The sequence below is a fragment of the Mytilus californianus genome, unplaced genomic scaffold (assembly GCF_021869535.1).
Source record: "Mytilus californianus isolate M0D057914Y unplaced genomic scaffold, xbMytCali1.0.p SCAF_4, whole genome shotgun sequence".
NCBI lineage: Eukaryota > Metazoa > Mollusca > Bivalvia > Mytilida > Mytilidae > Mytilus > Mytilus californianus.
The window spans coordinates 53,611,469-53,744,820 of record NW_026262690.1 but is presented as its reverse complement, the minus strand read 5'-3'; the positions used below and the strand labels follow the sequence as shown (position 1 = coordinate 53,744,820).

The 133,352-nt window shown below is 32.6% G+C and overlaps 1 protein-coding gene and 2 long non-coding RNA genes across 8 annotated transcripts; 1 reads left to right on the top strand and 2 right to left on the bottom strand.

Annotated features, from left to right (window-relative positions):
- Positions 1–50,792: 50,792 nt before the first annotated feature.
- On the bottom strand, positions 50,793–71,291 carry LOC127738267 (uncharacterized). Its single transcript, XR_007999973.1, has 2 exons — positions 70,111–71,291; positions 50,793–51,098 (listed from the first exon to the last, which is right to left on the bottom strand). It is a non-coding gene; the product is annotated as an uncharacterized LOC127738267 (long non-coding RNA).
- On the top strand, positions 54,052–114,631 carry LOC127738261 (LIM and senescent cell antigen-like-containing domain protein 1). 6 transcript variants are annotated; one of them, XM_052249447.1, is made up of 14 exons: positions 54,052–54,180; positions 76,685–76,795; positions 77,246–77,350; positions 84,691–84,736; positions 90,143–90,209; positions 93,496–93,616; positions 96,841–96,912; positions 103,272–103,349; positions 104,475–104,570; positions 105,189–105,243; positions 109,959–110,051; positions 111,097–111,145; positions 111,611–111,686; positions 112,321–114,631. In XM_052249447.1, exons 1-14 carry the CDS (start codon positions 54,170–54,172, stop codon positions 112,442–112,444), a joined length of 1,104 nt encoding a protein of 367 aa, XP_052105407.1. In that variant the 5' UTR covers positions 54,052–54,169; the 3' UTR covers positions 112,445–114,631. The 6 variants fall into 6 exon arrangements, with proteins under 6 accessions (XP_052105407.1, XP_052105408.1, XP_052105404.1 ...); XM_052249444.1 differs by lacking the exon at positions 54,052–54,180 and adding an exon at positions 59,693–59,946; XM_052249443.1 differs by lacking the exon at positions 54,052–54,180 and adding an exon at positions 71,915–72,818.
- On the bottom strand, positions 105,810–108,594 carry LOC127738269 (uncharacterized). Its single transcript, XR_007999976.1, has 3 exons — positions 108,359–108,594; positions 107,540–108,064; positions 105,810–106,199 (listed from the first exon to the last, which is right to left on the bottom strand). It is a non-coding gene; the product is annotated as an uncharacterized LOC127738269 (long non-coding RNA).
- Positions 114,632–133,352: the final 18,721 nt, after the last annotated feature.

Genomic DNA, 133,352 nt, shown 5'->3' with positions numbered 1-133,352 from the left:
TACAAAAAAACTCACCAGCGACGCTCGAATCAAAAAAGTTAAAAAGGCCAAATAAAGTATGAAGTTGAAGAGCACTGAGGACCCACAATTTCGAAAGGTTTTGCCAAATACAGCTAAGGTAATCTATTCCTGAGGTAGAAACTCCTTAGTATTTTGAAAATTTTAAAGTCTTGTAAACTGTTAATTTATAATTATGATCATATCAATGATAATTCACGTCAACACAGAAATGCTGACTACTGGGCTGTAAATACCCTCGGGGAGAAAACCTCCACCATATACGTTAGGAAAAACAAACCCTAGCAAGACATTATTGATAGAAAAAAGTTGCATGTCTCAATGTATAAACTAAGTATAAATGAAATCATTTCACCGATATAGATTTAATTATTTGTAAATTATTGATATTTATATTTATCATATATAAGTATGTAAGACAATTATATCAAATTATGCAAAATTGTTTGGTGTTTCGATTTAAGTAGTCATTATTAAAGTGTGTGAAAGCATAGTGTATTTATATCTTGAAATTTGGCTAGCTGCCAGTTACTTTGAATACATTTAAGTACATTGTTTATCTTGTCTTTTGTTATTTGTTTTAGTTCTAAGCATCGATAATTTATGATGAGTCAAGTCCTTTCCAACTGATTTTTATAAGTTTGTTCTCGTTACATTTTTACACCACTTCCCAGGTTATGACTCATAGACAGTTAAAACCCCGTCCCATTTTGTATGTTTAAATAAAATGAAAAGTGGGGTAAACATCAATTGGACAGCAACCAAATGACAAAAATAACCATAAGAACGTCATTTGACTGTTACACATTGTTTATAGTTGGTTACTGTCTGTCATAATGTTTTTTGTTGATTGTTTTGATTTTCCTCTTTTTGAATTGTTTTAAAATTTGCCATCAAGATGCCTTTATAGCTTATTATACGGTATGGGGTTTTCTCTTTGCTGAAGACCATCCGGTGACCTGTAACTGTTCTCTTCTTTGTCAATTGGTAACATAATGGTTAGTTGGCAATTTTATACAAGGAGCAAAATATTTTAACTGTGTGTACTTTAAAAAGATATACGCTTAAGTTATGTTTTTTTTTCAAACTGTGTGATTTTGTCATTCACACACCACTACAAAACAGAATTCTTTTCAACATGCATCTTACTGTAGATTTAAGAAATAATTCATGGGGGCTTGCATTATTGTGATTTTAACACAGGTTGGCCTTTATGCTAAATATTTTTTCACGAGCGACAGCGAGGGGTAAAATATCAGCATAAAGGGCCAACACGTGGTAAAATCAATATAAATTAAAGCCCCACCAATCATTTTAATTTAATAGGACAAAGACAGCAATTCTTTTGGATCGAAACGCTCTATGTGAAAAGATTTGTTTGCAGTTCCCGAAATTGAACATATTGTTGATATTGACGTAAACGACGACGAAAATTGAATGAATGAATTCTTAAACGATATACAATGACATACTAAGACAGATTTGGATGACTTTAATTGGCTATTTTACTTTCATTTAAGAAGAAATGGACATTATACACATTCCTACCATCGTTTGTTTATGTTTTATGTTCTGACGACTTTCAGTTTCCCATTCGTGCTTTTCCCCGTAAAATCCTTACATTTTTACGTCATCGTTCAATGACGTCATTCACACCATCTGACGCGAGGTAAATCATTCATAAAAAGGATACGACGTGGGGGTAGGATTGGAACAGCCCAAAAAAATCATGACGTTGCCTATCAGCTGACATATAAATATATTTGAATTTTACCACGGGTGTGTACTAAAAGCGTTTGAAGAACGTCATATTAGAAATATAATTTTAATACCATGGGATAATGCAGAATCCTACAGTATTATGCTGAATTCCAAGGGATAACACGTTTTTAAATTCAAATTGCAAAAAAAAAAAAAAAAAAAATGTAGTCTACTGCTTTAAATTTTTTTTTTGAAAAACGGGATGATTTCAACTTCCCAATTATCAATTTCCCATTTCTCAGCAGTAACAAACCCTCTGTCCCGTCGTATGGTGTTTACATATCTCAATTGATACGTTATGCTCGTGCATGTTCGCACATTACAGACTTCATATACAGGAGTGTGCCCCTTACGCAGAAACTGCTCCAACAGAGTTATTAGGAGGAAAGATTAAAAATGACACTCCGTAAATTTTATGGACACCATCACGAATTGGTTGATCTATACGATGTATCTGTGTCTAAACCAACTAACGACATTTTTACCACGTCTTAGATTGTGGTTTACCATCTACGTCATCTGGTCTGCTTAGTACCGAACGTGACCTATTCCCGAATATGACTGTTTTGCCGAGTGTAAATTCGCATTGCTATACGAAGTGTCTCGGTACTTATATATCCAACATCCATGTATTTAGTTATGATGTTTCTTTTGTAAGTCCAGTTGGATATTTTGTTATGCAGTATGTTCGCTGTTGGAGACGACATGGTTCGGTATTTATAAATCCCGCTTCCGGGCATTTTGTTGTTACTTTGTTATACGTGTGGGTCCGGTAGGTCATTTTGTGCTGAGTTGTTGTCTGTTTATTTCGTTTGTGATTTTAATTCTGTATTTTCGGTACATTTCAAATATGTCTTATTTGTTAGTATAGTCGAGTTACTCGTGGTTTGTCTACAGGATTTTTGTTTTATGTTGTTTGTTTTCATGTGTGTTTACTGATTGGTCTTATATGATTTTGCCTTATATTACAGTTATTTCATTTTTATTTACTATATGTATGTAAAACTTAAGATAAAAATCAGATACTTCATTTACATGATTTTAAGTTTAAAGCAAATATATGCACGGGATTTTTTTGTTTACACACAGTTTTGATTTGGAAAAAATAAGCCAACATAGTTAGAAAAGACAAATAATAACACCATTACAAGCACAATTTCATTTTAAGTGTGAATGACGTGTGAATATTCTTGTCATGGTTAGAAAATACATAAAATAACACCATTACAAACTCAATCCCAATTTGATATAATGTGTCTATAAATAAAACAAATCTATTTTATTTTTAGAAATTTACCTGTGATAATATAAACGTCACAAAAAATACGTCACTTTTTGTGACGTTAATCCATTTATGTGACGCGCAATTTATATTTAGTTTGTAGTGTCCTGGTGTGCTGTCGTAAATTCATGGGAGGTGTCCGTTGTTATTCTGCGGTTTACATGTTGTAATGTACTATTATATTATTTAATTATGTATTTCTCTGTGATGAGTGTTCATGCGTTTGTTTGTACTGTATTCCTGTCACGTATTGTTGTCATTTTAACGGTATTTTTAACATTGCCATATTAGCGGGAGGTTTAGTTAGCCATAAAACCAGGTTCAACCCACCATTTATTCTCAAAATGTCCTGTACCAAGTCAGGAATATGGCAGTTGTTATCTACAGTCCGTTTCTATGTATGTTGGCGTTTGCTTTTGTTGTAGTTCAGTGTTTCCTTTGTTCTGTTGTTTCCTGTTATAGATGAATTGTTTTCCTCGGTTTGAGTTTGTTCCCCGGATTTGTTTTTGCTTAATCGAATTATGACTATTGAATAGCGGTTAACTACTGTTGCCTTTATTTATGTCATTCCACACATTTTTATTAAAATTGCACTGTTTCTTAAGAAATGGTGGCACAGGATTTGCTATTAAGTGTTTTGCAAATTTAAATCGTTCAGTGTTGAAACATTATTGAAGGGATTTTTTTTTCTTTTCTAGATAATAGTTTTTTAGACTCTCTTACAATCTACTGATGTTGCCTCTGCAGAAATAAGACGGAGGGACAAAGAAATAAAAAGAGGCGGACGGTAACAAGAGGGCATTCGAAAGTCGAAAGGAGAAGATAACGCCAAGACATAAAGAAAAGACGACGAAATGACAAACAAGCTCACAAAACTAAATACTGTGGATCACGAACCCAACTAGAAACTTTATCTTTAAACACATTTACCATCCTGACTATTCCGTTGTTTCTATCAAAGTCAGGATTGCAGAGAACAATTATCATTCAACAATGAACCCCATACTGGGTTCACCATATCGCTTACAAAAAGAATAGTTTTGAATAAAAAAATTGTGAACAGCTATTCCTTAAGAATGTAATAACAAAATACGTGATGTAGGTATTTTGTTTAGGCCCAGGTTAAGTGATATTAACAAAGTTTAATTATTTAACATCTCTCTTTGACGAAATAGTAATAATGGTCATCGTAAAAAATCACCACCATCAGTTCACATCGTGTCTAGCAATGGTTTGTTATCCTCTGATGTTCAAAATCTTTGGGAATTCACTATATTTCCACTAAACTTTTTCAGAAACCATTATCAAACTCAATTCATTATTTCTAGACGCCAATAACAGTTCCGTTATTGATAAAAATTCTGCTTAGTACAGACTGGTTTCAATATTTATGGACAGTGCTATTACGTAACAACTACTTCCGAAGATGATGGACCTAAACTAGACACTTTATCTTAATGAACAAGACTATTATTCGGTCATACAATCAGAATAATGCGTTGTATTATGAGCACACGGGTTTCTTATCCATTCATGTAGCCCAAGTAGTTGGATTCTTTATCCTTTCTTCGCTACAAATATGTTGTTGTTTCTCAAGCCTCAAACTAAATTATTTTCATATGCAAAAATCAATATTTGGAATGTCTTACTAAAGACCATGGAATTCGCAGGAAATCTGGGAATCCCACATATACTCCTACTTCATTGAAGAAAGAGAATTTTTTTAGGAAGTCACAAATCCGTCCTTAAAGTTTTTGAAAAGTTGACTACAAATCATTAAACACAGCTTTTTTGTTTTCCAAAATGGGAATCGTAGATACAAAAACATTGTTTTAGGTTATGACAAATATTACTCGAAGAACACACTGATTCCAACAGTAAACACATTTTAAAGATGATATCATAAAAAGCCTGTACTTTTTGATCGACAACATATTTGTTGGGTTCGGTAGATCGATATTTCAACTGACAGTCGGCATACCAATGGGTACTTATTGTGCACCGATACATTGTACTGTCCGACTTTTTTATGTTGTGTACTCATATGATGCCGAATTATTACAGAACCTTCTCAAAGACAAAAAGAAAACAATATCTTGCAAACTTCATTTACCTCACTTTCAGATATATTGGTGGTGTCCTGCCACTCCAAATCCCACATTTCAGAAAGTGCGTGCATCTCTTACACCCAAGTTAATTTGAGACGTTTAACTCGATATTGACAAAGATGGACGACTTCTTACTAATGTTTAAAACAAAAAATTATGTTTTCAACTTTCCAATTGTCAAATTTCTATTTTCAGCAGTAAAATACCTTCTGTTCCATTGTATGATGCATACATATCTCAATATACCAATACAATAGTGTAGGTTAACACTTTACGGACCTCACTTATACTCTCTCGATACTAAATTGTTCAAAAGTCTTGTTAGGAAAAACGACTGAAATCGACATTGCGTTTTACGGTCACCATTGCGAATTTGTTGACCGGTATAATAAGTAGGCATGTCAATTAACTAGCGACATTATTTTGATGTCTTAAAATCTTTATATACCAGAATAATCGTCTGATTTGTATATGTACCGTCCTTTTCCCGATTGTAAATGATTGTTGATACGCATGGCGGGTGGTGCATGCATAGAAGTTAACGATTTCCATGGCGACGCACACGGTTTGCAGTTCATGCGATTCCGTCACTGTTTTGTACCTTCATTTGTATATTCCTAATGGACTTATGGGAATTAAAAATCGGTAAACTATTGTTGCCTTTATTTTGAATGCATTCTGCTACTTGGTTGGTTTATTTTTCAAAGAATTTATTGGTTGTATTTAACCATGCTGTATCGCGAGGTGGTGGGACTTTGACTAATTTTAGTTTGATGTAGATGGGTACCACTGTTTTGCATTATAATTTCAATCGGATGTGTTTAATAAAAGTCTAGATATAATCCATATTTCTGGGGAAAAGTTGTTTACCTACAACTTTTAAGAGTAAATCTACATTATTATATACTGAACTCTATCTCGGGAAATTTATTGATCTTTTCGTTTTTGAATTTTATCGTTTGTTCACATTAAACTTTTTGAATACAAATTTACAAGAATAAAAATTTACAATTTATGCAATTAGAACACACTATGTGCAGTAAGATTGGAGAAGTAAATAAATCGTTAATGTAGTCAAACAAAATGTGACATTTATAACTCACAATTCTAGTAGCTAAAGCAATCAGTCATGTTGGTAAACTTCAGAAATTTAGACTGTTTGTATAATGACGTTAATTGAAGTTGTGAAATGTTGTTACTTAAACGTCTCAAGTATCTTTAAAACAAATATTCAAGCTATTCAAGGCTTTCTCAGTCCCACTTTCATCTCAAAAAGCAACAAATTTGATATCGTATTAATAGAAGTAATTTGTCATGAAGCAACATTGATTAAATCGTGGGAGAATGATTGATATATGTCATTTTTGCGATGATGAATTTGAATTGCCTTAATCAAGACGCAATACAAGAAATATCCTGTACTCATTGTAGACATAATGTTGCTCTATTACATAATCAATGTCATTTATTTGCCAGATTAATATGCTTCATTAAACAGACCGTTGTTTAAAATGAGGGAGGAAATAAAATATCATACGTCGTAGAAAACAAACAAAATAATGTCCTTAAAGAAGTACACAGAAAAGACTAATAAGTATACAAAACACTTCAAGAGAGGCGAAAGATACCAAAGGGACATTCAAACTCATAAGTCAAAAATAAACTGACAATGCAATGCCTAAAAAAGAATAAGACAAACAGACAAACAACAGTTTACAAAACAAAACAAAGAAAACTTAAGACTGACCAACACGAACCCCACCAAACAAAACTACTTGTTGAGCAACACTTGCTGAAATCCGGCGTTGAATTCCTCTGCTCTGAATGGTTAAACCATTCCTGTTCTACTAGTTGCACCCGTCGCGTTGCTAAGACTAGTAAAAATTTAGGTGACAAGTCGTAATCGGTTGTGTTATAATCGAGGAAAGACGGAAAATTTGGTAAAGTTATCAAACTAGCTTCTTATAGTTTTAAAACTTGTGTCAAAACATCGAATCGGATGAATTGAATCAGTGAATTGAATAATATAGCTCAGCAAGAACACGAATAGACATCCCTCAGTAATTAATGTCGAATGGGACAACACCTTTAAACTTAAATGTCATAATTGCAAAACAATATTCTATATGAAAAGTTGTGTCCATGCAATATAATTTTTATTGTTCCGCTTTTTGACAGTCCCCTAGAAGCCAGGTTAGCTATAAAAGATATTGTTCATCAATTATGTGCGAAAAGGAAGTCTCTGTCAATTTGTCGGTTAAATTTTTGCAACCGCAATTTCAAATTAAATATTTACATTGAAAAGTATTATTATCTGGAATAAACAATAACTTTTGAAAAAACACCTGCAGGACCTAAGAAAATATTTTTTTATATATTAAGACAAGAAACCATGAACCCTTTTAAAAACATATAAAGCAACTTCGATAAGAATGATAATGATGTTCCTTATAAAACAACAAGGGATGCAATTTTGTCGAAAGTTCTTAAAAGTACTGGTAAGCTAAACTGAACTTTACTCGAGTCCCTATATGAAACCGTAAATAGATATCAATGAAGCTTTGATCATGAATAATATTATGTACATACTAATGATATTGCAAACCTCCCCCAGTTGATCAGTCATTTTCATCTTCAAAGTACCAGGTGTAATAAAATTAGATAACTGCTTAATTATTTATAAATGTTAAATATTATTCAACATCAATCAGTTACTCTACATGCTCTATACAATAAACAATTTTGAAATTTTGCTGAAGTCAGGCAAGCTTTTCTGTAAAAGTTCAATTTTGGCAAGAAGCAATTATTTTTGTTTTCTTCTTTTTGTTATTGTACGCAAGTTAACGCAAGATAAAAAGCTAATGTGTATTCATATCTTTCCTAAATTGCTTATTTTCCATGTTGGCTTTCTTTTAAGGAGTTTATACTTCTCATCTGTCTTATTTTGTGTGTCTCATTGATGTGTTTTATATGTCTTAATAGTGTATGCGTTGTTATTGTTATCAATGTCGGCAAAAAGCTCTACAGAGCTTATTTTTGTAATGTTCATTCAATCCCGACTTAAAATAAAATGTTCTGTTCTATTATATAACGAGTTTGATCTTCAGCTTCGTACATTATTTGGCATTTTTAACTTTTTGATTTGGGTCTCACTTATGAATGTTTTGTAGATGAAAGGCGCGTCTGGCGTTCAAACTTTTAATCCATTTATCTATAATGAGTTTATTTACTAATTGCATTTTGCGAAAGATATCGTTCAGATTAAATACAGTCTAAAATTAATGACAATGTTTTTACAACAAATAAAAGTGAATAACTACAGATGTTAGATACAAAGCTTACGTTTCTATAAGAAAACTGTTTTGATGAACACTGGCTTATATATGAATGTAAGAAAGCGTGATTCCAAAGGTAATCACGAAACTGATTTATTCGCCGAAGATCTTGATAATCTTGCCCAAAGTCAAGAACATGTTGACTTTGATCGATGATAAGTGGCTGCGAAATGTCATGATATACAGGACGACATTATGTTAAAAAGACATGAATATACCATACTTTGTATTATATATCCTACCCGAACACGGTACTTTGATTTGAGCCAACCACTTTGCATTTACTGAAATAAATGATGCGTTTGAAACATGAGGATATAACCAACGACCTCCTGCACTAGAGCTGAGCAAGCTACTACGAGAAAACTGAAGTGTTTATGTAGTTTTCTCTATGTTTGTGCATGTAATCAAATCACAAATTGACCTAACTTGCTAATTTTGAGATTACTCTGTGGTAAAGGTGTTTGTTTGTCGTTTGGAGTTATTTTTCAGTGTATGTTTTAGTAAAATTAATTAATAATTTCTTAATAGGTTATACCAAAATAACCTTGCGAGAATTTATTGATGTCTTTTGAAAGTATGTAATCATCAGGATTGTTTAAAAAGACGTAAATATACGAATTAACCATTCTTGAAGCATTTCCTACAGTGGAGATCACTTCTAACCTCTCATCAAATCTGTCAGAATCTGTCAGGAGAACTGTTCTAGGACAGTATGTAGAACTGTCATTCCGACACCTTTTAGACAGTTCTAGCTAGAACAGTTCTAACCTAGAGCTGATTTTGTCAGTTCTACCTAGAACTGATCCTGACAGTTCTACCTAGAACTGATCCTGACAGTTCTACCTAGAACTGATCCTGACAGTTCTACCCTAGAACAGTTTCAGACAGTTCAACCTAGAACTGACCAAATCTTTGGTCAGTTCTACGACTAGAACAGTTCTACGATTAAAACTGATTTGGTCAGTTCTACGGCTAGAATTGATTTAGTCAGTTCTATCCATAGAACAGTTTTAAGAACTCTTTGCATTAAATATAAATAAGTCAAAAGAATATAATATATATTAAAAAATTGTAGTGACGTCATTTAGAACTGTTCTTCAATTTGACAAGTTTGGTCAGTTTAACGGCTAGAACAGTTTTAGACAGTTCTGCTGACAGTTCTACGATTAGAACTCATTTAGTCAGTTCTGCTGACAGTTCTACGGTTAGAACTGATTTGGTCAGTTCTGCTAACAGTTTTACGATTAGTACTGATTTGGATAGTTCTACCTAGAACAGTTTTAGACAGTTCTACCCTAGAACTGATTTGGTCAGTTCTACCTACAACTGATTCTGACAGTTCTACCTAGAACAGTTCTAAGGTAGAACTGTTCTAGGTAGAACTGTTCTAGGACAGTTTAGAACAGTTCTATGACCGATTATTCTGACAGTTCTAATGAGAGGTTAGAAGTGATCTCCACTGTAGGTTTAGAAAAACTGTTATGCATAAAATGAATACTGGTTCCTACTAAACTAACACTGAGATATATGATGAGTAAAGTCAGAAAGATATACGAATTTGCCATATATGGTGTTTTAACAATTCTCAAATGAAGAAGTTTAGCGTGTTTATTTACATGCTACAAAGGGCTTAAAACTTGACTTTAACATTAAGGATATTATGAAATTGTGCAATTACAATACGAATGATTCCTGCACTAACATTTATGCAGATACTGAAAATGTAAGATTTTGTTGATTTGCATTTTGCATCAACTTGTACTTGATTATTTGACTTTGAATGTATTTTGTATTCAAACAGTTCTAACGATGTAATTATTTTCTTTGATTTAAGTTGTTAAATGGAAAGATTTCCAACACTTTAACAATAAGTCCATGCGCGTATATTACTCGATTTTTTTTTATTCCACAGTTGTTCGATTTTACTCACTGATTACACTGTATGCTCAAGGTTACATTTATGTTATCAATTCCAGCTTGATTAATACAGTAGTAGATAAACAAAGGATATGGGGTATCCACCCATGACACAACATCAGTAAATGCACAATAAAAAACACACAAACGCAAAGGAACAGCGCTTCTATTGCTGTTCTCCATCTGAAAGTCACAATGAAGCCTTCAACACGGAGCAAAAAACCCTCACCTCACTAGGCGGTCCCTAACGCGGCTTGAGCGGAATACTTTGCAAAAATAATTTGGATAGACTTTGTAAAAAATAAAAAAACAACACGTTATAAATTTCATGAGTCAGAAGCGCTTTTCTTGATTTACCTTTGTCAGGAACGCTCAAAGACGAATATTTGAAAGCCAAGAATGTAAAATGTAAGATGTAGCACCACCAAATCGGGCCCGGTCAAAAATGAACATACTGGAAAGTAGTAAATGATTAAAACAAAATAGTTCCTACACATAGGTGTAAATATAAAACTACTAGTATGTAGAATATATTTTAGTAATGAAAGTATCAGATGAAAGGTGAAGGACATGAGATTATAAATTGGACACAGATACTTGGTAGTGTTATAGTTTCCTGTAATAATATGGGAGCGTTGTATCTTTTAATCACAAATTTTCACAGTTTGATAAAACTCGGAGTATTGTTTTCATTTTCAACATCTGATTTCATTAAAGTATCAGGCTGTTGATTTTTTCTTTGAATTGTTCCACATTTGTCACACTGTGACCTTTTGTATCTTACTATAAAAACCCGTACGGTGACCTGTTATTGTTTACATCCATTGATCTTTTAATGGATAGTCTTATTGTCAATTGTTTATAATATATCCTTTATTATTTAATCATTAAAACACCTCTGCTAGTTTTTTTTAATTGAAGATAAACTAAAAATTTGAATATTATCAATATAAGGCATCTTCGCTAGCCAAGGGTTACGATCCACTTCCCTCCTCTCAACCCTTGGCAGATTAAGCCAACATTTGTGATAACAATGTTGCGCCATCAATCGGTAGATTAAAGTCACGCCCATTCCGAATACATTATTCTTGACCAATAGTAGCACTTGAACTCTTCAATTTGGAGGTAAAAACACGGTAGCGTCTAGATTCTACACACTTGGTAAAGCAGGAAACGAAAATATACGTTGACATTCATGCATTTGTGCAAGAAACATACACAGGAACTTCTATTAGTTGATTAAAACATTCAAATTGTCACTATATATAGTCGTATGTTTAGGGATGTAAAGACTTGTTGCACAATAAGCACGTGGCAATTGTTTACATACACTTTCTACATTTACACGTGATCATGTTATAGGCGCTTTTTGATTGGATGCAGCAAGTTTCGACTGCAACCAATGAAAATCATTACCTTGTGTCTCCGAAATTCTATCTCAATCCGCCAAGGGTGGAGAGGAGGGAAGTGGATCGTAACCCTTGGCTAGCGAAGATGAATATAAGGGTGCAAGCTGTTGAACAATACTTCAATGGTGTAATGAGTTAAAACTCACCCTCCCCCATTTGATAACATCCATGTATAGTATTTCTATTTTATAATGCAGTAACTTTTGAGATGATAAGCAACATTGTTTGGTACTTCTTTTGATTTATCAAAATAACTGTAAGTAAAGGAAGCCATGAAGTTGAATATGTAATGGCCAAAGCAAACTTAAATCAGAAATCAACAGTTAAAGGCAGACAGATGTAAATACATTACCAGATAAAGAAACTGTTTCAACTCCCTCAGGCAAAGTTGACCTTAGATGAATTTGGCTATTTGTTTTAGGTATTTTTGTCATATAGCTCTTCAACTGTTTCGGTACTTATACAACCCTCGGATTTCAAATGTTTGGCATTGAGCGTTCCTGATGAAGGTAAATCCAGAAAAGCGCTTCGGACGCATAAAGTTATAAAACGTGTTGTTTTCAATTTTTTACATCACTGGGTCGATACCTCTGCTGGTAGACTATCAGTCCCCGAGGGTATCATCAGCTCAGTAGTCAGAACTTCGGTACTGACATGATTTATAACAAACTTTTCTAAAATTGTCCGTTTATAAATTTTGAAATTATAAAGAAACTAAGGTTTCAACTCCCTCAGGCAAAGTTGACCTTAGATGAATTTGGCTATTTGTTTTAGGCATTTTTGTCATAAAGCTCTTCAACTGTTTCGGTCCTTATACAACCCTCGGATTTCAAATGTTTGGCATTGAGCGTTCCTGATGAAGGTAAATCCAGGAAAGCGCTTCGGACGCATAAAATTATTAAACGTGTTGTTTTCAATTTTTTACTATTTTAATCAAGAAAAAATGGGAAGAAAAAAATAAACACTTTTTGACAGATTGATTGATTGTTCTCAAAAAGGAATTTTGCTCATTGATGAAGGCCGTACGGTGACATATAATTGTTAATTTCTGTGTCATTTGGTCCTTTGTGGAGAGTTGTCTCATTGGCAGTTATACCACATCCTCTTTATTTTTATATTTACATTATCAGCGACGTCGCAATGTCGGAGGAGAAGTTATCAGCGATGTCACAATGTGTTAGATGTTATCAAGATTACTTTCGGCACAATGTCGAGCAATATATTTTGTAGTGGTGAAATCTGCCTTCACTTATGAGTAGGCAACATTTTGAATTCCAGAATTAATTGGTTAGTAATTTCTTCAATAATACATAAAATGTTTACATTTTCTACTTTCAAGCCTTCTTTTAGTCAAATCATACGTTCACAAACTATAAATACGCATAGTATTCTCGTACTCATGAAACTGTGAAGGCGCCAAAGACTAGGTCAACGAATTGCGGAATTTTCGAATTATGAGATCTTTACTCCGTTATAAATACTTCATTTGAAAATTTTTATACATTAACATAAAATTCGCGTTTTACATACATACAGACAAGTTAAAACCATTACAATTCAAATATATCCCAAATCCTAATACCATTGTACAAGTCACAGCAAGCAAACTTCTACCATGAACCGAAACGTATTTATACTAAGTCAAGTTGTTTTGGGTTTCGACTAATAACAGTTAGTTGAAACTTTCCGACAGATATCATACAAACTAGGTATAGGTTATCGTGTTTTCAACAGATTGATATCGTAAAATATTAGCCGCGAGCCACAATGTGAACCTTTATTGCAAGTGAGCGAAGCCGTTTTTGATCAGTCGCTGCGAAATACCAATTATTTGAGTTATTAAGGTACATATTAATGTGAATTTAGTGTGGTTTGTTGGTTTTCAGTGATATACATGTATTCAATTGTTTTCTAAAAAAATGAGTCTACCTTTTCCAAAACCTTGACTGTCATCTTTTCATCTTTTCAGACTTATGTTGAAAGAAAACCAATAGAAATCTTGCTCGCTACATAAAATCGCTATAGACTTTTATTTTCTGCAAGCCTACCGTGTATCTGGTGACTACCCTGATCAAATGAAATAACATTTTCATTACACAGCATACCAATATAGTTAATTAAAGAGTACTGAAAATTTGATGAGTTATCAATTGTGCTAAGAACATGGGTTAATGAACCCTATCGTTAATTTGTTTATATACAATGATCCTTGTATTTGTTTGTTACTAATTGTTATTAAATTACTATGTTTTGTGGTGATACACATATTTAAGTGTCATACAATTCATTTTAAAAAAATAAGGCGGTTAACCTTAAAAACCCCAAACATTATAGACTTTATTAGTTTTTCGTCATTATACTAGTGCTTTGTGAGGTAGGAAGTTATATTATCCAGTAATTGTAACAAATGCATGGTTTCTACATCAAGCTGTGCAATTTGTTTTATATTAAAAATGTACAAAGGCAAAAATACTTTGATCGTTCTTAGAAGAGTTAATAACTGTTCATCTATGAATATAAATGCGTGAAAATAGGTTAGGGGAGTGTTGAACCCTCACATTGTTGAAGGCCGTTCAATGAGACTACAGCTGCTTCACATCCTGGTCATTGCGACACTGGTGGATAATAGCTCATTTGCAATCATACCACATATCCATATTGTTATATTCATACCATCATTAAAAAGAAGTTCAAAACATGATTTGGTTACATAGTAGTTAATATGAAAAATGCGTTATCGTGATTTATTAGCCAACGAAGTAAATTATTGCCAAAATGCCCAGTTTAGACTAAAACCAAAATAGTGCCTATTACAGCCAACTGGGCATTAGTACAGGGCCATTATGGATAAAACCAGTTATTATTAATCGACTGAATATTCATAATGGATGGCAGTTTTTGTGGACTACTCTTATCGAATCTATAATCATCGGTCAAAAAAAAAATAAGAAGATGTGGTATGATTGCTAACTCTCCAAAAGAGACCAAATGACACAGAAATTAACAACTATAGTTCACCGTACGGCCTTCAACAATGAACAAAGCTCATACTGCATAGCTATAAAAGGCCCCGAAATGACAAATGTAAAATAATTCAAACGAGAAAACTAACGGCCTAATTTATGTATAATTCAATGAACGAAAAATAAATATGTTACACAGCAACAAACGACAACCACTGATTTACAGGCTCCTGACTTGGGACAGGCACATACAGAATGTGACGGGGTTAAACTATTTAGAAGGCACCAACCTTCCCCCTAATCTTGGACAGTACAACATAAAAAAGACCCATAAAAATCAGTTGAAAAAGGCTTAACTCATTAGATGGATACAAATAGAAATACATCTAACAAAAATACATAGTGGACGTGGCAGGGTACATCCATACAACAAAAAGGCACTATGCACAGATCTGAGAGTACCCGCAGTTACTGACAGCTAGTTCAAAACCAATAGCAACTAATAAAAAATCAGTAGACATCCATCATCCAATGGATTTAGTGTAAATACGTCATTAACAGTCAGAGAAAAACATGACCTTGTGCAATGCCAAGATACAGGTATCGATAGATTGTAGAGCTATGAATATGCATATGTATATAAAAATAACATTTAGTTTGATTTTAATTTACTGATAACAAAATCAATATTAATACCAATAAAAACAATATTCAAAGATATAATTACAGTGGTGAGATGGTAACCTATTAGAATAAGTGTATTTAATGGATCGATAAGTTTACCCTATAAACCCGTCCCCTTTTCCCCGAATGTGACCTACCGATTTAGACTCATTACCGGGTTTGTACTAACATTAGCAACACGATGGGTGCTACATGCGAAGCAGGATCAGCTTACCCTTCCGGAGCACCTGAGTTCGACCCCAGTTTTTGGTTGGGTTCGTGTTGCTCAATCTTTAGTTTTCTATGTTGTGTTTTGTGTACTATTGTTTGTCTGTTTCTTTTTTAGCCATTGCGTTGTCAGTTTATTTTCGACTTATGAGTTTGAATGTCACTTTGTTATCATCCCGGATCGTTTCTTAATTTCCGGGCTCGGTAAACAACATCTCCGTAGGATGTGCTATCCCGTTTGAAATAAGTTTTCTATAGGTAAAACCAAACTTCAAAACCAAATCTTTATATCTATGGAAGAATTTAGTAAAGGTTTTATTTCTCATTAAACTCGTTCGTGTCCAGTATTACAATCTACGAACGTGTTTGTATGTAAAAATTAAGTCTGAATTGTAGTTCTATTGGTATGAAAAGTGTTTATAAGTTTATCAATATATGTTACAAAAAGTCATAATATCTGGTTTCAGACTTAATGGCCCCATATAAAGTTATTAGATCGTTATGAAGCACCAAAATACTAACAAAAGACAAAAGATATAAAGTATCGATCTAAGAGTACTCGCACGTTCTAAAGGCTAGTTAATAGTCATTTTTCAACTAATGAATAATTATTTTGATTCCCAGACATCAAATATCAAAAGGTGCACATTAATTTATATGGATATTTGTGATGAATGTGCTGCAAACAATTATAGCATATAGCTTGATATTCTCTAATTTTTTTTCCTTCCGAAACCTGATCACTATAGCTATCAATATCATTATTTCATGTGAAATATTTTGTACTCTAAAAAATCATTTTCCGACGTAGTTTCGAATTGTCCGCCATTGATCTAATGTGGGTGTTGTCGCTGCTCTGTTCGCTGATTGGACAACAAAGTCATTTTTGATGTTATGTTTAAACATACGTTTGTTTTTAATATTTTGTTATGTACAAGCCGGTTATAGTTATAGAGATGGATATCTAAGATAACAAAATATCTTATAACAATAGTACAATTAAAGTAATCTTATCTTTACGATGAAAACATGGAAATATTTCCTATCGATGAACAAATAAGTCATGAAACGCTAGAATAAGAGCCAGACAATGGTAAAACTTTACATGAGTATAATAATTTTGCAGCAGATGACCATAAGACTAGGCAAAATAGCTCCTTCTTAGCTGTTAAAATCAATCTAGAAAGAAATACTGTTGTAGGAAATGCACGAAACCTAAACTCAGTCAAAGGATTTAGAAAATGTTTCGTTACCTGTTTACACGTAGAAACAAAAGTACTACAATTTAGTGAAAGAGTTCTCAGGATGTACGCACAGCCACCCGCTTCATGACAATTAAGAAAGATAACTAAAAAAAAATCGATCTTGACAGCAGAATGCAGATTGTTTTTAAAACTATGTTAAGTTAGAAAATTTGTGCAATAATATAATAGAAATGTTTATATAGGTAAACGTAACCATGAATGGGCAAAAACGAAATATTTCTTTATGGCACAAATGAAAATAAGGTCAAGCGCACATGAAATGCTGCTTTGTATCAATGTAAAAAGATGCTAATAATGCAAGTGATTGTTCGAGGTGTTGTGTACATGTGTTACTAGTTATCAATTTGATAAAGGTTTGAAAACGAGAACACAATTAAGTTCTCACCAAACGTTAACATTGTTATCTTTGAACAGTTGTGTATGTCGCATCGTTTGCAAGGTTAAATGAAGAGTGTCTGATTGTTTACAGAAATCTCCAACAAACGTACCAACTAATTATGTAGTCGATGTAAAACAAACAAAGCATCTGGTTGATGTCAATTGCTGCGAGCTCTTGTGTTAATCAAATATGGTGGGAATTGAAAAGCTATATGTGTCCCCCTGCCTAGAAATAAAACAGTATACTTATAGCAGAGATTGCCTTACTTTTTTTAGAAACAAACTTTCAATCTGTCTTTAAAAAAGAATACGAAGGTATCAAGGAGGCAAGCAAAACCAAAGGTGGATTAAATCTGACACTGCCATGGCAATAACGAAGCAAAGACAAACAACAGCTCACATAACACTACAAGTTAAAGCATAAATACTTGTGAACAAGGCATCTAAATCCAATGTTTGTATCCATATATCAAATGTGTTTATACTATTGCTTGAAGTCAGGGACTATTCTAATGCATCATTTTAGGATCCACACCTGATGCATTATAGTCATTAATTATGTTAAGCACGGTTATGACTGCTGATAAAATAAATGTTTGAAATGTTCAGAGTCAACAATAAACGCTGTTTGAATAAACTCATCATAGATACCAGACTGTTGTACACCGGGTGAGCGTTTCGTCTACAAAAGACTCAACAGTGATTATGAATCTCGAACCAAATAAAAATCAAATAAAGAACGAAGTCGAAGAGCACATAGCTATAATGAAGATATAAAATTGCATGTAATGTCATCACCAACCCTCCCTTAAATGAAAAATCGTTGTGATTCTTACTAAATTGTTATAAACCCCAGCTGATATATGTTTTATTACACCTACTCCATATAACTTTCTCGGTGACAAACATTGCGCAACCACAACCTTGGCCTTGGTTTGCTTTCGACATTCGTGGGTGACTGACGTGGATAAGTAGCCTCCTTGAATAGCAACTTCAATAACCATTTCACAACAAGACTTCAAGGAAGTCATATATTCAGTTCTAATAAAGCTTTAATATGATTAAATCTTCGGTTTTTTTTCTGATCTATTCAGTAATTATTTTTTGTTTTCGTTTCAGTTGGATATTACTATATTAAGTAGACAATAGCTGTCGACATGATCCAGAAAGTCTAATAAAAGTCCGCACCAACATTTTGAGGCTAGATGATTAAATATACTCAAGTCTAGAAATTTTTGTACGCCAGACGCGCGTTTCGTCTACAAAAATTTCATCAGTGACGCTCGAATAAAAAATAATTATAAAGGCCATACGAAGTTGAAGAGCATTGAAGACCCCAAAATCCGAAATTTGTTGTCAATTACAGCTAAGGTATTCTATTCCTGGGGTAGAAAATCTTTAGTATTTCGAAAAAAACAATTGGTTAACAATCAGTTTATAATTCTGAACATATCAATGACAGTTCATGTCAACACAGAAGTGCTGACTACTCAGAGTTGATGATACCATCGGGAAGGAAACCACAGTTGCCAATGTCCTTTTTCTAGTTCGATTTCTTCATAGTCTTTCAAAACTAACTCGAATTAAAATGTAAGTGGTGACACAAATAATGAGATTCGATAAATCAATAAATGATTAAACAGATTAGATTTGAACCAGTTGATTGATAATATGCATTAAATAAACCCTCTTCACGAATACGATGCCACAAGGACGAAAATGATTGTGATGATAATCATTCTTCATTTTACGATGATGATTGTTACAAGATCATAGTAGAAAGTGAAAAAGAGAAGAGGAAAATGAAACCCAAAGTACTAAAGTTAGATTTTAGTAGAACCTCAGGATTTGCTAGCCTGTGCAGAAAATTTACGTCCGGTGAATAGTATTCTTCTTAAATAAACTGTTGACAAAGTATATTATTGACATATTAAGAAATGGTGCATAACCGTCAATAGATTTTCAAATTTCATGAAAGAAGAAAAACTACAAAAACAGAATAACTGTGAATACATCGTAACTGTTCAAACAAGATATGTTATGTACTGAGACAAAAACATATGGAAATAAAATGAATATACAATTCAATCTATAGTTGTGAAGACTGCTTTTATGAACAACGTTATAAATAAACTAAATTCAAGAAGGAGAATTATGGGTTTAGTAATACATGTAGGTAAAATGACTTTGAAGTACCTTGCCCTGATAGTCCATGCTAATATAATTCAAGTTAAATGAGGAGCACTCTTATTTATGAAATACGCTATAATTGGTAAAAAGAACGTGTTATGTGCAAGTGTTTCTTGTGATTTTGAAGAGATATATTAAAAACTGTTGATGAGAGCTGATTTGCAGTAAAACACTGGTGATGATATTGCAAGTGTAGCAAAATATCAAACTAAATAAGACGAACGTGTGGCTTTTGAAGTTGTTTATGAAGCGGTCGTCAGCTACGGTATAGATCTGAGGTAGCGGCACTAACTCTGGTAGATTGTAGATTATGACATAGGAGCATCTTGTTCAGTTTCTTACATTTCTAAAATTCATAGTCACAATACTTTAAAGGCCGCCTATGAAATTGCAAATACTGTTTTTTTTTTTTAATGATGCAATCATATCTTTTCTCTCAATTTTACCGTACATGGAGCATAGTTAGCATTGATTTATAAGGATGATTGTATAATCTAACTTCGATACTTCATGTTGCGCAGAATGCAGACGAGTTATTAGTAATAACCTGAGAAAACTGCATATATATCAAAACATGCAATTATACACCATCGACCACAGCAAGTATGACAATCATTTGAGTGAATACAACATATCGGGTAGGTGTTAACAATATGCTGAGATCTATTTAAGGGACCTACAAAAAAAATTGATATTTCATTTTCGAAATTTAAATAAAAGATGTAATGGTGATGACAATCTACACAATTCATTGCAAAATACAAGAGTTTACAATAATTGAAATATTCCGATTTTTTGGTACAGATTAAATAAGGTAGGAGCAACAATTTAATTTGCATGGGGTACGGAAGAAATAAGAGTCCAAATGTGGTAAAAAATTGGGAGAAATTTTTAAAAAATTGGAGGAAAAAAACAAAATAGGTATGAAGTAGTAAAGTCACTGTTTTGAATCAGTTTTATTAAATTACGTAATAACACTATGTAGTTTAATGTATACACATGAAAACTATTAACATGAAATAAATGTATAAATCATACAGTAATCGAAACAATCAATGCAAATGTCACTAGCCCTTTAGGACGTTCTTTGATCTAATAACAACAATCTTTTAGGCTTATTCACTTCTGACTTTTGATTGGGTCTTCCTTTTTTCTGCAGTTGCATTTCAGCTTCAAACAAACAAAAATCTATTAAGATAACTAAAATTAGCTCCAGATCTTGGAACCTCACCAAATAAGTTCGTGCAAATACCTCGAAAAGTTCTTCACAAAAGGGCGTCTTGGTATCTATGATGAGTTTATTTGCTAAAAAAGTGCTAGTCATTTGCTTTCATTTCGTTTAAATTGTAAAAGACACAGCATCATTCCACGTGAAATAAATCATAGGTCATACAGCTGAAATTTGTATAATGAAAATGTCGATTTCAATGTCATATAATTATCACACAATAGTTCTCATTCATAAGATAGTATTTAATTGTTATATTTTTTTTCTAGATATCTTTATCAAATATTTTTTATTTACAATATAGATAAAGGCAACAGTAGTTCGAAATTCATAAATCGATTGAGAAAAAAACAAATCCGGGTTACAAACTAAATGTCAATTACCTTTTCAAAATTAATAAAAAAAAATGCGATCTTTTATACGTATTCGAACAATGTGTGAAAATAATGTTGATTTATTAGATGGTCAGAGCTTAAAATTCTATATTCTTGGTTTGTTTTCTTAAACCTTCAACCCTCTGCTCCAAGTATAGCTTTTACATATCTGAAGTGATACGTTAACACGCTCGTGCATGTTCACTGTGACACGATTCGAACTTCAGGGACGTGTCTTCTTATCCATAAACTGTTTTAACAGCGTTATGAGGAAGAACGTCTGAATTCGACACTTTATAAATTCTTACGATAACCAGCAAGAATAGGTTGAACGACACGATTTGTCTGTGTCTCAGCTCACTAACGACATAGTTTGCGGTCATGGATTTTTGGATACCGGAATAGTAATCTAATCAGTAATTTTACCGAGTGTGTCCTGTTCCCGATTGTAACATGATGTATGAGTGTGGGTTCGCATCACGGGAGATGTATACATAGCAGGAAACGCACCCGTCTTGCTAACATAAATTACTTTTTTTCTTACAAAAGTTTAACTCTGCGTATTAAGGGAAGGTAACTCGGAAATAGTACAATTCAAAAAGGAATTTATAGGACATTTTTCTATCTTATTTTATAGCAGAAAAAAATATCCGGTGATCCCATTTTTTCTTTTTATATTCTGAAAGCATTTTATAAGAGCTATCTTTCCATATTTTTTTCAAAATTCTATCATTTAGTTTTTCTTTTATTCACGTTATGAGGGTTTTTTCTCTGTATAATCCATACAAATTTTGTCATTTTTTCACCATCTGTAGCTTGGAAACATTCCCGGTGAACTAGAACTTTTATTATATGTTTTACTGTGAGTTGACTATAGGTGTTGCTCTCCACCTTTTGCAACTTATTCAAAATTCTGACCAAATTGCAATTTGTTTAATAAAACCAAACTGTTCAACTAGTCATAAATTTTAACAATTGCTGTATAAAAACACAATCATGTGTTAAAAGTGCAAGGTGATAAAATAAAGCATACTTACAATCCTATAAGACTTTAATTCCACTTCAATGATATTATGAAAAAATGAAAAATCAGTCTAACAATTTGTATACAAATTTTATTGTAATTGTTATGCTAATGGTGAAGGTAGTAATTTTCTAATAGCTATAAAGATGTCCAAACTAAGTTTTCATACAATTTTTCTTTCGAAAAGTCTTCTATATTCATAAGAATCAGACATCGTTAGAATTAAAACCACTTATATTCAGTAAAATATAGGTGAAATTATAAAAGTTTAAAATAAATCCTTACATCTTTTGTTTATACGCCCATACCATCTTAAGTGATTCGAACATCGATAAACTATTTTTCCCTTAATCAATACACATAGGTTTTTTCATGCCATTTTGAGATTATCTAGATATGAAAACATATGACGGATATTAAATGAGAGTCGGTAGAGTTAAAAACTAGTATCAGCTGAAATATTTCTGTTTTTATTTTCTGTAGTAACTAGTTAACTGATTATTGTGCAACTCCAAGTTGCCTGTATCATGTTGATTATTAGATGGGTGTTTCAACGCGCAGTATTTTCCTGATAAATTTTCTGTAGCATGGTATTTCAAAGTGACAATGTCACAAACACGTTAATTTTATCCAACTCATCTTTCAATTTATTTGTTGTCTATTCAGCCGGATTCGAACTGTCCCATGAATTAACTCTTTGTCTAGATCGAGGTGCACGACAATCTGTAATTAATGTAAAGGTCAAAGTCCGAGAATGGTTTACCATATAGTGAGGCTCAATGTTATAACACGTGAATAGCTAAAATCCATAGAAATGTAAATCTCAATGTAAAACAAAGTCATCAAAGATACTAGGCTGACAATTTTCTACGCCAGACGTGCGTTTCGTCTACAAAAAACTCATCAATGAAAGATATTGCCTATGAAAATAACGTGGTTGAGTAGGATTTTTGTATCGTAAAAAGAATTGTGTGTTATACCTTGCAGTAACAATGCAAAACTATCAATGACGTCATAATTAATTAACAGCCAATCAAAAGCATATTAAGCCAAAACTATAAATAACCACGTTAGCTGCAAGTACATAATTAAAGTAATCAATTTAATGACAAAAATATGCATTATATCTATAAGCCTTTATATTTTGAAAAATGAATCGTTTATGAATATGGCATATTTTCTAAAATATTGAAATGACACAATAATAAGTCATATTGGGTAATAGGTATCGAATAACGAAAATCATGTGATATCAACTGAATCCACCACAAGAAGTGTCAAAACTTGAAAATATCTTCCAAATGGACACAATTCTATCTCAGATCTTGAGAAAACTACTGCGATGAAGGGATGTTGTCCAAAGAAGTGTGGAAATGAAACAGATAAAAGTGTTAATTTCCCTTTCAGTGAAAAATATACGTACCATCTACGTTAAGAATAGACTTTTTTTGGGTCTTTTCGGTTGGTAAATCTTCCATTTGAATCATTATTAAAAACAGTTATGAGAATTTTGAATTTCATAGATAACAATCGATGAATGTTGTCAATTGGACACCTAGAAAGACTCTTTATAGCATTCTAAATCTCGTTTACAGTAACTAAACCCTAAGGCTTAAAAACATTTTGATCATTTACAAAACCACTTTACGTTAATCGAACCAGGACTTTTCTTCTGGACATAATTATTGATATTTACGGGAAGTGTCTACCAATCTTACAAATTACATCGACAAACCATGCATTTACAACTAACACATACATTGGCTGCCCTTTTTTTTATATTAAATATGGGTGTTTTTAATTTTTTTTTATATACATTAAGCGTTGAAAGTCTGTTGTTGTCAGTGTAAAATCACGATCGGAAGTTAAATTATTGTAGCTCACTGTAACGACATAAAAACAAACTTTCTTTTAAACAACATTTCGTGAGACGAATTTATTACTATGAAAGAAAAAAAAACATTTATAAATAGAAAAATATAGTGAGAGTAGAAAAAATACCCATAAATAGCGTAAATAGATCACTTGCAACTGTAAGTAATTAAACAAGTGTTAACAATTATAAGCCTGGTACCTTTGATAACTATTAATAGTTTGGCAGATTCAGATTCAACAGTTTATTATAGTACGACACCAATTTAAAACAGGATATATATATATATATATATATATATATATATATACACAGCAATCATATATAAACTAGTAAAATCTATGTATGTGCTATTCTTAAAAAAAATATGAGAGTCTTTTTGAATACACATTTAGATTATTCTATAAACATATAAAACATTATATAGAGCAGTTAATGGTATAAAATACTGTTGAAATGTTATTGCAGGTGTTGGAAACAATGATACAAACATTGTTATTATTAAATAAATGTATTTTGTTCTCTTTTTAAATTCATCATGAAAATACAATATATCAATGAACATGACATGCATTAAATCCTCATATAATGGACATTTTAATAGTACATGTTTTTTATCTTTTAAAATATTACAATTAAAACATACCCTGTCACATAAATTGTTCCTTTCATAGCGACCAGTCTCAATTTTTAATGGTGCTACATTACACCTAAACTTTGAAAAAGCACTAAGATCACGTAGTGGCATATTTTGTAGCAAATATTGATCAGTGCTATAAATATACCTAGGAGGCATCTGTGGTCTAAGTAGTCGAACTACTGTATCACTTACCTGTCAACACTGAGATTGTGAGTCCGAATCCCGCACGTAGCAGGTGCGCTCGACTCCAATCTTAATTGATTAGGGTTGTCGGTGGTTCTCTCCGGGCACTCCGGTTTTCTCAACCAATAAAAACTGACCGCCACGAAATAGAAAACAAGCGTGGAATGTGGCGTTAAACACTAATCAATCAATATAGATATATCTAAAAAGTTTATATGTTCTCGATTTATTACCATTATTGTATGATAAAATTCTTCTGTGCTAATCTTTTTTTTAAATTTGTCAAACATTTTCTCTCCTAACTGAGAACTATATTCACATATGGATTACAACACAAATTAATTTTGTAGAGCGAGAATAGCTAAAAACAGAAAACACTAATTTAATGCAATACAAAAATCATCAGAGATAGCCTGGAGTCGCCCTGTCTCGTCATCATGTTATGACTCAGCTTTAAGATATATACAAAAAAGGAATAAACATAATGGTACGATATGACAGCTCACAAATGAAACCTTATATGAAATTTGCATGTGAAAGGACATTATAAAATAAGGATAAAACAAAGTATTTTTTATTTTTTTGGCCAGGCGGGAACACCATTTTAACATAAGAATACAGTTTAGTGTACTACAGGTTTCAAACTGTGTCTTTAGCGTCTGCCTTTCCGAGTTATAAAAAGAAAAATAACAAAAATACCGAACTCCAGGGGATATTCAAAATGGAAAGTCCTTTAAAAAATGGCAAAATCAAAAGCTCAAACACATCAAACAAATGGAAACAACTGTTATATTCCTGACTTGATATAACCCAGCAATTCCACAACAAACTGTTATAGATTAATTATGATTTAAATAGCCTCCGCGGCCCATGATGACAAAATACGAATGTTATTGACCGAAAAAGGGCAAACTCAAATGGTAGTTGACAAATTTTAGATGATTAATACTTTTCATTTAAAATTATTCCATAACGCATAATCTAAGATTAGCTTTGATTGAAGGATTGCAGTATTAATATTGGTACGTCTAGATAACTACTATACTGTAAAACTTTCAATAAATGTTTAATAATAGTATTGAGGTACATACTTCCGGATGGATGGTAACGGTACCCTCGGTGACTGACCGTTCAGAAGCAGCTTCACATCACCAATCGTAATGTATGTTCATTTAGAGTTATCCGTCTGTTTTTCTATAAAAACTCATCAAAGATACCAGGTTTATCAGTTGTTTAGACTTCCATTCCAGATCAATGTTCACCGCATTCCCAATAACCTAGCACATTAACAAAGTACATGTGAAATGTATTCTATCCTTTTGTTACTTATTAATCATTTCCCATCTCCATATATATGAGATTTGGTAATTGCATCAATTTCAGTGTAACGATCTGTGCTGTAAATTTGTATTAGAACTTGAAATAAAGGATACAACAGATAAAGTTAAATCTGCCTCATATCTTGACTTACATATAGAAATTGACAATGAGGGTCGGTTGAGATGATTTCTGCTACTAATTGTGCATTTTCCATTTCTATGGTAGCAACATTCCAGCAACGCCTGCATATGGAGTATTTTTCTCCTAGCTGAAACGATATTCCAGGGGTTGCATTGCCTATCATGATTTCCTTGATGGAGGAATGCTGCTTACAAAAAGGTGTTAAACTAAAAGTTTCAAGTTGTGAAGTTGAAATCATTCCTTCGACAATTTACGGATGCCACCATCAATTGGTTGACCGTTATGGAATATCTGTTTTACAGATGACGAAGAATATCTTCCAATTGTCGAAACCATAATCTATGGTCGCGTCCTCTTTCCTCGAATGTGAATTACCGAATAAGACTTTTTACTAGTATTGTACTTATATGAGCAACACGACGTTTGTTACATGTGGTGCAGGATCTGCTTACCTTTCTGGAGCAGCTGAAATTACCCATCGATTATTGACGGGGTTCGTGTTAATCAGTATTTTGTTTTTATGTTGTGTTTTGTGTACTCTAATAATTGTTCGTCGTTAGGTCGTTTTCGTTTGTTGCCATGCCGTTGTCAGTTCGTTTTCGACTTTTGAGTTTGAATGTCCCTTTGGTGTCTCTTGCCTCTCTTCTACGAAAATGCCAAACTTTTTGGCGCGCCTTCTATTTCTTTGTGTTTCTAAAACTTTTAACTGCAATGGATATAACCTATTGAAGAGAATCGCCATAATTATATATGCATGCTTATTCTTTGATAGCTTCACTATTATATTTATCTTACGTAATTTTGCTTACATCCTAGTGACATTTTAACTTCTTTGTGAAGGTTTTTTTTCAGATTCATGTCATTTCTTTTTCGTGTGCAAAAAGTCGTTTATACTGTATTTGTGCATACATTTATGTTTGATTTTAACTTTTTTTTTAACAAATCGTGATGTAAAAATACAGAATAACACACTGTAAAATGGAAATTGCAATATTTTGTGTTTCAATTTGACATGTTAATGCTTGTTTCGTTCTTTGTTTTATGACAATATAGATTTTTGTATTTTATCAATAAAATCTTTTACCTTGACTTTGTGACAAGATCATAGGTACTTTTATTCAGGTCAAATATATATATCTTGTTCATTGTCGTCTTTGCGCATTACAACTTCTACTTTGGATAGTACACGTATAAACGCTTTCTTTAAAATGCAAATAGACGTTAATGGGCTATATATCTCATATGAAGACAAGTCACTAAGGACGAGAGGAGGTCTAGTGCAGATTATTGCTTAAATAAGAAAGGTAATAATACCACTATGACCCAGTCCGCATTATGAACAAAATCAGTATTGTGTTTTCACCTCAGTTTTGTGTCAAATAATTATTTTACTTTAACATTTATTATTTTGAAAAAGATAAGAATATAAACAAATGAATATTTTTAATATTATATCCTTAATTGGTTATAAATATTATGAAATTTTATGAACAAGGAATATTGTAAATATAATCCCATCAATTTTAATAGTGTTAACCGGTACCAACAAATCTGAACACTTTCAATCAATTACAGTAATACGGATTATGTGTTAGAGAATTTATAAGAAGTGGATTCGTAATCGATAATAAACGAGCGACGTTATAGTATGATACGTTAGTCGCAAGTTGATTATCGTTTCCGAATCCACTATTTCTTATAAATTCTCTATCTTAACCCATTGCTGGTCAAACAACTGTCTGTTTTACGTTTTGACAAAAAAATCAACGAAATTTCATACAGATAATTTTATATTTTGTCTTTTTTATTCTTTAATAGTTGGATATGATTATATCCACACGGTTCACATCTATATGTAGGCATTCGACAAGTTAACAAAAGATAAATATAACTTAAAATTTTAAACATGTTACAAGTTGATTCTGCAATTGGTCATAGAATAAATTCATTTAAAGCTATTAAACATCTCGTATAAACAAGATTAAGGATGTTATTCGCTATATTATACTAGCAAAATTTATTATTTGAACGTGAGGATCAATTATGCTTTAGTTTTGGATGTATAAGTATGTTATTTTTACAATTTGTAATCAAGCTGCTTATAGCCGTCATTGTTTTCCTTGTCTTATATATTAGTATACCAGATTATTCGCCGTGTTTGCAACTTTACCAAAGTTTCCTGTTCCCTATTACGAAATTTTAAACAAAATGTTGATTCGCATGTCCGGTGATACATATATAACCTGGAAGATTTGGACAAATGTGAATTAGAAATAAAGCAAATTCAGACAATATATTTTAGTGCTAAAGTGACAATTTGTTAATCCGTTTATCTCACTTTTTACCTTTCTTTGTGTTTAATAAATTCTATTGTTAAATATATATTTGTCGTAATGGAAATCACTTTGACGATGACAAGTTAATCCGTTGGACACTAATCCTTTTCTATAGATACTGTTTTTTATATATGCTTTTGTATGATATTTTTGAAGTCAGATGAGGTCTTAGGTCTGGTACTGTCCGGACCTTGCTAATAAAGTTTAAAGTATTGGTATTCCTTCTTTGGGTTATTATAGCCGGAAAACCCCCGGTTATATATTGGTTGAGGTTACCCGCGGCACGATCCTGAGCTAGTTCCCCCAAACTAGCAAATGAATACCTTCAGAAGCAACAGAATGGAAGGACCTTGGAATTACCAGCCTTGCAGAAATGGACATCCGTTTCCGATAAGTAAATCAGATACCTGTTTGGAATTTCTGTGCAAATAATGCGGTAAGACATTGAATGTTTTCACATACTATCGGTATAATGCAGTAAACGCTTATTTTTACAAATGCAGACATCATGAACATTTTGCCCGCATGTGTAATTTTTACGTGAAGTCATTTGTCAGCTACCCAAAACCAAAGAAGAAATCGAAAATAAAAAAATTCAAAGAGACAGCGACAGAATGAGGAAGTTTATAGAGAAGAAACAAATGTCTCAATTTCTGTTTCAAGGACTCGAGGACAAGGAACTCTCTACGTTTACATGCTCCATACAGGACAAATCCGCGAAACAGAACCTAAACAAGTTAAAAGCTTCTCATCGAAACTCACTGAAAGAAATTGCTGTCCTCAAATGTGAAAATTCCAAATTGGATACCGTAATGAAAGATAATGTGATGTTAAGGAACAATTTGGACAAATTAAATTTGGAACGTTTGCAACATGGTCGAATAATCCAAAAGATCGAACATGAGTTAGCCGAGCATACCAGTAGAACTGAAAATTTTGAAAAGGAAATAGTGCGTTTGATAGAGGAAAACCGTAATTTAACTAACACTAGATACCGTTTAACCATGGATTTGAAAAATGCTGAGATGCAAGACTGTCATTTTATCAAAACACTTAAAGACGAAATTCAGAAATTCAAGGTACTAAATTATAATTCAGAAATTCAAGGTACTAAATTATAATATACGTGAACATCAAAATTTGCTTCATGAACTTTCAATAGCCGAGAATCAAATTGAAAGTTTGCGTACAAACTATTCCAACAATTCGCATCAACGCCAAGGACAAGGAGGATACCCGCGAAAATAACCGAAGTAAAATTGTCTCAATTCAGCAAAATCGGAGACCGAGTGTAGGTGGAGTAGTGGCGAATATAACCTGGAAGATTTGGACAAATGTGAATTAGAAATAAAGGAAAATCAGACAATATATTTTAAGTGCTAAAGTGACAATTTGTTAATCCGTTTATCTCACCTTTTACCTTTCTTTGTGTTTAATTAATTCTATTGTTAAATATATATTTGTCGTAATGGAAATCACTTTGACGATGACAAGTTAATCCGTTGGACACTAATCCTTTTCTATAGATACTGTTTTTTATATATGCTTTTTGTATGATATTTTTGAAGTCAGTTTAGGTTTTAGGTCTGGCACTGTCCGGACCTTGCTAATAAAGTTTAAAGTATTGGTATTCCGTCTTTGAATTACTATAGCCGGAAAACCCCCGGTTATACATACATAGCAGGAGACTCTTATCCTGTCGACGCACCCGGTCTCGCTCCATTTTGGAGATCGTGCGATTCACTCAGGTATATTTTTTTTTTATTCTTTGTGAATCGTTAGAATAAAGCGGACGACACCAAAATTACCCAAATCAATAATAAAATTTTCGAAAACATATTGTTGACACCACAAATGTTCATACATTTCATTCAATTAAATGCACTTATAGCAATTAAGGTGGCAGTTTAAAAAGTATGAAACTCAAATTCCAGCTGAACTGGTTCTGTTGTAAAACAGACCTGTAAAGTAACGAAGCAAAAGTTATACCAGTCACTGTGCTGGAATTGTTTTTTTTTTTATTTTGTCTTTTTTGCAACGAATAACAGTAGAGCAGGAATAATTATTCGTTTAGTTTTAATCTATTTACAATGATGATCTGGCATGAGCAATCAAATTAATGAGCTGGTTACAAAGAACAATTTTGTGGGCGTAAAATGGTAATTATATTCAGTTGCATAGGGATCCCAACGATACATTTGGGAAATATAAAGTAGTATAATATAACTACTAGAATTTGAACTTATTTCCATTATCCATCATTATTGCTATATTATTAATCTATATCACGACAAAATTGGGGTTATGAAGCAATATAAGTGGAATGTAACAATACGGATTGAATTAGCAGAGTTGAATTAATTTGATGCACGCGTTTAATAAAAAAACGAAATGGAATGAAATGTGAGCAACTACTACATGTAGCTCAGAATTTATGTCTGATGTTCGTAACGGCAAACAATGCAAACGACCCTTTATTTGATACATTGCTGCTTATAAAATCCCTCAGCGAAATATAAGTGACTAATGGTCAGTGATATTTCAAAAGGTGTCCGCTGAGATTTAGAATAGAATCGTTTCCATAAACGAGTTTTTTTCAATTGAGAAAGAATGATATATCAAACTATGGAACATGTAAATGAGTCGGACTAGAAAGGTCTAAATATGGCCTTAAAATAGACTTTTTAATGTTATATCTAAAACCAAATATTGAGGCTCTAAAATTTGCGAATTTCTATAAAACTATACCTTTTTACTGTTTTCTGTTTGTTTTAGTAAATTTTGTTCATGCAATTACAAACCCGATGATAAGTCTAGTAATTTGGTAGGTCACCTTCACTAAAGCATAAACTATCAAAATTAGGCACAATTATTATTTTCTTCATACATGTCATGACATCATTACTGATCTTGTTGGTATGAAATTTTTAAGATATTTTTAAATATATATTATTTGTCAAAAGCTGCGGAAAAAATAACGGATTTCCACCCCCAAAAAATCCTTCAATTTATATTAACTGAACCTTGTAGTTCTGATGATGTGCAACATAATTTAATAAAATAAAATATAAAGTTTCTGTTTTGTATCGGACCATCCTAATATGACGACCTTTATATCGTCAACCAGTATAATCACAGTATATCACCGTATTTGACAGTCCATATTTGTCCTATTAGAATCGAAATAATTCATGGCAGTCGTAGCTATAGCTTGGGATAAAATAATCGAATATAAATGAAAACAAATCAACGGCTGCTATGAATCATTTCTCAATTGATTTGCCAATTTAATGTGCTTCGAAAAAATGACGACCATCTTTAAAAGGTGGTCACGTAAATAAGCAAAAAATAAATTTAAATAACTATTACTGGATTTTAGCCCCAAAATACTCTTCCTGGTTTTGTGATGATGGTGAATTGGTACCTAAGCGTCTAGTAGCAAGTATAACGAGTAAGAATACTATCATTATATATAAACATTGGTCTTTTCACTAAAGCTTTTGAACTTGAAAAGTGACATTGAGAGGTGTTAAATAGTTTCTGCTATACAGTTAGAGAAAACGTTTTGTTGTAATTATCTCGTTAAAGGGATAGTAATTAAAAAAGGGTTCTAAGTTATTAAGTGTTTTTGAACAGAAATGCAATTGCATTTCATATTCCGGTGAAAGTAAATTTAAATTGTGCTTATAAGGTTGTATGAAACGTAAAACAAAACTTTGTATTTTGATATTACCAGGTTTTATGGACTTCCCCCTTTTTGAATTCATCTTGGAGTTCGGTAATTTTTTTGATACTGTTTTTCTTAACGTAACAAAAGTTCTTTTCGATTAATTATCCATTAAATCACCCTACATCAGTAAAGTGCAACAGCGAGGGTGCAATTAGGATAATTCTATCGTTGTCTCCAAGCCTAAATTGGTATAATTAGGAAGTAATTGCATTGAGATGCAGTTATAGAAAACGTTCTGTTTTAATTATTTGGTGAAAGGGATAGCGATTAAAAAAGGGTTATAAGTTAATAACTGTTTTTGAACAGAATATGCAATTGTATTTCAAATTCCGATAAAAGGGAGGCGAAAGATACCAACGGGATATTCAAACTAAACAAACTGACAATGCCATAGCAAAAAATGAAAAACGACTAAAAGACAAATAACGGTGTACAAAACACAACAAAACTAAAGACTAAAACTAAATACGTTGTTTAATTGATTTAATTGTCGTGCAATTCTGAAATGAAATAAAAGGTGTAGGTCCCGTTTTTCTTTTTAAGCTACTAAAAATTCTAAATTTTATAAAGGTAATACAAAAAAGCACAAGTACGTAACTTCAAAGAAACCCTTTAAATATTTTCAGAAAATAGAGTTAAGTAAGTAAGTAAAACTTTATTTAGATTCGGCATACTGACAAAAAATTAAACATAAGCTCTAATGAGCTTTTTACCGAATATAAAAACATATACAATAACAAATAAAACAAGACATGCAGCATGCAAATAAATAGTAATTAAAACAGCACCACATTAACTCTAGCATATATATGTATCTTGCTAAATCTAAAAACATATAAATGAAGCACTAAGACATGTAAAATAAAAAAGGAATAATTCTTAAAATTTGCAGCTAAAAATTTCAGTAATTAGTTTAAAGTAAAACTATAATTCTTGTAATTAATAAAAGTAAAAAAAATCAAATGCAATACAAGCTGTTAATGCAGCATAAAAATGCAAAAATAATGTATCAAAAACTACCTGCAGGCTGAGGAAAAACAGTCCGATCCACTCCAGGACTAAACAAGACCTCTGAAATGTGTGATGCTGTTTTCTGAAGTCCTGAAGTGGTCCGGTAAACTAATCCATAAAGAAGCAGCAGCAAAGCTAAAAGATTTCTTTCCATATGAGGCAGTTCTTATCTGTGGTATTTCCAAACTGTTACTGTATCTAAAAGAATATTTAGTGTGTTTAATGTGAAGCAAATTTTGTAAACATAAAGGAGCCAAATTATTCAAAATTTTGTAAGTCTCAAGTGCCATTGTCTTGATATAGTGTTGGAACCTTTGCGTTCTCAGGAAGAGTTTCAGCGGATGATAAATAGTCGTCATAGACGAATTTTAATTCTCTCTTTTGTAATTTTTTCTAGTTTTTAAGAAGTTTTCTCTGTACAAAAATGCCAAGCCAAAGGGCAAAAATTAAAATTACTCAAAATGGAAAATTGTAAGTTTATTCAATCTGGTCAGATAGGATCCAATTCTTTTTAGAACATTCAGCTGTTGTGATGCCTTTCTACACAAGTTACTTATATGCGCATCAAATTTTAGTTGATAATCAATACCAATTCCAAGTAACTTGACGGTTTCTTCACATGATAAAATATAGACGGTACTGTGTTTAACAAAATAAAAAAAATATCATTTATGAAGACATTGAACAAAAGAGGTCCCAATATAGAACCTTAGGGTACCCCCTTTTGGGTGGCAGCCCAGCTACTCAGAACACTGATGACTTTAATTTGCTGTTTTCTGTCAGAAAGATATGATTTTAACAAAGCTACAGAATGTAGGGAAACACCATATGCTAATAATTTATCTAATAAAACATCATGAGGTAAACAGTCGCAAGCTTTTGATAAATCCATAAGCACTGCAGCTGTATAACATGTTTTGTCTAGGGCTTTACGCCAGTCTTCCAGTAATCTGAGCAGTGTAGCCTGACATCCATGTCCTCTACGGAAAGCCAACGATAAGGATTAAAAATGGAATCAAAGAAGTCATATAACTGTATTTCAAAAATCTGTTCATACAACTTTGAAAATAGGTAACACTGACTGGTCTGTTGTTTGATTTCAGTAATGGGTCGTTCTTTTTATGTAAGGGTGTAACTTGGGCTTCTTCAAGTCGATCTGGAAATATTCCCGTGTTTACAGTCAAATTTTTAAAAACTGGTCAGCTGAAGAGCAACAACAAATCTACTTGTTTTTACTATTTTTGCTGGTGTTCCATCTGCTCCTGTAGCTTTTTTCGCATTTACTTTATTTATGATTTTTTTCCACTTTTTCTGATGTCACCTTTTGAAATTCAAATTTTGTATCTGTTTTCAATTATACTATGATGGTTTGATGGATCATATATCACATACTTTCCTATTTTCTCAGCAACAGTAGCAAAAATTTTAAAGACATCCGATACTTATTTTGAATTATTTATTATTTTATTTTCTTCATATAAAATAGTTTTGTTTTGCCCCCGGAATTTGCATCTTCTTTTTAAAGAAAGTTTTGACAGTATCATACTATATATGTTATCAACACTTTTTGATCAGGCAGAACAGCGTTCTAAAAAATATATTTTCATAGATTTCCTTTTCAACTTATTTACCAAATATCTTTGCTGTCTTAATTTTTCCCATGTATGATTATTTCGTTTTTTTGGTGTACTGAGAAAAAAGCATGTGCTTTCGATATATGGCTTTCCTTAACTCTCCATTCATACACAGAAGAGGACTTTTTCTTGGATACATTGACTGTAAAGGTGCATGTTTGTCTAGAGTGCTAATAAAATTGTTTTCATATATCTGGTATATCTCATTTCTGCAGTTGTTACTTCATCTACAATTTCAATTTAATTTTAGCTATATTGTTATCAAATTTATCAATATCAAAATATCAAAATTTTTGTAGCTTCTGTATACAATTTTTTCGTTCTGCTGTGCAGGAAACTGACCCTTTACAGTGGTAGATATGGAATTATGGCAGTCACTTATACCAGTTGGAAAATTTAAAGTTTTAAAACAGGATGATTTTTTGTTCGTCAAAATGACGTCAACTAAAGATGGTCTACAATCTTTTTTCAAATCATGTTGGATCTTTTACTAATTGATCCAAATCAAAAATATCACAGATATTAATTGAAGGTTGACATTTGTCAGAAATTAACATGTCAAAATTTAAATCACCAAGCACAATAAAATTATCATATTTTACAATAATCCTATCTTGGTTTTTTGAAAAAAATTCTGAAAAAGAATTTCCAGGCACTGATAGTGGTTTATACACTCCCATTATCATTTATAGTTATACATTTATAGCTGGATCGTTTTCTTGTAGCATAACAAACATATAATTAACTTTAAAACATATCTGTCCTTAAAGTAAGATTCTGTTGTTTGGGGAATCAATCAAAATATAGCTAAGCTGAGTAAAAAGACCCACATATAAATTGCATAATTATATTTATTTCAGTAAAAATCTGGATCGACCATTTTCGGTCATTTTGGATAGAAAATCAAACCAAATCAAATCAGATAGATTTGTTCATAGTGGGCACGGTTACCAACAATAAAACATAAGCTTACTTTGAGCTTTTGAACTGATATAAGACATGCATGCAATTATATATATATATTAAAAGATGAAACATGTGAATATAAATCTTCCTAAGCACATACATGACATATAAATCATGCAAAGATCATACATGACATATTAAAACAAAGAACATACATGACAATATTCTTAAAACATTTAAAGCGTGCAAGGCACGTAAATTATACAAAGCACCCAACCTTATAAAACACACAAAGCACTTTCACGTGTAGTAACCTCATCATATCGAGGAGCGTTTAGTACAGTGATGTTGTCATAGTTTGGTTAAGTTAGACATGACGGTGTTAAGTGTTTTTGATGACAAACAATGCCAAAATATAAACATTCGAATATTTTGTTAAAGAAACTTCTGACCATAAATTCAAGCTGGTAAGTATCTTTGTTAATAGCTAATATGATAGTGCAACAAAGATTTTATCATATAGTTAATAATTTGACACAGAATAATGCTTGCGTATGTCAAAATTTAAAAGTTATGATTCGTTCCTAATGCATAAAGAAAGGTGGTTTGCTTACTGTCTGTTACATCACATATTTCATTATAATATAAAACTGCCGTCAATTTTTTCCGAAAAATAGTTACTATATATTGCACACAATTTAAGATTACAGAAAATTCAGTGTCATGGTTTGGTTCATTGGTGTCATGGTTTATTTCATGTACGACATAGTTCAGTTATGGGATTCTTGTCGTGTATCAAGGAATACATGAAATAGTAACGATCAGAATAAACAGACATTATACTACTATTTAAATACTTTTTTTATAAAATTGTTTTATTTGGAAATTCCAAAAGGACATATGAACGCACATACAATGTAGTATTATATAATAAGTACATGCGGTTTGATTGCCTATGAGATAACTAGTCACCCGAGACCAAAATGACGTAGATGTTAGCATACGTGAGGGTATCAAAATTGCACCTATTTTGACAGTTTCATCACCTACGTTTTTGTACGATCAAGACAAAAGTTTCCATTTTATGTTTATTTTGTAGATACATCCTTATTTACTATATAGTCCCACCAATTAAATTTTGAATCCATATTGAAACATAGAAAAATTGGTTTGAACCGACCTCCAAACGACCCATGATTCGGTTATGTTTTTGTAATTATCATATCGAAAGCTAGTTTAAAAGAGCAGTGACTATTTAAATTATATTGCAGGAAAAAGTAAAGTAACAAAAATACCGAACTCCGAGGAAAATTCCAAACGGAAAGTCCCTAAGCAAATGGCAAAATCAAATGCTTAAACTATCAAACGAATGGATAGCAACTGTCATATTCCTGACTTAGTACAGACATTTTCGTATGTAGAAAATGGTGGATTAAACCTGGTTTTATAGCCATCTAAACCTCTCACTTGTATGACAGTCGTATACAATTCCTTTATATTGACAACAATGTATGAACAAAACATATAAACATAATAGGTAAAAATGACAAAAATAGGGTTACAGCAGTCAGCATTGTGTTATAATCTTAATCACTATAAAAACAAACAAATATGTCAACAAAGAAAAACTAAAAGGCAAATAGACAACGCACATCAGCAAAACCGAAAGACAAGGAATGTATAAGTACCGAGCCACGTCAAATGGATAATGCCAAAAATAGACTAAACAGATAAATTTATAATTTACAAAGACAAATAAAAGAAAACTATAAGACGTCATTAAGATGACAAACAACGACAGTACCTAGAATCTATACTTCAAGACCATCGTTTTTTGTTTGTGAAGTTGATAAGGAATGTTTATCAACAAGGTCTTGGTATCTTCCGATGAACTTTTTTTAGAAAAACGACCAGACGTTATTTGACATACCCCTTGTTCGTCAAATTTCTGCTAAGACACTGGTGACGTTTTACAAAGTCTGAGTCACAGCTACAAGTTCTTGAATACCGAATGAGTTGGGAAATGTATATCCCATATGCAGGTGAAGTTGGTATATTGCTACTAAGGTGGGGAAATTGATAATTTCAAATTAAAATCGTCTCGTTTGTCATAGATTCTGGTACTGAGATGACAGCTGGTGTCAAGTTCAATGCATAGGTCTAAATATGAGGCAGAGGAAGCCGTGTCTGTTGTTACTTTAATTTCTAGTTCTGGGGGATATATTAATGGAACCAAAATCTCATCCTTGTCAAATGGTTTTTGATTCAGCCATGCTGGATCTATGCGATCACTCTGTTTTTGAAGGGGTGAGAAATGTTTTTGAACATTAGAGAAGTATTCTTATTAAACCAAACCATTTGGTTTTTTCAATAATTGACACACTTTTTGTTCGGCATATGGTTACTCAAAGTAAACTTTTTAGATTAGTTTAATTATTTAATTACAGATTGTATCACCCGTTTTGCAAATGCTGTATCATCCCTTGCATCTAATCCTCTAGCCGTCTTATCATGTATGTTGGTGAAGTCTTGTGAACTTAATAAGGCTGGTGTTTTGGGTTTTTTTTTTAGATTAACATTCACCAGTCGCTTTACCCCTATTGTGAACGGTTTTTTAACAAACTGAAACATATAACAATAATACAAAAAACATTTTAAGATTTACAATTTATATATATAAATATACAGCACAAACAACATTTTCCAAAAGACCAAATGAGTGAAAAAGTATATTTTAACAAAACGCATTTGACTAGCAGGTCGAAAAACTGATGCTCTTAAACCCTGCTGACTGCCATTGGCGATTGCCAAATAAACGGATCACAAGATGTAACAAAACAGATCTTATTATCAAATTATTACCAAACAGAAAACAATAAACTTGCGGAAAAGATGGTATACCGCAAACATGAGGTGCAAAAATTTGTACACCATATCCGGATTTCGACAATTAATGTCTCTTCAGTGATGTTAGGAATCGAAACGGTATTTGGAAGGCCATATAATTTACCTCAATTTAGGATAGACTCTTGAATTTTGAAAGAGTCAAAATAGGATGAACGGATCATATAAACCCGAAGGCAAATATAATACAAGCCCAAACGAAAAAATATAAACAAGTCTAAATTGAAAACAACGTTCAAACCTATGATTGCGTTGGATAAAAACCGCAATTTTTATACGTGTGCATGTAAACCAAATTTCTTGGTAGAGGGGTCTAAATACAGCACAAACAACATTTTCCAAAAGACCAAATGAGTGAAAAAGTATATTTTAACAAAACGCATTTGACTAGCAGGTCGAAAAACTGATGCTCTTAAACCCTGCTGACTGCCATTGGCGATTGCCAAAAAAACGGATCACAAGATGTAACAAAACAGATCTTATTATTAAGTTATTACCAAACAGAAAACAATAAACTTGCGGAAAAGATGGTATACAGCAAACATGAGGTGCAAAAATGTGTACACCATATCCGGATTTCGACAATTAATGTCTCTTCAGTGATGTTAGGAATCGAAACGGTATTTGGAAGGCCATATAATTTACCTCAATTTAGGATAGACTCTTGAATTTTGAAAGAGTCAAAATAGGATGAACGGATCATATAAACCCGAAGGCAAATATAATACAAGCCCAAACGAAAAAATATAAACAAGTCTAAATTGAAAACAACGTTCAAATCTATGTTTGCGTTGGATAAAAACCGCAATTTTTATACGTGTGCATGCAAACCAAATTTCTTGGTAGAGGGGTCTAAATACAGCACAAACAACATTTTCCAAAAGACCAAATGAGTGAAAAAGTATATTTTAACAAAACGCATTTGACTAGCAGGTCGAACAACTGATGCTCTTAAACCCTGCTGACTGCCATTGGCGATTGCCAAATAAACGGATCACAAGATGTAACAAAACAGATCTTATTATCAAATTATTACCAAACAGAAAACAATAAACTTGCGGAAAAGATGGTATACCGCAAACATGAGGTGCAAAAATTTGTACACCATATCCGGATTTCGACAATTAATGTCTCTTCAGTGATGTTAGGAATCGAAACGGTATTTGGAAGGCCATATAATTTACCTCAATTTAGGATAGACTCTTGAATTTTGAAAGAGTCAAAATAGGATGAACGGATCATATAAACCCGAAGGCAAATATAATACAAGCCCAAACGAAAAAATATAAACAAGTCTAAATTGAAAACAACGTTCAAAGCTATGATTGCGTTGGATAAAAACCGCAATTTTTATACGTGTGCATGCAAACCAAATTTCTTGGTAGAGGGGTCTAAATACAGCACAAACAACATTTTCCAAAAGACCAAATGAGTGAAAAAGTATATTTTAACAAAACGCATTTGACTAGCAGGTCGAACAACTGATGCTCTTAAACCCTGCTGACTGCCATTGGCGATTGCCAAATAAACGGATCACAAGATGTAACAAAACAGATCTTATTATTAAGTTATTACCAAACAGAAAACAATAAACTTGCGGAAAAGATGGTATACAGCAAATATGAGGTGCAAAAATTTGTACACCATATCCGGATTTCGACAATTAATGTCTCTTCAGTGATGTTAGGAATCGAAACGGTATTTGGAAGGCCATATAATTTACCTCAATTTAGGCTAGACTCTTGAATTTTGAAAGAGTCAAAATAGGATGAACGGATCATATAAACCCGAAGGCAAATATAATACAAGCCCAAACGAAAAAATATAAACAAGTCTAAATTGAAAACAACGTTCAAACCTATGTTTGCGTTGGATAAAAACCGCAATTTTTATACGTGTGCATGCAAACCAAATTTCTTGGTAGAGGGGTCTAAATACAGCACAAACAACATTTTCCAAAAGACCAAATGAGTGAAAAAGTATATTTTAACAAAACGCATTTGACTAGCAGGTCGAACAACTGATGCTCTTAAACCCTGCTGACTGCCATTGGCGATTGCCAAATAAACGGATCACAAGATGTAACAAAACAGATCTTATTATTAAATTATTACCAAACAGAAAACAATAAACTTGCGGAAAAGATGGTATACCGCAAAACATGAGGTGCAAACATTTTCACACCATATCCGGATTTCGACAATTAATGTCTCTTCAGTGATGTTAGGAATCGAAACGGTATTTGGAAGGCCATATAATTTACCTCAATTTAGGATAGACTCTTGAATTTTGAAAGAGTCAAAATAGGATGAACGGATCATATAAACCCGAAGGCAAATATAATACAAGCCCAAACGAAAAAATATAAACAAGTCTAAATTGAAAACAACGTTCAAACCTATGATTGCGTTGGATAAAAACCGCAATTTTTATACGTGTGCATGCAAACCAAATTTCTTGGTAGAGGGGTCTAAATACAGCACAAACAACATTTTCCAAAAGACCAAATGAGTGAAAAAGTATATTTTAACAAAACGCATTTGACTAGCAGGTCGAAAAACTGATGCTCTTAAACCCTGCTGACTGCCATTGGCGATTGCCAAATAAACGGATCACAAGATGTAACAAAACAGATCTTATTATTAAGTTATTACCAAACAGAAAACAATAAACTTGCGGAAAAGATGGTATACAGCAAACATGAGGTGCAAAAATTTGTACACCATATCCGGATTTCGACAATTAATGTCTCTTCAGTGATGTTAGGAATCGAAACGGTATTTGGAAGGCCATATAATTTACCTCAATTTAGGATAGACTCTTGAATTTTGAAAGAGTCAAAATAGGATGAACGGATCATATAAACCCGAAGGCAAATATAATACAAGCCCAAACGAAAAAATATAAACAAGTCTAAATTGAAAACAACGTTCAAACCTATGTTTGCGTTGGATAAAAACCGCAATTTTTATACGTGTGCATGCAAACCAAATTTCTTGGTAGAGGGGTCTAAATACAGCACAAACAACATTTTCCAAAAGACCAAATGAGTGAAAAAGTATATTTTAACAAAACGCATTTGACTAGCAGGTCGAACAACTGATGCTCTTAAACCCTGCTGACTGCCATTGGCGATTGCCAAATAAACGGATCACAAGATGTAACAAAACAGATCTTATTATTAAGTTATTACCAAACAGAAAACAATAAACTTGCGGGAAAGATGGTATACCGCAAACATGAGGTGCAAAAATTTGTACACCATATCCGGATTTCGACAATTAATGTCTCTTCAGTGATGTTAGGAATCGAAACGGTATTTGGAAGGCCATATAATTTACCTCAATTTAGGCTAGACTCTTGAATTTTGAAAGAGTCAAAATAGGATGAACGGATCATATAAACCCGAAGGCAAATATAATACAAGCCCAAACGAAAAAATATAAACAAGTCTAAATTGAAAACAACGTTCAAACCTATGATTGCGTTGGATAAAAACCGCAATTTTTATACGTGTGCATGCAAACCAAATTTCTTTGTAGAGGGGTCTAAATACAGCACAAACAACATTTTCCAAAAGACCAAATGAGTGAAAAAGTATATTTTAACAAAACGCATTTGACTAGCAGGTCGAACAACTGATGCTCTTAAACCCTGCTGACTGCCATTGGCGATTGCCAAATAAACGGATCACAAGATGTAACAAAACAGATCTTATTATTAAGTTATTACCAAACAGAAAACAATAAACTTGCGGAAAAGTTGGTATACCGCAAACATGAGGTGCAAAAATTTGTACACCATATCCGGATTTCGACAATTAATGTCTCTTCAGTGATGTTAGGAATCGAAACGGTATTTGGAAGGCCATATAATTTACCTCAATTTAGGATAGACTCTTGAATTTTGAAAGAGTCAAAATAGGATGAACGGATCATATAAACCCGAAGGCAAATATAATACAAGCCCAAACGAAAAAATATAAACAAGTCTAAATTGAAAACAACGTTCAAACCTATGATTGCGTTGGATAAAAATCGCAATTTTTATACGTGTGCATGCAAACCAAATTTCTTGGTAGAGGGGTTTAAATACAGCACAAACGACATTTTCCAAAAGACCAAATGAGTGAAAAAGTATATTTTAACAAAACGCATTTGACTAGCAGGTCGAACAACTGATGCTCTTAAACCCTGCTGACTGCCATTGGCGATTGCCAAATAAACGGATCACAAGATGTAACAAAACAGATCTTATTATTAAGTTATTACCAAACAGAAAACAAAAAACTTGCGGAAAAGATGGTATGCCGCAAACATGAGGTGCAAAAATTTGTACACCATATCCGGATTTCGACAATTAATGTCTCTTCAGAGATGTTAGGAATCGAAACGGTATTTGGAAGGCCATATAATTTACCTCAATTTAGGATAGACTCTTGAATTTTGAAAGAGTCAAAATAGGATGAACGGATCATATAAACCCGAAGGCAAATATAATACAAGCCCAAACGAAAAAATGTAAACAAGTCTAAATTGAAACAACGTTCAAACCTATGATTGCGTTGGATAAAAATCGCAATTTTTATACGTGTGCATGCAAACCAAAGTTCTTGGTAGAGGGGTCTTTATACAGCACAAACAACATTTTCCAAAAGACCAAATGAGTGAAAAAGTATATTTTAACAAAACGCATTTGACTAGCAGGTCGAACAACTGATGCTCTTAAACCCTGCTGACTGCCATTGGCGATTGCCAAATAAACGGATCACAAGATGTAACAAAACAGATCTTATAATTAAATTATTACCAAACAGAAAACAAAAAACTTGCGGAAAAGATGGTATGCCGCAAACATGAGGTGCAAAAATTTGTACACCATATCCGGATTTCGACAATTAATGTCTCTTCAGTGATGTTAGGAATCGAAACGGTATTTGGAAGGCCATATAATTTACCTCAATTTAGGATAGACTCTTGAATTTTGAAAGAGTCAAAATAGGATGAACGGATCATATAAACCCGAAGGCAAATATAATACAAGCCCAAACGAAAAAATATAAACAAGTCTAAATTGAAAACAACGTTCAAATCTATGATTGCGTTGGATAAAAACCGCAATTTTTATACGTGTGCATGCAAACCAAATTTCATGGTAGAGAGGTCTAAATACAGCACAAACAACATTTTCCAAAAGACCAAATGAGTGAAAAAGTATATTTTAACAAAACGCATTTGACTAACAGGTCGAACAACTGACGTTCTTAAACCCTGCTGACTGCCATTGGCGATTGCAAAATAAACGGATCACAAGATGTAACAAAATGGATCTTTAAAAATTAATAATCTAATACCAAACAGAAAACAATAAATTTGCGGGATGGTATACCGCAAACAAAAGGAGCAAAAATTAGTACACCATATCCGGATTTCGATAATTAATGTCTCATATAAACCCGAAGGAAAATATAATGCAAGCCCAAACGAAAAAATATAAACAAGTCTAAATTGAAAACGATGTTCTTAAACCCTGCTGACTGCCATTGGCGATTGCCAAATAAACGCCAAATAATTGATATATATATATATCAATATTTGCATTAATATTTTTATTTCCTTTGGAAAATAACATAGAAATTTTACAGTAAGATTGAAAATGAAAAGAGAAGAAAATAATGAAAAAAGTATGGTCAGAAAGAATATCAGACTACCTATAAATATGGCTGGATCACAACATCGACGATGCTTTGATTTTGTATGTGGGATTACATAAGTGCTCATTTATTGCAAATTCTTTTACAAGACACTCGTAGTGGTGTGATTTGCATACAAAGACAAGTCACGAAAAATAAAATTGTTTAATGTATGCCGATCACACCCTCCAAATTTGGTCTAAAAGGCTTTTCGTCTTCTTAGTCAGTTGGTAAATTGTGTAACTTCGTTTAGTTACAAACGTTTTCAAACAAACTGTCAATATTGAGGTGAAACACATATATATTAATTTGGATCTAAACCATGGCAAACTTGATCAAAACCATGACGAATTGTTAGACACTTAACACTTGAATAGAACTGAGGCAATCGTTCGGGGAAGTAACTTAACTTAACCATGTTCAACTTAACCAAACTATGACAAAATCACTGTACTAAACGCTACTCGATATGACGAGGTTACTCCCTGTGACTTTTAGAATATTTTAAGAACATTTAAATCTTGCAAGGCACATACATCATACAAAATATACTTAGTTAAATAAACCACAAAGAAGATTTACAGTATTCAAAGCACAAGTTTACAAGTTTACAAGCATTAAAAACACACGAGAAGACACACAGAAACATTAAGCTTACAAGTATAAGTAGTCAAAGCAATATTAAAGCACATAAACATGAATATGAATATGCATTTAAAATTTCACACAAAAACTTTAAATAGGATACTGCGTTCTGCTGACGATGTGTTTCAGGCACACTCCTAGAAAAGGTTATGAAAGGTTTTGGCAGGTGCAAATCTTAACCAAAAAAATCTGAGGTTTTAGAACTGATCAAGGTTGGAGCGTTTCCTGATTTCCTCGGGTAGAAAATTCTAGAGAGCTTGAGTTGTACCATGAGACACTGAATCTGCAGTTCATTACTACAAGTATCTGAAATTAAATCTATTATTATTTTTTCATTCATATCTGATAAAGCAGATAGTTCTTAGCTACTTATTATTTTAAAAGTTTCAACAGCCATTGGTCTCATTCTTCTCACATGTAAGCTTTGTATTTTAGCTTTAAACAACAGTTTACCATATGATGTTATATAACCACAATATACAAACATAATATTAGTTACATGGTGTGTTAGTGACCTAATACGATATATATTGGGTCAGTAAATTCCATATGGGGTGAGAGCGAAGCTAGGGCACTAGCACACCGTGTAACGAATTTATCTTACCGACTATCTCCACATGTGATATTTTGACTAGCTACCTATCAAAGTGATTTTAAAGTCTTCAATACTTAGCATTACGATCCTACTTCCATTTGTCTATAGAGAAAACAAATGCCCACAATAACAACTTTTTAGCTTTAAATTTGTTTTATGAATTTATTTCAATCGTTCATTACATGTATCAATTTCTTCGTCTGTTGAAACCTTTCAGATTTATTTTTTGTTTTGAAAGGGAAGTAACTCCTTAATGCCAACAATAACAACTTGTTAGCTTTAATTATATGTTTTATTAATTTATTTCAACCTTTCATCATCAATTTCTCCGTCTGTTGAAACCTTTCAGGTTTTTCCTCAACACCGTGTGGTTTTTATAAAGGGTCGTCCCATCTTTTTGTTTTGAAATGGAAGTAACTCCTTACTAACCCCATATGGCAACTAACCATGTATGGTAACTAACCCTATATTTTTTAGGACACCCTATATCAAATATACATAGTCACAACGGGTAGTCCTTTAACCAATCATATCCCTATAAATCTATAGGAGGTAAGATAATGTTCCTTCTTGAACTTTTTCAATTTTCTTTTTATTTGATTGCAAAGATACACATAAGTGAGCGTATGTATTTTCATATATATGTTAAGACAAATAAACTGATCAGTTTCACACAAATCTTAAGAAAAAAAATACTCGTAAGTCATGAACATTAGAGTCTAACGTACGATCAACTTTTATCGTTATAAAGAGTTCTTGTGGAAAGAGCCCCAGTTGTTGCCCACAGGAATATATAATCATCACCTACAAATGTACATGTGCATTTGTACGTACTGTAATGAATTAGACAGAAAAAGATGTAATCTATGTCCATTTCAAATCTGTGGTCAGGTTGTCAACGAAAGATAACTCAAAAAGGATCGGTAACACTGATATATGGGTTTACATCGGTAATACTGATATATGGGTTTACAAGGACGTGTAGTTGTATATGTATAACTTCAAATGTTCGTACAGTACGGAGCAATAGTCTTACCTTTTCTATATAATACGTACTGCAGTAGTTTAATAACCACTACTTAGTAGTGGAACAAAACTATCACATAAAAACACTGTTCAAAAGTTGTTACCAGTACATTGATATTACACAGTACAAAACAAATACCCATGAACAAGACTTGAAACCAACTGAGCGGAACATCCATAGCACTAAGGCTTATCATCGGGACTCACTGTTTTTATTTAAAAGGTTTAATGAAACTTAGGTCAACTTTAACTTTAACTACATCAATATGAAATCATTGAGTCCTATAAACAAGCCTTGTGACCAATAAATAGAAATACTACCACTAAGAATAAGAATAAGAATTTTACAATAAGCATTGACAAGGATTTGTATAGTGATACAAATCATTGGTATCGAATATAATCAAACAAACACATACTGTATTACAGAAGTCTCAACTGGTTCACATGCAGATAAAAAAAGGAAAAATATGAGGCAGTACATGGAGGAAGAACCAAATTATAGGTACAGTCATATAAATAACGATCATACCAGCGGAAAACCCTGGAAAAGAGATAACTCTTAAACACATAATACGATAGAGCTATCTATTTTATGTCTTTAACTGAAAACATGCACAACTCTGAATAAATTTTACTTTTACAGAAGCTGGATCTTCGTTGCTCAATAATAATATAAATTGGTTGCTACTGTACTAATATTCATGGAACTATTAGTGAAGAATTTAGTACATAACTCCAAGCTAAAAGCATTATATTTATTACAACTCATGAAAGACTGGTACAGGGAGAAGAGAATCATTCGCAAAATATTTTGGGGAAAAAGTTCAAAACGGTGGCACCAAATGCAATCAATGAAAAGAAGTTCAAATCGTGCATAGCTAACCACGGAAACTGGAGATGGTATTACATTTGCTATGTATACATACTGTGGAATCCCCGTCTTTGTAAATACTTAATTTGTGTTAACTCCAAGATTCTGAATTATATAAGTCTAACTTTTTTAAACCATTGTTCGGTATGTAATTTGTATAACTATCAATATTTCTGAGGAAGAATAAAACAAAAGAATTCAAGTGCCATTTTTCATCAGGTTGTTGAATATTTGTTATCCGAAATATTTATTGAATTTTATATCTATAATTTTTCATTTGGTGTTGTACACTTTTTAGACGTATATTTTATTTTTATTCATTGAGAACAGTATCATTTTTCATAACGATCCGACGCCTTCGTATGAATGAGATAGACGTTAGAATTATATATATCTTTTATGTATGTGTGTAGTGATCAGTGCAAATTATACAATGTCCATCGGATGTCCTATGATGAGATAGTCCTGGCTTCTAGATGAACCTAAAACGAACGTCATGTATGTATGATAGGATGAAAATGTGGCGGTCATGAGAATTTTTTATATTTTTATTGGTTTGAAGCTTTACATGATTTGTAGTTCGGCCAGTGACATGCCACAAACAATCCTCGTTTACAAAGTCGACCCGGTGGCATATATATATATATCGGTAGTGAAGGTACATAGTTGATCATAGTTCCTATTGAAACCCTATACATTGCTATTGGCATTCATGTTTTCGTTTTTTTTTCCGTAAAACTACCAATAAAATAGAGAATGGAAATGGGGAATGTGTTAAAAGAGATAACAACACGAACAAAGAGCAGAAAACAGCTGAAGGTCACCAATGGGTCTTTAACACAGCGAGAACATGTATACGTGCTTGTCCTATATTTACCAAATTTGGTAGGAACTGTGTTCCGTAGGATCAAGTAATCGGGGCCGTCTTGTTTCAGTCGTCACTTTTTGTTTCTCAAAGCATTTCCTCTTTAAGATTACAAGGCCAACTATTCTGAAAACATGGCCGCTGTGGGCATTCATTTTGTTCTCATTGGATGCAATGTTGACATAGATGTCTTTTGGTGTTGTTTTTTTTTTTGTTGGGTAGCTATCTCATTGACCACATGCATTTGTCTCTGAAAAAAAATTCCATATACCTTAATATAACATTATTATTGTTATATTAAGGTATATAAGGGGGAAAAATCAGAGACAAGTGCCTGTGTCATTGACGCCGTATACCCCACTCCACCTTTCTTGTACATACTTCTCACAGAGACTAGAAATGTATTATAGAAAATCACATTTTATAATATAAAATCTGCAACTGCTAGGTCAATGTCAATCAAACTTGGCAGATATGGATAATGAAGCTTCCGCGCTTCATACAAAATGTACTTCGGTCAACGCTTTTACACCCCAATGAATTTACAAAAAAGAAGCATTCAATTCTTAAGTAAAACCCATACCGCAAGGCCTGACATGACAAAATGTAAATCAATTCATACGAGAGGACGGACGGCCTGATTTATAACAACAACAACAAACGAAAAACAAATATGACAGACAGCAACCAATGAACAGTGGCGGATCCAGAGGGGGGCGTAGAGGGCGTACGCCCCCCCCCCCTTTTGCTTGCACTTTTTTTTTTTTTTGTAAAATGATTAATCAGACTAGACTTCGCGAACTCTGCCATTTCCCGTGTATTTAATTTTTATGCGACAATTCTGTACTTATAAAGATATGTTTCGCTCGTATTTACTGTAATATATTATTGATTATGTCAAAGTCATGTGATTCGCTACGGTGGAGTTGACCAGTACGTCGAAAAAAACGTCACTCAGTCATTTTGAAATTCAAATTACAGTAACACATTGCTTAGGCTGAGGATGACAAGCATGACGCCTTCAAAGCGACAAAGTATTGAGCAAGAACGTATTGACTTCTATTTCACAATTCCACCCAACAGAAAGTAATACTCTATTACACTCTCATGAAAAAAAAGTTCCACAGCAATATTATTTACCTACGAAAACATGTTTAACCCCACACGCCCCAGCCCATTAATAACATTGCTGAATAGTGATCCCCGGTCAGTAAGCTCTAGATATAGATTTAAAGTCTAAGGTACGGACCATTTGATTTAAGGGGGCAGTCTGAGATATTTAAGAGAAAAAATACTGACCCTAATTTTTGCCTTAAATAAAAATTCTGGCCGTATCTGGATTGAAAACAATAATCTTGTCCACTTTTTTGCTATTAGAACAAAATATTTTCAACTAAATTATTTAGCATTAAATGAACATGATGAATAAAAAACGGGCGTAATTTTTTTTTTGAGGGGGGGGGGGGGGGGGGGTTGCATGTGAATCCCATATCTGACCGGAATGTCTGTTGTCTGTTTCGCCGAACTGATATACTGAATACCTTTATCAAGGCCCGACTGCAACCTGCCTGCTGGGTGTGGCCTATATGTCTCCATGTGTCGACCGTCATTCACAACTTCATTGTCATTTCCGACTCATTCGTAGCCTTTGGTCGATTTGGAACCCCTCACTTCCCTTGTTGGTTGAAACATTTCAACCAAACATTTGGATAAAAATTGCTTGTTTGTCTTTCTTCGTGTCGGTCGTATTGTAAATTTCATTGAATAGCCGTATATCTTGTTTACAACAAGAAATCTGTGAGGTTATGCTAACTAACCATACAACAAACGAGAATTTTCCATCTCCATTTTTTACTGACAAATCCCACATCAAAAATATTAATTAGTACATAGCTTTGGATCAATCCAATCATTTTATAATAGACAATTAATGGAGAGAATACGGCACCAAAAATGTCCAACCCCTACACTTTAACTATAAAATGCATTTTACACTTATTTTATGTTTTTTAGCCAAAAAAAGGTCAAAGAAAATTTTCGCCTCGCTCCGCTCGGCAAACTTTAATACTACGCCCCCCCTTTCCAAAATCCTGGATCCGCCCCTGAATGAATACCACGTGTACTGCATTACAGACTCCTGACTAGGGACTTGCGGCACATAACGAATGTGCACGTGGAGATACATATTTGTGAGTGCTCAACCATCCCCTTTATCTATAATTTTTTAAGATTTCCGACAAAAGCATACTAAGATTCTTCACACGAAAAACATAACTGTTAATAATATTTATTATGGTATATATATATATCTATTCATTATCCTTTATCACTTCCTAATTCTTATGGTCGTAGTCGTACTTTCATTTTGGTGTGTAAAACTTCCGGTACATGCACTGGCATGAAATGCTCTAGTGTAATCCTTCTTCTCACAAGTGTGTTTATTCCGTCGGGAATGAAATTCTAGGGGAAAATATGTCGGGGAACACTAGAGAATCGTAGTCATTCATCGTTTCCTTAATCTTATTTCCTCGCAAAATCCATATACAGCGTTTATTTTCGGGTCATACTTTTCTTTCTCTACAAAATACACAATTTCAAATTAAATACATAAATAAATAACATAGAAAATTAAAACGCTTCGATGGAATCCCTACGATCTGCAAAAAAAACGTATTTCAAATTATTCGTTTTCTATGAAGAAAGCGGCGGGTTACATGTGATTGAGACTTTTCACTATTTTTTATGTCTTAGTATGAGCATTTACTTAATTGGTGAAAAAAATAGAAAATCGGATACAGCGTTAGTTGTCTTGAGTACAAATTGAGCAATTTATAAGTTTATGGACATCCATGCAAGATTTCGTTTAGTCGGAGATTGTTAAGGTCTGGGGCATATCAGTTTCGTAATTAGGGCGCTTATTAACAGAAACAGATCGTAGAGAAAACATAGATCTTTTTCTTAGATTAATGCCAAGCTATCCCTGGTGATTTTTATAGTGGTGAAGTTGAGTTATCACTTCGTAAATTTTACGGACGCCATCACGAGTTGATTGACCGTTGTGGAATATCCGTTTCACAGATGACAGCGGATGATGTGCCAATTGTCGTAACTACAATCCCAACCCCTTTTTCCCGAATGTGAATACCGAATTAGACTTATTACCGGGTTTGTACTAACATGAGCAACACAACGGGTGCAACTTGTGGAGCAGGATCATCATCTGCTTACCCTTCCGTAGCACCTGAGATCACCCCCAGTTTTTGGTGGGGTTCGTGTTGCTCAGACGGCATGCATAAAGCTGAGTCCACAAACGTAGTTGTACGTCTTCAAATTACTTCAATCATTTACGACGTCGGCATTTTTCCCCAGAAAACAAACGCGTAACAAAAACACTGGACACTTTAGTTTATCACAAAGCTTTAAACATAAACGTTCAACATATTTCTTATTTTTTAACAACAAAGTGCAGCATATGCACATTCTGGAAATATAAATAAATATATGCTAAGAGCAGTGTAATGGAAATAATAAGTGACTATGTCGTGGACCCTATTCAGAAAATAGCGTTAAAACGTCATTTCTTTAAATTGTAACATAATAGCTGGAATTCAAAAAAATTCAGGTGTTCAGCCTGGACTATATCGAATCATTCACATTTTGCAGATTTTTTTAAACCTCTTGTTATGCACATTTGGAACATCAAGTTATTTTGAAATAAAAAATTTGCAATGAAATATTTTTTCTTACCGATTCTTCCATTTTCGAATATTAATCCTTCCAAATTACTACTTCTTACACATAACGAACTACATTCCAAACTCATCCACCATGGCCGTTTTTTAATTTTTTGCGGTGAATTTCGTATGACGTCATAGTCCGAATCCGAAAATTCTATTATACGAAAATGCGGGAAAATATGTTGAATTTGTATAAATTTTAGGTCAAAAACTCTATTTTATGCTAATTTAATGTTACAAGTTTCACATATTTTTGCCGTTTTCTCTATGTTCGTTTCATACTTTATAGATTTAATTTTGATAACCTTATTAGTAATGTGGATTGTAATGGCTAGCATTCATCATTTTATCATAACAAAAAACTTCCTATTTAAAAGATATTTTAAACACGGTTGTATAAAACTACTTTTAAAAGCGCCTTTTATAGTTGCCTTCAACTTTGTGCACGCCGTCTCAGTCTTCAGTTTTCTATGCTGTGTTTTGTGTACTGTTGTTTGTCTGTTTGTCTTTTTCTTTTTTTAGCCATGGCGTTGTCAGATTGTTTTCTACTTATGAGTTTGAATGTCCCTTTGGTATCTTTCGTCTCTCCTTTATAGAAAATGATTGCTAAGTTCTTTAAAAAAAACTAATTCCAACATAGAGAAATTCCATACAAAGTGATGTCACTGCTGACGCGATGCCAACGCTGTGTCAGAAAAACTAGATTTATAACCTGAAAGTTAGCGGCTACATAGTTTTCAATTGAGATCAAACATATTGTTAAATGTTTGTTGTCCTATATATGTCCATATGATATGTCATTTGGTTATTTTTTGTCGATTGGTTAACAACTTGCTGTCTCGTTGACGTATATCCCTCACCTGAAAACGGCACTACAAAGATTAATACGATTTTCTGTTAAATGTTAATATTCTATACCTTCTGTATTCCTTCGATTATGTTATTGTATTTTGCAATGTTTTTACTTTTAGCTGTTAAAGTAAGGATTGTCACATCATGACGGTTTTTTTCACAATTCAACACTAGCCAAAAATATCAAGAACATTGTCTGTCTAAAATGTCCCCAAAATTACTGTATGGAGGCACAGGCACTTGTCTCAGAAAAAAATTTCCTATATACCTTAATGTTATATTAAGGTATATAGGATTTTTTTTCTGAGACAAGTGTCTGTGTATGAAGGTATGAAAGTTTCAAGATATATAGAATGGGAGATAACTCTAACACTTTATTTAACTGAAATTTACATTTGTCTCCCTAGGATGACTCTTAGCAGGATCTGAACTTAAAATGTGTATATACTTGTTAATTATTCATTCTTTGTCTTACTAATTTATAATTAATCATAAATAATCATTCTGATTGTTATAATGGTTGCACATTTTTTTTAACATGCAAGACCTAAAGTTTACTCGTCATCGGGAGACGGATTTATAAAAGTTTTTCCAAACTTGTTTCCGAATCCCATATTAGAATTTCATGTAACATTGTAATACTTTATTGTTGTATAAAATTTTCATTAATAACTACTGTTTAAACTAAAGTTTACTCGTCAAAGGGTCCTTGATTCGGAAGACAATATGTTTTACCAAGGAATTGTATATTTAAATATACAATTCCTTGGTTTTACATATATTTATTAATCCTTAGGTGTGTAGCTTTTCCAAAACAATCTGTTTAATTTTCATTTGATGTTCAAATATAACAATTATACAAACAATCAGTTATTGCAGTTTTCTTTTTGGCGGAGTACAAAATATCCCGTTGGAACCCCTGTATTGTGTATTATCTCGTTTCAACACGACCTTATATGGCCCCGGATGTGACGTAATTGTCCCGCCATGTTGAAATGAACGTCTCAAGAAAGTTACAGAAGTGAGACATTTTAGACAAAACATCGATAATCGGCCTGTATGACTGGAAGGTCGGCATAACTCACATTATTTTAACAATTCAAATTCTTAAATGTCTTTATACCGTATATTGCAGTTGCGGAACTTTCGCTTTAATGGTGCTTTGTTGTACCATTTTTATCAAAATAACAGAAATTTTACGAAATATGGTCTTAAATTTCGGTAAAAATCCATGAAGATTCTCTTTAAAGTTTCATGTTGTAGTTTTAAACCCATAATCGTACATGTTACCATAAAACTGTAGAAACCTGTAAAGTTGTAATCGTAATAATCCTGGTAGTTTCGTTCTTTCTTGAAAAATTTTGATACATGTCAACTCCTACGGTCTTTATACCTTTATCTTCGGGTCCTTAAAATAAGCCAAAGGCTTCTACTGACCCCTCATCTTGGATTGTGGTAATGCAATTTCTCCTCTCATAATAATGGTCTTCCACAACACGTACCCTATGTCTACCAAATTGGTACTTCTACCAACTCTTACTCAATATTTTATTATTATTTATTTACATTACCCTAGTTGTTATTTTTTTTTTCTACCACATAGTGACCGCCTTCAACAAATTGAAGATTATGTCACAGGAAGAAACTTACAACAAGACATAGATTGATATATATACAATTTTAAAAAAATACGAAAAAAATGAGAAAATGCTTTGTATAATTAAGTATGATGTAATAGTTGAGTTAATATTGATGCTTTGAAATTGAAGATTTGAAAGAGTCTACTGAAGTGCAATCTACAATGTTATCCGGTAGTTTGTTCCAGTCAGTAATAGTTGTTCAATGTATGAAAATAGGATTATTTTCTGTACTGTGTTTTGCAGGATTTATTTTCTTTCATATATCATGATAATATACATGTAACAACATACAAATAAAATAAAATATAAATTTGTTCAGGTTGTGTACCACTCCCCATATCATATGATAGTAATAAAAACGAAATTTTTATAAACAGGTCTTTTTAACTTAAAATGGCATATACATGTATTCATAAAAAATGCAACAAATTTTTCAAAAGATGAATAGCCATAACCTGCTTTACTGAGAAGTTACAAGCCTATGGAAACTTCGAAGAATTGTTTTTTTTCAAAGGCTTTTAACTTTTTAAAAGTACTACTTGGAAGAAGTAGTTGTTCCATTATCTATTAATTTGTTTACTAATTTGAGGAATAGTTCCCCATTAAGGCATTTGGTGGGTTTGCCCCAACCTGTTGATTGGTAATATGATGCAATCATAATCGTTTCTATTTAAAGCTAATTAAATGCAAATCATTATTGAAATTGTTTGAAAGTCAATTTATTTGATATGCATATTGAATAAATATAATCATACATGTACAATATACTAATCTGTGATTATTAGTGGATAATGGACCTACAAAAGTAGAATGGGTTTGTTTAGATAAGAAATAAAAATAGAGAAGTATATAAAAACAAAAATTTGGGTATAATTATGGCACTTTGAACATCAGTTTCAGTTGTTTGACCAGTACACAGAGGGTGAATTAACTGCAAGTCCATTGAAGTCAGCTCATTCATAAGTGTGGTCTGTTGAATGGTTGGTCGGCTGATTGAAAGACAAGCTCAATTAGACTTTGGATTATCTAGCTCTAGGTTAGTCTATGAAAAGCCCTTTTTTGGACGATCAATGCTTTTGAATGGGGACATATTGTTTGAAACCCCCCCCTTCTCTCCTGGGTTGGAACCCCCTTTTAAAAATGGCTGGATCCGCCCCTGGTATGTCCCCATCGATAGTCTAGCGAATAGTCATTAAAAAGCAACTACCAATAGATCAAAGATACTAGGGTTTATGTTTTTTTTTTTTTAAAGTTAAAACTAAAAGATTTATCAGAACATGTTTAGATGTATTACATCATTTTCTCTATGATTTTATAGATATATTAATCCAGATTTACGACATAACGCTTTTCGCTGAGATACACAACAGCGGGAAAGAAATATAGCGAAAGAATGAGGACAAAGTGTCATTTCCCATAAATGTGAGATAGGTACCTTGTGGTACATATACATGTATTTAAAGGTATAGATAAAGGTGGGGGGAAAATTTGAGTCATGTGCATGTGATGGTGACCTATATAGCTGCTCCAACTATGTCATTTGTCTCTGATGAATAGTTTTTATACGACCGCAAAAATTTTTGCGGTCATATATTGGTATGACGTTGGCGTCGTTGTCGTAGTCGTCCTGCGTCGTCCGAAGACACATTGGTTTTCGCACTCTAACTTTAGTTTAAGTGAATGGATCTCTATGAAATTTTACCATAAGGTTCAATACCACAAAAGGAAGGTTGGGATTGATTTTGGGGGTTATGGTACCAACAGTTAAGGAATTAGGGGCCAAAAAGGGGCAACAAATAAGCATTTTTGTAACTTCCAGACATAACTTGTGTGTTAGTGTACGGATCTCTCTGACATTGTACCACAAGGTTCCATATCACAAAGGGAATGCTGGGATTGATTTTGGGGGTAATTGCCTCAAAATATTAGGAATTAGGGGCCACAAAAGGGGCAAAAAACAAGCATTTTTCTAGTTTCATGACAATAACTTGTGTGAAAGTGTATGGATCTTTCTGAAATTGTACTACTGTACAAGGTTCCATATCACAAAGGGAAAGCTGGAATTGAGTTTGGGGGTAATTGCCCGAAACGTTTAGGAATAGGGGGCCAAAAATAAGCATTTTTCTAGTTTCCAGACAATAACTTGTGTTCAAGTGTATGGATCTCTCTGAAATTGTACCACAAGGTTCCATATCACACAGGGAATGCTGGGATTGATTTTGGGGGTAATTGCCTCAAAATTTTAGGAATAAGGGGCCAAAAAGGGGCAAAAACAAGCATTTTTCTAGTTTCATGACAATAACTTATGTGTTAGTGTATGGATATTTCTGAAATTGTACTACAAGGTTCCATATCACAAAAGGAAAGCTGGAATTGAGTTTGGGGGTAATTGCCCGAAACGTTTAGGAATAGGGGGCCAAAAATAAGCATTTTTCTAGTTTCCAGACAATAACTTGTGTTCAAGTGTATGGATCTCTCTGAAATTGTACCACAAGGTTCCATATCACACAGGGAATGCTGGGATTGATTTTGGGGGTAATTGCCTCAAAATTTTAGGAATAAGGGGCCAAAAAGGGGCAAAAACAAGCATTTTTCTAGTTTCATGACAATAACTTGTGTGTTAGTGTATGGATATTTCTGAAATTGTACTACAAGGTTCCATATCACAAAAGGAAAGCTGGAATTGAGTTTGGGGGTAATTGCCCGAAACATTTAGGAATTGGGGGGCCAAAAATAAGCATTTTTCTAGTTTCCAGACAATAACTTGTGTTCAAGTGTATGGATCTCTCTGAAATTGTACTGCAAGGTACCATACCACAAAGGGAAGGCTGGGATTGAGTTTGGGTTGATGAATCATAAGGGGGTTCAAAAAATTTGGGGGGGGATTTTTTTTTTTTTTCCAATTTTTTTTCTTTTAAAATTTTCCATTTTAAGTTATTTCTGATTTATATTTAAAAGCAAATAATAATGATATGGTAGGAGATACACACCAAACAGGATGTGTAAATTTTTATATAATAAGTATTGTGCAATAGCAAGAAATTTTCAATTGCACAGTATTGCACAATAGCAAGAAATCTTCAATTGCACAGTATTGCGCAATAGCAAGAAATCTTCAATTGCACAGTATTGCGCAATAGCAAGAAATATCCAATAGCACAATATTGCTCAATAGCAAGAAATTGTCAATTGTGCAGTATTGCGCAATAGCAAGAAATATTCAATTGCACAGTATTGTGCAAAAGAAGATACTTCGTATAAATTGCTTATTTCTTGACCAATTTCAATGGGGTTTTATTCTTGAATTCTTGGGGTTCTTTAATATGCTGAATCTAACCGTGTATTAAGTTTTTGGATTTTGGGCCCCGTTTTTAAATTGGTCCACATTGAGGTCCAAAGGGTCCAAAATTAAACTTTGTTTGATTTCATCAAAAATTGAATTATTGGGGTTCTTTGATATGCAGAATCTAACCGTGTATTTAGATTCTTACTTTTTGGTTCCGTTTTCAAATTGGTCTACATTAAGGTCCAAAGGGTCTAAAATTAAACTAAGTTTGATTTTAACAAAGATTGAATTCTTAGGGTTCTTTGATATGCTGAATCTAAACATGTATTTAGATTTTTGATTTTGGGCCCAGTTTTCAAGTTGGTCCAAATCGGGGTCCAAAATTAAACTTTGTTTGATTTCAACAAAAATTGAATATATTGGGTTCTTTGATATGCTAAATCTAACCATGTATTTAGATTTTTGATTTTTGTGCCCCGTTATCAACTTTGTCCACATTGAGGTCAAAAGGGTCCAAAATTAAACTTTGTTTGATTTCATCAAAAATTGAATTCTTGGAGTTCTTTGATATGCTGAATCTAACCATGTATTTAGATTTTGGATATTGGACCATAATAGGTGAATGTCCAATTTAAAATTTTTAAGTTCTGAGACCACATTCATTCTGTGTCAGAAACCTATGCTGTGTCAAATATTTAATCACAATCCAAATTCAGAGCTGTATCAAGCTTGAATGTTGTGTCCATACTTGCCCCAACTGTTCAGGGTTCGACCTCTGCGGTCGTATCAAGCTGCGCCCTGCGGAGCATTTTATCTCATTTGCAATTGTATGGTTACCATAACATGCATATGCATATCTTCTTATTTCAATTTAAAGAGAATTTGATGTAGGAAAAAACATCTAGTAGACCCTGCTGTTTGAAAAAATGGACTGTCTGTAACATGATTAACTTCCTCAACATTAGGATAAAATTTCAAGTCACTGGCTGTACATTTGTTCATAAATTCATTAAAATATATTTAGGAATTTACAAAAGAGAAGAATGTTCTAAATATCAAAACTGAATTCTTACCTCCAATGTGTAGATTGATGCCATAATCATTTGATGATGTAGGTATTACAAATGTAATATCTATGTAAGATATAAATTTGTATGAATTACAATTGCATTTTTTTTTTATCTGGAGAGGATTATGTCCCCTTTGACAAGTAAGGTAATTTATTTCAGGAAATGAACACTTCTATGTTGTTACATGATAAAATATTAAACACTTGTTAGGTTTGACTATGACTCTTGATGGCATTTGAGAAAAACATTTGAGTTGTACAACAAATGTATTCTTCCAGATTTCATTATAATTAACACAATGAAAAATTATGAGACCAGATACATTTGTAAAATATGTTAATTTCTTAACTGTCATGTCTCTTATGCTGTTAACGTTAACATGATCAACAAATACATGTACATGAACATATGAAAATACCTTCTGCATTGTTTACTGCTGAGGCCTGACAAGAACGGAAACACTGAAACACTTGAAATTGGTTATACTTGTATAGCTCACTTGAGGTTGAGAGGGTGGACTAAAACAATGTACTATGTGTATATATGTACACTGTACTCATTGATGAATTGATGTCATTTAACATCACATTCACTAACCATTACAGCACTGTCAGCTGAACACAGAAATATATGTATATTTGTTACAAAGGGAAATAATAAAGTAATTGGAAAATTATAAAAATTGCTCATTTCCTTGTTGACCTTTTCAAATATGGATTCTGATGATGATAACATTAATGACAATGAGACTAATAGTGCTGGTTTTAAAGTTGAGAGTGACATGGATTCTTTTGGGACTCTATCTGATGAGGACCTCCTAAACAATGAAGAAGAATTCACGTATGTAGCTTTTTTTTTTGTACCCTGTACAAATTTGTATGGCAACTGTTATCAAAATTGCTTTAATTTTTTTGTTTCCAGGAATTTTTAGCAATTAATTAGGGCTCTAAATCAGAGCAGGAATGCATATAACTCAAGTCATTTAGCATTTTATGTACATGTGTAGATGTGCATTTCCCATTTTCATGAAAATTAAGAATAATTTTAAAAAGTCGATCAGTATTGCAATTTTATTTAGATTTAATTATATTCAGTGAACACTTCACAGTCACAAATTGCTACAGTTTGAAGATGGGAACATATATATTTGTATTTTGGAAGAATTGTTTAAATAAATTCAATGAAAAACAGTATGACCTGGTTCAAGAAAGTCATTGTAAATATATATGTAACACTCTGAAAAAGTCCTTCCCTTCAAACATGTCCAATCCCCCAAACATGTTCATATGACAGCACGGTGCGCCCAAACATGTCTAGCTTTCGTAGGACTCGGAAACATGTCCTTTTGAGTTTTCATGACTCAATTATCTCTACACATTTCAAAAAACGCCCAAACGTGTCCACCTTGATTTATGAAAAGTGATTTATTATCACAAGAGGGTATGAATGCTCTTTACCCTCAGTCACAGGGGCTTCTCTGAGAAAAATCGCAAGCTGCTATATTTTGTCGCCAGTTTGGAAAATTGGAGCCAGCTAGAGTCTTGATTTCCTCTACCAAAGTTGAAACCATGTTCAATCAAAATTTCTTATGCAATGTACATCATTTAACTTTGTAATGATTTGTCATGCAATGTATTGCCCTGTTATTTTATCATTTTTTTATGCCCCCACCGTTGTGGAGGGGGCATTAAGTTTTACCCTTGTCCGCCTATACGTACGTCCGTACGTCCCAACGTCCCAAAATTGGTTTCTGTTCTCTAACTTTAGTTTGCCACAACCAAATATTATGAAACTTATACACAATGCTTATTACCACAAAACACAGATCAAGTTTGAATTTTGGTGGCGTCACTTTTACCGTTCTAGAGTTATGCCCCTTTACAAATGGAAAAATTGCTGAATTTTTCGTTTCCATTCTCTTATTTTAGTTTGCCTCAACCAAATATTATGAATCTTATACACAATGCTTATTACTACAAAACACATATCAAGTTTGAATTTTGGTGTTGTCACTTTTACTGTTCTAGAGTTATGCCCTTTACAAACGGAAAAATTGCTGAATTTTTCGTTTCCGTTCTCTAACTTTAGTTTGCCTCAACCAAATGTTATGAAACTTCTGCACAATGCTTATTACCACAAAACACAGATCAAGTTTGAATTTTGGTGGCGTCACTCCTACCGTTCTAGAGTTGTGCCCCTTTACAAATGAAAAAAATGCTGAATTTTTCGTTTCCGTTCTCTTATTTAAGTTTGCCTCAACCAAATGTTATGAAACTTATACACAATACTGATTACCACAAAACTCAGATCAAGTACAAATTTGGGTAGCACCACTTTTACCGTTCTTGAGTTATGTCCCTTTATAACATATGCAAGCGGGGGCATCGTCATTCCCCATTTATCTTCCTTTCTGTTAATTGAAAGAACAAAACAAACAGATTCACTTATACCAGGGTTAAAGCTAGGATTTTGAGAGATTCAGTCACTTTTGCATGATAAGACAACTTACCTTTCTTGGGTAGCAGCTTAACATGATAGATTAATGTAGTTATTGCATAGGGTTAAATACATGAAAAAAACGTGTACTTTTATTTTCTTTGTTAGTATTTCATAAGTATACAAAAGTATAACAATATTATATAGATTAAAACAAAGCAACTGTATTTCTTCAAAAGATACAATGTACATATTTTATGTTTTTTACCGGATTTTCGAAGGAAATATCGGTAATTGATTTGGGGATGTACGGCGGGCGTGCGGGCGGCTGCCAAACAGTGCCTCTTCAATAACATGAAAACGCTGTGATGATTTTTTTTCAAATTCAGATATGTTGTTTCTTGTGACTAAATGAAGGTCAAGTTCAATTATTACGATTTTAGTATTTCTCCTTTTTGAGTTGTTGCCATTTTTAATATCCAAAAGTGGTATTTTTAAATATTTTTCTCTTGTTATCATATTATGACTAAGCATAGTAAATGTCTTATCTCAAAATAAAAATTGGAGTGACAGATTTATTTGAAAATTTTCTGTTTCCTGATAAGATCTGTAGGACTGTATGTATAAAGTTTGAAATTTACTAGCAGGACTGTATAAATGAAGTTTGAAATTTACTCTTCATTATTAGACATTTTGTAGATAATTAAGTCTCCCTAAACCATATATATTCTTACTCCCACCCCCCTTCAATTTGAGAATGTGCTTTTATTTTGTAAAAGGTCGAGATCCCCACCCCTAAACCATATATATTCCCCATTTCCATTCTCAATTTTATATTGTATGGGACAATAAAACAAATCAAATGAAATTTAGGGGAAGTCCCCTGGTGTAACCCCACCCCCTTCTTTTTGAAAACTTGTAAACTGTCAAGATCCCCACCCCAAAACCATATATATTCTTGTATGGGACAATAAAACAAATCAAATGAAATAAAAGGCGAGTCCCCTGGGGTGACCCCCTCCTGTTTAAGAACTTGTAAACGGTCGCGATCCCCACCTCTAAACCATATATATTCTTGTATGGGACAAAAAAACAAATCATATGAAATAAAGGGTGAGTCCCCTGGGAATCACCCCCACCCTCCCCCTTTTTGAGAACTTGTAAACAGTCGAGATCTCCACCCCTAAACAACCATATATATTCCTGTTCATCATTTCCAGAAGATTTGAATGACATACAGGGTCAATCCATAGTCGTCACTTATGCATATCACAAACCAATTTGTACTGGAATTTGCCCAATGTCAGGCGACCATTGGAATGACCAGTTATTGGAGCTTTGTTTGGGAGACTTCGTAACAGCATCCTGTTATAATTATTTCTTGTTACTCATAAGTTTTATAGATTTTGAAAAGACATTGTATTAATGATAAATAAAATTTTGGATTGTTTTCTTCTTTTCTTTGGTAAATTGTTTGAAGAATTTTGTGGCAAGTTGGTTTGTTATTCTGTAAAAACTAATTTTCTGAATGCTATATATTTTTAGTCCCCTACCGACGAAGTAGAAGGGGACTTTAGGTTTGCACTCCGTCCGTCCGTCTGTCTGTCTGTCCATCTTTCAGTCCGGCAAATCAGTTTTCCAGACTTTTTTATGCCCCCGTTGAGTGGTGGGGGCATTAAGTTTTACCCTTGTCCTCTGTACTTACGTACGTAACACAGATCAAGTTTGAATTTTGGTGGCATCACTTTAACTGATCTTGAGTTATATGCCCCTTTATAAATGGAAAAATTGCAAAATTTTTATTTTCTTCTAAATATCAAGTTATTTTTAAAATTGGAGTTATCTTCCTTTGTCCATGATTACAGTTGAATCAACTACAATCAATGCTTTATACAATCAGTCAGGGGTACTACTTACAAGTACAAGTAATCTTTATTTACTTGAAGAAGTACATGTAAATAAAATATACTTATATAAGTCAATGTTTGAATAATCTCCCCTTAATTTTCTAAAAAATTCACTTGTATAAGTAAATTTTTTTTACAATCCCACAAAAATTCTCAAGTTTTGAGATGTAAAATCATGCCATTAACAATTTTTCTCAGGTTAGCTCATAATTTTTTATAAGAGTTCAATGTTTCATCTTTCAGTGCAAAGATCTTAAGTATTTGTGCAAGGCCTTCAAAAATTGCTCCTTGGGGGCTTGTAAATGAGCCGTGTTCTGAAGATAACAGACAAATGAGATTTTCATTGTCCATGAAATTACATTTAAATGATTAGTAAAGACATCTGCAAAGGACAGACAATTCAAAATTCTGTAAGAGCAAAGAAGTTCTAAGAATTCAAGAAAAGAAGATAGGATGACTTTTTTACTTGTATAAGTAAAAAAATCTGAATGTCTAAGGGACATAACTAGGCCAAAATATAATTTACTTATACAAGTAAATAAAATACACTTGTATAAGTATCCTACAAATTAAAATGAAAGTTACTTGTACAAGTAGTACCCCTGACTGACAATGCAATGTTTAATTTTGACTTCCACTGATAAAACACAGATCAAGTTGAATTTGGATAGTGTCACTTTAACCATTATTGAGTTATGCCCCTTTATAAATCGAAAGATTGCAAAATTTTTAGTTTCCATTCTGTAACTTAAGTTTGCCCCAACCAAACATTATGAAACCTATACAAAATATTCATTACCACAAAACTAAGATCAAGTAGAAATTTTTTGTTTCCGTTTTCTAACTTTAGTTTGCCTCAACCAAATGTTATGAAACTTATACACAATGCTTATTACTACATAATACAGATTAAGTACGAAATTTGGTGGCGACACTTTTACCATTCTTGAGTTATGTCCCTTTATAAACATAAAAATTGCTGAATTTTTAGTTTCCGTTCTCTAACTTTAGTTTGTCTCAACCAAATGTTATAGAACTTATACACAACCGTTCTAGAGTTATGCGTGCTTACAAATAGAAAAATTGCTAAATTTTTAGTTTCTGTTCTCTACTTAAGTTAGCCTCAACCAAATGTTATGAGACTTACACACAATGCTTATTACCACAAAACTCAGATCAAGTTCAAATTAGGGTAGCGTCACTTTTACCGTTCTTCAGTTATGTCCCTTTATAACTATATGATATGCAAGCGGGGGCATCATCTGTGTCCACATATGGACACTATCCACATTTATTTCTTAGTGCTTGAAGATATTGATTTGATATTTGGTTTATTGATTTATCATGACAAGTTACAGTCGAGTTCAATTTTCACGATTTTAGTTTTTCTCTTTGTTCAGTTAAAGCCCTTTCCCTAGAATTAAATTTTTGATGAAATACTTATTATTAATTAGTAGATTTCTAGTCAAAGGGAAATAACTCATTTTTTAAAAGACTTTTAAAATACAAACTGACATTTTGGATTTTTTTCCTTTTCTTTGGTAAATTGTTTGAAGAATTTAGTGGTAGGTTTGTTTGTCATTCTTGAAGATATTGATTTGATAATTAGTATATATAGTTTTATCATGACAAGTTACAGATCAAGTTGGAATTTTGTTCCAGTCTGATAATTTTGTGCAGAGTTATGGTCTTTGGACATAGAAAATTCACTTTAATAATCAGTTTTCAACAGTTTTTCCGTCATGCTTGAAGATTTTGACTTGATATTTTTATGTAGTTTACACCATGACAAGTTATAGATCAAGTTAGAATTTCATTCCATTACAATGAATTTGTAACCGGTAGGGGACTGTGTATTGCCATGCAATACTCACAGAATGCTTGTTTTTTGATGAAGTGAACTCCTTTAAAAACTAAGCTTTAATATATTGTCTATTAATAAACATATATTTAGATTTCTGATTTCGGGCCCAGTTTTCAAGTTGGTCCAAATGGGGGTTCAAAATTAAACTGTGTTTGATTTCAACATAAATTGAATATATATAGGGTTCATTGAAATGCTTTATCTTAACCTGTATTTCTTTTCATTATTAATAAGTTAATACCAAATTGAGGTCTAAAGGGTCCTAAATTAAACTTTTGTTTAATTTTATCAAAAATTGAATTCTTTGGTTCTTTGATATGCTGATTCTAACAATGGTTGTTGTTATTATATTATTGATTATAATTTGAAAAATTGAATCCTATCTTATTTTAGAGAACTATTTATCCAGTTTGAGTTATTTCCATTTGCATAGAAAATATTATGGATAAAATTAACCTGTGTTTCATTCCAACATAGATTAAATATATATAGGGTTCTTTCAAATGCTGAATCTAAACCTGTATTTAAATATTAGATTTTTGGGTCCAGTTTTCAAGTTGGTCCAAATCAGGGTCCAAAATTAAACTTTTTTGATTTAACAAAAATTGAATATATGGGGTTCTTTGAAATGCTGAATGTCCAATTTCAAATATTTCAGTTCTTTGACCACATTCATTTTGTGTCGCAAACCTATGCTGTGTCAGATATTCAACCACAATCCAAATTCAGAGCTGTTTTAAGCTTAAATGTAGTGTCCGTACTTGCTCAACTGTTCAAGGTTCGACCTCTGCAGGAAAATCCGGTTTGCTGTCACTCTGACAGCCTCTTGTTATTTGATTGTGTATGTCTCCCAACAGGGACTAATTAATGGGACTTGCATAATGACTCTATTGATCAATGTTCCTGTCCTTATACTTTGCTTATGGTTTGTATATATGCTACAGGATAGAGAAAATGTTTTTGAATTAAAAAATTAAGAATAGAAAAAAATGGGCAATGAAATGAAGAAAAGAGAATAATTGGTGTTTATATAAACAGAATAGAGAAAACTTGTATAAAAAATTAAGTATACAGAAATTGATGATCCAAGTCCCCTACCCATCCTGCTACCGAGACCCTCTTATCTTTGCCCATAACTAGAAAGACCTTCTAAACCTTAAGTCCTAAAGTCAGAAGTATGTAGACAGATCTTGAGAAGGTATCTCAATACTAGGAAAAAATAAAATTGAATTTTCTTTCTTTATAAGGGTGTGCTCCTACTTCATTGGCGGCCAGTTTTGTTATTTTCGTATCAAAGGTGAGTGCTGCAGGCAAAGACAAAATTACGCCTGAATCTACCATTTTTTACTGAATACAAGTAAAACAATGTTTTTTAATAAGTTTATTATGGTTTTCTATCTGTCAAGTCGTCGACTGTCATCAAATGGTCATTTTCATCTAAATTGATTAAAATTAACTTTTATTGTGATATGTCAAATTGAACACTTTTGAGTGAAATTGACACTATCAGGAATGTTACATCTATACTACTAAAGGAAGAGACCGATTTCATTGAGCCGCAACTCCTCTGAAACCATACAAAGTCTGTATACTTGTGATATGACGTTTAAATGAAGTGTTTTGTACTTCCTAAATTTGTCTTTGAAACAATTTTTTTTTCCACATAAAACGTCAATTTTTGAGAAAAATATACAATTTCGGAGACCGTTATCGATCCGTGTCTCATAAGTTTTAGCGCATGCTCAGGCGACGTACTGCCCGCATGATTTAAAAACTTTGTTTCAACACTTGGCCAATTTTACCGTGATTTCTCGGGCATCTGAATGTTCAGTATATTCCTTGTTAATTAGAACACTGTGGTGCTCTAGCTGTGCTCATTTTGACATGGTAGGCCCTACATTTAACTTAGAAAGAAAAGAAATCATTAATCCAGATAAAAATATGTGTGTTAATGGTAAAATTAGGTTGGTAAATATGTTTTTTATTACCAGAAAATGAGGAAATCTGCTATTTTATCTGGATTTACTATTAAATTTGTCAATTAAAACTTTTGATAATTAATAAAAACTTTTGATAATTCATAAAAAAGATAACAGAAATTGCCTAAAATACTGGACATTAGTAGTACAACAGACCAAATCAACCATCAACAACTCATTAAAAAAACAAAGGAAAGCAACAATGAATTCAGTTTGTAGTTTGAGGCATACAAAAATGTGGTTTAATGGTAGAGAAACCCTATAAGACGCAAGTAATTATATGACTGCAAAAAATTTTTGCAGTCCTATATTGTTATGACGTTGGCGTTGTTGTCGTCCGAAGACACATTGGTTTTCACACAATATCTTTAGTTTAAATGAATGGATCTCTATGAAATTTTACCATAAGGTTCAATATTACAAATGGAAGGTTGGGATTGATTTTGGGGGTTATGGTACCAACAGTTAAGGAATTAGGGGCCAAAAATAAGCATTTTTATACGCCCGTTTACGGGACGTATTATGGTATACCTCTGTCCGTCCGTCCATCTGTCCGTCCGTCGTCAACATGTCGGACATTAATTCATAAACGCTTTAACCAATTTGCATAAAACTTTGGTGAATTGTTTATATCTATTGACGTGAGCTCCCTTTCGTTTTTTATAAATTTTGAATTTTACGTTTCTGAGTTATGGGGTTTTATTCATTAAAAAATGGGGGATTTTCCAGTTTTCGGACAATAACTCAAGAATGCTTTCACCAACTTGCAAGAAATTGTGGTGAATTGTTTATATCTATTGACATGAGCTCCCTTTTGATTTTTATAAATTTTAGATTTTACGTTTCCGAGTTACAGGGTTTTATTCATAAAAAAGGGGGATTTTCCAGTTTTCTGACCAAAAACTCAAAAATTCTTTCAGCAGTTCTTATGAAACTATGGTGAATTGTTTATATCTATTTAAGTAAGCTCCCTTTAGAATTTTATAAATTTTACATTTTACATTTCTGAGTTATGGGGTTTTATTCATTAAAAAAGGGGGGATTTTCCAGTTTTCGGACAATAACTCAAAAATGCTGTCAGCAATTCTCATGAAACTTTGGTGAATTGTTTATATCTATTGATGTAAGCTCCCTTTTTTTTTTCATAAATTTCTAATATGACATTGAGAAATAATTGAACTTTATTTGTTTATAGTCTGACAACAGATTTACTAAGTATTGCGCAACAGCACAGTGTATTGCACAACAGCAAGAAATCTTTAATTGAATATAAATTCAATTCATATAAACAATTTCAAGTTCTTTGACTACATTTATTCAGAAACCTGTAATATGTCAAATATTTAATTACAATCCAAATTCAGACCTGTATCAAGCTTGAATATTGTGTCCATTTTTGCCCCAACTGTTCAGGGTTGGACCTCTGCGGGCGTATCCAGCTGCGCTCAGCGAAGCAGTTTATTCTAGTTTCCAGACAATAACTTGTGGAACGGTGAATGGATCTCTCTGAAATTATACCACAAGTTTCCAGACCACAAAGGGATGGTTAGGATTTGCTTTGGGGGGTTATGGCTCAAACCGTTAAGGAATTAGGGGCAAAAAAGGGGGAAAAACAAGGGTGTCCTGGTTAATGGACAAATACTCTAGTACAAAACATAATTTAAAGCAGTGTAAGGGAGGTAATTCAAATACATCATTTGAATTACCTCCCTTACACTGCTTTTAAATTATGTATAAAGTAATGGTTAATGAACAACTAAGACAATTTGAAAGCAGTGTAAGGGAGGTACATTTAATCCAAATACAATGTTTTGATTACCTCCCTTACACTGCTTTTAAATTACGTTTAAAGAAATGCATATTTATAAAGGAAGACCAGTAAAAATATCTGCTAATTTTGCATTTTTTTTTTTTACAAAAAAATCCATATGAAAGATTTGAAACCATATTTTAAATTCTATTATAAAATAGATTAAGTTAACACTATGGTAAATTTAAATGGGTAATTATGGTTGCAAACTCCATTGGAAATTTGAATTGAGATTATGAACATATCTTGAGGGAAAGAATTTTTGGGGGAAAAAAGGGGGGGGGTAAAAAGAAATTGTGGGGGTCAATTTTTTCTCATTTCAGATTTCAGCTATACTTCAAATATTATTTTTTTGCAACAGCATAGTGTATTGCATAAAAGGGGGAAAACAGGGGGGGTCAATTATTTATTTTTTTTGTGGGGGGGGGGGGGGGTTAATACGCAACAGCATAGTGTATTGCACAAAAGGAAAAAAAAAGGGGGGGTAAATTTTTTATTTTTTTTGTGGGGGAGGGGGGGGGGGGGGGGTCAATTCGCAACAGCAAAGTGAATTGCACAAAAGCAAAAAATTGAATATAAATTCAAATCATATAACCAGTTCTAAGTTGTTTGACTACAGTTATTCTGTGTCAGAAACCTTTTATGTGTCAAATATTTAATTTCAATCCAAATTGAGACCTGTATCAAGCGCAAATATTGCGTCCAATTTTTGCCCCAACTGTTCAGGGTTGGACCTCTGCGGTCGTATCCAGCTGCGCTTGGCGAAGCAATTTTTTTTTTTTTTGGCCTAATATAATTTTTTTGATTTTTTTGTTTTACATGTTTTACATGGAAATACTATGTTAACAATATCTAGTACTTCCATGATACATGCATGTGAAAACTGACAGTTTTCTCCCAAAATTAAGAAAACTACTCGACAGGAAAAAGTGTTTATAAAAATATAAATGAAAGAGTTCACAATGGTTAAAAGTAAAAATGTAAGAAAATTAAAAATCTTTATCTTACCATCTTCTAATGTTAATGTCTTCTGCCATACTTAAGCACACCTTATAATGAGGGTTGAACATAAATTTAGGAGCATGTATCTCTTCTGCCATTTTAAAGGTAAATTCATAATTGTTCGAATTTATTTTATAATGGTCTTAACCCAAGGGGCTTTTATAGGTTTATTTTAATCATTAACCTTAATACAGATCTGAACTACTAAATAGTGTAGTTCTTATTTATTTAAAAATGTAAGGATTTGGATTTAATTATAATGGTTTTTATAAGACCCTTTGGCAATATATTTTTAAAAGAGGAATTATCCAAATAATGTTAAATATCTTTGTAGACCTGTTGATAAATTTATGCAATCTACTGATCCCAAGTCTTATTTGAAAGTATTTATGGACCGAGGGTCTATATTGTTACAACACAGGATTAGAAGAGTTTCCAGTCTGAACAAAGATATCAAAGTTAAATTCATCTGTATTGGGTTTAGATATGAACTCATGTAATTGTTCTTCAAAGAAATTTTAAGCATAAGTATGAAATGTCCTTGTCATGGGAGACATGTCCAACTGCTTTTAAGAAATCCAAAGGACTTTGGGGTTATATTACACAATTTCAGATCTTTTCTGGCAAATAAACAGGTTGATTTAGATCCTAGTGAATATGATTTTAGTTCAAAAAGATTTTGATTTGAAATTATTAAAATGCAAGTTTGATTAAACAAGTAGGTCTATATGTCATAATGTGTATGTGTGTAAATAAGTTCCAGTGTTTCATGATCAGATCTACAAAAAATGTATTATACAAATGTGCTCTTGTTGAAAGCTGGCACTAATACCTAAGTAGGCATTAGTCTCAGTCAGTTGAAAGAGATTATACATATATTTTATTTAAATATAATGAAGGCTAGAAACTTATTTGTCAATGAAAATGTCAAGGCGGGAAATTAAAAACTTACTTTTCCATTTGATAGTTCAGCTATATACTAAAAACACCTTCAACATGTACATTGTGTAGTACATGTATATAACCTTTAAGGGACAACAATGCTAGTGTTAGATTTAAATGTTAATAATTGGGCATTATACTTTATCATGATCAGTTTGTTTTATTCAAGTAAACATTTCTGAAAATTAGGCTGGAACCTCTTCCCTTTTCATGTGAAACCCCTCTTTTCATGTTTGTATATATGTGCCTGCACAGACCATCTTCTTGTAAAATTTAAACAAATTAATTGATATATTATTACCAGAATTGTTTGTGTAGTGACCTCACTAACCAGTAATTTTTTGTAGTGAAGATAATATATGTAACAGAAGTTTTACAAAACAAGGAAAAATCATTGAATTTATTCATAACTTATATTGGAATATATATATATATCATTGTATATTTGGACGAATACATTTTTTATGATGAAGACCCTCATTGAAGTATCTCCTGATTTAGATAAAATCAGTATTATATTGCTGTAATGTCCCACAAGTAAATAAAGATATGTTTACTTAGTAAACTACAGGTTTAGATATGTCAAGTTTCCCAAATTTTAAGGAAAATCCCTTGTACTCTACACCTAGTATGTATTTGTTTACACACTGAATTCTATGCCAGTGTAGATCCAACGATATATTTGACTTCTGAAGAAGTAATTAATACCGCATTCTTGACACTGCATATTTTTAATTCATTATGCATATATGTTTAAATGATATTGTATTTCAACAATTATACTTCAAAGGTAAAATAATTTGATTGAAGAAGAAAAAAAAAACAAGTGGTATTGGATATATTGTTTTGAATACTGACAAACATATGGTTCACCGATAAATACATGTAAAAAATGTTGTAACCAGATGTGATACATGATATTTATTGTGACTATCCTGACACGGGTTTGAGTAATTAAACTACATGAAAAAATTCCTGTGATGATGAATAGTGGACTTATTCATGGTTGAACACTATTTTATTTCAATTCCACTAATAGTGTAATAGATAACGTATTTCATGGTTGGTGACTTCAACCATAACATTGTGGATCATACTACTTTGTAAAAGCCCATTTACTAGAGGATTATTTTCCGTGCTACCTTTAAAAACAGAAGTAGAATCTAAGCAGCCTATCTGTGCTGGTGATATTTGTGTATACACATACATGTATATTTGGATATTTTTCATTGACATTTAACCTGAAGCTAAAAAATTGATTTGTAATTCAGTGATACTACAATGTATTTATAAAAGATTTTTGCAATAAACTGAAAAACTTTGGATGTAACAAATCTTTTAAAATTGATTTTTTGGTAGAATCTTTATCGTGCCTGGTTGGGTCTACCTGTGTTTAAGATTCATCTGGACCACTTGATACATTTCATGATATTTAGATTTTAGAGTTTTACTTATTGCCAGTACACATGTTAATTCATTTAACAGGCATGACAGGCGTGTGTTCCACAGTAACGATAAAGTAAAATAGAGTTTTGCATTAAGTGTTGTATTTCATTTCATAAGGATACATTTATACATCTGTGTCACTGTGTTTGGGTTTTATTGTGAATTTAGTATTGACAAAATCACTCTTAGGAATCAAGAATGGCATCACTTGCAGCACACAGGGAAAGGCTGCGTCTGCAATCCTTAAATGATAACACAGAAAGTGACCTATTTCAGCGTCGTAGGCTACATAATGAGGAACATCTTAATCCCGAGGGTTTGAACAGGTAAATCAGCGGTTGGAATTTATTAGAATGTCTAGATAAAATTTGTAACTTGACACTTTTCTAAAAAAGTAGACACTGATGATAAATTTAAAAAAAAATACACTTATAAACTGTGTTATTGCACAAAATGAATAGATTTACCACTAAATTTACATTTATTTCCTGGAAAAAAGGTGTCATTTTAGGTTGAACTTGCTTACAGTAGATAGACCAAGCAATTTCCTTGATAGGAACTCCTTTCCTGTCTAAATTCAGGAACTTTTACTATTTGAATTTTCATGTAAAAAATCATATACTGGAAAGAAAAGTTAACATGCACAACTCTTTGCAAAGGTAAAAATATAGTATTTTGCAGTTTTTTTCAACATTGATATGCTTCATTGCCTTATGATTTAAGCTTATACTAAAATTTTGTACCTTATTCTTCTGAGAAGATTTTTATCTATTTTTTTTTGCGTGCTACCCAACTGTGTTTACACTGGTTAAATTCGGAAGTTCAGTCTGTGAGATGAAACATTGGGATCATGTTTGGGAACCAGTAGGTGAACAAATCATAAAATATTTTGAATATATTGTACCTGTCCAAAACAGAGTGAGTGGTTTGTGAACCCAACTACATGTATATTACAAAGTGCAACCTTAGTACATTTGTACCTGACAATGACTAGCTGTTTAATTGTTGTTGTTGAAGTTATATATAAACTTTCTTTGGAGTAGGACATTATAACTTAACAAAATTACATCCTAGATAGTAAATGTACAAAGATGTGAAAAGTTCAATTTTGATTTTCTAATGTTAAAGCTAGAATCATCATTGTTTATAGGGCTATACTAGTTTTTGCTTTGCTGTCAATGAGTTGGTTTAGGAGCATCTGTTGATAGTTTTAACCTTTTGTTCATTTTGTCAGGTTAACCATACATGTAATTATTTATATAGAAAATCTTGAAAATGTAAATGGTTCCAGTGTTTTCCCTATGGATAGGAGATTGACTAAAAAAATTTGGCTTCTATATATAGTATACCATTTTTTTGTAGATAATTTCAAAGTTTAAAGGATAGGGTTTTATCTAATGCACTGAGGTCCCACTATGCATACATCCATTAGGGAAAACACTTGGTTTTGTATGTCAAGCAAAAAAATGAATATTTTCATTCTCTCCAATGAGTTTGTGTACAGTCCTTTCTGAGACCAAAGATGCAAAATAAGGGGACAAAATTTTGAAAGTCAAAACCAAAATCAATGGAAACATGCTCTCATGACAGGGGTAGAAATCCATATATATATATACATGACATAATAACATTGAAATACCTTCATCCAGTAATGAATTTCATTGTTCTTCATATATAAAGCACATGTGGTAGTTGAGTAGTTGGTGATGACTGAACGCAAACATTATTATTTTTGCTGATAGAGTTTTACTGCCTTAATATTGTACTATATCTATTTAAGAGAAGTAAGCCTAGGATGTTGTTAAGAAGGAAATGGAAGATTTAGTTATTAAATAAAAAACTGAGTAGGCATATTGAAACAGGTGAAGTTGAATGTATATTTAGTTTTAAAAGTTTTTTGGATTCAAAATGACAACCAGATCAAAAACAAAACCCAGGGTTCAGCTAATGAAGGCGTAAGTGATGCTCTCTTTTATTAAGTTACATTCAACCATAAAATATTTTGTAGTAAATGGACCTTGATAAAATACTGTCAGCAAACTTGGACTTCATTGTTATGTAAATGAAATTTTCAGTTTCAACAATGAGAGATATAATATGACTGTCATTTTTCATGGGTCAAATACTAGCACATCATTACTATAAGAAAATGTATTAAAGAATATAAAACGTGTACATACTTTTAGGTTGTTTAAACTACATTTTAAAATAGTTTTAGTTTGTTGATATGAAATGACGGATGCTCTGTTTGATTTTTATAGAGCCACTTACAGAAAATTTTATACAAAATGAGAATTTTCCCACAATTGATAAGCATCATATGTATGATTTTTTTCACTGTCCATTTCCTATTACAATTGTAGTTCAGGTGAGATGATAGAAATGGATTAATATTTGATAACTTTAATATATCACTTGGATGATTTACAGTTTTGTTGATTGACATTTGATCACACTACATTTGTGATCAGACACAAAATTTGATACCTGATATAAATAGGAAATAATTTTAAATTGAAATTTGCCCATTGATACTAAAATCAAGTTTGAACAGATATTTTCAAAAGATTAATGCAATCTGAAATTTCTCCAGGTTGTATTAAGTCTATAAGAACCAGTTCTGTCAATTTTAATATTATGTTAAAATATCTGTTGAACCTTGAATGTTAAAAGTCATTTTTATACGCCCGTTTATGGGACATATTATGGTATACCGTTGTCCGTCCGTCGTCAACATGTCGGACATTAACTCAAAAAAGCTTAAACACCAATTTGCATAAAACTTTGGTGAATTGTTTCACAGGCACTTGTCTGAGAAAATAATTTCCTATATACCTTAATATAACTCGAAATTTTTTTTCTGAGACAAGTGCCTGTGAATTGTTTATATCTATTGACGTGAGCTCCCTTTCGTTTTTTATTAATTTTAGATTTTACGTTTCCGAGTTATGGGGTTTTATTCATTAAAAAAAGGGGGATTTTCCAGTTTTCGGACAAAAAATCAAAAATGCTTTCAGCAGTTCTTATGAAACTTTGGTGAATTGTTTATATCTATTGATGTAAGCTCTGTTTAGAATTCTATAAATTTTTCATTTATCATTTCTGAGTTATGGGGTTTTATTCATAAAAAAAGAGGGGATTTTCCAGTTTTCGGACAATAACTCAAAAATGCTGTCAGTAATTCTCATGAAACTTTGGTGAATTGTTTATATCTATTGATGTAAGCTCCCTTTACATTTTCATAAATTTCTAATATGACATTGAGAATTAATTGAACTTTATTTGTTTATAGTCTGACAACAGATTTACTAAGTATTGCACAACAGCAAGAAATCTTTAATTGAATATAAATTCAATTCATATAACCAATTTCAAGTTCTTTGACTACATTTATTCAGAAACCTATAATATGTCAAATATTTAATTACAATCCAAATTCAGACCTGTATCAAGCTTGAATATTGTGTCCATTTTTGCCCCAACTGTTCAGGGTTGGACCTCTGCGGGCGTATCCAGCTGCGCTCAGCGAAGCAGTTTATTGCCTTTTAGTGTTGTTTTCAAGCTAAAAGTACATGTTGTTTTTATTTTATACACATGATGCAGTTATTTGACAGTACATGCATTTTTAACTGAATGACCTTGTACACACTGTACAAATGTTTGCATGGTTATATATATGATCATTGCAAAAGGTCCATTACATGTATGAAGAGCTGAGCCATTTCTTGGTAGTGACCAAAAAAGAATTTTTACAGTTGATTTACATTGATAAACATGTACATAACACTACTGAATACACAAAATGACCTTTGTCTTACTACTCGAGCTGTAAGTTAATAAGTTAATAGCATTTACTGGTCATTTGGCACAAGGGGATTGATCACTTTGAACATTAATATTCTTAGGCAAAACATGAATGATATAACAAAGTATTTTTTTGCTTTTCCTAGAATTTCTGTGTTATTGCTGAGTTATAGCTATTCAATCACTATTATTACTTGAACCTCTGCACTCCTAGATTCATTCATTCATGAACATATGATTGATTTCATCAACATGTGCAATTTACCTGAAGTCTGTCATGTACATTTAAACAACACACTTTTATCCTTTATGTCCTTAAGATATGTGTAAATTAATGCATCAATTAGCTAGTCACACATTTAAAATATAAATAATTTTGTGTTTGCAGCACCAATATGTCGTTGGCCAATGGGGTCTGCTACAGATGTAACGAGGGCTTTACTCCTCAAGAACAGATAGTCAACTCTAATGGAGAGATTTGGCACACCCAATGTTTCGTGTAAGTTTTTATATAAAATGTAGATCTAGATGTTCTACTGTTTTGTTGTTAGCTTCTTAGTTCATGTGTTAATGTATCTAATATTTTACCTCTGTTAAAATGTCTGAAATACAACGCTTAGAAGTAGAACTAGTCACTTTAGAAATTAGTAAATATTTAATTTATTGAAATTGTATAATATATATTATTCATTGCCATTGGGGATTCAAAAGAAAACAGTACGAATTTGATTGACTGAGTACATCATATAACATGTCTACTACTTATTTATTCATTATTTCAAAATATATTAGATGTTTGTTTGTACGTTTAGATTATATATGCCTGCTGTCACTATATCTCTTTCGCTTCATGAATATATTTAATGCACTCAAATACATGTATTTAAAGAATGTTGTTTTGTGTGAGCCTTTTTGTATAATATATATATGTGTGTGTTGCCTTGAACAGCAATAGAACTTGTGACTTGCCATGTTCACATTGTGGCATGATTGTTAATGATAAGGAGTCTATGATCAGCTTTGGAGGTGATGTATGGCACCAACAATGTTTTGTGTAAGTACTGCCATAAGTTTTGATACCAATTATCTCCCCTTTTCCCCCTTCCTGATCTAACATTGGTTTTCTAGCAGCATTATTGGCCTAAGTGCATTGCTTAGAATTTTCTTGCAATGATGACTTTCTGTCTCTACCACTTATCCTTTACTCCTAAACCTTCATTTTATTCTTCATCATGTTCATCATATTGTTTATATACATACCTACAGCATAGGTGGGTTTTGCTTTTTCCCACCCATTCACTCTGGAGTTTGCATAAAAGAGGTGCAAAGTAGTATACCTAGGTTGCTAGTCTGCTCATGTTTTACTTTCAGGCTACAATAATTTAATTAAATACTTGGCCTCAACTTTATTTTAAAATGTGGAAGGGTTTGAAGTGAGAAAGAAAAATAAAGCAAGAACTATCATATGTGTGAAAACATTATTTTTTCACTCAAGGTTTATATATATATTCTTCTATATTTTACATCATTTTATAGTACCTAGTAGTCTGAAGACTTTTAGTCATTTCACAAGCACTGTCCTCAGGTGGTGATTGTTATGCCCCCGCTGTAGGCAATGGGGGCATTAAGTGTTACCCTTGACCTTCCTTTCATCCCATTTTCGTTTCCACACTCTTGACTTTAAGTTTGCCTCATGCAAATTTTATGAAACTCATACACAATGCCAAGAACCACAACACGCAGACAGAGTTTGAATTTGGGTTGTGAGTCATTTAATTTACATTTCTACAGCTATTAATCCCTTTTTGTCCCCCACTCAACACGTTGCAGGGGGACATAGAAATACCGGGGGGTCTGTCCGTCCGGTCTTGTTAGTGCTCTCACGTGTACAGTTCTTGCCAGATTTTTATACGACCGCATTTCGTATATAGGTATGACGTTGGCGTCGTCGTTGTCATCCGAAGACACATTGGTTTTCGCACTCTAACTTTAGTTTTAGTGAATGGAATTCTATGAAATTTTACCATAAGGTTCAATACCACAAAAGGAAGGTTGGGATTGATATTGGGGGTTATATGGTACCAACATTTAAGGAATTAGGGGCCAAAAATAAGCATTTTTGTAACTTCCAGACATAACTTGTGTGTTAGTGTATGGATCTCTCTGACATTGTACCACAAGGTTCCATATCACAAAGGAAATGCTGAGATTGATTTGGGGGGTAATTGCCCGAAACGTTTAGGAATAAGGGGCCAAAAAAAGGGGCAAAAACAAGCATTTTTCTAGTTTCATGACAATAACTTGTGTGTAAGTGTATGGATCTTTATGAAATAGTACTACAAGGTTCCATATCACAAAGGGAAAGCTGGAATTGAGTTTGGGTGTAATTGCCCAAAACGTTTAGGAATAAGGGGCAAAAAATAAGCATTTTTCTAGTTTCCAGACAATAACTTGTGCTCAAGTGTATGGATCTCTCTGAAATTGTAATGCAAGGTACCATACCACAAAGGGAAGGTTGGGATTGATTTTGGGGGTAATTGCCTCAAAATTTTAGGAATTAGGGGCCAAAAAGGGGCAAAATACAAGCATTTTTCTAGTTTCAGGACAATAACTTGTGTGTAAGTGTATGGATCTTTATAAAATTGTACTACAAGGTTCCATATCACAAAGGGAAAGCTGGGTTTGAGTTTGGGGGTAATTGCCCATAAACGTTAAGGAATTTGGGGCCAGAAAGGGGCTTAAAAACAAGCATTTTTCTAGTTTCCAGACAATAACTTGTGTTCAAGTGTATGGATCTCTCTGACATTGTACCACAATGTTCCATATCACAAAGGGAATGCTGGGATTGAATTTGGGGGTGATGAATCATAAGGGTCATGAATTCAAAAAATTTGGGGGAGGGATTTTTTTTTCCTTTTTATACGACCGGAAAAAAATTTTTGGGATCGTATAATGGTATGATGTCGTCGTCCGAAGACACATTGGTTTCCGGACAATAACTTTAGTTTAAGTGAATGGATCTCTATGAAATTTTTTAAGAAGGTTCAATACCACAAAAGGAAGGTTGGGATTGATTTTGGGGATGATGGTCCCAACCTTTTAGGAATTAGGGGCCCAAAAAGGGGCCCAAAACAAGCATTTTTCTAGTTTCAGGATAATAACTTGTGTATAAGTATTTCATTTGCTCTGAAATTGTATCTCAATGTTTAATACCACAAGTAGAAGGTTGGGATTCATTTTAGGGGTTATGGGGGCCAACAGTTTAGGAATTAAGGGCCAAAATACAAGCATTTTTCTAGTTTCCAGACAATAACTTGTGTGTAAGTGTATGGATCTCTCTGACATTGTACCACAAGGTTCCATATAACAAAGGGAAGGCTGGGATTGAGTTTGGGGTTAATTGCCCCAAACATGTAGGAATTAAGGGCCAAAAACAAGCATTTTTCTAGTTTCCAGACAATAACTTGTGTGTAGGTGTATGGATCTTTCTGAAATTGTACTACAAGGTTCCATACTATAAAGGAAAGGCTGGGATTGTGTTTTGGGGTTATTGCTCCAAGGGGGGTTCAAAAAGTTGGGGGGGGGGGGGGGGGGGAGTTTTTCCCAATTTTTTTTAAGGGATTCATATTTTTTTTCAAAATTTTTTAAATTTCGAATTTTTGAAAAGTTTCAATAAGAAATCTTCAATTGCACAGTATTTGCAAAGGATTTATAAGATCTTTGACCACATTTATTTTGTGTCATATGCGTCATAAACCTATATTATGTCAAAAATTTGATCACAATCAAATTCAGACAGTATCAAGCTTGAATATTGTGTCCAAATTTGCCCCAACTGTTCAGGGTCGACCTCTGCGGTCGTATCAGGCATCGCTCAGCGAAGCATTTTATTTTCCTTTTTTTTTCTTTTAAATTTTCCATTTTGAATTGGTTATTTCTGATTTATATATAAAAGCATAGGTAAGTTAAAAAATTTTAAGTTCTTAGACCACATTCATTCTGTGTCAGAAACCTATGCTGCGTCAAATATTTAATCACAACCCAAATTCAGTGATGTATCAAGCTTGAATGTTGTGTCCATACTTGCCCCAACTGTTCAGGGTTCGACCTCTGCGGTCGTATCAAGCTGCGCCCAGCGGAGCATTTTATTAAAAGTGTTATGCCCCTTGGAAATATTAATTATATGGAAAACTGCATTTAACTGCTTTCGCATGTACAATTCTTGTCAGATTTTTTAAAAACATATAACAAAGGTTTATATCAGCAATGTATCGGACAAGTTTTGAAAATCAGTGCCAATCAATTATTTTTGAAAGAGTTATGCCCCTTGGAAATATTAGTTAAATGGAAAATTGCATTTATCTGCTTTCACATGTACAATTCTTGCCAGATTTTTATGAATCTTATATCATAGGTTTATATCAGCAATGTCTAGGGTAAGTTTAAAAGTCAGTGCCCATCAATTATTATACGACTGCAAAAAAAATTTGCGGTCGTATATTGGTATGACGTTGGTATCGTCGTTGGTTTTCGCAATCTAACTTAAGTTTCAGTGAATGGATCTCTTTGAAATTTTACCATACGGTTCAATACCACAAAAGGAAGGTTGGGATTGATTTTGGGGGTTATGGTACCCACAGTTAAGGAATTAGGGGCCAAAAATAAGCATTTTTGTAACTTCCAGACATAACTTGTGTGTTAGTGTATGGATCTCTTTGACATTGTACCACAAGGTTTTATATCACAAAGGGAATGCTGAGATTGATTTGGGGGGTAATTGCCCGAAACGTTTAGGAATAAGGGGCCAAAAAAGGGGCAAAAAACAAGTATTTTTCTAGTTTCATGACAATAACTTGTGTGTAAGTGTATGGATCTTTATGAAATTGTACTACAAGGTTCCATTTTAGGAATAAGGGGCCAAAAAGGGTCCAAAAATAAGCATTTTTCTAGTTTCCAGACAATAACTTGTGTTCAAGTGTATGGATCTCTCTGAAATTGTACTGCACGATACCATACCACAAAGGAAAGGCTGGGATTGATTTGGGGGGTAATTGCCTCAAAATTTTTGGAATTAGGGGCCAAAAAGGGGCAAAAAACAAGCATTTTTCTAGTTTCAGGACAATAACTTGTGTGTAAGTGTCTGGATCTTTATGAAATTGTACTACAAGGTTCCATATCACAAAGGGAAAGCTGGGTTTGAGTTTGGGGCCAAAAAACAAGCATTTTTCTAGTTTCCAGACAATAACTTGTGTTCAAGTGTATGAATCTCCCTGAAATTGTACTGCAAGGTTCCATACCATAAAGGGAAGGTTGGGATTGATTTTGGGGGTGATGAATCATAAGGGGGTTCAAAAAATTTAGGGGGGGAATTTTTTTTTCCTTTTTTTTTCTTTAAAATTTTCCATTTTAAATTGGTTATTTCTGATTTATATTTAAAAGCGAATAGTAATGATATGGTTTGAATAGGTAAATTAAAAAATTTTAAGTTCTTAGACCACATTCATTCTGTGTCAGAAACCTATGCTTTGTCAAATATTTAATCACAATCCAAATTCATTGCTGTATCAAGCTTGAATGTTGTGTCCATACTTGCCCCAACTGTTCAGGGTTCAACCTCTGAGGTCGTATAAAGCTGCGCCCAGCGGAGCATTTTATTTTTAAAAGAGTTATGCCTCTTGGAAATATTAATTATATAGGAAATTGCATTGTTAGCGCTCTCATGTCATGCATGTGTACAATTCTGGCCATTTATCAAATTTATATCAAAGGTTTATATCAGCGATGTAGACATTTTTCAAAATCAGTGCCAATCAAATATTATTAAAAGAGTTATGCCCCTTGGAAACATTAATTATATTGGGAATTGCATTGCATTTGCTCTCAAGCCTTCATTTCTCAAAGATATTTATAAGTTATTGCCCTTGAACAGATAAAATATGTGCAATACGGGGGACATTGGAACTCTGTTTTTCTCTCAACTTGGAAAATTGCAAAATTTGAGCAGGGACATTTATGTTCTCAGACACATTCTTCTTTTGTCTAATATACATTGCCTGATAATAGCTTTCAGGATGGTCTTCTATTTTCTGTTTGACATATTCCAATTTAACGCATGATTAAGGTATAATCTGATATTTTTATGCCCCCGCCGGGGGCATTAAGTTTTACCCTTGTACGTCCGTCCGTACGTCCCAAAATTGGTTTCCGTTCTCTAACTTTAGTTTGCATCAACCAAATTTTAGGAAACTTTTACACAATGCTTATTACCACAAAACTCAGATCAAGTAAGAATTTGGGTAGCGTCACTTTTACCGTTCTTGAGTTATGTCCTCTTTATAATGTTGTATGCAAGAGGGGCATCATCTGTGCCCCATGGACACATTCCTCATTTATTTAGGCATAGCTCAACCAACAAAAAGGAAAGTTAGCTTCCTTGAAAGAAATGTTTATTAAGAACATGCAAGACTTTAGATAAAAAATTTGTTACAGATTTTCTCCTAGCCATATAATACCCCCGCTTATGGAAAGAATGGTATACTGCAATCACCTTGTCTGTTCCTTCATCTGCTTTGTTACATATAACTCACTTTCTGTATTAATTAGGGATAATTTGATATAATTGAACTGAAACTTTATATGTTTATTTGTACAGTGTGATTTGCAGATCTACTTGGTAGTCACTTCTTGAATTACAACACGTTGAATAATTGTTTCGATTGCAACTTTTAGGGGACTTATAGTTGCTGTTGACCAGCAAACTTACCTAATTTGAGGATTTCCCCTATGAGAGGTGATAACCTGACATCTGGAATCCTTAATTATGTAATCTAAATACCTAAAACAGGCATTCAAAGAGTTTACAAAAACATTTTAGTTCATTTATACTCATGTAAAACCTTAGAATATTAGATTAGACATGTATGCCATGTATAAGAGTTGCATTAGATCCTTGTGAACAAAATACCCATGATGATTTTGAAAAGATGGCAGGATTCCCTTGCTACCACTGGCGGCATCAACAATTGTTACAGTTTGTAATTGGGTTACTCAGGCGAGACATAATTTCTAAAAACAGATTATTATTATACCTACTGACCATGACAACAGCAACCCTAAATTGTAAATCTCCTAAAAGTTGCAAGACAACCTTTACCAATTTGATCTTGAACGTGTTCCTTTAAACTCTACGTTTAATTCATATTTGTCTTAAAGTAAAATATCCCTAATGCCAGCCATTATTTTACATAGATTGCCAGTAAATTTTACAGTCTAACCTCTAAAAAAAAAATGTTTCCTGATAAATCCCTCATGTAAGAAGTCATGCTTATGCACCCATGGTGCTTCTGTTATTTTGTTGAATCTCTTTAAGATATTTTTTCTAAATGATATGTTGAATTTGCTTAATCAGCATGAACCCAGCCCTATGAAAGAAGATTTAATATTTTATAATACACACCTGGAACAGAAACAGATAATGTACTTACAGTATAAAATATGTAATATAACTCTATTTATTATCTGTTTTATAGCTAGTGTCATATTGCATATTAAGTTTTATTATTTATGGCCATATCCTGTACATTATATTGTTCATACTTGCATCCTAATTATAAAGGTCTACTTGCTCTATCATCTATGAAACTAAATGCATGCATATGTATTTTGTCTCTAAATTTTAAGCATGAATATCAAAGTTTTTTTTCAGGATATTGTGATGAATATTAAAACGTCTTATTTACCTCAATCATTTTTGAAAAATTCACAAAAGCAGGCTTTTATAGAGATGATAGACTTTAAGGCTACAGATACACATCACTGTTAATATACATGTTAAAATCGATTAAAAAGTAGAAAGTTTAATGCTTTTCATTAATTGATTGGCTACAGTCTAGGAGACATATATTATTCATGTCTTATTGTGTATCAAAAGATCAAACTGCGTTGACTGGAGAAAATTTTAATAAATACAATGTATGTATGTAATATATAATTCACTTCATAAGTTAATTAGCTGCAGTCTGGAAGGAATATATGGTCCATGTCAAACACATGGAGAACTTGCTCTGTGGCATTTTTTAACAGATAATTACATAAGACAATGAAGGCTGAAGTAATAATTACAATGAACACACACACACATATTTGATCAGAGAGCAGAGTTTAATTAATAGAAAGCTGTGTATAAAAATGTTATAAGTAGTTTTTCACTTGCTACATGTTTGGGGGAGGGGGGGGATATATATAAAGAAACATCATGTAAACAAACATCAATTTTCAAAATGATCAAGTGATCTTTTTAGATTGAATTTCAAGATTCCCTTTTATATATATATATATATATGAAAACTGTAAAGTATCCAATAATGTATAATTTTCTTCTCTTTTTTTTAACAGATGTGCTCAGTGCTTCCAGCCTTTTCAAGATGGAGTTTTTTATGAGGTACTTCTATATTATCCACTGTTTGTCTTTCCTTTTCATCACAGTTTATTGAATTTAAGATATATTAAGATTTTTAAAAAGTTGACCAAATAGTAAGAATTTTACATTTATTTTGCAGTAGCTATCAAGATACAAAAGAGAAAGTCATAACAATAGATTGATAGTATAGATTTTATGCTACACAAAAAAAATTCAAGAAAGCAATAAAGTTTAATGCTTTGCATATAAGCTATTTGTCCTTCCATAATAAATACTTCACCTGTGAAGATTAAAAATTAAATTGTTGTAACATGTATTCGCTGTACCACTACTATAACATATTTTCTATGGTGCATTAAGTGTTACCCTTGACCATCTCTCTTTCTGTCCTTCAGTCGGTCCCATTTTCGTTTCCACACACTATCACTAACTGAAGTTTACCTGATCCAAATTTATGAAATTCATACACAATGCTGAGAACCATAACTTGAAGACAGAGTTTGAATTTGGACTGTGAGTCACTTACCGTTCTAGAGTTATGCCCTTTATAACTTGGAAAATTGCAAATTTTTTTGTTTCTGCACTCTTTATTAAATAAAGTTTTTCTCACCCAAATTTTATGAAACTCATACACAATGCTAAGAACCAAAACTTGCAGACTAGAGTTTGAATTTGGGCAGTATTTCATAAACTGTTCTAGAGTTGTGCCCTTTATAACTTGGAAAATTGCAAAATTTTCCTTGCAATTTTCCGTTTCCACCCTCTAACAAGTTTTTCTCACCAAAATTTTATGAAACTCATTCACAATGCTAAAAACCAAAAACTTGCAGACAGAGTTCGAATTTGGGCAGTGAGTCGTTTACCGTTTAGAGTTATGCCCCTTTTTAAATTGGAAAATTGCAAAGCTTGAGCAGGGGCATTCCTGTCCTCAGACACATTCTTCTTTTAAGTGTGATTGTTATTTCTGAAAAAGGAATAACATAAGACTAAAAAAAATAATGAACTAACACATACTTAAGTATTTTTACATAGAACAATACAAACATGCAAATTAAAAAAACAAAAACAGACTGTTGGGATCCCGCTAACATGTTTAACCCCGCCACATTCTGTATGTATGTGCCTGTCCCAAGTCAGGAGCCTGTAATTCAGTGGTTGTCGTTTGTTTATGTGTTACATATTTGTTTTTCGTTCATTTTTTGTACATAAATTAGGCCGTTAGTTTTCTCGTTTGAATTGTTTTACATTGTCATTTCGGGCCTTTTATAGCTGACTGTGCGGTACATGCTTTACTCTTTGTTGAAGGCCGTACACTGACCTATAGTTGTTAATTACTGTGTCATTTGGTCTCTTGTGGAGAGTTGTCTCATTGGCAATCATACCACATCTTCTTTTTTATATATATATATAGGCATTTGTACTCTGCATAAAGTCAGTAAATAGTGAACATAAACAATTTTATGTAGTTCTCCTAAAGCATGAGATTAAAAGGAGTTGTGGGATATATATCTATTAATTTAACAATAGACAGATATCTTGTCTATACAGAATGCACTGTTAGCCACTAATCCGATGCCCCAGACTAGTAATATTTTATTTTGACTAGTTAGTATTTGCAAAACTTTGTTTAGTTTCATAAGAAAAATGTCAGAAAATTGGTCTTCCTGCTAATAGTTGGATAAGATTTTGGTGCAGACTGTCTATACAATAAGTCAAGCTCTATATTGCCTCTTTACTAAGAAATAAGTTCTGAGTTAAGTTAACAGGAACTATGAAAAAGCTGCCATCAGCACCAACTTCACCAAATTCTCCGCATGACTTTGAACTAAAAGACATTAAGATGAGGTTCCTGACTTTGGATAAATGGACAAGGATGTAAATAACTACACATCATTTTACTGCCTTTAACAATAGGCACTTCATAGATTGATGTAAATATGTTACCTATAATATAAATGTATAAGGTATAGAACCACTAATTCAGGCCCGGTCGGAAAGAACATACAAGAAAGTAGTACATATTTTAAACAAAATAGTTCCTACGCATAGCTGTATCTTTGTCAATAGTTGGAATATTTGGGTTGTTTTAGTATCAAATGAAAGCTTGGGGACTTGGAATTACTGTAGAACCCTTGTTGAAAGTTTTATTTGAATAATAAAGAAGTATAAGAAATTTTAATAGGAGGGCTCATTTGGCCTGTTGTCCAGGTCAGAAGTTCCTGTTTTTGTACTATCAAACTTCCGGGAACCAGAACGCTCTAATATGCAATTAAAGGTATGTTGATTTTTTCAGCACAAGTCAGGATAAGGTACAAGTTTGACATGAAATAACTGCCACTTTATTTGAACTTAAGATAAAGTAGCCAGTAATGCTTGAAATTGCAGAATTTAACATAGAAAGCAATGGGGCTATGAATTAGTGGTTGTATACCTATTACCGACAGGCATGTGAAATTTTATTTTTAGAAATCATACCCTTTACAGTGAAAATTGGTCACATTTGTTGTCAGAAATCATGTTACATTAATTTGTGTATGTAACAATTATGTTAGTGTCAAATTACAGCCCTCAAATTGCTACAATAAGGTATTTTAGCCTTTTTTGGTCATTTAGCATGCACACAGTTAAGATTTTGCCTGAAATTTTAATTTGTGGATTATCTAAAACTGAAACCAATAAAACTTGTATATTATGACTAGTTTATAGTATAAATATTGTTTTTGGTCAAATTATCTAGTGAGTGTTCATGTTTTATTGTGTTTCTTAGTGAATTATTTATTTCAAGGAAAACTAGTGTATACTTATATAGGAATTCCAAAATCTCACTTGAAATGCATTTTATAACCATTTTAGCAAGTTGTCTAGCTTGGATATACATAAATTGCTATTGTTGATCCATGTTTATACATAAAAGTATGTTTTTTTACCAAATCGCTCTCCTTTTCCAACATGTAGAAAAAGGGGGGGACAAAATTCTCAATTATATTTTATGTTTGGACCACTGTATTTATATTCAAGGAAGAATCTCTGATAAAAATAAGACATATAGGTAAGAACACTGTTAATTGAGTAGATATTAACAAATCAGAACTGGTAAAAATTGAAAAAGTGTCATATCTGTCACTATAAGTATCCACATGTAGTTTTTTGTTTAACGCATATGTTACTACCAGTTCAATTTGAGCTTGAATTAGGTGATATAGTGTTTTGACAAAAGCTTTATGTGTTTTTCTATGCTAGAAATAGATCATAGAAGGAAATTGTGTCAAGCAGAAGTCAATATAACAAGTTTGGTGCTGTTATAGGTATAGAACCACTAATTCAGGCCCGGTCGGAAAGAACATACAAGAAAGTAGTACATATTTTAAACAAAATAGTTCCTACGCATAGCTGTATCTTTGTCAATAGTTGGAATATTTGGGTTGTTTTAGTATCAAATGAAAGCTTGGGGACTTGGAATTACTGTAGAACCCTTGTTGAAAGTTTTATTTGAATAATAAAGAAGTATAAGAAATTTTAATAGGAGGGCTCATTTGGCCTGTTGTCCAGGTCAGAAGTTCCTGTTTTTGTACTATCAAACTTCCGGGAACCAGAACGCTCTAATATGCAATTAAAGGTATGTTGATTTTTTCAGCACAAGTCAGGATAAGGTACAAGTTTGACATGAAATAACTGCCACTTTATTTGAACTTAAGATAAAGTAGCCAGTAATGCTTGAAATTGCAGAATTTAACATAGAAAGCAATGGGGCTATGAATTAGTGGTTGTATACCTATTACCGACAGGCATGTGAAATTTTATTTTTAGAAATCATACCCTTTACAGTGAAAATTGGTCACATTTGTTGTCAGAAATCATGTTACATTAATTTGTGTATGTAACAATTATGTTAGTGTCAAATTACAGCCCTCAAATTGCTACAATAAGGTATTTTAGCCTTTTTTGGTCATTTAGCATGCACACAGTTAAGATTTTGCCTGAAATTTTAATTTGTGGATTATCTAAAACTGAAACCAATAAAACTTGTATATTATGACTAGTTTATAGTATAAATATTGTTTTTGGTCAAATTATCTAGTGAGTGTTCATGTTTTATTGTGTTTCTTAGTGAATTATTTATTTCAAGGAAAACTAGTGTATACTTATATAGGAATTCCAAAATCTCACTTGAAATGCATTTTATAACCATTTTAGCAAGTTGTCTAGCTTGGATATACATAAATTGCTATTGTTGATCCATGTTTATACATAAAAGTATGTTTTTTTACCAAATCGCTCTCCTTTTCCAACATGTAGAAAAAGGGGGGGGACAAAATTCTCAATTATATTTTATGTTTGGACCACTGTATTTATATTCAAGGAAGAATCTCTGATAAAAATAAGACATATAGGTAAGAACACTGTTAATTGAGTAGATATTAACAAATCAGACCTGGTAAAAATTGAAAAAGTGTCATATCTGTCACTATAAGTATCCACATGTAGTTTTTTGTTTAACGCATATGTTACTACCAGTTCAATTTGAGCTTGAATTAGGTGATATAGTGTTTTGACAAAAGCTTTATGTGTTTTTCTATGCTAGAAATAGATCATAGAAGGAAATTGTGTCAAGCAGAAGTCAATATAACAAGTTTGGTGCTGTTATAGGTATAGAACCACTAATTCAGGCCCGGTCGGAAAGAACATACAAGAAAGTAGTACATATTTTAAACAAAATAGTTCCTACGCATAGCTGTATCTTTGTCAATAGTTGGAATATTTGGGTTGTTTTAGTATCAAATGAAAGCTTGGGGACTTGGAATTACTGTAGAACCCTTGTTGAAAGTTTTATTTGAATAATAAAGAAGTATAAGAAATTTTAATAGGAGGGCTCATTTGGCCTGTTGTCCAGGTCAGAAGTTCCTGTTTTTGTACTATCAAACTTCCGGGAACCAGAACGCTCTAATATGCAATTAAAGGTATGTTGATTTTTTCAGCACAAGTCAGGATAAGGTACAAGTTTGACATGAAATAACTGCCACTTTATTTGAACTTAAGATAAAGTAGCCAGTAATGCTTGAAATTGCAGAATTTAACATAGAAAGCAATGGGGCTATGAATTAGTGGTTGTATACCATAAGAACAAAAAGTAGCCTGATCTAGTAATAATACATAAGTACAAACCAGCACACAAAGAAAAAATCACTTACGGCTATTTCAGGATAAAAATGTATAGGGATTATGGTTGGACAACACTTATTTATGAACCCCACCAGCCATAATTTTTATTTGTAAAGGATTATATATTTGCTTCCACCTCGATTACTCAAAAAAAAATTTCGTGTAATTTCCAACCTCCAATACATTCTTTCCATTGAATAGCTTTTATAGAAGTTAATATAAGCAAAAAGACATACATGTATGTAATTGTTTACATTTTTATTTCAGTTCGATGGAAGAAAGTACTGTGAACATGACTTTCATATGCTGTTTGCTCCTTGCTGTGGAAAGTGCAGTAAGCATTATTCCTAAAGCAAAAATATATACATATATATGTAATTTTCCAGAAAATATCTCTTTACTCATTTAAGCTGTTGCAATGATCCATCTATCTGTAAACATGTCTTATAAGACATCAGTTTTTTTTAACTTAAGTGAACTTTCACCAATTTTGCTCCTATGAATATTTGACCAGAAAAGTAAATTAATCATTCATGTCCAGGGGTGTGGAAATATTTGTTGTGAGCACTTGTCCCTGGGCAAGTAAAACTGAATTTCCCATTAGAAGTACAATGTGTTTCACTTATATGATTCTTGAAACTGTTTTAATTTAGTATCACAATATAAATGATGTTTGTGATATTTGTTTATGTGTTTAAATAAAAAGAGGTAAGGTGTTAACATCAGTGAGACAGAAACCCAAAGCAACCAAAAGACATCTAGAGGACAATTTTGCAATGTTTGTTCATGCCTATCAACCTCAGACTGATTGACTATAGCCAAAGCCTTGGCCATTTCCCCAGACATTTTCTTAATTTTACTGATTTTTATGGCTCCACAACACATAATCTGCTTTTTAGGACATATAGCTTTCAGTTTAGGTCATTACAGACAAATATGACCGTTTCCAGACCCTTGTTTCCACACTTCCAATGACATACTAAAATTCACTTTTACAACAAAACAATTATTGCAGTGTTACACCCTGTATAAAGATAAAATTTCATCATGAAATATCACCTCAAAATGGTTATGTTAACATTAGGGTAAATGTTCTCATTGTGTTGTAAGTTTTGTCGTAAAATTGAAGGTGTTTATACATACATATATTATCACTTGTAGAATATTATTTGCACCAACAAATTCATGTTATATTATATTTCTACTAAGGGCAATAGTTACCAATTTTTATACGACCGAAAAAATAATTTTGTGGTCGTATATTGGTATGACGTTGGCGTCGTCCGAAGACACATTGGTTTTCGCACTCTAACTTTAGTTTAAGTGAATGGATCTCTATGAAATTTTACCATAAGGTTCAATACCACAAAAGGAAGGTTGGGATTGATTTTGGGGGTTATGGTAACAACAGTTAAGGAATTAGGGGCCCAAAAGGGGCCAAAAATAAGCATTTTTGTAACTTCCAGACATTACTTGTGTGTTAGCGTATGGATCTCTCTGACATTGTACCACAAGGTTCCATATCACGAAGAGAATGCTGGGATTGGTTTTGGGGGTAATTTCTTCAAAATTTTAGGAATTAGGGGCCAAAAAAGGGGCAAAAAACAAGCATTTTTATACACCCGTTTACGGGACGTATTATGGTATACCTCTGTCCGTCCGTCCGTCTGTCCGTCCGTCTGTCCGTCGTCAACATGTCGGACATTAACTCAAGAATGCTTTAACCAATTTGCATAAAACTTTGGTGAATTGTTTATATCTATTGACGTGAGCTCCCTTTCGTTTTTTATAAAATTTAGATTTTACGTTTCCGAGTTATGGGGTTTTATTCATTAAAAAAAGGGGGATTTTCCAGTTTTCGGACAATAAGTCAAGAATGCTTTCACCAACTTGCAAGAAATTGTGGTGAATTGTTAATATCTATTAACATGAGCTCTCTTTTGATTTTTATAAATTTTAGATTTTACATTTCCGAGTTACAGGGTTTTATCCATAAAAAAAGGGGGGATTTTTCAGTTTTCGGACAAAAACTCAAAAATGCTTTCAGCAATTCTTATGAAACTTTGGTGAATTGTTTGTATGTATTGATGTAAACTCTCTTTAGAATTTTATAAATTTTACATTTAACATTTCTGAGTTATGGGGTTTTATTCATTAAAAAAAGGGTGATTTTCCAGTTTTCAGACAATAACTCAAAAATGCTGTCACCAATTCTTATGAAACTTTGGTGAATTGTTTATATCTATTGATGTAAGCTCCCTTTTTATTTTCATAAATTTCTAATATGGCATTGAGAATTAATTGAACTTTATTTGTTTATAGTCTTGACAACAGATTTACTAAGTGTTGCACAACAGCAAGAAATTTTTAATTGAATATAAATTCAATTCATATAACCAATTTAAGTTCTTTGAATACATTTATTCAGAAACCTATAATATGTCAAATATTTAATTACAATCCAAATTCAGACCTGAATCAAGCTTGAATATTGTGTCCATTTCTGCCCCAACTGTTCAGGGTCGGACCTCTGCGGGCGTATCTAGCTGCGCTCAGCGAAGCAGTTTATTCTAGTTTCCAGACAATAACTTGTGTTCAAGTGTATGGATCTTTCTGAAATCGTACTACAAGGTTCCATATCACAAAGGGAAAGCTTGAATTGAGTTTGGGGGTAATTGCCCAAAACGTTTAGGAATAAGGGGCCAAAAATAAGCATTTTTCTAGTTTCCAGACAAAAACTTGTGTTCAAGTGTATGGATCTCTCTGAAATTGATCTGCAAGGTTCCATACCACAAAGGAAAGGCTGGGATTGATTTTGGGGGTAATTGCCTCAAAATTTTAGGAATTAGGGGCCACAAAGGGGTAAAAAACAAGCATTTTTCTAGTTTCAGGACAATAACTTGTGTGTAAGTGTATGGATCTTTCTGAAATTGTACTACAAGGTTCCATATCACAAAGGGAAAGCTGGGTTTGAGTTTGGGGGTAATTGCCCTTAATGTTTAGGAATTTGGGGCCAAAAAGGGGCCTAAAAACAAGCATTTTTCTAGTTTCCAGACAATAACTTGTGTTCAAGTGTATGGATCTCTGAAATTGTACTGCAAGATACCATACCACAAAGGGAAGGCTGGGATTGAGTTTGGGGGTGATGAATCATAAGGGGGTTCAAAAAATTTGGGGGAGGGATTTTTTTTTCCTTTTTTTTTCTTTAAAATTTTCCATTTTAAATTGGTTATTTCTGATTTATATATAAAAGCAAATAATAATGATATGGTTTGAAAAGGTAAATTAAAAAATTTTAAATTCTTAGACCACATTCATTCTGTGTCAGAAACCTATGCTGTGTCAAATATTTAATCACAATCCAAATTCAGTGCTGTATCAAGCTTGAATGTTGTGTCCATACTTGCCCCAACTGTTCAGGGTTCGACCTCTGCGGTCGTATCAAGCTGCGCCCAGCGGAGCATTTTATTGTGCTATAACCCTATATTTATGCAAGTTCTGGAGTGCACTTGCTCCAAATTTCTCATCAAAAGTTAAAATAAAAAGTTTGAAAATGTTATTATTCATTGATGAATACCATGATTATGTTGTTAAATTTTATATAACCTTTTTAATTTCAGGAGAATTTATCATTGGTAGAGTGATTAAAGCTATGAATAGTAACTGGCATCCAGATTGTTTTAGATGTGAATTGTGTACAGCACCTCTGGCTGATTGTGGATTTGTCAAAAATGCTGGAAGGTTTGAGACTTTTGCTAGAATATACATTTTAGAATTAAAAATTATTGAAATAAAATCTGTGTGAGTTTTGGACACAGGTCTTGCATAGATCTCTCTATCAACAAACATTACCAAGAAAAATCCAAATTACAGGAAGGAAAATTATAAGAAAATTTACATTTTCCACAATAATTTGTCTGTAAACAAAAAAAAATGTTGATTTTACTGTATACCTTGCAGAAACCTCCTTTCATATGGTCCGGGTACACAGTTATCGTCCTTTGATTTTCGTTGTCCACAAATATAGTCCCTAGTGTGGACAGTGTGTTACTTGTCGATTTTTTTTATACCCCTTCCGAATTTATTTCTCCATGTTTTATGACTCAAATAGTAAGAAGGGGGGTGAAATGACACTGAAAAAAAATTTGGGTCATGAATTTTAAAGTAAAGTAGTGATTTGGTCCAGCTGAAAAATGTTAAAAATTAGCACTTCGGAGGCTGTCAAAAGATTTGAAGACCCCCTTAGCATGAAATTGTCCATATTTTGAGTTAGAGCCGATGAAGTTTTCTTTAATTTTGATAAAATTTGTCCCAAAAGTAGTACAACACACTGTAAAAATATTATTGAGAAAGCGCAGGTGGGATTTTTTTAATTTTCATTTATTGTCTAAAAGAAATGCACTACGAAATAACTGTGTACTCGGACCTAAGAGGTGAAATCTGGAAATATAGAATCTGTAATTTGGCAACTTCCCTGAATGATTTGATGGTGTCAATTTATCAAATAGCATAAAACTAAAGGATTTAAACTTTTATTTGATAGAATTTCTGCAAAAATGACCAATTTTGGCATTTTATGGTCAAAATAAGCATTTCATAGCTTTTTCAATTTTGATGCATAAGTGGCATTCTGACTTTCTATCTGACAGGTTTTTATGTGTCAATATTTGTGTTTCTATGCTTCAATCCAGTTGTATTACTCATTTGTGAACTCTGAATCTACAGAAAAGAAGATTATCTCAGACAATATGTGCAAAATGTGTTGTATATATGGTCCTCGTCTAACGCCCTGTTTGGATCAAGTTAAATGTGAGGAGCTTGGAACATAAAAGTTGAAGTCCATTATAAAGACCTCACTAAATTTGTATAAAAAGCACTTAACAATGTCTTTTGTGCCTGTTTTATGTCACATAATATCTTTCTTTTCTTCTGTAGGATAGCAAGTGGTTCAAATATAAGCCTGTTGAGACTAAAATTGCATGCATGTTTTTCACTAAAAAGTGAAAAATCTTTGTATCAGACCATACTGTCTGCAAAAAAAGTTGAATGCAAGAGTCTTTTTGTGCTCAGATTTATTGTATCATGTCACCTGAGTATAGAAATGATAGAAAAGACACAAAATTTTATTTCATATAGCTTCAATATGCATTTTTAAATGTAAATATGTGATACGGCCTAAATTGACCCTAAATTATTTTCAGTCTTACTTGGCCTAAGACCCTTTTAAACTAATGTGATATGTTATTTGTAAGTTTTCTTTCCATTTAAAGTACATTAAATACATATGTAAGGATTATTTATAACCAAAAAGCTTTACAAATTTAAAATTGCTGGAAAATATTACATCTTCATGTAAGGCCCCCCTTCATTGGAAAACCTCCATTTTTAGCCACAGGCTCATATAAATTTGACTTTTTAATAATTATAATAAGTCTGATAAATCAAATGAGTACTCTATTGCTTTTAATACATAATGTATTATATATTAAGGCATTTCAAAAGTATTTTTTTGCAATATTTTAATTTTTTAAGCCCCAAATGTTGATAGTTGAAAATTTTCAATTTTAACGTCTAAATTTAACACTCAAAGTTGAATATAAAATTAGTCATGTTGTCTATAATATATATTCTATTGCCATGAAACTTTGTAAGCAGTCTTATAATTTAATAAGCTTTGGTCATACCAAGTTTCATTAAGATTGGTCAACTTTTTCTACCCTATTAGGTCCGGGTACACAGTTATCGTCCTTTGATTTTCGTTGTCCACAAATATAGTCCCTAGTGTGGACAGTGTGTTACTTGTCGATTTTTTTTATACCCCTTCCGAATTTATTTCTCCATGTTTTATGACTCAAATAGTAAGAAGGGGGGTGAAATGACACTATAAAAAAATTTGGGTCATGAATTTTAAAGTAAAGTAGTGATTTGGTCCAGCTGAAAAATGTTAAAAATTAGCACTTCGGAGGCTGTCAAAAGATTTGAAGACCCCCTTAGCATGAAATTGTCCATATTTTGAGTTAGAGCCGATGAAGTTTTCTTTAATTTTGATAAAATTTGTCCCAAAAGTAGTACAACACACTGTAAAAATATTATTGAGAAAGCGCAGGTGGGATTTTTTTAATTTTCATTTATTGTCTAAAAGAAATGCACTACGAAATAACTGTGTACTCGGACCTAATATTGGAAGGTGAAAGGTGAGAAGTCCAGGTATTCCTTAATTCTATACACAAACTTTTCTGATATAGGAAAGCTTGGAAGTGTTTGAACACATACTTGCATGTTAATGATTACATTTTGGAAATCATACAGGGAAAATTTCATAGTTTTTGTCAACATTAAAAAACAGTGCATCCCATAAAATATATTTAGATTGATTTTTTTTTTTTTTTTCATTTCGAAGCAGTTGTCAATTATTTATTTTTATTTGTTTTACTTTGAACTTTACTAAGCTGAATTAATAGGGGGCATAGGAGTTGGCTATTTTTAAGACCCAGATCACCCATAAAATAAAAAAAAAATCATTTAATTTATAATTCTTACAAAACTTTTAAGGAAAATTCAACCACCTATATGTATTAAATGGTAGCAAAATAAAATATATTGGATTTGTTTTGTTAAGTTCCATCTTAAATTTATTTAGAGTTATCTCCCATTGACTTCAGAATTACTGAACTGACTATTAGACATTAGCTGTAGAAAAGATTTCCAGATCTGAAAATATTGACATAAATATTAATAAATTTATATATTATTGTAAAAGTAAGCGAAATTTTTAAATAACAACAAATAACTATGAATACAGATGAAGTTCAGTTTGATAATTGTCTATCATGAGAGAAAAAATATTTTATGGAAATTTCAGCTATGTAATGTATTTTTTGTAAGAATTTATAGTCTCATTTATCATGTTTATAAGTGTGGATTTTGATAATACATGTATTATATATGACTGTTTTTTTAAATAGGGCCTTGTGTAAAGAATGCAATAACAAGGAAAGGGCCAAAGGAATGGGAAAATATGTTTGTCACAAATGTCAGTAAGTATTGAAGTGATCATTTTAGCTCTCATTAAAGAACATATTTTGTCTTACAAAATAATACAGTGGAATTATTTATCAGGTCTACAGGATGATAAGGGTTCTATTGAAGCTTTGTAACCATTTGCATTTGTACCCATATCTCAGAAATAGTAAGCAGGGATGATGTTATGATCATGACCAAAATTAGGTCAAGATGACCTTTATTTAATGTTTGAGTTCATTAATTGTATTTAAAGTCAGTGATCTAGCAACATCAAAAACAATACATTAAAGGAAAATGTTGTTATATTTCTAAAACAGTGCAGTAATTATTATAGTCTCCACAAACATATATAAATGGTTTAATTATTGGATACAATGAATATTAATCACCTCTTGATTGATATTTTTGCTGTTTGAGTGTAAAGATATTTCATAATAACTTGTTCTCTTATGGATGTGGCCCGTTATATATTTCCTGTATGTTTATTCTATCACACTGAATTGAATGTATTATGAATAAGTGAAACAAAAACTGTTAATTGGTGGGCCTATTCTGCAATGCGTTGCAAAATTTGTGACATTTCCATTGGCTATTTGTTAGGTCAATGATGACTTTCAAAGGTCACAATGGACCCTGGGTAACAGGGATTTGTGATTTCTTCAATAATATACAAAACACTCATGTTTCACCTGAAAATATTCTTTTTGTCAAAGGATGAGGTCCGTAAACGGCTAATTTCGGCCCAAAATTCGAAGTACATCTGATGAAAGATTTTTGACATTTTTTAAACACTTAAGTGTCTACTTCAGTCGATTCAGTTAGTTTATGTTAAAGATTTGAACTGATTTGGTCATTAAAGACGCTCAAATTCAAGCTTAAATATGAAAAATCTATCAAATATGCCATAAAACGTCACTTTTCAGATGGCTTTTGTCTAAAAATGGATGTGGCCGCATTCGTGTTCAGTCTCAACATTTACATATGTTATGTATTATCATTAAATACAACATATATTTCAATATTTAGACTGAACACAAGTGTGGCCACTTCCATTTTAAACAAAAACCGTCTTAAAATTAGCATAAATGCTAAAATTGTGAAGATTTCAGTATTTTTGCATGAAATAATGATGCTAGTATCTGATGCATGTCCATTGTATTGTCTAAAACAGCCAATATTAATGTAACAAAAGTATTCTTCTTTCCAATAAATAACTAAAAGTTTACATTTTTAACAACTTTGTAAAATCGCTATATTTGGGGCCAAAAAGGGGTCTTACCGGGCCTCCTCCTTTGTTTCCATTTTGAAGCATACAAAAAGACATATGTTCTCAATACCATAAGCTTAAGAGCAGCTGTGAAATCGAAAATATGTATAAAAATTTTGTTCCTACCATATGAGAAATAAATTTAACAACTAGTGAGAATTGGCTTTTGCATGATATCAGCAGTCGTTATGTGAATTCAATAATAATAATAAATTATTATATTGAAATTAAATTAAATAACTTGAGGGATATCCAATTTTGGCTTGTTATGAAACCTTTAGATATATATGCCTATTATAGGGACTCTATAGATTTGCAAATTATGGTCCTGATTGGGCAAAATCAGAAATAAAAAAGAAGTAAATGTGTTTATTGTTATATCAACCAATTTGGTAAGCAGATGTAAAAGAATGTAGACTGAATGTTTGATGTGACTTTCTGGATGTCAAGCTTTAGAAACTTGGTAAAAGAATTAATCAGTCAACAACTTGTTATTTCACAAATTTACTGGCAATAATACATTACTTTGAATGATTTTAATTTATGGAATTATTAGATAAATTTTGTGTTAAAAAGAATACAGTTATTGTTCAGTGTTAATTACACATATCTTTCTCAAGAAGTGTTACAGTGTAAACTACCTACACATGCTAAAATATAAACTTCAGTGTGCCTTGTTATCCAATTTGAATATTAAATAAAATATGTCTTAACTCAATCATTGGCTGGATTATTGATTTAAATGAATGTATCCCTTGGAACATTATTTCAAGAGCAGTGTTGCAACAATTCAGATTGGTTGTCATTAAAGTTGCCAAACTAATGATACAGCTCAACCTTTGATACAATGGCTTCCGTTTTTATACGACCGCAAAAAAATTTTTGTGGTCGTATATTGGTATGACGTTGGCGTCGGCGTCGTCCGAAGACACATTGGTTTTCGCACTCTAACTTTAGTTTAAGTGAATGGATCTCTATGAAATTTTACCACAAGGTTCAATACCACAAAAGGAAGGTTGGGATTGATTTTGGGGGTTATGGTACCAACAGTAAAGGAATTAGGGGCCAAAAAGGGGCCAAAAATAAGCATTTTTGTAACTTCCAGATATAACTTGTGTGTTAGTGTATGGATCTCTCTGACATTGTACCACAAGGTTCCATATCACAAAAGGAATGCTGGGATTGATTTTGGGGGTAATTGCCTCAAAATTTTAGGAATTAGGGGCCAAAAAAGGGGCAATAAAGAAGCATTTTTTTAGTTTCATGACAATAACTTGTGTGTAAGTGTATGGATCTTTCTGAAATTGTACTACAAGGTTCCATATCACAAAGGGAAAACTGGAATTGAGTTTGGGGGTAATTGCTGAAACGTTTAGGAATTGGGGGCCAAAAAGGGGCCAAAAATAAGCATTTTTCTAGTTTCCAGACAATAACTTGTGTTCAAGTGTATGGATCTCTCTGAAATTGTACTGCAAGGTACCATACCACAAAGGGAAGGCTGGGATTGATGATGGGGGTAATTGCCTCAATATTTTAGGAATTAGGGGCCAAAAAGGGGCAAAAAACAAGCATTTTTCTAGTGTCAGGACAATAACTTGTGTGTACGTGTATGGATCTTTCTGAAATTGTACTACAAGGTTTCATATCACAAAGGGAAAGCTGGGTTTGAGTTTGGGGGTAATTGCCCTAAACGTTTAGGAATTTGGGACCAAAAAGGGGCCAAAAAACACATTTCTCTAGTTTCCAGACAATAACTTGTGTTCAAGTGTATGGATCTCTCTGAAATTGTACTGCAAGGTACCATACCACAAAGGGAAGGCTGGGATTGAGTTTAGGGGTGATGAATCATAAGGGGGTTCAAAAAATTTGGGGGGGGGGGGGGGTTTCCTTTTTTTTCTTTTTTTCCTTTTTTTTTTCTTTTAAAATTTTCCATTTTAAGTTGGTTATTTCTGATTTATATTTAAAAGCAAATAATAATGATATGGTAGGAGATACACACCAAACAGGATGTGTAAATTATTATATAATAAGTATTGTGCAATAGCAAGAAATTTTCAATTGCACAGTATTGCACAATAGCAAGAAATCTTCAATTGCACAGTATTGCGCAATAGCAAGAAATCTTCAATTGCACAGTATTGCGCAATAGCAAGAAATATCCAATAGCACAATATTGCGCAATAGCAAGAAATTGTCAATTGTACAGTATTGCGCAATAGCAAGAAATATTTAATTGCACAGTATTGTGCAAAAGAAGATACTTCGTATAAATTGCTTATTTCTTGACCAATTTCAATGGGGTTTTATTCTTGAATTCTTGGGGTTCTTTAATATGCTGAATCTAACCGTGTATTTAGTTTTTGGATTATGGGCCCCGTTTTTAAATTGGTCCACATTGAGGTCCAAAGGGTCCAAAATTAAACTTTGTTTGATTTCATCAAAAATTGAATTATTGGGGTTCTTTGATATGCCGAATCTAACCGTGTATTTAGATTCTTAATTTTTGGTTCCGCTTTCAAATTGGTCTACATTAAGGTCCAAAGGGTCCAAAATTAAACTTAGTTTGATTTTAACAAAAATTGAATTCTTAGGGTTCTTTGATATGCTGAATCTAAACATGTATTTAGATTTTTGATTATGGGCCCAGTTTTCAAGTTGGTCCAAATCGGGGTCCAAAATTAAACTTTGTTTGATTTCAACAAAAATTGAATATATGGGGTTCTTTGATATGCTGAATCTTACCATGTATTTATATTTTTGATTTTTGGGCCCCGTTATCAACTTTGTCCACATTGAGGTCAAAAGGGTCCAAAATTAAACTTTGTTTGATTTCATCAGAAATTGAATTCTTGGGGTTCTTTGATATGCTGAGTCTAACCATGTATTTAGATTTTGGATATTGGACCATAAAAGGTGAATGTCCAATTTAAAATTTTTAAGTTCTTAGACCACATTCATTCTGTGTCAGAAACCTATGCTGTGTCAAATATTTAATCACAATCCAAATGCAAAGCTGTATCAAGCTTGAATGTTGTGTCCCTACTTGCCCCAACTGTTCAGGGTTCGACCTCTGCGGTTGTATCAAGCTGCGCCCTGCGGAGCATTTTATTGTTTATTTCTTTTGATGCATTTTTGGTATATAAACTCAACATAATATGCCACTCAGCTTGTGAAGTGCAAATATTGTAATAACTAAACTGACCATGTGAAAGATGTATTTTAAGCACACAATTTGATTGATTGAGTGTCAGGAGTACATTAAATAGCCCTCAAAATTCAGATGGAAGTGAAAGTGAAATACAGGTTATATTAAATACCAAAAATCAAACAGAGAAAATATTTTGATAGATTAATACTTCAGGTAATTGATTCTCTCTCACAATTCAGCATTTCTTACTTCATTGTTATCTTAGATTAACATTTTTCAATAATAAAACTCTATCTTTGTAACAACATAGACGCAAATTTATGAAAAAAATAGATTGGTTTTAAGAATACTATAGCTTAAAAGTGATACAAACAGAGCTAATACTCAGATTATTGTTGGCAGACAATTTCTATTCATGTATTGTCAGCAAGAATGTGAAGGTTTAGTACAATGGTTGTTATCTAAGCTATTATACCAGAGAAAATAATGTTGTCTGTTCTTTGTTTTGGCTGTTTGATGATGTTCATTTATAACTGATAACAAACTTTTGTTAATTGTTGTGGAGGTGTACTGCATATTGGGCGTCTTTTAAGTGTGATATTTTATTTAGTTAATTATGACTACATACATCTCCTGGATATCGTCACTTTTTATCAGGGAAGCAACCTCATATAATGCATATGTCAATGTGGGATAATTGATAGTACTAAGGACAAGATATTAATATATACCGTGGGAGTTTGTTTTAGGGACATGGTCATAAGTTTTGTTGATATAGTGATAAGGTTTGATAAGCTTTGGACTGTCAACATTACTTTAATAGCTTTTAGATTGGGGGTCTGTAAAGTAAACTATTGCATTGAGTTGGGTATATATTTTGACCCTAGACTACATTTCTATCAACAATTACTAAGTTTATTTCTATGTAAAAGAAATCAGAAAGGGATCATGTTTTCAGATAACAATTTACCCATATTTTATTTGTTTTTTTTTTTTTTCAATTTTAACAATACATGTATAAGAATTACTACTGAAAATAGTGTTTTGGGTTTATCAGACAGATAACATGCATATAGAAATGCCTGACATAAAAAATGTAAGAAGGCCTAATAAACAAATTGTGGAACTTTTTTTATTTTTCCAATCAAGTCTCATTCCTGGGTCAATTTGAAAAGAACCATTTTTTTCACGTTATTGGTTCAGCCTTTAAGGGCTTAGATTTATGATTAACATTTTTCCTGCACTATATTACATTGCTTGTATGAAGCATAAGTTGTGAAAATTGTTAAATGACACAGAGCTTAAACAAATATACTAATAAAAATTTTTAGGGAGAAGTTTTGAGATGATCAAGAAAAAATTTACTGTTATGCAAAATTGCAATCATTCCATTTCTTACTCTCTCTGTTTCCTGCTTACATGTTTAGTTAACCGATAATCTTTTGTTTAGTAACATTTTTTTTTTCTTTTCAATATGACAATTATCAGAATATTGCTCAATGTTTGAATAATGATATGTTTGACATGTGTGAGCACCTATAGTATTTTTGTTTTGCCATTGTATTTTGAACAGGTCATTGTCATTTTAAAGTGTGAAACATGTGAAATGCAGCGTTGTATGTTACTTTATATGTATTTAAGATAGTTAAGAGTACAAAATACAATAAAAACAGTAGCCATATCTTATTTATTGTTTGATAAGGATAAATTTGTAGGTTAGAATTTGATCACACATAATGAACTGTTATTCATTGATATCAATGTCCAAAAAATATTGCACTTTTATCCTCCAAATTAATTTTTTTAAATCACAGAAATTGATCTGCTTGGAATTAAAGAAAACTGAAAAAATGGGATCAGCAATTGATTTGTCTTGGGAAAAGTCATTTTATATATAAACATCAAGAAAAGTTAGATAATTTGTTAATTACAAATTTACCTTGTATTTTTATTTGCAGTGCTATTATTGAGGATGGCCATATCAAGTTTAAAGGAGAAGCTTACCACCCTTATCATTTTAATTGTACCTCTTGTGGGTAAGTTGATGCAGGGAAAACCTTTTGTATTTTCATTTATTGCTTAAACATGTTAAATGCACAGCTATTAGGATTTTCTCAATGCTTTTTGGTGAAATACCTCCTTTCACTGCATTAATCATGTTAGTTAACAGAAGTACCATACTAATATGCTCTTCCTGAAAACCGCTTTAGAACTTGAAGTGTTTGTCATATACATAGCAACTCCTTTCATTCATTATGTTTTTAAACTTCTATTAAAGGAATACATGTACCTGCAAAACACACAAAATGATCAATCCATGAGTCAAAGTAAAAAAAAAATACAGTCTTCTAAATATCATTATATCATTATCCTCAGATTTAGATTCATTATTTCAATAGTTTATACAGGAAAAGACTTCAAATTTTAAATTGAATGAGTTGTTTTACTGACAGATCAGTCCTGATTTTATACTCATCAAACTGCCTTGTTGGTCTTATGGAAACATGCTGGCCTTAATGGCGAGGATGTTGTGGATTCAATCCCTATCTGGTCAAAGTGAAAAACTAAAAAAACTGAATTGGTATTTGCTGCATATAGCATTCAGGAGGAAAAGCAAGACTGGTAGGCTCAAGAGTCAAAATAGTGAGCCCTGTTTGACTGTTACCGTTGCACATTAAAAATCTGGCGTCTAATACAAAGCCAGGTTCATATTCATATCATATTGACATGTCCCTTATTTTTCGCTTGGAAAAAAAACCACAAAAACATTCATCTATCCATCCACTTATGATACCAAAAATGTGTTTTATAACCACTTGTGTAAATTTTAATTTGGAAACATTGGCAGCATGCTCTGACCACAATTTTCAGTTAGGTATTAAATGTATATCTCGATTCATTTTGTATGATAAATTTGTTTGGGTCAAGGAATGCAGCTAGTGTTATCTAAAGAAAAAGGATTTAAAAAAAAATAATATTCACTAAAAGGCTGTATAAGTTGTCTCTTATGGACCTTTTCCTGTGTATAATTATCTTTAGCAATAAATTCACATCATTTTAACGAAGGCCATTGCATGTCAAATTTCTAAATATTAGGACAGTTCAACCTAGAAATTACTGTTTTGAAAAAATAAATATGATTTACTTTATACTCATTGCAGAAATGAGTTGGATGCCAATGGTAGAGAAAAAGGTGGAGAGTTGTTTTGTTTGAGATGTCATGATAAGATGGGTATTCCTATCTGTGGTGCTTGTAGGTATGTATACTTTTATAGTGCTACATTGGACACATATCATATTAATTCAGACTTCCGAATAGACAATAAGTAAATAGTGTTCATCAGAAGTGGCTGCACTTTATATAATTGAAAAAATTGAATTTGTTGCATAAGCTCCATACCAGAAAAAAAAAAGGCAGGTTAAAAGAATTCACTTGATAGTGCTTTAAAAAAGTTCAAAATTACTTGCATGAGATATATTGATTTTTGTTTGTTTGCACTTTATCACAAAGTGCATATGAATTTAGTTCTTTTATTGTTCTGATAAACGAGAAACAACATATAAGTCCCATTTAGAAACATGAAAGGTCAATCATACTTTTCACATGTCCTTTTAGATATCTACTTGGCAAAGTACTTTATATAATGATTTTTCAAGATAAACATTTGATATATGTGTCAAATTACAAAATGTATCTGTAATCTAGATTTTATATGTGATAATAATTAACCCTGTTCACAATATTTGTCCAATATTTAGCTAGGTTTATATATGTTATATTTATCTACTTATATTTCCAGTGCAAAAAAGTTAAAAATTTAACACTTCTCTACACTGTATATCAAATAAAGTTATGGCCTATTATGAATTTTCAGACGTCCAATAGAAGAAAGAGTTGTTCATGCTTTGGGAAAAGCTTGGCATGTTGAGGTAAATATGTCGTGAGATGTTATTCTCTATTTAGTGTTTGCCTATACCCTTATCTTGCTATAGGAAGGAAAACTACATGAACACTTACTGTTTTAGAGTTATGCCATATCATAAAACTTATTACATAAGAAATAGAAACAAAACCGTGAAAATATGAAAATAACACGCAGCACAAAAATATCTTAAGACTAGAACAATAGAACTCTTTAATAACTAGCAGTGGCATCAAATGCTCTCAGAAGTGTTTTCCCCGCATTATAAGCAAGCTTGATTTGGGGGGGGGGGGGGGGATTCTTGTCAGACATTCTTTTATTTTTTTATTTTTAAATTTTTAATTTTTTTAATATAAAAAAAATAAATATGTTAGAGCTTGTCCATATAAATGTAGATTCTACCACTGCATGGAATTTGATACGATATTTCTCCACTCTAAACAGTAAAGTTTTCAAATTTAAAACTTGAGGCTCACAAAGCATTTTAAATATTTAAAATTTAACTATCGAGAGGAGAAATATCATATTACACAAGATTTGATTGTAGAATCTGTTTCTCTTATGATTTTTAGACAATATGCAGACAAACCTCATCAGGCATGGTTGTCTCTTTTCATGACGTCACAATAGGAAAATTCGGAGAAAAGCAAAAAAATTTGATGGCACTATTCAATTTTGACCAATGAAGAACTTAGATCAAACGAACCACACGTTCTATAAATAAAAATAATCAATAGGTCAGGAAAAGGATAAATTGGCTAAGAATTAGAGAAACAGATTATGTAGTGCATTGAAATAATAAGATTATGTTTTGACTACTTTAACCTTTTCCTTATGAATAGTTTTTGTCGAGCCTGCGACTTTTGTCGCAGAAAGCTCGACATAGGGATAGTGATCCGGCGGCGGCTACGCGGCGGCGTTAGCTAACTTCTTAAAAGCTTAATATTTTAGAAGGTGGAAGACCTGGATGCTTTTAACTTTGTATATGGATGCCTCATGTTACGAAGTTTCCGTCAGTCACATGTCCAATGTCCTTGACCTCATTTTCATGGTTCAGTGACTACTTGAAAAAAAAGTTAAGATTTTTTGTAATGTTAAATTCTCTCTTATTATAAGTAATAGGATAACTATATTTGGTATGTGCGTACCTTGCAAGGTCCTCATGCCTGTCAGACAGTTTTCACTTGACCTCGACCTCATTTCATGGATCAGTGAACAAGGTTAAGTTTTGGTGGTCAAGTCCATATCTCAGATACTATAAGCAATAGGTCTAGTATATTCGGTGTATGGAAGGACTGTAAGGTGTACATGTCCAACTGGCAGGTGTCATCTGACCTTGACCTCATTTTCATGGTTCAGTAGCAATAGATAAGTTTTTGTGATTTGGTCTGTTTTTCTTATACTGTATGCAATAGGTCTACTATATTTGGTGTATGGAATGATTGTAAGGTGTACATGTCTAGCTGGCAGGTGTCATCTGACCTTGACCTCATTTTCATGGTTCAGTGGTTATAGTTTAGTTTTTGTTGAGCCTGCGACTTTTGTCGCAGAAAGCTCGACATAGGGATAGTGATCCGGCGGCGGCGGCGTTAGCTAACTTCTTAAAAGCTTTATATTTTAGAAGGTGGACGACCTGGATGCTTCATACTTTGTATATGGATGCCTCATGTTACGAAGTTTCCGTCAGTCACATGTCCAATTTCCTTGACCTCATTTTCATGGTTCAGTGACTACTTGAAAAAAAAGTTCAGATTTTTTGTAATGTTAAATTCTCTCTTATTATAAGTAATAGGATAACTATATTTAGTATGTGCGTACCTTGCAAGGTCCTCATGCCTGTCAGACAGTTTTCCCTTGACCTCGACCTCATTTCATGGATCAGTGAACAAGGTTAAGTTTTGGTGGTCAAGTCCATATCTCAGATACTATAAGCAATAGGTCTAGTATATTCGGTGTATGGAAGGACTGTAAGGTGTACATGTCCAACTGGCAGGTGTCATCTGACCTTGACCTCATTTTCATGGTTCAGTAGCAATAGATAAGTTTTTGTGATTTGGTCTGTTTTTCTTATACTGTATGCAATAGGTCTACTATATTTGGTGTATGGAATGATTGTAAGGTGTACATGTCTAGCTGGCAGGTGTCATCTGACCTTGACCTCATTTTCATGGTTCAGTGGTTATAGTTTAGTTTTTGTTGAGCCTGCGACTTTTGTCGCAGAAAGCTCGACATAGGGATAGTGATCCGGCGGCGGCGGCGTTAGCTAACTTCTTAAAAGCTTTATATTTTAGAAGGTGGACGACCTGGATGCTTCATACTTTGTATATGGATGCCTCATGTTACGAAGTTTCCGTCAGTCACATGTCCAATTTCCTTGACCTCATTTTCATGGTTCAGTGACTACTTGAAAAAAAAGTTCAGATTTTTTGTAATGTTAAATTCTCTCTTATTATAAGTAATAGGATAACTATATTTAGTATGTGCGTACCTTGCAAGGTCCTCATGCCTGTCAGACAGTTTTCCCTTGACCTCGACCTCATTTCATGGATCAGTGAACAAGGTTAAGTTTTGGTGGTCAAGTCCATATCTCAGATACTATAAGCAATAGGTCTAGTATATTTGGTGTATGGAAGGACTGTAAGGTGTACATGTCCAACTGGCAGGTGTCATCTGACCTTGACCTCATTTTCATGGTTCAGTGGTTATAGTTAAGTTTTTGTGTTTTGGTCTGTTTTTCTTATACTGTATGCAATAGGTCTATTATATTTGGTGTATGGAATGATTGTAAGGTGTACATGTCCAACTGGCAGGTGTCATCTGACCTTGACCTCATTTTCATGGTTCAGTGGTTATAGTTAAGTTTTTGTGTTTTGGTCTGTTTTTCTTATACTGTATGCAATAGGTCTATTATATTTGGTGTATGGAATGATTGTAAGGTGTACATGTCCAACTGGCAGGTGTCATCTGACCTTGACCTCATTTTCATGGTTCAGTGGTTATAGTTAAGTTTTTGTGTTTTGGTCCGTTTTTCTTATACTTTATCCAATAGGTCTACTATATTTGGTGTATGGAATGATTGTAAGGTGTACATGTCCAACTGGCAGGTGTCATCTGACCTTGACCTCATTTTCATGGTTCAGTGGTTATAGTTAAGTTTTTGTGTTTTGGTCCGTTTTTCTTATACTTTATCCAATAGGTCTACTATATTTGGTGTATGGAATGATTGTAAGGTGTACATGTCCAACTGGCAGGTGTCATCTGACTTTGACCTCATTTTCATGGTTCAGTGGTCAAAGTTAAGTTTTTGAGTTTTGGTCTTTTTTCTTATACTATTATGCAATAAGTCAACTATACAGTCTCGCAGGTTTTATTTGACCTTGACCTCATTTTCACAGTTCATTGCTCAGTGTTAAGTTTATGTGTTTCAGTCTGTTTTTCTTAAACTATAAGCAATAGGTCAGCTATATTTGTTGTATGGAAGGATTGTAAGCTGTTCATGTCTGCCTGGCATGGTTCATCTGACTTTGACCTCATTTTCACGATTCATTGGTCAATGTTTAGTTTTCTTGGTTAAGTCTGTTTCTTAGAAACTATAAGCAATAGGTCAACTATATTTAGTGTATTGAATGATTGTAAGGTGTACATGTATTTCTTGTTTGGTTTATATGACCTTGACTTCATTTTCTTGAATCATGTTAAGTTTATGTAATAGTTGTAGTAAAGCTTTCATTTAGGACTATCAACATAATATCAATGGTTAGTAAAGAAGGCGAGACATTTCAGCCTGTCCACTCTTGTTGTGTTTTGGTCCGTTTTTCTTATACTTTATGCAATAGGTCTTCTATATTTGGTGTATGGAATGATTGTAAGGTGTACATGTCCAACTGGCAGGTGTCATCTGACTTTGACCTCATTTTCATGGTTCAGTGGTCAAAGTTAAGTTTTTGAGTTTTGGTCTTTTTTCTTATACTATATGCAATAAGTCAACTATATTTGGTGTATGGAAATATTCTATGATGTACATGTCAGTCTCGCAGGTTTTATTTGACCTTGACCTCATTTTCACGGTTCATTGCTCAATGTTAAGTTTATGTGTTTCAGTCTGTTTTTCTTAAACTATAAGCAATAGGTCAACTATATTTGTTGTATGGAAGGATTGTAAGCTGTTCATGTCTGCCTGGCATGGTTCATCTGACCTTGACCTCTTTTTCACGATTCATTGGTCAATGTTTAGTTTTCTAGGTTAAGTCTGTTTCTTAGAAACTATAAGCAATAGGTCAACTATATTTAGTGTATTGAATGATTTTAAGGTGTACATGTATTTCTCGTTTGGTTTATATGACCTTGACTTCATTTTCTTGGATCATGTTAAGTTTATGTAATAGTTGTAGTAAAGCTTTCATTTAGGACTATCAACATAATATCAATGGTTAGTAAAGAAGGTGAGACATTTCAGCGTGTGCACTCTTGTTGCAATACATGTATTGTATGAAGTACCTAAACAGCCACTTAGCATTAATTATAAATAAATAGAACACATCATTTTCCATAATAAACATATGATAGAATTTTTAGTATGTACAAGTCTGCAGTTCTGTAAATTCAGAAATTATTGTGAGGTTTTTACCAATGCAAATAATTTGACCGAGTAAGTATAGCAATTATAAGAACTCGTATTCTGATAGCTGATACATATATTTTGAAACATTTGATCTCTTGTAGCATTTTGTGTGTGCCAAGTGTGAACGACCATTCTTTGGGACTAGGCATTATGAGAAGAAAGGTTTAGCTTATTGTGAAACTCATTATCATCAGGTAAGATGTTTTGTATTATATATTATTAGGAGGCTCTTAAGGGGAGTCAAAAATTTCTTATTTTAATGTCATTTTTGTGATTTTCAGAGATGTGATAGATTCAAATAAGTTGTTTTAAGTGCCAGTCTTTGTTAAAGAATCAGGCAATTTAGAAGAATTTCAAAACATGACCGAAAAAAACCCACCTACCTAACCATCCTATTTTGAAGTTAATCTCATCCTGAGTAAGAAATAGAAGGTCTTTTGATTGTACGTGTCTGGTAATTCGAGAAATATCTAGATAACTTTTTGGTTAGGATGATAGCAAATTACGGAGTTAGCTCCCCTTAATTGTTAACTTCTAGTGCATTTCAACCAAACTATATCTTGAGTTACCAGAACAGGAAAAGGAAACGAATGTTATATTCATGCACCATTATACAATTTGAACATAATATAATGTCAACTTGGGTGGGGTTTTGTTTGTCATGTTTTCACCACTGCCTGATTCTTAGGCAGATTGGTACTTAAACATCTTTAAATAAAATATATGTCACTTTTCTTTGTTTTTTGGGGGAAATATGAGGTTCAAAATCTTGACTTTTTTGTTGTTTTCTTTCACATTTGGAATTTTCTTAAACTCATATTTTAAAAAGATAGTAGCCAAATTGGTTTTATTCATTTGTGAATTAGCGAAAAATTAAATTACCAGCAGTATAGTTTCATTTTAAAAAATTTGTATTACATACGAAAATAAGTTAAATTTGCTAACCTTTTTTGAGAAATTTTACAAGTTTTTTGTATTGTCATTTTTCTAATACTTTTATTTGAGTTGGTTTACATCGTGAATTTTGTAATAAATACATCAAAAGTATGTGTTGCAGTGCTTTCTGTAGAGAAAATTAAAAAAATTGTTATATGAAATAACTAGAAAATGAAAGAAACTTATTTATTTAAGAGAAAGATGTTTCAATTTGAATTTTTAAGATCACCCTTCTGTTTAATGTTGTTGAGAAATTGAAAAAAATATCATTAATTGCAAACTCTTTGTATTTGATTTTTTCAGTTGTTTGGTAACATCTGTTTTGTTTGTAACAATGTAGTGCAAGGAGATGGTAAGTATTTTATATATATAAAAACAACCTAGGAGCCATCTGTATTTGTATTTACACATAACTAAATGTCCCTATTGTTACAACTAAATCAAAAACAGTAACTGGAACATATTTTTGTTCACATGTTTATCTATTTAATCAGTTTATTTAGATAACTGTACTTTTATGTGAGCTAATTCTCTGTTCTGTTTTGCTCATAAACAGCTTGATTTTGGCATCTTGTGAATGTTCCTTTCGCCAACTGGTAAGCTTTCTTGTTTGTGATATGAATATTTCAGAGATTTTATAAAGCAGTTATTCCCCTTGGAAATACAAATATATATGGGAAATAACATTTTAAGTGACCTTATGCCTACATTTCTTGTAAGTTCCTTTTTAGTTATTGCCCATTGGACAGATAAAATGTGTGCAATGCTGGGGACATTGAAACAATTTTTATTTATAAATATTTTTCTTATTTTTTAGTGTTTAGTGCCTTTAATAAAGCCTGGTGTGTCTCCCACTTCTGTTGCTCTATTTGTGACAGAAAAATGAGTCAAAAGTAAGTATTTACCTATTCAAAGATGGCATAATTGACATAGTTTGTCTCATGTCAAGCATACATTTATAGATGTTCAATGAAGAAAGTAAAATTTATATTGATAAAACAGTTTGTATACTTTGGATCACTAAAATCCTGATGGTTTTTTAATGCAATCTAAAAATTGTTAAGTTGCTGCAAGTAAATCACCTGTTTCAAAAATGAAAACTAAGTTATTCAGACCATTATTAAATGTGATTATTTAAAATGAATTGATGTTCTATATCAATCTATTTTTTTATATATATATAAATATTTGACAACCATTTTGCTTATGGTCTGGAAATTTAAAAGGAAAATATATAGAGCGATAAGTTAAATGACAAAATTGATCTGATAAGTAAGTTATTAAATTATAGGTATACTAAAAGTGACAGAATTGGTCAAATAAGAAGCTGGTTTCTGGATCTGTATTTCTTTACTTTGACAACAATAAACTTAAACAGAACAAATTTAACAAATGAGTAATAAGTATAAAGTTTTGATTGGCAATGCATATGACTATAATAGGGGCTTTGTAGTTCTTTTAATTTTTAGTTTACTAAAAAATTGCAATTAAAGGTAATAAAAACATATTTTCCTTTTTTTTTTTCAGAACCAAATTCTTTGAATTTGACTTGAAGCCTGTATGTAGAGTTTGTCATGAGAAGTTTCCTGGAGAACTCAAGAAAAGACTAAAGAAATACCATGATGACTTAGCTAAGAAAGGACAATCATAATAATACAAATATTTTATCTAGAGCTTTAAGAAATGTTTTGTCATAAATTGTATGAATTATCACCCCTTAGATTGATATACATAGGTTAAGTCTTGCATGCAGTTAACCTCTTGCCTAAACTAAGTTCCACTTAAATGTATTGTTGCATACAATGTATTCACATATTGTTTATATTGTTGGTGACTTCAAGTCAAGTTGCTTCAAGCAAGTTCTGATAAAAAGGCTTCGCAGGTTTCCCGCCCAAAAAAAGAATACAGTTAGGAGACATAAATATTGCTGTATGTTCTAAAGTTGTGTTACCAATACACATTTTTTATTGACATTTGAAAGTTTGCATGTTATCCATGGTTAAGAAATCCTTGCTGGATTGCTGGCTAAAATTTGTTTTCGATGCTTAGCTTGCCTGAATAATATTCTTGTCATTCTAACTTGATTGTAAATACTGATTAATTGATCAAGATATCAAGGTACTCATTCAGAACAATTGGTTTAATACTATATTGCATCTCGGCTCAGAAATTTTGTATGGTGAATCTTTTCATGTACTTTCTTTTTTGCTAGTTGTGTGTTTTTTTCATTATTAATAAAAGATGTCTGGCAAAAAGTCAGTTTGAACCCTGGAGACCAGAATAAACTTCACTGGAAATGAAATAATGATAGATTGTGAATGCATTGATGAATGTAACAGCTAGACAATATATTCAAACAGAAAATCTTCAACCTAGAAACAAGTTTTGGAATTAACCAATAATCAAATGTTTTGTTTTAAGACACGATGGTTCCCATGCAATAACATTTTTGTTCTAGTCAATCTGTCATTTTGAAATTATTAGACATATATTCTTGCTTCTAGAGAAAGATTGCAATTACATAGGCGTTGATGCCTTTACATGTTTCAAAACATTAGGCCCAATAGGAGCCAAATACATGTTATTACTTATTTTGATATGGAATTTATTTTTCATCCATTTTTTGTATGATTTCTTTCACAAAGTGTATCACTTGATATGAAATTACTCTTCATTTCTAAGACCTAAAAACAATATTTTAAAATCGATTTTTTTTTTACCACTTTTAAATAAGGTAACACTGATAGCTTTACAGTAAAACTTTGGTTTGAAGATTCTAACAAAAAGGCCATAATAAAAAAAACTCAGGTTCAAATATTCATTATAATGAAAATTTTTATCCTGAAAATCATACATTTTCATTCAAATCGTTTAAATGATATTGAAAACATATATTAATTTATTTACAGGCAAGGGAAATATTATTGTCCAGAAATTTTAGAAAATATTGAGCACCAGCATAAGATATTCTAGTCCTCAATCTTAGAAAATTGTATGTCTTCCAGAACCGAAAAATTTGGATTTTCTTATTGCCTTATTTTTTTTATTAGACCATTTTCTCTGCATCATTTTCTAAACAATTTATGTTTTTAAATTTGAGAATTATCCGTATTGCATTCACTGTTGTAATCATACAGGAAGAATAGGAACACATTTGTTGAGGGGTATTTCTAATCTCCCTTTATATAGACTTCATAAAGTAAATGGAATAGATAAGATGGTATTAAAATGTTTTAAATACAAATAATCTTTGAAGACTATTTTGCACTAAATAATACTGCATTGTACTTTTCAGATTACATGATTTATATATTTATTTTGCTTTAGAGATTAAATATTCAAGTACTTTAATAAGTACAAGATATAGTATTTTCTTTAAAGTAGTATTTGAAATTTCTTGGAAGTCTTGAGATTGTTGCATTTGTTTTACAAAGTGTATATAAACTTTTGAATAATACACACCAGTTAAAGCTTTTGATGGTTACCAGTAACTATTAAATAGTATGCAAAGATTGAACTTGTTTGAGTGTTTCCTCCTTGTAATATACAACTTCCTGATGTAATACTGAATACTATGGATACACACAATGGCTTGACTATTTGCCAAGTTTTTTGAGAGAGGATTTTTTTTATCAGTATAAACGAATGGTGATATTATAAAATGATACAGTGTTTGTTACATGGAAAATTTTTGACATTTTATATTTGTTAGCCTTGTCAGTTCTAAATGCTGTGGATTTGATATGTTATGAATAGAGTATATAATTAGGATGATATTTATTGATGTTATAGAATTTTGTAATTTATATAACAATGTAAATAAAAGTGGCATGCTTAATTTGCTTTATTTATTTTGTCCTACAGACATGCCCAAGAATTGGACTTCCCTTTTAGAATGAGAGTTTGGTTTGTATGGAAGACTTTCCAACAGAATGGAAAAAGAAATGAGTGTTGGCACACACAAAAAATGATTAGAAAAAAATATGTCATTGGTCAAAAGATTTTTCAATGTGCATTAAAGTGCAACAATCTTTAGATTATAGTGTTATTAGACACTTTTATCATATGATTCTTAAATCTTCAAGTTATCAAGATCTATGACTGACTTTTTTGTTGATGAATACTGTTCCAGTTGATGAGATCTGATTTTCCTTCCAAGTACTTAATCTGTATATCGACAGGATTGAAAGGGTAATGTTAAAGGGAAAGACTCTTAAATTTTTTCCGTTTAAAATTGTAACTGAACATGGAAAACTTAATTTAGTTTTTTCTTGACACTTTTAAAATATATGATTTTGAGAAACGTATCATATTAAAAAAAATGTCTGAAGTTGTTGAGGCATAAAACATGCAAACAGAACAGACGTATCCTGTACTGGACTAGACTCATGACATGTTGTCAGAAGGGCAAGTACTAGAAAACATCAATTGTGTGGTTTGGTGAAAAAAAAGTGTCAGTACCCAAGCTTGTATCTGGTATTCAAGTTTTTAACCACTTTCAGTAAGCAAAGTATGTTGTATGACTGTTCATAGAAAGCAGAATGTCAAAATAAGGTTAGAATCTGCATCCAAGTCAAGCTTATAAACTAGGGTTACTGTTACAAACGCAAGGCCAAAAAACATAACTGTTTCCAGTATGTTCACCTTTTACCCCCTAATGTTTTTATACGACCGCAAAAATTAAAAATTTTTTGGTCGTATATTGGTATCACGTCAGCGTCGTCCGAAGACATGGTTTTTCGGATAATAACTTTAGTATAAGTAAATAGAAATCAATAAAATTTTAACACAAGGTTTATAACCACTAAAGGAAGGTTGGGATTGATTTTGGGGGTTATGGTCATAACTGTTTAGGAATTAGGGGCCAAAAAAGGGGCCCAAATAAGCATTTTTGTAGTTTCCAGACAATAACTTGTGTTAAAGTGTATGAATCTCTGAAATTATACCACAAGTTTCCATACTACAAAGGGATGGTTAGGATTGACTTTGGGGGGTTATGGCTCAAACCATTTAGGAATTGGGGGGAAAAACAAGGGTTTTTCTGGTTAAAAGTACAATTGAGATAATTTAAAGGAGTGTAAGGGAGGTAATCCAAATCAAAATCCAAATCAATTTAAATAACAATGTTTGATTACCTCCCTTACACTGCTTGTAAATTATGTATTAAGAAATGATGATTGTCTGAGATACTGACCATAACTTGAGGGAAAGAATTATTTTTTGGAATAAGGGAAAAGGGGGAGGTGAAAAAAATTGGAGGGGGACAATTTTTCTCATTTCAGATTTCAGAAATAAAAAGAAAATTTCTTCAAATATTTTTTTTTTTTTTTGGGGGGGGGGGGGGGGTTAATATTCAACAGCATAGTGTATTGCACAAACGCCAAAAAACGGGGTAAAATTTTTTTTGGGGGGGTAGGGGGGTCAAGTCGCATAGTGTATTGCTCAAAAGCAAAAAATTGAATATAAATTCAAATCATATAACCAATTTGAAGTTCTTTGAATACAGTTATTCTGTGTCAGAAACCTATTATGTGTCAAAAATTTAATTACAATCCAAATTCAGACCTGTATCAAGAGTGAATATTGTGTCCATTATGGCCCCAACTTTTCATGGTTGGACATCTGCGGTCGTATCCAGCTGTGCTCCGCGAAGCAATTTATTCACTGTTACTTTGATAGCTTAACATCATCATATTGTATCAAATGAAACTTTGATAGCTTAACATCATCATATTGTATCAAATGAAGTTCTAAGGCCAAAGTCACAAACGAAGCTCACTTATAGTAGTAATGGGTCCTAATGCATAAGCTGTTATCACTATGGCTAGCTTATTTTATTTGGTAAGAATGTGTATGGACAGTGTTGTTTGAATGTTCAGGTTACTAAGTATGTAAGTATGCTAACCCATGATGAAGATAAAACAATATTCTCATCCCATTTCATCAAGATATTTTCAACCATTCCTAAATATGTAAGATCAGTTTCAAATTTGCACTATTTTGGGCTGTGTTGCACAAAGTCCAAAGCTGGCTTGTAGAATTGTGACCAACTTCTACAGTTTTTATACGACCACAAAAAAAATTTTGCGTCGTATTATTCTATAATGTCATAGTCTTCGTCGGCGTTGGCGTCGTCCAAAGACACATTTGGTTTCCGGACAATAACTTTTAGTTAAAGTGAATGGATCTCTAAGAAATTTTACCAGAAGGTCCAATACCACAAAAAGAAGGTTGGGATTGATTTTGGGGGTTATGGTACCAACAGTTTAGGAATTAGGGGCCAAAAACAAGCATTTTTGTATGTAAGTGTATGTATCTCTCTGAAATTGTACCACAAGGTTCCATATCACAAAGGGAAGGCTGGGATTGAGTTTAGGGGTAATTTCCCCAAACATTCAGGAATTAGGGCCAAAAAAGGGGCCAAAAACAAGCATTTTTCTAGTTTCCAGACAATAACTTGTGTTTAAGTGTATGGATCTCTCTAAAATTGTACTACAAGATTCCATACAACAAACGGAAGGCCCGGATTGAGTTTGGGGGTAATAACTCCAAGGGGGGGTCAAAAAGTTTGGGGGGATTTTTTTTCTTCAATCTTCAATTGCACAGTATTGCACAATAGCACAGTATTGCGTAATAGCAAGAAATCTTCAATTGCACAGTATTTGTGCAATATCACAGTATTGTGCAAAAGCAGGAAATCTTCAATTGCACAGTATTGCACAACAGCACATTATTGCGCAATAGTAAAAAATCTTCAATTGCACAGTATTGCACAATAGCACATTATTGCGCAATAGTAAAAAATCATCAATTGCACAATAGCAAGAAATCTTCAATTGCACAGTATTGCATAATAGCAAGAAATCTTCAATTGAAAATAAATACAAATTTTTTAACCAATTTCAATGGGATTAATTTAAAGTCTTTAATTTTTGGGGGTTCTTACCTTGTATTACTTTTTATACGCCCGTTTGCGGGACGTATTATGGTATAAACCGTTGACCGTCCGTCCGTCTGTCCGTCAGTCCGTCGTCAACATGTCGGACATTAAGTCAAAAAAGCTTTAACCAATATGCATGAAACTTTGGTGAATTGTTTATATCTATTGACGTGAGCTCCCTTTTGTTTTTTATAGGTTTCAGATTTACCGTTTCCGAGTTTTAGGGTTTTATTCATTAAAAAAGGGGGCAATTTTCCAGTTTTCCGACAATAACTCAAGAATTCTTTCACCAACTTGCAAGAAATTTTGGTGAATTGTTTATATCTATTGACATGCGCTTCCTTTTGGATTTTTATAAATTTTAGATTTAACGTTTCCGAGTTACAGGGTTTTACTCAAAAATGCTTTCAGCAGTTCTCATGAAACTTTGGTGAATTATTTATAGCTATTGATGTAATCTCCCTATTGATTTTCATAAATTTCAAATATGACATTGAGAAGAAATTGAACTTTATTTGGATATTGGGCCCCATTTTTAAATTGGTCTACATTGAGGTCAAAAGGGTCCAAAATTAAACTTTGTTTGATTTCATCAAAAACTGAATTATTGTGGCTGTATGATATGCTGAATCTTATTGTGCATTTAGATTTTTAAAGGCAGTGCTTTAATGCCTTTCTGGTTGCCGTGTTAATCTTTCCTTCCGCGATATCAGACATATCTACGTGGGACTACAAGTAGATCCGGAAATATTGAATTCTCTCCTCTTTTTTTTTGTGATATAAAAAGTTTTTTGTTTCATTTCATTTACATTGGGAAATAAAGAAACGATCATTGTGTTTTGTTAATTTTAAAAACTTTTGATATAATTGTATTTTGCATTATTAGCAGTCAACCGATTGACAAACTAGAATTATTTGAATTCCGTGTGGAAAGAGGTCGGGTCAATTTCGAGTGTTATCTGCAATCAAGATGTTTTTAAATCATTTCAGTCGTTGATATAACGATTAAAGGTCGACTGAACGTGAATTATATTTCATATTATAAAATTTAAAGCGCATTTCTGTTTATGCACGTGAAGCCGTATGACGTTATCGTTATATAAAAAGTAGCAAATTATCGTTCCTGAGTAGGTGGCGCCGTGGTAGCCGATCCTGTTTCCTAACTTCCGGTTTCTGCACTGTGCAAATTTTTAATTAACGATGCCTAGTACTTGTTATTGTGTACCTGGATGTCATTTAAGAGGAGGACATGCATTTCCAAATGATTTAAAAAGAAGGAAAAGTTTGATCAACGCCATGGTCCATACGCAGATTGGACGAGAACACGAATCTCAATCAGCTGTTCAGCCTGTTGTTTACAAGGCACATAATACCGAAAACGACGGGAAGGTGTAAAAGACAATACAGAGATACGAGATACAGAAATACAAGATACGAGATACAAGATACGAGATACATGAAATAAAATACCTGTGAAATATACTAAAATTTATATCATAATTCAAACTTATTAAAATATAGATCTCGGATTTCGTTATACTACGTTATACTACATACGTATGTAGTATAACGTAGTATAACGAAATCCGAGATCTATATTTTAATTAGATTGATCATAATTAATTAAATCGAAGTCTCAATTAAGCATGGCAGCAAACGTCAATTAAAATAGTCATGTACTGAAGGCTTGAGTGTAGTGGAGTTGTGGGTTTACATTTTATAATTTAATAGGTAAACCAATTTTCAATGTACAATTTTTATACAGCCTAAAAACATGGAATCACCTTATATACATGTATGTCTAGTACAACTTCTTACTTCATTCTTTGATTATGGTATGATTTTGATAATACATGTACATGTACTTTGTACCAATATTATAACTAACTTAATGTGATATGTGTATCTCCAAACATGCAAAATTGAGGTCACATACACATATTTGGAGGTGCTTTGAAATATTGTACAGGTTATAACTTTTTACTTGAAAACAACGTTGTTATTTTCAGGCAAATACAAATACACCAGCATAAACAAACTGCAGTCTTTTGCAAAACAAACAAAACTTTTAGTTTCATTAAATTCTGTATTGTTCATTTTTATGATTTTTTTTTCCTCGTGGCAGAGTTATGGGACTTTTATTATCCTGTTCTAATGTCATGCTAGTAATTTGAATCTTGCTCTGATAGTTTTCAATATAATATACAAAACTGAGAAAACTACTAAATATTTATATTGCAGGACAATAACTCAAAATTGGGGTTGCCAGATTTTTCTGAAATTTTCAGGCTAGATAAATCTTGATCTGCAATGTTATCATTAAAGGGCAAAAAGCTCCTACAAGAAGACCAATGAAATGATTGGTAGATCTTCAAATGATCGTTGACATAAACTATTATACTTTTTTAGACATTAGCCAAAAAAATATGTAAAGTTCTGTTTATACCCATGTCAGCCATTATTTTTTTTCACATGGCGGATACAGTTTTCAAACTAAATACCCTAAGAATTATAATGGCCAAGTTGGTCACAATCGGTTCAATGTTCCAGAGGAAATTTTCACGAGAAGCTAACGGACGACATACAACGGACAGCATAGCTCTCATGGCCCTTTGAAAATTGAAATTGCAGCTATATTACCTTTTCTGAGAATGAAAAGGCTGCCACTAAAGTGCAATGGTAAGAATATTTCACAAAAAACAATTAGATGAAATTCCACAGCAGTATTATGTGTCATTTTAACTCTAGCAGATGACATATATATGTGGCTTCCAATTAGAACAATAAGATAAAAGTGAACAGCTCACTTTTTACAGGGTAAAATATTTAGTGTGTCCTATGATTATTTTTTTTAAAACTAAATTAAAAGTTGAATTAATCTATGTTGAAATAGTCTACATTTAACAAGCTGGTATCTGTTTTTAATAAATATCAATCTGTAAAAAATATTTGGTATGACCATGGAAGTAATTTCACAGGCCAATAATAACCTCAAGTAAAGTGAAAGTATTATCTGCAGCTGTTATTTTAAAGTGATTCTAATGCTTGTGTTTTAAATTGGTGTTGACAAATTTATCTAAAGTTCCCAGAGGTATCATCATATTTGATAAATAGTAATTAAATTTCGATCCTTTTATCACGTTTATCTGTCTAAATGAAAACTGATTGGTGTACAGTGGCGGATCCAGAGGGGGGGGGGGGGGGGGGGGGGGGGGGGGGGTCCGGAGGTTGGAACCCCCCTTTTTTTTTGACGATCAATGCATTTGAATGGGGACATATAGTTGGAACCCCCCCTTTATCCTGGGTTGGGATCCCCCCCCTTTTTAAAAATTATTGGATCCGCCCCGGTGTATGCCTACACACTCGATTTGATTTCATCTTACATTTTATTGTATCTTATATATATTTAGTATCTTGTGTTGCTGTATCTCATATCTCTGTATTGCCTTTTACACCTTCCCGAAAACGACTACGTGCAGGAAAATATTCATGGTAAAACTTTATTTTCTTTTTGAAATACATACAGTTATATATATAATCGCCATACGAATAAACCAAAGTCAGTTTACAACTGCAATTATCGTTTAAGGTTAAAAGAGGGTGGTTAATTCAAGACGTCATATTTTTTGGGATTACGTTTCAATGTGATCTGTTTAAGATTTTTTGGTGAATGCTACAAATATTATGATTTTTTACAAGAGGTATATCATACTGAGAATTATTTTAGCAGTAATTATGCTAATGTAGTAATAACAGGAATGCATAAGCTATGCCTCATAGGCTTTCTTGAAAAATATCAATGACAATGTTGACAGGAACAAAACAATGACATGCTCTCATCTATATTTTAGTTATTTAGGTAATTGTGTTGCATAAGTCTCTCATTGTTTGTCCTTTGGATTTACATATAATACATTGAATCAGGCAAACATAGTTTTTTTTCACATTGTAATGAATAAATCTAGTTAATATTTTGCCAGGGAGTACAAAGTATAATACATTGCTAATGGAAGTTCATTTAATTTTCAAAAACATAATGTTTTATAACGTTTTTTCAGGGCGCAAACCCACCATACAGAGACTTATGTCTACTGCCATTCTCAGCCTATTTTCCTAGACTAAGCAAGAGACTGAATCGTCTGCAAAAAGAAAAATCAGGGCAGTTTTCCGTGAAAACAAAAGAACTAAACTCGATGAATATTGTAGTAGAAATCTAGAGGAAAGTTTTGATTGTGAAGTTGGTTTTTCTGAAGAAGTCATTCATACTGCAGAAAGGATTTATGACTGTCCACCACCAACTGCCGAGCTAATGTTGAGCTTCACGGATGGAATTACGCAAACACCATCAATGCCTATGTTTTCAGCAGAGGATTTCGCAAATGATGACACAGCCATGCATTTTTATACCGGTTTAGAGTCATATACTAAATTTTTATTTGTTTTGACCACGGTTGGTCCAGCAGCACATTGTTTGAGATACATATATTTTCAAATTGATAGAGTGTCAGTTGAAAATCAGTTTTTTTACGACTTTGATGAAATTGAGGCATTATATAACAATGTATAACCAACTTTGAACTGTCTAGATTGTTTTCAATATCTGAACCTAGTGTTACATATGTAGGAATATTGTGTATACATGGATTGTTTTTATGTCTAAATAGTGGCGAGAGGCTAACACTTTCCCATCTAGTACTTTAGTCAGGTATTTTTTGCCATTTGACTTCAAATTAAAGTTTCCTACAACTAGGATTTTTATTGACAGCACAGAATGTCCCTTGAAAAAAACCTATAGGCTATTAGCTTCTAGAGCAACCCTTTCATCATATAAAAACAGAAACACTGAAAACACTTGTATGTTCGACACCTGGTGGTTTAGTCAACAATATGTCTCTAATGCATATGTTGGTTGTACCAGTGACCGTCAAATAGTTGAACGATGTAGAATAGTTCAATTATGTGATCCAGGTGACAATGTGATGGCAGATAAAGATTTTAATGTGCAAGATTTGTTTGCTAAAATGGATGTTGCCGTCAATATTCCAACTTTTTTCAAAAAGTGAAACAGAATTAGTTTGAAAAACTGTTTTACGGGATAGAAAAGTCTCCAATAAAAGCGTGCATATAGAGCGAATTATTGGACTTGGCAAAACATACAAAATTAGAACTTCAATTGTGCCAAAGGATGCATAAATGAAAGCAGGAAAAGTGACGCAATGAATTTTGTTCTGATATATATATTTACAATTACATGTACATGTAAATTGTAATGCATATAAAAATAAAGAGATGTGGTATGATATTCAGTGAGTTTATCAAACCAAAGAGCATAAGAAATAGGTTTAAGCAGTTACAGGTGTTAATGTAACCGTACAATCTCCAACAATGAGAAAAAACTTGTACCGTGTAGAGAATTTCAGAGATCTTACAATTAAGTTTTGTTTTTGGGTTGAATCATTTTCTTCTATTGTTTTAAAGATATAGAGAGGTGGTCAAAATGCTAATGAGACAACTATTAAGACAGTGACCAAACAACAAGTCTTTGAGATGTCATTTTTTTCTTAATTAAGAACTCCTTTTTCGTTCATAAATTACTTTCTACTTGGAAATAATTTTGCTTGGAGATATAGTTTCTAGAAAAAGTATTGTATCCAAAACATCGAAAGAGTTGACATGTTGCAATGTACATTAAATATTATGTTACTTGATAAAATTGAGAATGGAAATGGGGAATATGTCAAAGCGACAACAACCCGACCAAAGAGCAGACAACAGCTGAAGGCCACCAATGGGTCTTCAAAGCAGCAAGAAAATCCCGCACCCAGAGGTGGTCCTCAGCTGGCCCCTAATTAAAATGTGTATAAGTTCAGTGATAATGGACGTCACACTGAACTCCAAAACATATAAATGAACTAAAATTCAAAAACATACAATACTAACAAAGGCCAGAGGCTCCTGACTTGGGACTAGCGCAAAAATGCGACTTGATGTTCTTACAATACACACAATACAGTGACTAAGCAATCATTATGAACTACTTCATAGGATGGAAGTCATTGAATATGCTAATATAATCAATAATAAAGAAAAGTCCATTTATATTTATAAGGAAAAGTTCTTTTATGTCTTCAAAGCATGAAAAATGCATACCATGGTGAGGTACAGAAAAACATATATATACGGTGATTATCACCATGGTTCAAATTTATTTTCTGAAGTAAAGGAAGACAATGTGTACTCCATTGTTAAATTTACATTGCATTTAAGATTAAAATAGATATCTTGAGATTGACTGTATGTTACCATAGTTTACAAATAAAATTAATATAACATATTATCCATATAAAGTGTGTTTTATAATTATGCCAAAATATCTATTATCATCAACCATGCCAAAATATATGCTTGGTATATCCAATATGTAATTTCACAGATACACACATATACTATGTGCAAGTTAATTATATCAAAGTAACAGTCTTACAAATTGCCCTTAAACATCACAATCATTAAATGTACTGAGATTTAATACCAGCATTCTTGTTGGAATACTTTACCATGAGGTGTGTTGCAGTTTCATGGCATATAAACAAGTGTTCACCATATTCTTAAAGCTGTTGAATCCAAGGATAGCAGGTAAATACCATCATACATACATAAAATGATAGATAGACAACGTCATCTATGCACGATAAGTTCAACAGGAGTATTCTACATAGTTATATGCTACCAAATCAAAAGTTTATATAAAAGAAAGAAGTCAAAGGTTTCCCTTCATAGTTTAGTTACATATATTTTTGTGCCCCCGCCGTAGCGGAGGGGGCATTTAGTTTTACCCTTATCCGTCTGTACGTACGTACGTCCCAAAATTGGTTTCTGTTCTCTAACTTTAGTTTGCCTCAACCAAATGTTATGAAACTTATACACAATGCTTATTACCACAAAACACAGATCAAGTTTGAATTTTAGTGGCGTCACTTTTACCGTTCTAGAGTTATGGCCCTTTAAAATAGAAAATTGCTGAATTTATCGTTTCCGTTCTCTAACTTTAGTTTGCCTCAACCAAATGTTATGAAAATTATACACAATGCTTATTACCACAAAACACAGATCAAGTTTGAATTTTGGTGGTGTCACTTAAACTGTTCTTGAGTTATGCCCCTTTATAAATGGAAAAATTGCAAAAATTTTCGTTTCCGTTCTCTAACTTTAGTTTGCCTCAACCAAATGTTATGAAAATTATACACAATGCTTATTACCACAAAACACAGATCAAGTTTGAATTTTGGTGGTGTCACTTAAACTGTTCTTGAGTTATGCCCCTTTATAAATGGAAAAATTGCAAAAATTTTCGTTTCCGTTCTCTAACTTTAGTTTGCCTCAACCAAATGTTATGAAACTTATACACAATGCTTATTACCATAAAACACAGATCAAGTTTGAATTTTGGTGGCGTCACTTTTAACCGTTGTAGAGTTATGCCCTTTAGAAATGGAAAAATTGCAACATTTTTATTTTCTTCTAATTAAACTAGTAATTTTTAAAATTGGAGTTATCTTCCTTTGTCCATGATTATAGTTGAATCAACTACAATCAATTCTTAATATAATGCAATGTTTTATTTTGACTTCCACTGATAAAACACAGATCAAATTGAATTTGGGTAGTGTCACTTTAACCATTATTGAGTTATGCCCCTTTATAAATCGAAAGATTGCAAAATTTTTAGTTTCCATTCTGTATATTAAGTTTGCCCCAACCAAACATTATGAAACCTATACACAATATTCATTACCACAAAACTAAGATCAAGTACAAATTTTTTGTTTCCGTTTTCTAACTTTAGTTTGTTAGTTTCTGTCCTCTACTTAGGTTAGCCTCAACCAAATGTTATGAGACTTACACACAATGCTTATAACCACAAAACTCAGATCAAGTTCAAATTTGGGTAGCGTCACTTTTACCGTTCTTCAGTTATGTCCCTGTATAACTATATGATATGCAAGCGGGGGCATCATCTGTGTCCACATGTTGACACTATTCACATTTATTGTTTTGTACCTGAGGTTGTTGAATATAATAGATCATTATATAAATAAGGAGATATGGTATGATTGCCAATTAAACAACTATCATCCATGCTTACAAGTAACAAACCAGATTTGCAAAGTTGAATAAAATACAGTTGATAACTGGTATTTATTCCTAAAAAGAAAATGCCCAACTATATCAAACAGAATTTGACTATAAACATAGATAAACAGGGTACAAACTGGACATAAAGCACTAGTTCATAAACAAATTAGAACAATCACCTTCATATAATGCTCAGAACATGACATTCATGAAACTTGTTCAATATCATTAGAGAACTCTAAATCTTAAATACTGGAAGCCACCTCTCATAAGTACACTGTACTATGCAAGATAATGATATAACTGGACTAAAATTACACACAACCTGTAATTAACTGCCTTTACAGCGCTTTCGCGCTTTGATTTATTTTGGGTCCTGTTTTCAAATTAGTCCATATTAAGGTTTGAAGAGTCCTTTAATCCAGTTTTTCTTTTAAGCTTTGTTTGATTTCAACTAAAAAAATTTTTTTGTCTTTTTTTATATGCTGAATCTAACCATGTTGTTAGATTTTTTATATCAGACCATTCTAGGTAAATTAAATGTCCCATTTCAAAATTTTAAGATCTTTGACCACATTTATTTTGTGTCAAAAACCTATATTATGTCAAAAATTTGATCACAATCTAAATTCAGACAGTATCAATTAAGCTTGAATATTGTGTCCAAACTTGCCCCAACTGTTCTGGGTTCGACCTCTGTGGTCGTATCAGGCTGCGCTCAGCGAAGCATTTTATTTATTATGTTATCTTAGCTATTTCACATATTTTAATTAAAATTTTAACAAAAAAAGGAAACGAGATTGATTGAGGATTTTTTTCTCATTTTTTTTCGGACTTGAGAACTTGTCATTTTCAGCACAACTAGAACACACCCGTGACATGGTCCGTGACTGAATTAAAGTACCTACACCTGATTAAGTCGTGCTTTTTGTAAGGTGCTACAATAAACTTACTATAAACTAAATTTGATTTTTTAACAAATTAACCAAAATTAATAGTGGTATCGACAGACTTGTTAAATGGTGTACTATAGTGTAACATGAATGTAAAACAACTACTGGAAGGATTCCAGGTTCTTCTGATAGAGGAGGGATTTATCGAAGGTAACAGGTAACTACAACCGGAAACTACATGTGACATATATTATTGGTATCGGTATCGGATTCGACCCGGGACATGTTAATTATTAGCCTAGCATCCTGACCCAATTTAATACTTCGTCTACTGTCGAGCAGTGAGCCAGGATCCAAGGCTAGTTAATTATTGGTAATATTATTTATGTGGAGAATAAAGAAGCTTGGAATGGTGTATTTTTTAAACAACACCATTGTCCTATACTAAAGTATTAGTTATATATAAAGTTGAATTCTTTGATTCGTCGTTTTTACGTCATGCCGGCTTATAAATTCGACTTCGTTATTTTAGTAGTATAGATATATGAAAGAGTTGTGTAATCAACTCCTACAGTTTTTAACCCATGTCCCTGAAACTTCACAGGAAGATTGCACTGATATGCTTAAGTTGTGCATCTGCTATTATAGGATTGTTAGATTTTTTTCTCATTTTTCCAGACTTTGGAACTTCGCCATTTTTAAGAAAAATTAGGCACAAATCATTGCAAATCAAATTAAATCAAATCAAATATTTTATTATTCCAATCAGAGTCCTACAGGGGGCATTTACAATTAACAATTATAATTAGATATGACAATTTATATAAGCAAAAAACATGACACATTATACAGCATATAATGTGACAGATATTATAATAGACATATGAAAATAAAGTTAATAATAAAAAATACATTAAAAGTACTCTTGAATATTGCAACCTGGCCATTTCAGATTTTGACATGTTTTTGTATTCTGTTCTAAAATATTTCGGGGATCTTACATGCATTTGCTGAATTGCCTGTATGGCCGTCTGAAACAAAATTGGAACTTGCTATTATAGAATTGTTTGAGGATTTTTTTCTCCGGTTTTTGGTGAACTTTATAATTTACATAAGTTGAAACTAATTGTTTTTTTTTATCCAAATAGCCTGGAAAATTTGCAAACTTAATATTGAGGTTGTGCACCTTCCATTATACATAGAGTTGTTTAAAGATTTGTTCTTCTGACGAGGGTGGTTTTTAACGACCTTGATTTGTTCTTATCATTATTTAATGTTATAGTTCTATATATATGTAACAGTTCCTTTGCTAAAGGATTATTCTGCGCAACCCGGCCATTTGAGTCTTTAATCCAGTTTTTCTTTTATTTTAAGTATCTTAATCTTGTCTTAAGATTATATTTTTATAATAGAACGGTCCAAATAAAAAATGTATTTCATATGTAGAAATTTCGGATTACTTGTAAGCTTTTTTATTCAACACTACCAGACAATGCCAAGAACCCGAAACTATCCTAAAGAAGAAACGAACCGAAAAAAAACGCCGATTCTGCATAATTGATTAAAATATAGTCGCTGAACGTTCGACAACAACCACAGAATTTGTGACATATTGGCTATATACATACAACAAAAAGTTCATGGTTATGTACTATTATCGACGGACAAGGTCATACACAAATATAAATAGGCGATACAAGTGCAGAACTTGAGATTATACATTTATAGAAGGGAATGTGAATCCTTTTAGGAATGCTATGAAAACCTAAACCATTTTTAGAACTATTAACCACATGAATGTTTTGAATATAGTTTGAAACGATTATTTGAACTATAACGAACTATAGTGTCAAAATAATAGGAATCTCACTTTGTAGAGATTTTAAAAATGTTATGTTTATCTTATTTAAAGATGTGTGTAATTTCCCGTTTGCTTGTGTCACTCACAGTAACAAAATCGGTCTTTCAAAAGTTTACCACAATTTGATACAACTTTGCAACTTTGACATATTTTTGCATTACAGGAATAATAAATTAAGTTGTCTGTATTTGAAAGACAACATAATTATATAAATAACACATAGCTGAGAGGGTGATAGAGCAGATTATTACCCCGAGAAAACATTGTCAACTGAGGCGAAGCCAATAATCTGCTCTATCACCCTCTTCTTCAAATAATCAGTGAAAATTTCCCCATCATCAAGAGTGCCATAACATCTCCCAACCGACATCAGTGAAAATGCAGTGAGTGTAAAATCAGTGGTACTTAGAGGACCTGTGAGAATATTTAGATATATTTGGAGGACCTGTGAGAATATTTAGATATATTTGGAGGATCTGTGAGAATAATTAGAAAAATCTAAACTTATTTTAACAATTAGCTTCAGACATACAAAATAAAAGATTTATACTTAGCCTGTAAAAAAATAAAAAACAATGTTTATTATCATGATACAGGTATAATTAAATAAGAATAAGATAAGTACAATCTGCTTTCCTTCTGCAGAATGTCATAAATGGATGAATTTTTAAATGTTATTTTAATTACATTAAGAAGCCTTGAAGTGTTAATATGTCCAAGCTAATATTGTATTCTAAAACTATATTCATATATATGCCCTTGTACTGTTTATGGATTACCCTGAACATGAACTCTTTACTGTAACTTATACGATGATTAATCGTGTTATTGACCTCTTGAGTTCAAGATCATTTTAAAAGTTTGATCAGTACTATATCGATGTGGCCTTTGTCAGTAATTCAGATCACTGAGGTACTAGTATCCATGTGGCCTTTGTCAGGAATTCAGATCACTGAAGTACTAGTATCGGTTTTCATTATACTATTAATACAATGTAGTATTTTTATGCATGCATTAATCATGTAAATAAATTAACCGGAAATAATTCAAATATAGTATGCAGGAATTGAAAAATCAATGACATATTTTTTGCCGAGATATTTTTTATTTTTAACACAGCAAAAAGGAGTTCCTCGGTATGGATTGCAGGACGGGAAAGACCAGACTTCCACATAGACACTTAAATTGGGAATTGGACCAATCTTTTTGGTGTTTATGATTCAATTTATTTCCCCCTTATCTTGTGTGTTGTTTCTCATACCCATATGTTTTTTTTAATCTTACTATATATAACAGTTGTCTGTACATGTTGTCCATCTACTCAACCGATGTAGTTTTTATTTAGGAATTTAGGAAAATTAATAAAAAAAAAAAAACACATGCCAAACAAGAAGCACCTTAATATGGTTTAATTACCCTCAGTATAGGTGTGGTTATTTTTAATATTTTTAGTGTTTATGCAAACTATAGATCGGTTACCAGGAGTCGCAAGGAATTTTTAATTTACAAAGATATTGTCCTGGAGCATCACTGTAGAGACATTATATGTCGAAATGCGAATATAGTAGAGTTAATGGGACCGTTGAATGTTTTTAGGTCTCATTAACCCTTCTAATTAAATGCATACCGTTGAAATATAACGTAATCAAAGCTCTTAATCCCGACACCGATGCTTAAATTATCATTAGTATTACTCTAATAGAAATCAAATCTCATTTGTAGACTAATAAGTAAAGAAGTAACTATTGTGAAATATACGTACTGTCCCTCTACTTGAGTAGATGGACAACATGTACAGACAACTGTTATATATAGTAAGATTGTATGGGTATGAGAAACAACACATAAGATAAGGGGAAAATAAATTGAATCATAAACACCAAAAAGATTGGTCCAATTCCCAATTTAAGTGTCTATGTGGAAGCCTGGTCTTTCCCGTCCTGCAATCCGTACCGAGGAACTCCTTTTTGCTGTGTTAAAAATAAAAATATCTCGGCAATTTACACCGTCAAGTCCAACCGTTCGTGATCTGTTGTAAGGCAACATTTTTTATCCAGCATACCCTCTTTTACAAGTATACAAATTACGGGTACTTCGAGAAAGACTCACATAATGATACCCCGCCCCTTACAAAGTCCACGATTTGCTACTGGAACCCCGGGCCAAAAAATATTTTGGAATTAGAAAACAAAATTAAAATGCAGAATGCCATTATATGGTAAAGATTCTAAGAAACTTTCATTAGATTATGATCAGGGGTTTAGGAGGAATAGTAGTGTGCAGATTCACAAATCTGTCAATCGAGCAGTTGCGAAAACAAAAGTGGGCGGACGAGGAAACGAACGACAAGACAGACAGACCTACTCCGCTATCACAATATACCACCCGCTGTAGAAAGTTGGGGTTTAATAGGTATGAATTCCAATTAAACAAATAACCACCAGAGGCCAAAATGGACGAGGGTGTAATCATCTAAAGGTGACCGTCCAAAAAAGGAAATTAACAATTGGGAACGAAAAATCGGTTTTTTTCGTAATTTTTTATATTAATTTCCCATGTGAAACCAAAGATTTTTCTATTTGTAACCTTGGTGAAACTGATATATCAAACTAAAAAAGGACATTTATTGCTGGTAATATGAGATTTATTTAAAGTCATGCAGTTCCCTTGGGAAAATTTCAGTGAAACTAGTTAAAAATGACTGAAAGATTAGTTGTAGAACATTTACTCGTCACCGTGATGAAACGATATTCGACTAGTTTTTCGTGTAGTTTTACTTAGTTCATCAGCAATCAAAACTGGGGTTCAGCGTTATTGTGAAAAAACCTTTAGTCCATATAGGGGTGGCGTGAATCAAATGGTATACTAAAATTATCAACAGATCATCTTTTGTAGTACTTACAACCAAAGTCTCCCCCAGCATGCAATAGTATACAAACAGTTGACTTCTCTACTCTTTACACTAGTATACCTCATCTATCTGTAACAATAAGAATGAATATGCCGGATTTTCAGTAGATAAGTTATGATTATCACATGCTTCCGTTTCTAGTCATGATTTATTTGATGAGACTAACTGCTCACAAGGCAGCTAATGCATTTACATAGGGTTCCAAATGTATTAATTTTAAGTCCCTTCGAATGTTTTACAGACGCCGTTATGATTTGGTTGACGTTGTGGGATATTTTTGTCGTCGATGACCACTGATATGCTCTACGAGGAATAACTGCGATGTCGTAATCTATTTCTCAATTGGGAGACAACCGAATGGGACTTATTGCCGGATTTCACTTTAATGTTCAACACGAAGGGTGTCACTTGTGCGGCAGGGACTTCTTATATTTTTGGAGCATCAGAGTCAACCCTGTTTTTTTTTGTTCGATTCGTGTTTCCCAACATCTGGATTTTTTTTTATAATGTTTTATTTTTGTTTGTCTTTATGTCGTTTTAATTTTTGGCCATGGTGTTTATTGGTTTTCGGTAGCCACTTGGTATTTACCCTCTCCCTCTATCTCTCTTTTATGTAGCTAATACAAAATAGTGACCCAAGTCCTTCAAATGTTATGAAGAGACCTCAAGTATAGAGATGTGGAAATTATATGATTGTTTTATATTTGAATCTCTGTGGAGCGCACAACCTTGGATGTACATGAATTTATAATTTCATTCTTGCGAAATTCCGTCTAGTATTTACGTAATACCACTACTACATCGCTGGCTACTTTGTCGGTCGGTACGAACGCAAAACGCATGGCGAGTTGGTGAAGTTTGTTTCTAATCCTAGAAATGGGCGTGTCATATTACACACATTTTTTATCATAGGATGGAAGTGGCAGTCCAAATGTCCCCTTTTTTACTCCCTGCCTCTTGGATTTATTGTTAGTTTATTCTCGTTCGGAATACCAGCGGCCGTAAAGTAACAACAATCATGAATATATCGTTAAATGCTATCATCTTATTTGTGTTCGTAGTATAACCACTATAGAACGTACTACAGGACAAAAATTTAGCCTCAATGCAGGTTATGTATACACAAAGGAGGATTTAGGGAGGGGCAGGGCCCCGGTCCAATTTTGACCCTACACATATGGTTAATGCATAGACTTCTTACATGTCCAACGCAAAACATTGCATAGTCTCCCCTGTTTTTTTTTTAAATCCTGGATCCGCATCTGATAGTCATAAACACAGGTTTTGTTTTCTAGGACTATAATTGTCAGTTTTCCTGTCGAAGGTCGGTGCTTTTCTCCGGGATCGCCGGCTGTACCATACGGTTACGGGAATTGACCATGTGCATTGTTATGTAAAGATTTAACATACAAATGAGAGATTTTTGGCACCATGAAGCCATGCGATCAGTTAAAAAACCGCTATGACAGCCGGCCTGATTTGATCAATGTTGGCAATATCAAAATTTAACAATATTATTGTAATTAATGTTGAAATTATAAAGGTATATTATCATTGTGTATTGAGTTTTTGGGGTTACTTAATTCATCTAGTGCAATCCAGTAATCTCCATGGATATCCAAATATTTACCACTGGACGTTCATCAACCTACAATCAATCAATCAATATTCACGATAGGTTTCTATACGGCATTCAGGTGTTGATTGAATAATTAAACCAAAGAAGGCAATCGTGTGGTACACGAAGCGTTACTAAACGAACTTGTAAAGAATAGATTAACTAACAAAAGTAAATTATAGTCAATTATCAGTCAAGTG

Excerpts from the sequence above, each read along its gene's own strand:
- LOC127738261 (XM_052249444.1), top strand. The coding sequence starts at position 59,819 with ATGGATTCTGATGATGATAACATTAATGACAATGAGACTAATAGTGCT. Across the intron at positions 104,571-105,188 it reads CCTATCTGTGGTGCTTGTAG|ACGTCCAATAGAAGAAAGAG; the intron begins GTATGTATACTT and ends ATGAATTTTCAG. Across the intron at positions 111,146-111,610 it reads CAATGTAGTGCAAGGAGATG|TGTTTAGTGCCTTTAATAAA; the intron begins GTAAGTATTTTA and ends CTTATTTTTTAG.